Source organism: Cygnus atratus, chromosome 5 (assembly GCF_013377495.2).
Source record: "Cygnus atratus isolate AKBS03 ecotype Queensland, Australia chromosome 5, CAtr_DNAZoo_HiC_assembly, whole genome shotgun sequence".
Lineage (NCBI taxonomy): Eukaryota > Metazoa > Chordata > Aves > Anseriformes > Anatidae > Cygnus > Cygnus atratus.
The window spans coordinates 42,144,739-42,286,767 of record NC_066366.1 but is presented as its reverse complement, the minus strand read 5'-3'; the positions used below and the strand labels follow the sequence as shown (position 1 = coordinate 42,286,767).

Sequence of the window (142,029 nt, the reverse complement as noted above, 5' to 3'; positions counted from 1 at the left end):
TTCTTTGAAATTAAATGTGCATTTTAAAAACCCATTTCATATGACAAGAAAGGTCCAGAACTGGACTGAGAGGTAGGCAGGTACTAGAAGATCTCAGTGCTTGGCTGTAGAGAGGATGTGGCATTGAACAGCCATCTAGCATGGAATGACACAGGAATAGTAGTGGGGTGGGTGGACCAAGACTGAATACGGTCCCTGGGAGGGGAGCACTGGTGCTTGAGTGGAAAATGCTTCCATAAGGTCATGATTGAGAGATAAAACATCTTTAGAGTTTATGGCTTTGGCTTTTGGTTTATGGCTTAGGTTTTTGTACATCCTAAATTTTTCTCAGGCACAGTTGGATGATTTTTCTTAATTCCCCAAACAACTGTTTCACCCTGGACTTTGACTCCCATCAGAACTGTTGTTTTATTTACAGTAAGGGTAGGTCACCTCTCCCTCCAGCAGGACCAATATTTCTTACTCTCCAGCTCCTTTCTTGCATCTCCTTCTCCAGTTCAGGAACTTGCTAAGCTCTTCAGTGCATGAGCTAATGTCAGTATTAGTGCAGTAACACTTCCACGGCTTTCCATGTCAGGCATGGGATTTGAATCATCCAGTTTGACTTGGGGAGAAAGCATATTCACAGAAGGGGAACTAGAATAGGCTACGCAGGATGCAGAAAAGATGACTGGTGTATGAGGAAAGAAAGGGCCAAGCCCATCAAGAAAACAAAACATTTCAAAGCTTGAGGTTTCTGGCAGAGGAGATTTCTTCATTGTTCTTAATTCTTCTTTGGAATAACAAGGTCAGGAGTTGCTAGAAAAATGGGCACATATCCAACAGTGGGGAAATGCACAGGCATGCTGAACATGACCAGCAAGGTTGCCAGAGGAGGCTCTTCTCTTTGGGCTGGCCTGATTTTGCCCTCACTAATTCAAGGGACCTCAGCCATTTTACTGTGCTGTAGAAGCTGGGTAGGTGGCTGGAATTCACTCTGCAGAGCAGCAAATTCTATTGATATAATAATTGGCTTTGTATTAACAGCAAGGCTGCTCTATTCTTCATTTCCTTCAGGGGTCCCAAACAAATGGCATAAAATCCTGGGAGATTGTTCCTTTTCAATTTATTATTTTTTCCCAGTTCTTCCTACTGCAAATCTTGCTCTTTCCAAGCTTCACCCTTATCTTCTGAAAAGAATAATTCCAAGTTGGATCTCTGCTCATAATTCTCGGTGCCAAAGAAATAGTGCTGCCTTCTTGCAGTGTAATTGTCTTCCCTAATCTCCCTCTCATAATGCAAATCTTCTCATAATTCAAAGAGCCACGAATTTTCTGGAAAACTTTCTGTTTCCAGTAGATCTAAAAACCACCTTAATTCCTTCAAGCCTTATTTCCAAATGAAAAAAGGCTTAAGTGATCGAGCTGTCTGTGACTGTCAATCTGTCTATAGTTTTTCACTCATTCCCAACAATAATTTTTGAATCTGTTATCCCAAATGGATTTGCTGAAAGAGATTCAGAAATCTTAAATGTGCTAGGACCCAAGAAGTTCCCTGGACAGAGAAGAAGACTTTTCAGTGTGTGCATTTGGTTAACATTTCCAACCTCACCCCTTGCTAGACAGACAAAAAGCAGTCCTTTAAAAGGGGTGCATGAATGTCCTAACAGTGGGAAAAACCCTGATTGGAGTTCATGCACGTTTACATGCAGCACAGTAAATTCAGCACATGGCAGAAATCAGTAGGAAGGTGAGATTTGTTCACCCTACTGCTCACAATGCTATATTTAAGGAGTTCATTAGATAATTTCAGAGTTACACAGCTGTGCTCAGTTCTACCTGGTGTATTAATTTGTGTGTTCCTTTCTATTACCCTCTTCCAGGCTGGTTTTGTATTTTCTATTGCATTTTTTCACAGGACATATGTTTATAGGTTTATACCTGGCTCCAAAGGCTTTTTCTTCTGAATACTCACGTTTGTCCCATTTTGCTGATGCTTTTGAGTGTAGGCTGTCTTTAGCAAGGCAATACATGTTGCTTAAGTTTCTGTGTCCCTGGCAAAGAGGTGAGAGGGAGCTGGCAAAAGCAAAACCAGGCATGACCAACCCACCCCATCCCGTTCATGATTCTACCCTGGCCATAAATCTTTTCATCACTGCCAAGTTGTGGGTTACAACAAAAGCAGGAGGGCAGCTGCATTGAGCAGGATGATAACTTATTGATCCTGCTCCTCACAAAGACTGACGGAGGTGATTTGGCATCCCTCCCTTCACCAGTTACAGCTTTTGTCCTGGTGACCTCCTCCTGTGAAGATGAGGTAAGCCCCGGGAAGGGATTTTTGTTCTCATCTGAGGGATGGCAAAGTTCTCTGGGGATCCTGAACCTGAGGCAGTATTGTGAAGCATATTTGTTGCTGTGGCCCTCATCTTCTGGACTTTTCTCTCCTTTCTATGTTAGGGCCCCAGTGCCATCACCTTGCTCTGCAGTGCCCCCACAGTAACCTTGGGTAACTACTAAGGCAGTGTGGGAAGAAGCCCATGATCATCTAGAGCTCTCTAATCCACATCCTGTTACAGTTCTTCTGCACTGGCATCCAACGCTGACTTGGCCCTGCCTTTTGAGCTCAATGTGCTGTGGAGCATCTGAAGTTCTTAGCTAACCAGAGAGAAAAAACTCCCCTTTGTCCCATGCCCTCTTCTGCAGGAACCCAGGAAAGACAAATTGGTCCGTTGACTCAGAGCAAAAGTAACCTGGTAGCTGTGTGCTTCTCTGGAAAGCAACTACACTGCCCTGTGCCCACATCTTGTTATGTGCTGGCATCATTGCTCTGACAGCATGAAGGATGTTTGGTTTTGTTCCTAACGCTGTTATCATTTATCATCCTATTGTAAAGCCAGAACCCACTGCTCACCCTCCCTCTGTCTGTCCCAGGTTTTCTGCTCCCCCCCGATTCCTGTCCTGGTAGGGAAGCAGCTTGTATTGTAGAAACAAACTGTCTTTACACTGAGTACTAGAAAAGAAAAAAAGCATCCTTCCTGCTCCCTGAAGAGACTGCTGTGACTGATGATGATGGTTTGACTGGTTTTTAGCCCTCGGGCCTTGGAGAAGCAACTTCAGTTATGGACTGGCAAGCTGATAGTAAGCTTATTTGATAGTTGATCATCTCATAGAGATGGTAGCTGGTCCTGCATATGGAGAACTCCTATGCAGGTGATGCCTTTGGAAGATCTTAAGCTTTTTAATGCTAGAGATGGAGAGAGGGATGCAGTGTGCAAACTCCCTGCTCTTCAGACAGTGTAAGTCCCTCAAAACTGCCCGGGCTGTAGCGTGCCTGGATAATGTGCCAGAGCTGTGGAATATGTAGGGCTAGAAAACGACTGAAAGAGTATCATGTCTTATTCAGTCTTGTATCCAGGCCACCAAATGATACACAAGCAGCCCTCCAAGTGCAGATCAGTGGCCCAGCAGTTTCTGTGGGCAAGTTGAAGTAACTCAGAGGTAAACAGAAGTATCTGTTGGGACTTGGAGATGATGAGGCGAGGAACGGAGAAAGCACTCACCTTGTCTGCTCTGGCAATGATTTCAGGTAACAGCAACCTGAAGCTGACAAAAATGTAGATTGGAGCTGGAGGTATGTGCCATACTGCTGCCATTTGTGGTGTAACCATGAACTGTGCCAAAAGAATTTTTCTCCTGCCTCACTCTTGATTGAGTAGTAGTGATGCATCTCATCTCTAGAAGCCTAGAAACATTGCACTGTGTTTCCAGAAATATTGTGTACACCCTGTATGGTATTCCTCAGCCTGCCTTGGAGAGCCAGGCTGCAATGATAAGACTGCGTGCAGAAGGACCAGCTTTGCTCTTGCTATGCTCAGAAGGGTTTTGATAGGTATTGGACTTCGGGTAGAAGCTTATTTGGTATGAAATCTTCCAGTAAGCAGAATGATCTCACTCCATGGGCAGGCCTTATCCTATGCATCTGTTGGAGCTGTCAGCATTAGATTCTTATTATCCTTATTTATAGAGCAATATAAGTGCTCTGAGCACTTCACAGATACATAAAAGAGAAGATTTCCATTCTCCAAGGAGCTGACAGTAACTCAGATGTACAGGAATCATGGGACAATAAGTCAAATTCTGAGGAGGTGTCCTGGATTCAGCTAGGATAGAGTTAATTTTCCTCCTGGTAGCTGGTATGGTGCTGTATTTTGGATTTAGGATAATAATGCTGATAACGCACTGATGGTTTAGTTGTTGCAGAGCAGTGCTAACACAGAGCCAAGGACTTTCCAGCTTCTCACTGGTACTGCCCTGCCAGTGGGGAGGCTGGGGGTGCACCAGGAGCTGGGAGGGGACAGAACCATCACAGCTGTTCCAAACTGGCTGCAGGGTTTTTCCATATCATATGGCATCATGCTGAGCAATTATATGGGGAAACTGGCCAGGGTGGGGGGAACCGCTGCTCAGGGATGGGATGGGCATCGTTCAGTGAATGGTGAGCAATTGCATTGGGCATCACTTGCTTTGTAAGTTTTTATTATTATTATTATTATTATTATTAATAATAATAATCTTCCGTTTCTGTCCTGGTAAACTGTCTTTATCTCAACCCATGAGTTTTTACCTTTTTCCCCCCCCCCAATTCCCTCCCCCACCCCACTGGGAGCACCATATGGCTGTGTGGTGCTTAGCTGCCTGCTGGCTTAAACCATAACAGGAGGGCAGACGTGGTGGAAGAGGAGCTCAGGGCAGAAGTCTTTGCAACAAGAGGCTATGACAAGAGGGAAACCCTATTAGCAGCAAGTGTGGGTGTTGGGGCAAAGGTGCCAGTGAGGGAATCTAAGAGAAGGGGGCGAGGTAGAAGGCTTAAGAGTTGACTGGGAAGAGAGTGGTTTCAGTGGATGGCTGAAAAGGAGCCTAACTAACAGTGCTCCATTCTTTTTCTGCTCCCAGCACTGAGAACACTGAGAACATTTGCACCCTCCCTACTCTTCTCCTACTTCCCTGGCTGCTGAGGAAGGGAGGGAATGATGCTAATGACTATCATTAACAATACTTAGAGTACATCTGCCAGCAAGTGCCAGGGGCTGCATTTGCCAGAGAAGTTTGCTTGTAGTTGTAACTCCTCGCTCAGGTCGGGGCCTTGCTTTAAGTGCTCAGAGAGACCACCAGCTCCTGCAACCAGTCCCGTGCAGTCACAGGCAGCCCAGCGCTGGGTCTCATGCTGTCACCGTGCTGGGCACTGCCTATGGGCATCGCAGGGTTGCTAGCATCAGCCTCGCAGAGCTGGCACAGGAGTGGTTTTTCCTTGATGACTGCCAGGGCCTATGTGTCTCCCTTCTCCTTCAAGTAAATCCTTGCAGTGTTTCTCTGTAAAACTCTATTTTCCCTAGTTAAGTTAGTTCTAAGCTTAATAGCAGCATAGTTGCTTTACTTACCTATGTTTGTGGACCCACGTGCCTCTGTGAAGGGAGCTACAGACTGCAAGCCAGCAGGGTCTCCTGTCCATGTCAGGGTACGTCATCCGTGCTGACCTCCCTCCACAAGCCTGCTGGTGATTGTGGAAGAGGGCTGGAAGGTGTTGCTGCCTTTTTTTTTTTTTTTTTGTCTGCAGTAATGGACAATGATTTCAAAAAATAAAGATGCCATTGTCCTCCCCCCTCGGCTCCGCCCCCCCCCCCCCCCCCCCACTTTGTGCCCTGGTCAGACTAAGCACTCCTGCTGCCTTTTATTAATCTTTTCCCGGGACAGTGCTATCAGCAGCCCATCAGCGTTCGACATGCCCTCAGTCACTAGCGCTAACTCGATTAGGGCAGTGAGGAGTGACTTACAGGGGAAGCTCTTCTCCACAGGCAGTATTTGCATACAGTGATTGATGCTGATATGTCCTCTAAACACATCCACATTTTGCATTTTAAACAAAGCAATTGCTGTAGAACTGTTCCCTGTCACTCAGCGGGATTCCCAGTGTACCTTCCCTTTCTTAAAATGGCCTCTCTCTTTCCCCAAGAGGACTCTCAGGTGGGATGAAGAGAAGGTCGCTGACTCCACCTTATGCTTAGACGGGAGGAAAGAAAAGCCTGCTGTTTGTCCTGGCTTGCAAAGTTGCTTGTCGACAGCTCTGTGCTGAGTGGGCAGTGTCACACAGTCAATGGGCTTTCCACCAAGAAGGTCAAGTTTGAATGGGGCAGGTAATCTGAAGACCTCCCGTGTTTACTTCAAAAACTCTTTCCTGGTCAGATTTTAGGCTCAAGGTGGACTCTCCCAATACTGACCGTCCCCTTTCTGTCCTGGGAATACATGAGCTGGCTGGCACCCATGCAGTGTCGCACATATGTATATGTATGTATGCATAAATGCACCTTCCTTGAACAATTGTCAAAAGAAGCAGATGTCATGCATTCTTCCAGTTTCTGCTGGGGATTTTATCAGTAGGGCCTATTCAAATGAAGTCTGATCTGGCTCATGTCCTGAGCCATGTCTTCTGCAGAGGAGAATGTGCAGGGAGAAATTGGGTAAGTGTAACTTCTGTTGAAGGAAAGGCAAAAGAAACAAAATGATAATGCTGGTATTTACCAAGGGAATTCAGCCTGCTTTGCAAAGAAGACAAAGAGAAGCTTTTTCTTTTTCTTTTCTTATATCCTAAGTGTTTCCTTCCTTTCAAAGAAAAATTAAATTTGCCCAGAAAGCAACGCACTTTGAACAGCAGCAACAACTTAGCTGTAATGTAGGCTGTTAAGTTCCGTGGAGCTGGCGCTCAGTCCTCCCATTTGCATGCGGAGTGCAGGGGGTCACACAGGAGGAAAGATAATAAAATTTACATAGCACTGTATGGAGGTCCCAGAAAGAGCATCTCCTAGAGGCTCCCAGTGCTCTTTGCTTTCCGGGTGCTTGTGGTTTGCTGCACTGTTAGGGCCTAGGACTTTCAACGAAACTCAGAGGCCTGTTGGTGCAGTGCTCCAGTGGGACCTAAAAAAAGCTTTGCTTAGACATGGTGGGAAATGCCTCTTTTCACCCATGCTGTCATTGCATCCTCATCTTCTGCTTATCTCAGAGGACTTGGAGTGTGCTGCTGATTGCCCATTTTGAGTCTGAAAAACTCATGGTTTTACAAAGCTAGGCACTTCGTTCTTGGGCTCACACTGCCTGGCTCTATAGACACGAGAGCTCTTCGGAGAAGGTGGCCCTTTCATCTCCTGCCACACCATATTAATTTTGCAAATGTGACAAGCTCAGCTTCGCAAAAATACCATATTGCCCGTGTCTTGTTCTATTTAATATTGTATTCAAATGGTCCAAGTGCTCAGCGGTGTGGGCTGGGGGGAATGGCTCTGCAGGTTTCTCTGTCACTTGAGTGGCAGCTGGCTTCCAGAGGTAATTATAGCTATTCGGTGCCATGGTGCACCAGGCCTCTTGGGGATTAGTGGGGCGTCAGGTGCATGACGTCTCAGAGGGAAGCACACAGATGCTTCCCAGGCCCTGACGGCCATAAGCTTTATGAATCGTTATATCCACTTGGACTTGGGACTAAAGTGAAAAAGAAGCACTGCAATGACCTTGCAAAGGGTGTTTTAATTTTTCAGAAGGCCAAAAAGGGAAATTTAGACCTAAGGAGTTTAATTTAAAGTGAATTGTATTGCCATCATGTGGATGCATGGAAGGTAATGTCACCTCAGAAAAATTTTGGAGCTCTGGTTTCTAAGTTAGAAAAGAAAACAAAGTCTTTATACTTATGAAAATTGTTAAGTTAGAATGTTAACAAAATCTGTAGAGGAATTATAATAACAATTTAACTACGGTAGTATCCAAGTAAACACTGAAGTGAGTTTAATGAGAGTGATACAGGTAATTGATATGAATTATAGTCTAATGTGTTCATTAATGTCACTACTTAGTGACATTAGGTGCTTACAGAATTAGGTGCTAGAAACTTTAAGTACTTAGAAAATTAATATGCAAACTAGATAAAGTAGTATGGCATCAGCATGGCTCTTTCGTGTCTTCTTTGGGGTGGTGTTTCCAGGCACTGGACTGCATGAAGAGGTATTAGGTAAAAATCCTGTCTGCTCTACTTGAGCAATAAAAAACTGTTAAAACTGGTAACTTGTTAAGTTTCTGCTCAAGTAAAGTGATTTCCTGGAGTTATCACAGTACCAGAAACAAACCTGCCAAAGTAACGTGTTAATTAGGCTCTGTGTGATCTTTAATCTAAAAGTCAGTAATCACTAGGCCAGAATGGGTAGATTTGCAAATACTCATGGTAAACAGAATGAAACTGTAATAGCATCTGTCTGTGCACCTTCAGGGCATATCAGCTGCAGGCTGAGTGCCTCTGCACCTCCATGCCTCCAGCATAGGTTAGTGCAGGATGCAATCCTCAGCTTTAGGCCTTCCTGTTTGAGAGCCCTCTGCCACCAGCCGCTGATGCTTACCCTCAGGTAGGAAGCTAGATGCATTCCCTGGCTGCCATGTAAGGATCCTGTGCTGGTTCCTGTCTTCTGCCTCAAGGTCGCCTGCTCTTCCTTCCTTGAGTGGAGCTTGCTCTGTGAGGGGCTGATGCTGGATTACCAGGACATCAGGCATGATTTCTGCTACTCCCTCTTTGTTGTAGTACCCACAATGGAAATACAGTTATTACATGAATAAATACAAATATTTTGCTTATGCACTTTTTCCCAGGACAGCAGTAGGTGGAATGTGGGAGGATGAAAAGCAGTTTTCTGTAGGATATAGCCATGCACACAAAAAGTAATGAGGAATGATGTAGGCAGAAGACTGCAGGAGAATCAAGGGAACTTTTAAGGTACGAGGGGGCAGTGGAAAAGAGGGCAAGGACACTGGAGCAAAACGAAATGAATTCTTTGTGCCAGTCCTTTCCTGTGATTCTAATTTTACTTGATAATTCAACCAATTTACCTGATTCAAAGTTAAGCTCAGTGGTCTATGACTTCCCAGATCACCCCACATGCCTTTTTTAGAACAACTTACTGCTTTTGCTACCCTTCATTACTCCAGTAGAACAGCTGATTTTAATGAGAGAAGTCATGTTTTCAGCAGCTCAGCCACTTCCATCCCAGACCCCTACAGATCTGGATGTACATGGTACACTGTGCAGGCGATTTGTTATTCTTTAGCAGTTTGTTCCAGCATCTGCTCTCCTGACACCTCAGTCTCAGTAGGTGTCTCATCTTCATTACTTGGAAAGGGTAATTTTGGGAGAGATGGCTCTCCAGCAGGTCTCTCTCTCGTGGAGACTCATATAGAGAATCACTATCTTTTGATGTCTGGATAAGCATTTGCCTTTAAGGCCTGCTTCTCCAAGAGAGACTTTCTTATGTGATGCAGCAACAGGTAATAGCCGTCCCTTCTCTATAAAGAAAAGTACCAGGAGCACATGAACATGGGACCAGGAAGAATGCTATGGCTCACGTGTACGTGGATCAGGCTGCATTTCAAAGGTAGCTGTAGTTTTGTTGCTCTGCTTCCTGATGGGCAGCTCTCCCAGAATATCCTTACTCCAAGTCTAATGCCCCTTGCTACCTCTGTTTTGGATTATTTACTGCTAGCTATCAAAACACAGATTTTGGGCAATGGGTTGAATTCTGTTTCTCAGTCAAAGAGGTGATAATTCCTATAGAACAGAACTTGCAGTGAAGATATTGGGAAACCTCTTGCTGATGGGGAAAATATCTTTCAGCTTTTCTGTTGGCTTTGAAGAGTGCTGGGCTTTGCCTGCCTTGTTCAGATGGACTTTCCTCATCCTGTTCTATATTACTGACCCATCTGGAAGTACGGAATATGCAGTAAAAGCATGTAACAGCTGCTTGTCACCCTTCCTGTATGTGGGAGTCTGATTAAGTCCATTGATGCTGAAGCTCTGAATTGACATATTCTCCCTTTTGCTATGCATTTTTCTTCCCTTTCTTTTCTTGTATTGGCTTGCAAACCATGAGAAATCGTCCAAAATTCATTCTAGGAACGGAAGGAACAGAGCAGTCACATTGAGGACTAGGTGAGGAACAAGGTGAAATTAGTGTTTTCCATTGTTAATGAGTGCTTCTCTCCTTTGTGGCCAGGAGGTCGTAGTGTATTTGTGTATTGCACTGTTACTGATACAAGGCTTGGTGGTGAAGGTAAGGCAAAAATCTTCATGTCCATGTTACTGTTTCCTACCAGCCAGATGAATAGGAAACAAGCAGTGAAGCTAGCTGTGCCAAGTAGTTAAGTAGCAAACTGTGTCAAGTTTTCTTTGCTCTGTCCTGTTTCTCTCACTCTTTTCTCCTTGGAAGCTCAAAATACACGTGAGCACAAAAGCAGGAGCCTTCCTAGGATGACCTCATGAGAGGCCATCCAGCAGAAATAAGCAGATACCTATGGCGTAGACTGGCAGAGAAATAATATTATGCCTAGGTCTGCCCCCTCTCATTAAGAAGTGATGTCTGGGGACTGAAAAGGGAGGGGAGTAACAGAAGAGAGTTGAATTTTTTAACCTGCTTAGCTGCAGTAAATGTGAAGCAAAGGGGTTTTGAACCCTCAGTCAAGTCTAAAGCACTGAGATACAGGGACACTGCTGAATGTTCTTTCTGTGTTATCATTATATCATACTTTTCCTCTCCCTTTTGTTTCAAAGGTATGACGTTCCCAACTTGCTGCGTAGCAATGACTGGATGGGTGCTCATGAAGGAGATGTCTCATTTCTCATTTGTGGCTGGGAAGTCACCAGGACACGTTCCTGAAGGACATGTAGCCAGCTCTGCTCACCTGGTGTGGCACTGTCCCAGCCCAGGTTAGCCCCTCTCTCTTGGCATATCGTAGCTGGATTGCAGCTACTCATAGACATAGCCCAGACAGTTTCTGTTGCGGTTTGTGGTGTCTGAGTCTTTTCATTTTTGAAAAGAGTAGTGTATATCTGCCAGGTGAATGATTCATGCTGTGGGAGAGTGCAGAGCCAGACTCACTGAAAAGAACATTTGAGGGATGACCTCTGTGAGCATAAAAGCAACCAGCGAAGTATGGAGCCTTGTACCAAGGAGGTGACAGCATTTGTACTTAGTATGGTATTTCACCGACAGCTTGTGGTGCTTTATTTTTTCCTTCTGTTTGGATAAATAACACACATGGCAGTCAGGTAGTTATAGGTATCCTACTGCTATCTGTGTGAGAATGTCTGGAGAATTGACAGGACAAATTTAGCAGCGTGCTCTAGAACACACAGCAAACTCCAGAATGCATCATTCATACTGATTACATGTCCTCGTATTTTTAGAAGTCCCAAGCATCACTTATCTGAGGTTTCAGCCACTTTTCAGGATATATTTATTTGTAAGCAACATGGCTTGGGGAAGAAGAGCAGAGCAAGGGGCTTGCTTTGTGTGCACTGAGCAGCCACGGAACAGAAAGGACACCCCTGCCCGAAGAGCTGGCAGTAGGCATTGGGTGGAATTGGAAGAAAAGCTTGCTGGGCTAGCATGGCAGTTCTGATACCTGCAGTATCTGTTACAGACCTGCAGAAAGGGGGCCCACATTTGCTTTTCTATTAATTATATTTTCCATTAGTTTTTGATAGTTACAATAATCACCTTATAATTTTTGTAAACTCAAAACATTTTAATTGCCTCTCCAGGCAGGCATGAGGTTTTGCTTATCCCTTTCCCATCTACAGCTGACAAAGTACATGGGACACAAGGTAGTCCAGGAGCTTTCCTTTTGTTTAGAAAAGGCAGAATGGTCTCTTGATTGAAAAAAGTGGAGAAACACAGCTGTGGAGCGTATGTCCTGGCTTTGTCCTCTCCTTTTGGCTGCTTGTTTCTCTCATGATTCTATTCCTAGACACACTTAGAAGGTGTTTATGATTTATTTATAAAATGTTTTTATTTGCTGTGGTCACTAAATGTGATCATGGTGGTGTTGCTATAATTGCTGTAACTCAAGTCAGGTTAATAATTATTTTGCCAAATGAACACAGCATCACAGGAATGCCACTATTCTAGTTAAGCACTGGCAACATCACATGCTGCTACGTGCTACCCTGCTGCACGGCCTTGCTGGCTTCTGCAGGTAGGTTCTCTTGAATTGCAGGTTCTCTTGAATTGCACCATGGAGCATGAGGTGAGCATGGTATTTCACTGACAAGGCAGATGCTACATAGTTTTTGTTATTAACTAGACCTGCCATGGAAGCTGCCATGGTCTAGTCTGACTGAGGACTGTGGACTTCATTCCTATCCACTTTGGTTGCTTTGTATTCCTTGCAGGGCTGGAATGTCAGCACACCTCAGGAGAGCCTCAGCAATGGGGAACAATAAACACTGTTAACTGGGGTGACCCTCCTTCCAAGTGGAAGCTATCCAGAACAGTGAACAAGGATGTCCCAAGAGGGGTTTGGAGCAGCTCAGTGTGGTCAGCTGGCACAGGAGACTGCATATTCACCGATGGTCTTCCCACCCACACGGGCAGTGTGTCAGAAACAGGACAGGAGGCAAGAGGCAGGAGAAAGAGAGGCTATCACAGCAGTGAAGAAACCAAAACACAGTGCTGATCATGAGAAATCATAAAGTTGTGATGGAAAGAAGAGATGCACAGAAGCTGCAGTAGCAATTTAGTTTTTTCTGCAGCTCAGAAAAGCTAGAAATGCTCAAGGCAGTGGCAGAGCTGAGGCTAGCACCCAGAAAAGATAATGCCTATGCTAATACAGTTCCCATAAGCATCACTCCCTTAGGACGCTGTTGAATTTTTATGGTTTGATAAAAAAAAGCAGTGGGGGAAATAAGTGATTACCCCGGACTTGGTTACAGGGGTTCATTAGATAGAATAATAGCCGATGAAATTGTATTTCTTAAGATTGACCCAAAGGATCGTTGATTTGTAGTAGCATTAACCACTGGCAAAAAAAATATAAACAAGAGTTTGGTTAATGTGTTTGAGTTTAATAATATAAATGGTAATGGAAAATTACTTGCACAATTGACTGCTTTCAGTGTTGCAATAGAAAAGAATTTACAATGCTGGAAATGTAATTATTGAAGGTGATTATAATTTTGGCTTCAGTTAGATCATTTTCCTTCCAAATACAACACTCTTCACTCCAATGAGATTATTCATAACTTATGTATTGCACTTGACTTAATTGGCATATGGTGTAAATTAAGCCCTCTCAAAAACATGATTTATGTGTTTTGTTCTAACTGATCTATTAAAGGCAGCTTGTTTTGTGTTGATTCTTGCCAATTTAGGCAAAGTGATTTCAGTTTGCTCTGTCATGGCTTCTCCTTATCTGATCACTGTCCTGACTCTTATTATTCAACAATTGCAGTTAAGTTGGAGACGTGTGATAAAGCTGATTGAAAATGTAATGCCAGTTTCTTGAAATCAGAGAACAAAATGCATAGTAATTTCATTCATCAGAATAATGCACTTTTTATAGCGTGGTCAATGTGCTCATTTTAAGCATTTGGAAAAGCAGTAGATTGGTATTTATGATTTTAAAAAGCTGGGATTTCTAAACAGAAAACAAATTTTAAAGTGCAATAGGAAGGAATATATTACCAAAAATCTCTTATCTAATACATCAAGGAATGCATTAAAGATCTTCTGCTTTTAAAACACATCTCTGCTATAACAAAAGGATTAGATCAGATAAAGGCCAAGGAGTCTTTTTAGTTCCCGTATTTTCAGATGGAAAAAAAATGGAGGAAAAAAACCTCTGTTGGGGGAAAAGGCCTCACCCATCTAAAGGCAGAAGGATTCTGATCTGTTAATGTTATTATTGTTAGAAAAATATGGTTTAAATAGGTTAATTTTTTTAAAGCTATTTTGAAGGTAAATGCAAACTTCAGTAGTGCTGTGAATGAAAGCATAACCAAGAGATACAGTGAGTGAATGTTTGCATGTAGACAGATACAGGAAGAGTGACCTGAACCTATCTGTGTGCCAGATAGGGACTAGGGTTTTGTCTTTAAAGCATCTAGCTCAAGTGGTGCAAGGCAGCCATTTGCCTTTCTTACGATCACATTTTCCTAATTTAATTGGTGCAGTGTGTACCCAGTGAAGGGGGTAAGGATGGCAGCTGCACTTCATCCATACAAAGAAAAGACTAAGGGTGAAATTGAGAGAGACATAGAAGAGTGTGAACGTTAGGGAAAAGTGAGCACGGGACACTGTTCTTTGTGTCTTCTAATACAGGCTGTAACGGCATGAAATAAGACTAGCTGATGGCATGTTCAGAACAGGCAAGCAGCTACTTCTTTGAATAGTGAGCTAAGGAACTCATTGCTGCTGAGGAGGCTGAACACTTGTATTGGTTGAAAAAGTGACTGGACAAATTCACGTAAGAAAAATCATCAGGGGTTATTAAACGCAGAGACTTTAGCTTCAGAAGTCTTCGATCCTTAAATGTCTGGGAGACTTGCTTTTATACCTCCTTGCCCTTTTTTTTTTAACATTCTCTGGTCATCTGCTGCTGGCCACTTTTGGAGTGAGGGAACTGGCCTAAATGTGCCTGTGGTCTGAACCAGTACAGCTGTTTCTGCATGTGCTGCCCAGCGATGGTTGCACAACGCTTTCAGCAACATTAGCATGTGACTGGTTAGATTTAAGAAGGGCTCAGTGAAGCACTGAAGTCTGTAGCAGTCTGTGATGAGTCAGTGGTAGCTGTTGTCTTTCTCAGTTTTTCCTACTAATGATGCTTTGAGTCTTTGGCCAGTTCTGGTCTTTCCTGTGACTTCACTCCTGCTTACCATTATTTGGATGCTGCTATTCCCAGGGCTGATGACATTTCTAGCCTTACCCAAGCCCCAAGGAAGGAAGCACACAAACACCATAACCATGCTGGTCCTCTCAAAGCTGATTAGTGCTTATAGAAAGAGACTTTCTGGCTGCAGTTCTTTTGGATTGTGGCTGTTGCTTTTGGCTGGCTGGCAGCGGTGTTAGAGTCAGGACTGCTGTGTTTTGCTGAACCATCCTTGGGCTTCCTAAACCCCATGCTCATTAGTCACTTCTCATCCTCTGTCTTTTCCAGCCACCCCTAGCACACTGCTAGGTTAGTCCTCCTGTTCTCCAGGCACAGGTGCTCAGGTTTTTCCATGGTGTCATTTCAAATAGGTTGCAGTGGGAGAGACTGACGTTGTAAAGAAATGGGCACAAAGCACAAACTCTCCAGCTTTCTGTTACTGGAAAGTTGAATGCTGAAATTTTCTATACATTATCTGATGTTTGCTTTCATTCTGTGCGTAATACCTTAGCCTGAAAAATGCTGTTGGTTTTCCTTTTATTTTGGGTGCAGGTAGTCACAAGCAACTACCTCAATCATGTTTTAACATTTGGAGCTAAAGAACATATCTCAGCAGTTAAACGTGCCTCTAACTTGATTTGAGTTTAAAGAACTCAGTGTAAAGAAACCTCCTCCCCAGCTACTCACAAAAAAAACAAACAAACAAAAACCAACACCCTACTATTTCCTATGAAGCTCTTCTGTACGATGAAATTTCAGGTTGTCCAGATTGTCCTCCGCTTTTCTCCCACTCCCAAAGTACTATAAGCTTTTTATTTTTTTTATTTCCAGAGTGATTGAATAATAGTAAGGAAAGCCTAGAAGAACCTGATTGTTGCCAAAGCAGAACGGTGCCCAGGAAATGTAAGGAAGGCAGTTGCTACTTTAGAAGTATGAGAATGAGCAAAGTTTAGATCCCTCAGAGAGTTTGAAGTGGGACGCTGATCTCTATAGTCCTCTAACTACCCTTACCGATCCCTTGAGTCCAGCAGCTCCAGGTGCCACATCAACTTTTCAGAACCCCCAAACTACTGCTTTTCTCAATACCATAGATCAACGATTCCTAGGCTGTATTTAACCCAAAGTAAAGTCAGGATTAAACTTCTCCTACCGTGGTGGCTAAAATCCAAACTTGCTATGAGCTGTTACAACAGTCAGAGAAGGGAGAGGGCTCTAGATGCAGGTGGACTACAAGGGCGAGCGTGACTATGCACATGCAGACTTCCTAAGGGACTGTGTTTGTTCAGACTGAGCCCACCACAGTCAGAGCAGTATGACTGGGAGGCTGGAGGCATCTCTTTTAAGTGCAGAAAAATCTTGTCATTCTTCACCTCCCTCCCCAGCTCTGTGCTCATCTTTTTTTTTTCAATTGTGCCCATTTCTATCCCATGGCCTTTCCTACCAGCCACCACTTCTTCAGCCACCTCCTCCTCTTCCTCTTCTTCCTCCTCCTGAGGGCAGGCTAAATGGCTTCTTGGTTGCCTGTTTTAGAGGAATCATCCCAGTGAGTACCACTGCCTGTTTAAACTGTTTCAAAAAGGGCTTTGGCAGCATTGACTGAGGTGTATGTAGACGGCAGTGCTTACACAGGGTGTGGTGCTGCTGTCTGTGCTACAGACTCAGATGTAGAATAAAAACCTGGGGTCCTTATTTCTCATGTCTCTGCCCCAGTTGCCACAGCACGTTTCCTTCTGCTTTCTCAAGCAGACATGAGCTTACCCTCCTGTAGCACCTCACCACAAGATCAATGCAAATGCCATGACTTCAGCACTTGTACCCACTTTATAAGCACTGGACAGCTGCTGCAGTGCTTGCAACACTCTTGATGTCACCGTTGGGCTTAAGCCAATGGTCTATTTTATGATTAGAGATTTTGTTTTTCACTGGAACAACTTCAAGGCTTTTTCGTCACTAGCTCATGTTTATTCCTTGCACCAGTGAAGTGCAGAAGGTGGGGAAAAATGGGTGAGTGGAAGAGACAGAGTGGTTCGTGTCAGGTCCTGACAGCAGCGCCTGTCAAACCCGCCCTCAGCAACACTAATCTTACAAAAACTCAGAAGCTTGCTGAGAATTTTTTTTCTGGATATGGGAAAACACCAAAATGAGGGCTTCTAAGTGAGAGGCTTGGACTTGTCTTCCCTTCCACAGCACGCATTGATCAGGCCTTCCCCCACCCTGGCCCCTTCAGAGGGCCTATGTGCATCCCGAGGGGCAAAACGGAGCATATCCTAAACACAATAAACATTACTCTGTCTGGGTTAGTTTTTACATTTCTGTGTTTTATTTCTTGTTTTGTTTGAAATGACCTGTACCACAAGAATACAATTTATTTCACAGGTTTTTCTTTTTTTTTTTCTTTTTTTTTTTTTTAGGAGCAGATAATAGTTAAGTAGATACTGTTTATTTCACTGACTGTCTATAACTCCCTGCATCATTCTCACAGCCTCTGTCTCCCCAGCTTCCCCATATAAGCCAGCCACAAGAACAAGAGTGGCCTTTGGCCATATGATTGATTATAGCTTGTGGATACAACGTGGAAGCACTTTTTCTCAGCTCCAGTCGGTAACAAAAGCTCAACAAGTTACATTTTAGGGTCTTTCTCAGTGATTTTCCCCTCTAAGAGCTGCTTACATGTTTCTGGTGCATCATATTTTATTTTATACATTTGTTAATTGTTTTAAAAAAAAAGATGACAGCTTACAAAGAGAAAAATAATGCCCCCTTAGCGTGAACAATACTGCAAGGTTCTGATTGTTGCAGGGGAGTTTCTTGTAGCTTCACAGTTTTGCTGCGAGGTGTAATGCCCAAGTTTCCCCAGAAACCTCATTCTGTGTGGTATTTTACCCTTTCTTTTAATTGATCCCCGTGAGACTCATTTTGCATTACAGGCCAGAGACCCCTGTTCCCAGAGAAGAATGTGCCCAAAAGAGAAGAGCTGGTCACTTGGGAAGAACTGCCTTTTGCAGTGGCTGACAGGTAGGTGGTTTCTGTTATCCACGCATGCAAATCAGGGGCTCGAGCTGTTTTTACCATCATAGTAGCTGTATGTTGGCTTCATGCTTATTCATCGTCACTGATACACTTACCTCTTTCTTTTCTTTAAGTCACAGAGACCATTTGTGTCCCAAGGCCCAAACTCTGTCATCTTTTGCCCCATGTAGAAGGACAGCTGTATGGAGCTGACTGTGACTCCCATATTACAAATGAATGGTATAAAAAGCACTGACCAGAGCCCATTTCCTGGTTCATGGCTCAAGTTCCACATCTCCAGACCTTTTTTGTAAGAGGCTATGAGCATTCAAAGAACTAAGCAGTTGCTGAAGCCTCATTTCCTATTTCAAACTGCACTGAGAGAACTACACTAAGGTGTCACCCCCCACTGCAGGCCCAGCTCACTGTGTAGCTGGACATGCCCCTCAGTTGTGGCAGCGTGCTAGTACTAATGATGCACAGACCAGAATACCTGGGAAGGGAAGAGGCGCATGGGATTCCTGCACTTGTCTGAAGGGTCCAAGAGACCTGACCTGCTTCCCAATTAAAGATGGTAGAAGACTTTTAAGGGTTAAATTTAGACACGTGTTTCTATCCCAGTTCCTGGGGAAGAGTTTGCATTCCTGGTGTAAAGAGATTAATAAATGTTAATTACTGCCTGGTTCAGGTCCCATCCTATTTCAGAAGCAAACATTTCCGAGCCTATTACCTTCAAGCAATGGGGGATAACCAGATGGGCTCCAAGGTTATGCAGCTGCAATGGAGAAAGAAGGTCCTGGAAGAAAAATGCATTTGGTATCTTTGTATTGTTCTGCCAACACAGGAGCTGCCTCTATACCATAGCTCTACTCTAAATACCCAGCAGTCACTGTGGGCTAGAAACTGACTCAACAGCTCTCCTTCATAGTCTTGTTTTGTAGGTTGTTCTCCCTTCTGTTCTGGAAAGCAGGCCCAAGTCCAAATTCAATAAAGCTGGAAGAGCCTTTCACAGCATCACAGAATGGTTGAGGTCATCTGTTCCAAGCTCCCACTCGAGCAGGGTGACTTAGAGCAGATTGCTCAGGACCGTTTATTAAATGACCTTTCCAGCCAGGATCCCGCAGAACAGGGCTTGCTTCTTAAGATCTTTTCAGCCCACTTTGGGACAGCTACTTTTGCACAGCTGTGAAGCAAGTTCAAACACAATGTGCTGTGGCTGGCCTGAGTGGGACTCAGCAAGGAAGCAACAGTGGTCAAGTGAGTCCAACTTAGAGGCGATCATGCAGCCCAGCAAATTTGTGTGTTCGTGCCACAGCCAGAAAGAGTTGCCAGGTTGCAACACATGGCAAGCTGGCTCTAGTGATGGCTTGCATTTCAGTTTGGTCCCTCTCAGTCACAGATGGGTACAGGGATCGTCAGCGCAACCAGAAGCTATAATTTTCTCCCCAGCTGCCTCTGGGAGGGAGATGAGGAAGGGAAGCACGAGTATCTGTTTAAAGCACAAGGCCACTGTGTAGTTGCTGCTGCTGTGAGCATGGAAAGAGTCCCAACTCCCATGTGCTTTCTGCCCCTTAGGTCTCTGTTGGTTTACTAACGTGCCTGAAGCAAGACTGAATTCCTTTATTGAGTACAAAATGGGTGAGAGCAGCTATGACTGTACAGTGTATGGAGAGCTCAGAGGAGATGGAACTGAACTAACTCACGTACCAGGAGTGGGCTGGCTACACGAGCTGAGAGCTCAGTATCAGCATCCTCAGTCTCTGAGCTAGCCTGACCTTCACACTGCAGCACCGAGAGCCTGCACAGTGACATGTTCTGCTCCAGTAGAAAACAAGCACCCATGTCTCCCTGATCACACGCCTTGACCATTTGGAAGGGTTCCTGCTGGGGACCACACCACCTGGGCTATCCAGGAAGGGACAGAAGCTTGAGGGGAACAGAGGCAGTAGAGGTCGTGGTGTCTCAAATGCAGATCAGAGGCTTTTGCTCGCCTCTACCGCTATGCCACTGACCACAAAACAGACAATACATTCAGGTTTCATCAGCACAGGCTGGCTCAGATCTAAATGACCAAGAAAATAACATCTCAGAGAACGCAAACAAGCTGCTTTTGTCAGTCACCCAAATGCCCCTCTGGCTACTGGGAATGCAGCAGTTGTGGCTTAGACAGCAGATCTAAACCAAAGCTTGGATGCAGCAGGAACCTTGTTAACGAGAGGAGTAAATGAACATTCCCCCACTTCTCCCACCATCTCGAGGTCAGGTATACAGCATTTTCCATCAGCAAGAGAACCTCTTAACAAGTCCAGGGACAATCTATGCTAGCTAGCTCTTCTGCTGCTGTTGAGGATAATGGGATGAGGCAGGGGAAGACAGTAATTGGGATATTGGATTTGGGGGTTCCACGCCACCCTCTAAGTTTACTTCCCTAGGCTGCCACAAAAAAAAAAAAGCAAAAAAAAAAAAAAAGCAATCTCTTGGGCTCAGGAGCTGCCTCCACGAAAAAGCGGTTCCTTTGATTCCTACCTAGCATTTGGCAATAAGCCTTAGTCTCTGTGGAGGCAAAGATCTATCACTTTAATGAAGTCTAGGAAAGCCCTGGTTTGGGGTGTATTTATACTTGGGCGCTAACCATGCAGACAAAGCCTTGTGTTCTTTGCCACAAGGAACGAGTGGGGAATGGCACTCAGCTGAGCTGAAGAGGCAGGTTTGATACACTACAGGGTGAAAAGTGTGGAAGAATTGTAGTTAGCACCACATAGGAGAGGATGCAGAGATTATCAAGTCAACCCAGCACAAAAGCTTACATCAGGCTCTTTTTTTTCTTGCCATCTGGGAAAGGAGACTTGCATTCTCTCAGGGACGTACATCCTGCCTCTTCAGGGTCCTGTGGGGATTGTGCATGGGAGGGACTAGCCAGGCGTAATGACACACTGTACAAGGTCGCAGAATATCTTACACAGTTAGGAGCATCTTTCCCGGTAAGAAGTGGGGCCTGTATGTACAAGTGTTAGCTGTCGCTAGAGGAGCCCGGGAGGCAGCCATTGCGATCAGGAGAGGTCCAGTAGCGCTCCTCTCCAAAGGAGCACCTGCCCTACGGTTAGAACCAGAGAGGTGGCAAAATGAAGGACCCTGGCTGCTTCCCCTTCTATCTGACCCCTCGCAACACCAGCAGATAAAGTTTATATCGACTCTATTCTTCCTCTCTTCCTGCTTTAGTCCCCAGTCCCCCTCCAGCACTGGCGGAGGGAGCTGGGGAGCAGGCGGCCTGGACAGTGCTAAGAGCATCACCGCTCAGAGGGGCTGAGCCCCAACGACCGCCTCAACAAGTGCAAGAGCATATTCTGGTATTTCCCACAGAGAAAACAAACGAAAAAAAGAGAAACAGGTGACTGATTAAAAGAGTTTCCCCCCTCCTGTACACAAGATTCTGCAGTCACGCCGACAGATAGACATTAAATAATTCTTCCATAATAAATGATTGGAGATAAAAGCCGGCGGTGGCTGCTGCTGCTGTTTGGATTGCTCCATTGTCTGCATCTTTGTTTCTAGTTTGTTCCCCGGCCACTGTCGGCTGGCGCTGGGGCTGTCAGACCTTTGCCTCTAGCATTTCTAGGAAGAGTTTATGCATGGGAACCTTGCCCTGCAGTTTGATGCTGTAGAAGTGCTGCACAGCTTTGGCGGCCGTCTGCCGCAGGAGGGGCAAGGTCAGGAGCAGCTTGCCTGCTCGCCGGGGCTCCTCATTCCGCTGACTCAGCTCGTAGTCCTGCAGGGCTTCGTGGAGAAGGTCCTGGAGTTTCTGCACTGCATCCATGTCCTCTATGTGCATGGAGTCTGGGGGGAGGGAGAAGAGAAAGCAAACAGCAAAATCAGACACGAGGAGGGAAATGCTTTACCGTCCTTAAGCTTAAGATGCTTCCTTTATTTTATTGCTTTTCTGGTTTTGTTTTGTTTTGTAAATGAAAAATAAAACATCTTACTGGGGAAAAAATACCTTGCTGGCAGGTGCTGCTGCTCCGAAATTTGGCATGAGCCCCAAGAGCTGGCCCTAGCAGTGCAGGAACAGTGAGGTTGTTGCTGGGGTTGGTGACACATTGTGCCCTGTGTGCCCGCCTCGCTGGTACCCCAAGTCTGTGTGGGGGTCAGCCTGGGGCCTTTGCGACTCGCACTTTCACTTGCCCTCCATGCTCCTGCCGGGGAGAGTCACCCTGCAAGGGGCAGCATCTGCTGTGCTGCCACTTGGGAGCAATCTCATTAAGAATAATTAACACTGCTATAGTGCTTCATCTGTCTAAACTGCCTAATTGCCGTGCAGCTGCTCAGGGTGTCAGCAAGACAGAAAAGCCCCAGTAGGTCACAACCAGTGTGCACAGGGGTGTTGCTGGCCCCACCTTTGTGCATATGCCCCTGTTTTCAGAGACTGCCAGCAGCTGCTCGGAGAGCTTCCTGTTTCAGTCCGTCACAGAAACCCGTGTGTCCTGCAAGGCCCCTTCCCTCAGGCTGCCAGTTAGGTTTCTACAAGCTGCTGGAGGGGCTTGCAGAGCATGCAAGGCTAGCACGGCTCCCTGGTGTCTCTCTGAGGCAAAGGTAGCTCGTAGTGACCCCGTCCCTGTCCAGGGTCGAGCTGAGGTACGCGAGGTGAACACAGGCAAACACAGGCTGCAAAACTCGTGTGTAAATCCTGATGACAGAGGGAAGCACCACCAAGCGGAGAGGTTATTCTGGAGAAGCTACCCAAAGACAGCATCGCTGAAGGCTTTTCTCCCTTTCATCTCGCTGATACTTGCTTCTTCCTTACAACTCCAACAAGAGCTGGAGACACCGTTGCCTCATCTTCATTGTTCAGAGACTTTTAATCAATATTGAAGCTATTGATAAAGATTGCTGCCACAGGGCAACGAATCCAGGAGCAGCAGCAAAGGGATGCTAGAATAAGCACGCGTGCACACAGAACTGCACCCGTCTGCCCCTCTAGCTGGGCTTTGTAGTGTAACAGAGGGCTGGCTCAGCCCACACACATCCAACACAAACGTGAGGGCTTGGGTTCCTGAGTCTGACAGCAGTGAAGAGGAGGAAATTTGGCTGAAATGCCCAAATCTCTCTAGAAATATATGTCATCTCCGTGGAGAGCTCAACACAAATTAGAGACTGTGAACTTCATAAAATACATGTACAGTTATACTTATTTATGGTGCATGATTTATAAAGTATTGCAACAATTGAGAAAATATTCTGTCTAGCAAGAAAGCTGTTTAAGAAGCTGTTTAGAAGGACTGCACTAATTAGAGGATATTAAAGGGTTGTACTTCCAAGAAGCCTACTGAGGAAAAATCATTATTGCTACATTTGCTGTTTGTATCGAAGAGACCAGGCAACAAAGGCCAGAAAAGGGCTGGCAGGTCTTCACAGTGACCTGAGCTAGCCGCAGAGGTTAATTTGGAGGAGTAGAGAGGGAGAAGCATGTTGCCAAATCAGTCTGTCAACTTCCCCCAGATAGGCAGCACCTCTGGAGAACTCCAGTGCACAATCAGGGGAAGCAAGTGTGCTTCCTTCCAGATGGCAGAGGTGATTTATGAGATAGAAGCATCAAGAGCTGGAATTTGGAGAGAAACATGCTCCAGCCTTCTTATTTAATGTTTTTCTGGCCAGGGGCACATGGGGGAAAAGTAATCATATCCCATCAGAGCTCACAGATCCCAGTGGGTGCTAGAGGTACCAAGCAGTAAGCCATGCTTCAGCTCAAGGTGGGTGCTTTGCTTTTGAGTACTGATGCTGCTGTGCATTAGACAATGCTTAAGTTGTGCTCTCATGCCACCTAACCTCTGTACAGTGAGACCTAATAGCCCTAAAAAGCTAGGCATATAGATGGAGAGAAATTGGGGAAATAAAGATCACGGCCTGCCTTTCCTCTCTTTCCTGAAAGAAGCTCAAAATTGGCAGCTGACTGCAAAAAACGAAATAACATTGCAGGATTAATTTCCTTGCAATCCATCAATGAGCTGGTGTCAATGGCATTGATAAACTGTTAATTACAAAATCAATAGCTATGAATTTTTACAGCTGCCAGAGCACTGAGGTGCTCTGGAGGCTGCCTGGCCATGTCCCTGAGGGTCAGCAGGCCTAGACATGAGGCTATACGGCAGGAGTCCTTCCCTCTAGCACTGCTGGTATATAGGGCAGGTGTGAGCCTGGACAAGGCCCACTGCCTCCTCACCTAACTCTTTTCTTGCAGCTTCTGGCAGGAGGAGCGAGAACCTAACAGGACCCATTAATGTAGAATTTGCTACACATCCCCTTGCTAGATCCATACCTTGTTCACTCCATCTCAGCATTAAATGTACTGGCGAATAAAAAAAAAAAAAAAGAAAAAAAAAGAGGTAGGGGAGCCAGGGGATAATGTTTTTTCCCCCTGGCCATTCTAGGTTGTCCTTAACTGAACATGTGCTGTATGCTAACCTGGAGGGCTCTTCGAGGTTGATCAATTTGTATTCTTGAGGCAAGAGGACCTAGAAATGCTTAAGATGAGGCTGCTGTCTCTGAAGGGTAACAGGGTAAGTCTATAGCACGCTTACTGTGTCAAAAAATGGATGATGATCACATTGTTGAAACTTGCTTGCTGCTCTGGGCATTAAGAATTCATTTCTCAGCTCTCTGAAATGCACTTAGTAAAGACAGACTTTGCTTTGATTCTCTCACCCACCAGGTGAGCCCTTGTGGCATTTCACTGAGGATTCAGAGATCAGCCACAGCTCTGGCAGGGCGGCTCCTTCAAAGCAATGCCTGCCCTACTGTCAGTTTCTCCTCTAGCGAGGAGTGAGTGAGTTGCCCCTTCTGGTTCCATTTGCTTTAATTACTAGAAACAAAGGGTCAACGTACACAGAGCTGCGTGGAAGAGAGGAAAGTCCCTAGAAGCTGGATTACATGAGCAATTACACCCAGCAGGGATAGGGGAAATTCAGGAATTTACCTATATGGAAGGCAAGCAGCAGAAGGCAGGTCTAGGCAGCACAAGTGCTAATCTAAGCATTCAGCTTTAAACCCTGCCTCTGACCCAGGGGAGTTATGGACTAGCCCAGAGGTAGTCTGCATTGTTAATGGTTTAGGAGTCAGCTGTTTGCATGCAAGCACATACATGCAGACTCTGCAAGTTTATTCCATGTCAAAAATACACTAAGAATAATCACATATTAAAAGAATGCAAGGTTGAATGTGAAGGTGATATTATAAAAATACAGCTTGCGCTATCTAGCTTCCTTGTGTGTGTGCTGAAAGGCTCTAGCTGCATGAAAAACAAGATCTCATGTTTTACTTTCAGTAGCAATAACAAAGCAGGATTGTTGTGGCTTATGCTCCTACAGAACTGCACTTCTAGCTGCACTAGAACAAACCGGTGAAGTCAGAGTGGCTCTTCCATCCAGCTGAGGACATGCTGTGGCCTGTGCCTCCTGACCCTTACCTTGGTTTCTTTACTTCATGGAGCTGGAAGCAGAACCCAGAAGCAGTTGATAAGTGTTGTTTGTTTGCTCTGTCATTGCTCAGTGTTCCCCCACTCCTGATACAGACTGTCCCATAAGTCTTACACTGGGCTTAGTCCTGACAGCAAAGTGAGCAACACCAGCAGGGAGTGCTTCTGTTGCACGATGAAGGGCTTGATGGCATCAAAGCTGGGGTCCTACAACAGCTCTGCTCATAGCATGGGCCAGGTAAGCGTCCCAGTATGGCTCTTCTGTCACCCTGTCACTGCACTGAGGAGCCCTTCTCCTTGTTCAATCCTGTGACCTTCCTGGTAGACAGGAGGCAGGTTTTTTTAACAAGAGTTGATTACATAGCCAAAAGCCACCATCCCACGATAGAGAGAGACCAGCCTTGGCCATCTGCCCATCCTGCTTCAGTGGCAAAGTGAAGGCAGCAATTAGAGGTAAAAAAAAAAAAAGCAATATATGAGAAATTGAAAAAGGGAACCAGATAGCAATTTATATGAATCAGAAGTTATGAAGTGTAGAAAATCGATAAGGGAAGTGAAGGACATTGGAAGAAAATCCAGGGCTGAAAGGGCTAAGGACTCTTCGATAAAGAAGAGTTTTATAAATATTTAAGAAATAGAAGAAAAACAACCATTTGTAGGGGTGCTCTTTTCTGCTGGAGATGATTAAACTATTAACAGAATGAGGAGACAGAAGTCCTCAGTGAGTATTTCTGTCCTGCGTTTAGAAAAAATACGTGTTATGTACCTGTCTTACATGAAGATCATGGAATCATAGAATAATGATGATGAAGACTCCTTAGTCTGTTGTTTATGCAAGAAGATATTAGACATCTGTTAGGTACAAACTTCACAGAGATCAGCAGACCTTGGTAACTGGGCTTTAAGAGTTCTAAAAGTGCTGGTGAAGGCTCATCTAGGGCAGATTACTGATTAACAAAGTCTTGGTATTTTTGAGAAATTCAAAATGGCTGGAGAAGTTCTAATGATGCATATACTTTCCTGGGTCCTGTTCGATAATTGCCGTGATAGCCTGGTGTGAACCAGAGCAAAATAAAAGAAAAAGAAATGTGATGTTCAATTAAGACTTAAAAGATAGTATTACAACTACTGCCTGTCAACAGAATACTTTGGAATAAAGGTCTTGTCAAACAAACCTGATTTCATTCTCTGATGAGATTACAAGTTTGGTTGATAAAGTTAACTGCATAGATATAATAGACTTAGGCTTTTATAAGGCACTTGGCTTAGCACCACAGGACATTCTCATTAAAAAATTAGCACTGTGCAATATCAATAAAGCACACTTTCAATTGATTAGTGAACTGGCTACATGACAGATTTCAAAGTAGCTATCAGTGGTGAATCATCCCTGAAGGAGGAGTTTTCTAGTGGAAATCCACAGGGATCAGTAAAAAACAGATGCTACCCAACATTTTTATCAATGATCTGTAAGTGATTTCTTTCTTTCTTTTTTTTTTTTCTTTTGAATTGCTCTTGCTAAGATGTGTGGAAGACGAAGAGGAACAGAAGGCTGTAAAATAGCCAGGATAGGGCAGTCTCACAGAGTGTTCCAGACCACTTCCTTACACTTGAAGTAACACATCTATAGGCAAGGAATGCAACTATGGGACAGGAACTGTATCACATCAAGCTGTCAGGTCTAAAGGACCTGGGATCACAGGAGGCAGCTCAGAAAAGATCAGTATCCGGAGGCTGAACTCAGGCAAAATCACATTAGGAATATGGTACCTTTTTTTTTTTTTTTTTTTTTTTTTTTTAAAATGAGAGAACAATTTATTTCTAGAGTCAGCTATCATGAAAGATGTGCATTTCCCCACTTATCTTTCTGGAAGATGGCTTTAGTTGAGCACAGATACTGGACTCAGTGCTGACCTGCAAGGGTGAATTCTGTTGCGAGTTCGGCAAGATGAGCTGTGAGACAGTGAGACTCCAGGGATGTAGAGGGAGCCCTCGTCACACGGTAGCTTCAGCCAGTTTCCCTTTGGAAGGGACTCCTGAGCAAGTATGTGTCTGGCTGTTGTGCAACAGCAGCACAGCACGCAGCACCTCTTGTGTCTCGCACAGGCTTCCAGCCTGCTGGCCCGAGGGCTGCGACCTTCCCCACGCTGACATGGAGACACTGGGCTGAGGGCCCTGGCCTTTCTCATCCTTTTCCCAAGAAGAAACAGAACAGTCACAGCAGGCTTCTGCCAGCACATCTTATTCTTTGTCATCCAGATGGAAGGGACCGGAGGGGCAGGATTCAGTGTTTGTTGTCACTGAACATTTCCAGGACCAGACCAGGCAGTTCCAACCCAACACTTTTTTTTTTTTGTGTGGGATTTAAAACTGGGACCAGGGTTTCCCTGTTTGTTGTAACTGACCAGCACTATTGAGCTGAATGCATGCTTGGCCCGAATCCCCTTATCTGAGCTCACGGCACACAGCCTTTCTTTTAGTGCCAGAAGCCAGCAGCCAGCCCAACCCCGGCTGGTCCCATTCCCTAATACAGGGCCAGATTGCAGCTGGGGCTGTAGTGGCAGCAAACCTTACTTTTCCCTCCTTTCCAGCTTGGAGCCTCCACCTCTCTCCTCTCTTGTCTGTGGACAGAGGAACTTTGGGGATGCTGTATGACACGGGCAGAGCACGGTCTCAGGCAGTGGGCCCTAGATTACTCCCAGGCCAGATAACTGCATGGGCTTTGACTCCCCGATTGTGAGGCTGCCTGGGCCAGGGCTGTACCTGAATTGGCGAGGGCCAGAGCTTTGAGCGTGACAAACTCCTCCTTTTCCACCTTGAGCTTCTTGTAGCGGCGCACCAGTTGTAGGATGGCCAGGTAGAGCTCCAGTAGCCCCGTCAGACGAGAGTGTTCTTCATCCATGATGTAGTCCTCAGCATAGACAAGCTTGTCCTCGTATGGCAGGGAGCGGTACACAATGCCCAGGATGAGGATTTCCATCCAGGCGCTCTGCAGGAGGCTCATCTGGTCCCCAAGGGAGAGATTGGAGAACCCTGATAGGGCAAAAAACAGCCGGGGTCAAAGGGATGTACAGCAAAGCCTCTAGGAGCCTGGGCTCCTTAATTTCCTTGGGATTCATCCCAAGCACTCTCCCCCACTGGCCTGCCACTTTAAGAAAAAAAAAAATAAAAAGCTTACTGAAGCAACCTCTGTCTCTCTGGCAATCAGCACATGCAGAATATGGCAACCCAAGGCTAATGATAACCTCTTTTTAGTGATTTCTTCTTCTTCTATTACAGCAGCTGTTTTGTACCACATCTTCCTGCTCACTGTCCCTCTGTAGTTTTGTACTGCAGCCTATTTAGTCTCCCCAGCTGAACCAAAGAGCAGAGCAGAGCTCCACAGAGCAGAAAAGAGGGCTTCTGATGGGATAGGAGGACATGACAAAGCCCTGAATTTCAAGCATAGCATAATTTCATTTCAGCCAACATGAGGAAAAGGTCCCACCACAACAGAGCACTGAAGAGTCAAAAGCTGAATATATCTGTGAACAGAAGCCTCTTCCACTTGTCACCACTCCCTGAGCTCCATCAGCTTTCTGCCCCTCACAGCCAACAATCCTACGCAGTATAAAAAGACCTTTGTGGTGCTATTCAAGTACCTAAAGCACTGCCAGAAACTGTAGCAACAGAACAAGCAGCCAGCAGTGAAGCAAGGCAGCCTCCCCAGATACAGAAAGAGCAATCACAGTCTGGACATGGACAGTGACAGGCCCAGAGCCCTGTTGGCAGTGCTGAGAAAGAGGAGAAGCTGGAACAGAGAAGTCCTGTCTGTCCCAAGGGGAAAGGGATAACAAAAAAAGTGCACAGGAAGGAAAGCCATATCCGTTCTGTCCTCTGTACCAGGCATGTGAGAAGGCCAGATCATGAAAGATCCTAGGAGGCAGGGCAGGCACTGTACGACAGCCATCACAAACAGAGATGCGTTGGTCCCCTCTAGGCAGCTCCTGTCCACCGCTGACAGGCAGGAGCTGTGCTTTTTGGCAGCTCCTTGTGTCTAAAGGTTCCCAGGGCTGTGGGAGAATGGGACACCCCGGCTGGGAGGGCTGTGCTCCACTCGCCTCCCCTGCCAGCTTTAACCCCAATGCTTATTAAACCTCGGGGCTCACTCTCCTCGAGAGGCCTGGGAGCTCATTAGCTACTGTCCCCAGGAGCCTCCCCACCCCGCTCACTGTGTGCTAGGCCCAGCGGGACGCGTCTGTCCCACAGCCCTCCCTGCTCACAGCCCTTGGCCCCATGTTGGGGCCTAGGTAGCCAGCCACCATGATGATCATTTGATTTCTCTTGTTATCAAGTTGGCAATTAACAAAAGAGCTGATGATTGCTATATTGACTGACTGTGGGTTCTCTTTTTCTATCTGCACTATCTCAGCCAGGGAAGGGAAGGCAGAAGGGTGGGTTAGTGGTATTTATTTATCACTGCGCCATGTTTTGTGTTTGTGTTGCCAGGGGAAGCAAAGGGTGATAATGGCCTGGCAGCCCTTGGACATCCAATTTCCCTTATCAGGCCACTGAATAGAAAAGAGGCCCCAGGCCACATTAATTAACAGATACCAATCAGCTGTCACGTGTTGTGTGTGCAAGGTCTGAGGGGAGCAGTGGGTGGGAGGGAAGAATCAATAAACCACTGGGGAGGAGAGCCAGAGGGAACAGCTAAAGAGGAGTCCAGGCTACTGGGGAGAAGAGCTGCAAATCCAGCTCCATGGCTATGAGACTGATCCCTGTGCAGCACAGCCCGTGCTCCACGTAGCCCTGCAACTGGTGAGGCTGTGAGTGCTGCAGCGGTGCCGACCTCCTCCCTCACCTCAGCCTTCTGCCCCTTGCCTCCTGCAGGCAGTGCTGTGTTATTTTTTCCTGCTCCTGAATGCAGCCCTCCTGACCGAATCCAAGAGCAGGCTGACACAGCTCTCAGGCTTGGGATCCTGTATCCTCACGTCTCCTTGCTGCGCAGGGAGCTGATGGAATCAGCCCTGACACAGGGGAGGCTGTGCTGTGCACGGGCACTGTCACAGTCTGGCACCTGGAATCTCTACCCTGCAGACAGCCGAAAGCAGTCCTTCGGGCACCTATCTCCTAGTGCTGACCATGGAGAACAGCCCAGCATTGAGGCTGCTGCCTTAAGTCCAGTTTCTGGGTCAGTCACATGGCCTTTCTGCACCATCATTACCCATCTGGGTTACAAAGGGGGTTATGCCATCGCCTCAGTGCAGCCTGTCAAAAAAACTTGCAAAAGATTGAGAAACAGTGAGGTAGTGCAGGGAGAGGATCCAGGACAGACATGACTCACGCATTTCTGCTAGAGAATAAAGTGGAAAAATTTTACTTAACCCAAGCAGTAGCCTGTACATCCAGCATCTCTGTGAATCGTTCTTTCCCAGAGGCAGCTATGGCAGACAGGGAATTGCACAGCAGAGACCATGCTTTACCTGTGCCAAGGAGGACAGAAGAGCCAGCTGCAATTGCCCTGCCCACCTGGCAAAGCCCCCTGCCAGAAGCACTCTCAGGTGGCCAGCAACTCCAGCTTTGGCAGGTGGGTGCGAGGGAGCAAGTGCTGCAGTGACAGTCCTGGATTTGAAACGCGTGGCAGAATTGGGACCCTCTTCTTCCAATGTTTTCACAAGTAGAATGCAAGTGCTGGAGGACTGTGCTGTACCATATTGCACTCTGCACAGACAGGGGAAGATCAGATAGATAACATGGGGTCTCCCACAATATAAAACTTGGGATCTGGAATGATAAATGCTAATTTCACCTGGCCAAAATCACAGGCTTGCTATCATAGGTTTGTCACACTGGAGAACCAACCTCCAGCTGTGAAATTCAAGTGCCTTACCATCTAATAGCTCTCAGGAATTGCTAACAATCTAATTCTTTTGCATTCCTGAGCTGTTTGATGGCATAGCATCCAGAATTTGCCCTTAATAATCTGTTTCTTGCTTTTTATTCTTGCTGCAGGTCTTATCCTGAAAGGTGCTGAATACTCCACAGGCATCAGGAGGAGCCCAAGAAAGTATTTCAGGACCACATAGCCTCCGTCTCCCGCACAGAGCTGCATGAATGTTTCCCTCCTTCTCAGGTGCAGGTTGAGCAAAGCTGCTTTATTTGCAGCAGCTGATGTGACTTTTTTTTTTTTTTTTGCATTTTTTTCAGTGGTTTGGCAATGGGAGCTCCCAGAATTTAAAAAAAAAAAAAGTCACATAATTTGTGGCAAGTGGAGTTCATAATCTGTTAATTTATTATCATTTCTGTCATCCTGGAGGGCCATTAGCAGAGGTAATAAAGGGAGATGTAATTATAGGATCTGAGGCCACTCCAGACGCAGCTGCTGTCACTCCACTTGCCATATTTCATTCCGTGCTAGTACTACCATCTTCCTAGTGAGAACAGCACAACAGCTACCCTGGGAGAGCCTTCGTCGTCACCCCTCGAGAGGAGTCTTGTCTCCCTGCATCAAGGCATGCAGAGAAGGTAGATGCTGTTCAAAGACAATTAGCACAGGGAGAGGGGGAGTAGTGGGGAGGGAGCCTCCTACAGAAGGGCACAACTCCGTACTGGCTAAGTGTGGCTTTTGAGCTAATAGCTTATAAGGGTATTGACCTCATACCACTTGCTGAACACCATTAAATCATGCTTTCTTGTTATCATAGGAGAGTGATTTAAGCTTCACTGATTTTATTTGCAAACACTTGAGGCAGAAGTTTGTGCCAACATCTTGGATCCTGAAGGGTTGGCATGACTTTAACATCACACAGTTCTTTACTAATTCCAGTGTGAGCACAAGGCAGGGATATATGATTTTTGTTCCTTTCTCAGTGCTCTCTGTGTCCAACACACAGGAAGCAGTGTCTGTTTTTTCTCAAAGTCTTTGAAAGGCAGAAATACAGGGCATGCATAATCTGGACACCTCGCAGCCTCCTGGCCCTGCCCTGCTCTGCCCCCTTGCTGCCTAACTCAGTAAATTTCATACTTGTTTCAGAACTACAGGGTACTTTGTTCCATTTTTATGAACTGTCTTTTGTTATGTTTGATTCTTGGTACTGCTCCCCTGTGTAACAGTCCCTTAGCTCTCTCCTGTATACACAGTTCTGTTATGATACTGCTGCTGGTCTGAGCTGTGCCAGGCTGTTGGCTGTTATCATGTTGCAGGGGCTTTGATAGGAAAGGAAAATACAGAGAGAAAACTGAGATGATGGCAGGTGTGTCCTGCCTTTCAGAAAGGAGAAGAGAAGTCCTTTTCAAAGTGCAGGAGTCCTCACTACTATACTCCTATTCTGGGATAATCATCATGGCAAACTCTATAGGAGCTTGGAACTGAACATCCCACAGCTACAAGCACGGGAGCTACAGCAAGACACCCTGTGCAAACAGAAATGGCCAAGGTTAGAGGAACAGACAGCAGCACCTTACTGGACGGCCATAGCGGATAACTGAACTGCATTAAAACCACTCCTGTTAACACCCCAAGTACTGGGTTAGTGGAGCAATCTGGGCTGAGTTCCCTAATCACCGCTGTAACCCCACTTATGATGACTCAGCCCCAGATGGATTCCAGCACTAGCGATGGGTGTAATCCCTGCAGATCTCATGTAAGAAGGGCACCACTGATATTAACCTCTACTCAGAAACACTGTCTTCAGAAAGTTTCTTCAGACTTTATAGTCCTGCTATGGATTTATTCCATATAGCCCAGAATACCACTAACCTTTTAGTCACAGGAGAAACACTGAGATAGAAGGAGCAGCCATTGAAGAGAAAAAGAGGGGTGACAAAGAGAAGCAGAATACATAGGAGAACTGAACTGTCTGCTCACTCATGCTAGGATGTCTCACCAACAAGAGCTTAAAGCCAAGAAGCAAAGTCTGAATCTATGTCCCCAGAACCTCCTTGAGGGTCATGTCTGCTCCTTGTGCCTGGGCCCAGCCTATCTGCAGGTGTGAGACGCTGGTGCTATGTCACTCAATTGCACAGGCACACTCAATTGGATACAGACAGTGAGCCTTCAGAGGCCAGTCACATTGCCAATAAGTTGTCCTCATTATTTTTCAGCACAGAAGCCTAGAGATTCATTGACAATAGTGAGTATGTCCTCCATCCCAATGGGACTTGTTCTGTGATGAATCCAGTAAGAAGAAAGCTTTCCTGAGTCTGGGGGCAAGAATGCCCACTACAGACAGGGTGGGTACCTGCCTTGTCCTTAGCATTGAAGTCTGATCACTATCTTAACATTTATTCATCTATAGGCACAATGCACCTAGCCCATATTAATGCAGTTCAAAACCTCTACAGTCCACCGTCCCAAGGGCTGTTCCCCGAGTGCTTTCTCTGTGCCACTCAATACCAGGTATCACCAAGAACTTTACAATAGCCTCTCAAAGCCTACTGCATAATCCCAGGGCACACACACATACAATCATCAGGTTATGCACCTGCACCAGGGGCTATATTGGAGTTTGTTTCCCATGAAAGCCCACCACAAGCAGTTTTCTGTGACAGTAATTTCCATCCATCACTGTATGTAAAAATCCTACTTGCAGACAAACTGATAAGCACAGTGATAAATAATAGCTCCCTTTGCTGTTCATGCTTAGGCCTTGTAATTTCCCCTGTTTACCTGGGATGTGCTTTGCCCAGCCAATGATCACCACCAGTTCCCTGTCTGCCAGGTCACAGAGGGTTGTCAGGGCTTTGATGTCACTCTCCGGCATGGTTGGATCAGGCATGGCATAAATCTTCTCTGGCTCTGCCACCAGCAAGTGGGAGACGATCTTAGTCACTGCACATTTCAAAGGAGAAGTTGTTGTTGTATCTCTCATGACATAAGGTGTCAAAACAGCCCTTTCTAGAAGGGCCTTCCTGGAAGAACATGGCTATACAGGCTGCAGGACCTTGAAATGGCTTTGGTCACAACAAGAGGACACTACGCTGCAGCTCTATAGGCTGTAGTGATCTGCCTATGTCAAACCAGCTCTGTATAGGGCTGACAAAAGCAGCAAGCTACTGTAAGGCTGTCAGCCACTGTCTCAGGTAGGTCCAAAAAGGGTGGGAGGAGGCACAAATTACAAAAAGTAACGGTAGGACTTGGAAAAACTTAGAGAATTGTTGGAGAATTATTGGTGATTGGAAGAGAGAAAGCACAGGACCAGTTTTGCCAATGCCAGAAAAGTACAGAAAAAACACTACATGAATTTTATAATCTCCTAGAGAAGTTCAGGGATTTAAGCCTAGGTACAACATGTATAGCACCTGGGTTACACCTTAGATGTATCTCATCTGCCTATGCACTATGATCATAAGAAAAAATACCAAGTTCTGGTGACCACTATGGGAACCAGAAGTGACAACTGCTCCATTGTACGTTTTGGGAGACCAATGAAAAGGAATGTAGCGGCTGCCAGAGGACCACAATTCAAGACCAATACATACGTGGCTTTTTAGCTGGAGGAGGGATCTGTAAGCTCAGGTAAGTGCTACTCTCAGAATCCAGTCTCCTCTTGTACTTCTGGCGGCCTCCTCGGACTCGATCCAGACGAACACCTGCAGATAAAACACAATAAATTCTCATCATTCCTTATTGCCACAGGAAATCTTGACATTCAGATGTAAAAATCTCCTAAGATGTTCCCCACAGTCCAGGGACTGCCTCTCTTCCAAACACTTGAGATCTTAGCTGAACCCAGATATCCCAATAATACCACATAAACTGCCTCCAGCTCTAACAATACTGCTGTAAGCTTTACTTTTATTCAAAACATTAAGGATGACAAAAATTAACCCATTTGAACTCTTGAATCACCATCAATCAAATGGGCAAATGAAAAGCCTCAGAACTCAATGCCCTCTAGATGATCTTGCTTTTAAAAGAAAGACTTTAAATGTCAATCAAACCTGCCGTTATAAAAATAAGCTTTTAGATTGTTCTTAAAAATGAGAAGTTAAATGTTCTGTGACCTCTCACTATTTATATTTGAAAAAAGTGATCTATAGCAAATAGATTATGAACTATGAATTCAACAAAAATGTTTCAGGTTTGATCAAGTAAGGAATTGTAATAAAAGTGGAACCCAAATAAATAGAAACAACCTCTACTATAATAAAGCAATGATAAAACTGAAGCAGGGAGACACTGAAGAATTTGTTAGAGTTCTTTCAAAATCCAGTGAATCACACTGAAAACAGCTCTCAGTCTGTCCTCATACAAAAAAAAAAAAAACACAATAGCAGCATCAATAACCAATTGAACAGGAACAGCAGTTGAATTGCTGTTATCTTGTACTGTATCAGGACAAGATACAATATTAAAAAACAAATAGTGAAAAAAGCCATAGACATTTGTCCAATTGTCAGTTATTTCTGGCCAGCCATATTGCCTCTGGTAATCAGCTCCTGTGAAACTGGGGTAACTGAGTCTTGCTGGGAGAAACAGCCATTGCCAAAAAAATCTTTCAAGGTAGAAGTAGGTGCAAACAAATAGAATACATTTTTGAATCTACATTATACAAGTACTTCCTCAGAAACACTCATGAGTTTATCTAGTCTGATCACAGGAACCAATTATGAGATACACTTACTAATCACACTGAGCCATTAATATTTTGCAATCAATTTACTGCATAAACACAAACAACTAAAAGCAAACACTCCAAATTGGTTTTGAAACGATGCTTTTTGAACAACTTGTACCTCTGAAAAACCTGCAGCTGGCTGACAAATATTTGACCCTAGAAAGAGACACATCTGTCATTTATGCGGTGTGTCTTGAGCCAATGCCACATTTACTTTCTATATCATGGAAAAGAGGAAGCTTGTACTGTGTTGTGCTCACACCGGCCCACTGGCACCACACGAAACCATTACTTGCCTAACACCTAAATCCTGACACTTTGCAACTGGAGCACCCAAAGCAGCTCGATGGACAAACAGCACCAACATCAGCAAGAACAACCAGTGCCAACCACGCCAACAGTGCCATTACAGCGTGCCAGCAGGAATCCCTGCAGAGCAGGTCTGGAGCTCTCCAGAGCAAAAGAACTGCTGCTCTGGGAGGATGGAAGACATTATGTGGACAGAAAGATACGAAGCAGAATAGGAGAATTCAGATCAAACCTTTCCTTCCCCTGCCAGTTTTCTGTTTCTGACACTGTATGGAGAATTCACTGATGTCCATAAGCATAAGTACCACCTTTCCTCCTTTACACAGCAGTTTTTCCGCAAATGTTGCCTACTGCTTCTTTTATCGCCATTCTCTGCAGCAAGTAGCCTGTGGGCAAAATTTCTTCTTGGGAGCCCTAGTATGTTCCAAGAGAGTGATTTCAGGCAGCCAGGGAATCCCAAACCTGAGATCATCTAGGGAGATCCCCGAGGAACAGCACTAGTAGAGTCCTGGGTGAAGCAGGATATTTACACTTCTGCCCGTGATTTCTTTCCCACTATAATCATTCCCTGGTTTCATAAGAAAGGAGACCTCTATGCCACGCTGGGCTGAATGAGTGACACCTACCTATAGTCAGGAAGGAAGGAGAAACACAAATTTCAGGAAATGCCAGAAAATTGAGTACCCAGGTGTGAAAATTTTAAGGATCAGGAATAAAACTGTTCAAAGGTTATGGAGGAATGCAGAAAAGGTTGCAGGATCCTGAATCACAGCTTCCCAGGACCCTCATAGAAGAAGAGTCACTGGAAGGTCCTTTCCCTCATGCCAGTGGGCAGGATGTCACTGGAATGGGGAGACATCATTTTCAGCCCAGGAGAAACCAGCACACAGCTCTCCAGGACGCTTTTGCTGTGCCGTCTGATAAGCAGCGCAGAGGGTGGGGTGAAAATGGGGGAAAGAGCTTTCTTTTCCTTCTCCCAAGGAGAAATGTGCCATCTCCAGTGCTTGGCAGAGGGACGGCTGCACAGGTTGCAGCAGTATTAGGGACCCTCAATCAGATTATAAGGACACAAAGGACTTAAGTGCATTAAAAAAGATAAGAGAGACGCAGGGAGATTTACCCTCCATCCCTCCTTCCCTCGCTGAGCAGATAGAGGTCTGTTTGCCCAAGGACTTCAGCTTGTTAATTTTGAACAAGGCTTTGTCCTCCTCTTGTTCCCCATCCTGTGCGACACTCCTTGAGGCAAACATTTTCAATCAGCATTTGCTGAGCCACTACTCTACCCTGTCATCATCAGCTCCAGCCGCAGAGCCGGTGAACGGGCTGACCCCTACATAGCACATCCCAGCACCCGCTGCTGAGTGCAACAGCAACTAAAAGCATTTCAACCCGAGTCCCTGACTGTGACAGTCCAGAGGTGAGCAGCAAGGCCAAAGCCTTTCCCTAGAGATCTGACACTCTACTGGGTCATATTCAGATGGCAGGAAAGGGCATAGCCAAAAAGCAGGATCTGATACTGAGCTGTGGTATTCAGGTGGCTTGTTAACGCCTGCTGCTCTATGATTTGCTCAGCGGTTGATTTTAGACGGGGAGGGCTGGTTACAATGCAACTCCGAAAGGGGACACACTAAAGGACATTAAAAGGTAGTGGGGAGGCACAGCGGGTAGCTCAGAGAAGCAGTGTGAAGGGAAGCACCGAGTGGAGAAGAAACGGAGTGGGAGGTAAACTGAGATATGAATGAAAGTGAGAGGGGGAGAAGGGAGATGAGAGGCAGGGCTGGAGCAAGGCTGAGCAGTACATACACTGTAATCCCAAGTGCAGATTTCACACTAAACATGCAGCCACCTGCACTTCAACTGGAAGGTTCAGCCACTTATGAGATGCAGTCGGTCCATACTGAAGACTAAGAAAGGGTTTCATGCCACAGCCTGACAAGACAACAGCAAGAGAAAGCAGTTTCCCTACAGCTCCTGTACAAACCCATTTCTCACATGGATCACAGCTGTCCAGCTCCCAGGAGAGAAGACACTCATCCCACAAAACTCACCATGACAGGTGCTGCTGGACCGCCCTTTTTGACACCGTCAGTGAGGAGGGGGCAGCTAGAGCAGTGGAGACAGGGGCGCTCACATGCACAACGTGAGGTGATACAGCATAGGACAAGGTCTGGGAAGTACCACCCCATGCTAACCTAACTTTCTGGCAGCTGCTTCTTCAGAAATGAAGGCTTACCTTACCCCCTTACCTTTGGGGGGAACAGCCCTGCCACCCCATGTGAGCGAGGTGTGGAGCTGGCCCGTGTCCGCCACAGGGATCAGGTCCCAGCTCACCGGTGGCACGCTCACAGCTCCCCAGCCTGCCTGAGCCCACCGGGACCTAGCAGGGAGAAGGGCAAACCCAGGGCTGGTGCAGGACTTCTCAGCTCAGCGTCCTGCCTGGGGGAGGGCTGTCAGTTTTCGAAGTGTCCTGTGGGTGCCACTCGTGTTCCAAGCACTCGTGCGGAGAGGTCTGTGCCAGCACCGAGCCTCCGCAGTGGGAGAGCTGATCTGCTGATCTGTTCGAGCTCCCTTCATTTCTCTGACATGCCCCTCAGAGAGATGTCTGCCCGGCAACTTTGGGATCAGATGTCCCCTTGCTGACTTGATAACATCAGGCTTTGGTTTTTTTTTCTTAATGGAAGTAAAATAATTCCAGCTTTTTTTAAAAGCTGGAGCTAGGCCCAGTCTGTTGGAAGTAAAAATAGCCGAGTATGCAGAGGCAACAGCACAGAGAGTCAGGTTTAGTTTCTCTTTTATTTTCTGGGGACTAAAAATAATCTTAAAAGCTCTGTGAAGCTAAGCTCTGGCCATTGGGAAATGCAGTCTAGGCCCAATATCAGCTGTCGTGTCAAATTACTAGCCTCACCTCACTTTCCATCGAGTCCTATCACATGCCCATGAATTGATAGGAACAGAAAGATCCATCTTGCCAAAAGAGCTAACAGAGGAGCCAAGCTACAGGGTTTTTGCACAGTACGATGTGCGTCTAGACCGAGAAGGACACAACTGAAGGGAACACAGGACAAGCATTGGCCAGGGAGCAATGTCCCTGGGACTGCTTTTGCCCAGCTTCCCTGTTACACCAGCCAGATCCTGTGCCCACTGCCCACCTATACCTTGAGTTGCAGTTTCTGCATCAATGCATCAACCAGCCTGGTTGCTCTCCTGGGGTCTGGGCTGGGGTGGTGCTCTGCAGGTAACAGAGACACCTCTGAGACACCATGGATTGGCACTGTCCAAGGAAGCTGGAAGGCATAGACTAAGACCAGAGAGGAAAGGAAAGGAGAAGTATTGTGACCAAGGTGTTCCCTCTCCCCTGTTGCTCTGAACATCAGGAGAGACAAAAGGATGTGGCAATGGGAGGAGTGAGCCAAGAGGAGACCTATCAAAGAAACAGAGCAACTATGACCATAACAGTTAGGCTTGCTAAGACAGGGAAAGAAACAGACAATGGGGAAAAGCAGGACTGTCTAAGGAGAAGATGGAGAAGCTGTAACCTATGCTCTCTTTTGTTACTCTGAGGTTCCAGAATGGGAAGGGGAGAAGTCTTTTACATACCATTAGGCTCTTGAGCTGCTGCAAAAGGATGCCAGCCCCTGGAAAATCTCCTGGTAGATGACTGGTGCAATTCCCCAGCTCATCTGTAATCTAGGAAAGTGACTTGAGGGTCATAGGTCAGCATGGCCAGAAAAACCCTGTGATTAGCATGGTGCATGTCAACAAGCCTGGGAGTGACACTTGCAGCAGGAGGGTGGGGAACTAGCCTGGGGAGAGGGGCTGTGGCATCGGAAAATCCATCTCCTGAGTTATAAGAGCCTACGGAGAGATTGGATCAGGTCAAGCAGGATGTTGCAGACTGCTCTCCCTTTGATATTTTCAGGGATGTACTAGTTATGTAGAAAAGCTCCTTTCCTGCCCATCTGGCTAAACAGTCCCTGGACTCGGAGGGACAGGTTATCCCTGTAATATCTGATGATATACCTGGTTCCAGAGGCTGTCCCGTGCCTTGGAGCAGTGACACAAGGTGTCCTTGCCCCTCACACACATGCGAGCTGCACGTCCCAGGTGGTTGGTTCTGGTGTAACCCGCACAACTTGTGAACTAACCCTTCTCCTCCTCCACTGTCTCTGCAACACTAGCCATTGTTGTCCCTAAAACGTACAGCTTCCTTCCCATGCTGCCACCCCTCACCTCACCCGAATCACACTGAAAAACCAGGAATTAAGAAGGGCTTCAAGGGCAGATGGGAATAAAGAATACCTTAGTACCTTGTTCAGCTCTCTGTAGTAAATCCCACAACCATACTCTCACCTTGTGTTCAGGGTCCATGCAAATGTCCTTTGATGGTTTCCCCTCCTAGCCCTCTAACCAGTCTGAGGCAGGACAGCAGCTCTATTGCCCACAACAGCAACACCCCCACAGCAGCAGGCTGAGGGGCACTGTGTGAAAGAAGAAGACACAGGCAAGCACCTGCCAGGAAAAGACCATGGATGACTTTCACAAAAGGACCTAAAAGATGGCAAAGCTCCAGCCCCACTCACTCTCCAAGAGACAGTGCTCAGAACTAAATCCCCTAAGGGGTGTTTTATGCCGGGAGGAACCTACAAGCCCTGGGTGTGATTTAACTCACTTTACTTTAGACATTGACAATTTTCTTCTGTGCATTTGGGCTCCTTTGACAAGCAACAGAGAGAAGCAGGCACATCCACATTCGCCTCACCCTCCAGACACCCACCTGAGGAGGAGTGATGACAGACACTTCTCTCCAGCGACTATCAGGGGAACCTCAGAAATGCCCTGCAGGGTCAAACCAATGCTTTCCCTAGCCCAGTTTCTTATTTTAGTCTATTTAGGTAGAGAATGCAAGCCTTTTGGAACCGGTAAGGGAGCATCAGCGTGGGCTAAGAACCAAATTTTTAGATTTGTGATGCAGTGGAGAAGTCCCCACCAGTGCGGGGAGAGATGCCAACTTGTGACAGAGGTCTGCAGAGGTGACAGAGATCCTCAGGCCCACCAACACAGTGTGCTGCCACTTTGGCCAGGCCTCACAGCACAGCTCTGCTTGGGCCTTGCAGCCGTAAATGCTCTCCTGAAGTCCTCACCTCAGCAGTGATTTTTCCGATACTCAGAACTAGCATCCAGCTAATATTTAATTCTTAAAATAGAACAGCTTTGCTGGGCAATTCTGAGTAAATACCCCACCTCGCCCAGGATATGCTGCAGCCCAAGGGCTAGTGCAGTCTTCTCAGGTGGATGAGAAAAGGGGATTGAGAATCTCAGCAGAGCTGAGTCACTGGTGAATGTAGGTCACCAGTGAAAATGGTCACACACATGCCTCAGGTTACTGTAGAGCAGTAGGACATACATCCAGTCCCAACCCACTCCTGGTCACCTCACAGGATCTCACCTACTGCACTGTTAGAACAGCCTACAAGTTTGTAGCATGATGGTTGGCATCTAAACATCCTTAAATGGTTGTGGTTTTATCAGCTTCCTCTTTTCTGTACATGTTATAAAGAGCACCAAGCATAATTTCTGGTGATGGAGTACACAGTGTTTATCATATACCTGTGTAGAGGTGATGCCTCTCTGAATCTGCACTGATGTACATCAAGAGTCTGAACTGCATGTTTGATAGAACAGAGATTTACTTAGGTATGGCAAGAACATAGGGACTCATCTAGGCAGATCAATGGTTCAAAAGGAATGGGGGAAACCAAACTAGACAGACTGATAATCCAATGGATGTGGCAGAAGGTGTGGAGAGATTCCACAATGCACCCGTGCCGTGATCAGTAAAGAGACACCAAGTGCCATCATCCCCACATACACTTTGTGACAGCCCATCCACTGGAAGCCTCTTTGGAGATTTACCACTGCCCTGCCAAAGTCATCACATGCTCTGCGTCACACCACCACCAAGCCCAATTCCAGACGCATCACAAATGCTCAACTCATGCCTTGGAAAATAGCTGGGTGTGGAAGATATAGACATCAGGATGCCACTCACTGCACCTGGAGATCCTGTTTCAAAGAATGGGGAGGTTGCCTGTCTGTTTTTAAACACAGGGGCATTTTAGATAAAGAAAAATCATTTTTCATTCTCTTTTTTTTTTTTTTTTCTCATTTGGATGCCTCCAATAGTGATATTTCTGGCACCGGCTGGAGGCAGAATACTCTATAAATACAAAGCCATTAAATCCCATGCAGCAGCAACCTGATCAGGGCTGCCTTTTAATTTCCTGACATGAGCTGGCCACTAACCCAATTACCCAGAGTCCCCGGAGGAGCCCTCATCCTTCCCAGGAAGCACAAAGCAAGAACCCGAGCATATTGCAGGGACGTCAGCTGAGCTTTCACTGAAATCAAATATCTTTTCGAGAACACATGGTTTGGAAGCAGCGATGGGGGCAGGAGGGAGAGGTTGCTGGAAACACTTTGCTCCATTGAGATATTCTGACACTTAAAAACTGAAATGAAACACCCTCCATTTAGTTATGTCGCTAAAAAGGAGCTCCACTGTTGTTTCAGTTACTTCAATTTTAGTGAGCAATGAAGGCAAAGTTACTGAGATTGCCAGTGATAGGAATCCCTTGTCTAGATACTAAATGACTGCACCCAATTTATACAATCACAGAGCCAGGCCAGCCCAGAGGTGATGGATTTGTTTCCTTGGGAAGCATTTGTGACATCAGCCACTGGTTGCAGCTCGTAAGGGAAACTGCAGAGTTAGGACTATTTCTTAGGGAAGTTCCCACGGCTACAGGCTTTCCTAATCAGCCAGGGTCTTTGAAGTAGGAATAGGGATTCAAGAGACAGCCGCATCTGAAATCTGTTGATTTCATGTTCCATCATCTATACATTGAAGTGGGAACCACCTCCAACATTCAGAGATGCAGAGACTTGAGCAGCACAAGGGTTATCAGGCTGTTGTAAGTTTCTTACCTGTTCCACAGAACAGGGAACAAGATAGCTGCAGAAACAATATATGTGGGAATCCATTGAAGAAAATATTCTGCAGGGCTTGCACAAACTGTAAAGAACCGCATGCCCAGACAACGGTTGGTATGCTCATGAACTTCTCCAGTTGTTACCCTCCTAAAAGCTGCCCAGAAGCCTTCCAGATGTTGGGCTACAATGGCACCCTGATGTTTTGTTATGGCTAGTATTGCCTTTCCTCTGTTTGCCTATCCGTCATTTCTGTCCAAGGAGGAGCTCTGTATCGAGGGGCCTTGACATCCCATTGAACCTCACCAGTTATATCCCACCTCTCTTCTCATGTCCCCAGAACACTTCTCACTCCAGAACTAACAAAAAAGGAAGGATTAACATCACTGTCCTCATCGTGTCCTTGCCTGGGCCATGGTTCTGCAAGGTGACACACAGGACTGCAACTTCAGAGAGGCAGCAGAGGTGTGGAAGGCAAGGCTGGGAGGTCATGTTTAACCAGCCAATGTCCAAAATCAAATGTCTGAGCCCACTTAAAAAAGCCATGTGTCATCTGAAATTACATCCACCTCTTGAAGACAAGCAAATTGCTGTAGAACAGAAAGGCCATGGGTAGCTAGAGCGTGAATGGCAAGGGTATATTCTCCCCATACCTGACAAGGTATATTGAGATTTTAAGAGAGATCTGCCAAACCACTGAAATTTCTCTATCCATCATCTTAGAGAGCCAGAGAGACCTAGACCTGCACTGTAGAGTCCAGTGCTGAAGAACTACACTTAGGCCATTGTGGGCATGAGACAGTGCTGGGAGCAAAGACAGGGATGCCCATCTCTGAGAAATGCCTCTCCTCTGCAAGACGCAGAGACACTTTCCCTCATGGGCCATCCCCACTGCCTACGAGTCCTTGTAGATAACATCATCTCCATGTGGGGACAGCAGTAACACAGGTTGCTTAGGTCTTCCTGATTTCTGCGGAACAGGAGACCATGCACTCCGGTTGGACAAAGCTGTGGGGATGCCTCAGTTCCCTCTGCCTGCAGGGTGGCACTTCAGAGAGGCCAAGAGCAGCAGAGCGCAGGTTTTCTAGGGACAGCACCTCTCCACAGGGGCACTGCAACTGGAGTCTGCAGGAATCTCAGCCTCCAACTTCAACACGCTCCAGATGAAAGGGGAAAGCGAGAGACAGGCAGCCAGATGGGCCAACACCTCGGGCATCTGAGCCAGTTGGGCTCTGCGGGCAGAGCTTTCTGCCTGCTTTCCCCCAGCGAGTCTCGCCTGCCCTGCAGCGTCATGCCTGGAGAACCTGAGACAGCAGCACAGCTCTGGTGTCCGTGCAGCTCCCTCGTTGCGATGCATTGATCAGAGATCTCTTAAAGAAAGTGGCCTGGATATCTGAGACACCTATTGATTGCTCCATCGGCTCTCTTCCTGCCCTGATCCTCATTCACTTGGCACTGCCTGAACAACCTGCACCTCTGTGGTAGGGGCAGTCTGCCCAGTCCTTGCAGGGCCACGGCCAGCCTTCCACCTCTCTGCAGCCCATGTGCAAGGAGAGAACATGCCTAATGACCCTCACGTGCATTCCCCAGGGAAGGGCCTAAGTCTGCTCCCACTGAACCCAGCTGAGCATTTCAGGAGTAAGGGAGAGCCTTGAAATCATCACTGCATGGTTTTTGACACGTTTGAATACTGGTGCCTCCCTTCCTGAATACTGGTGCCCCCCTTCCTAAAAACAGGCTTACAGCGCATGCCCAATAAGCAGAATGTGGTACATGCATCATGTACAAGGACAATCACCAGAAAAATCTTACGTCTCTTACCAAGAAGAAATCATGAAGCCCTGAACTAGGTACTGATGGAATATCGTACTCTTCTTCCTCAGAGGAAGGACAGTTTCGTTCCCCAGAAACATTACCAATATGTTACCAGCCCAATGACAAGGACCTCAAGGAGAAACGTGGCAAGAGAGGAATCAGTTTCTAGACTTCTCATTTAACCACAAGACCATTTTTCCCAAAACTCCTGGCAATCAAGCAGGAGAAAGCTTGACAGCCTTCTGCCATGGATGAACCCAAGGAAGAAGAGAGGTAAATCAAGGGTAAGGAGAAATAGGAAGGGGAACTACTGAAAGGAAAAAAATATCTCATAGCTTGTGCATCAAGACACATCTTATCCTAACGAGTGCAGGGTAGGCTCTCTGGGAAAGCCAAGACATCAGGGATTTTTTAAAATGGTCAAACTACTAGAAACATACAGCAGGGAACACTGTTGCCCTGGCAAATAAAGGGGTAGATGAACTAACAGAATGACAGATCAGAGATGGAAAAAACCAATGAACCTTTTCTAATCCAAAATCCCTTGTCAACTCTGCATTTTTGAGCAAGTCAAACAATTATGGATTTGTTCTTTCCAGAAACTCCTGGCTCTGTGGAGACCAAAGACTGTGAAACCATTTTTCTTCCTTTTTGGATTTTGCTTTTAAAGACGTGTATTGATTCAATTCTGTATACTAATACTTTGTGCTTCCACCAGGCTTCACTTAAAGTTAACTAATCGGTCTTCACAATCATTTTGCAAAGCAGTATGACCCTTATTTCTCAGCTGGGGAAACTGAGCAAAAGAAAAAGAGAAAAAGAAGCATGTCCTACATCACTTGACCACTCAGTGTTAGGACACAAGACTCCTGTTCACAGATTGCTATTGTAGACTCTTCTGCTTCCCTTGATATTGTCACATGTTCTTGCATCCCACTGCTATCAATAAATCTTTATACTGTATATTCCACAACTCTAAATATTACGGGCAGGATCACAGATACACTAACATCAATAGCAAACCACCCTTCCCTAGTGGCTTTAATGACGCTCAATCAATCCAGATATGAATAACTAAAGACACTTCAGCACAAAAGCAGCCTCAAGAGTCAAATTTCAGTTTTCTGTGGGTAGTATCCCCCAGGGTTCAGGAGTTCAGGCACAGCATGGTGTCAATGAACCTGCATTGCTTTCCAGCCTACCTCTGGTCTGCAAGGAGTTAACAGTTTTCATACAACTTAGAGGCTAAGCCACTGTTCAGATCCTGCTCTGGACTGCGTTGCACTCGTACAATTGGGAGCAGAGGTTGCCCTGGCTGCAGTCAGACAGGCCAGAATGTGCTCCTGCAGCTCTGCTCCCTCGGCTGCCACCTCTGAGATGCTCAACTGCGTGAACGCTGGGCAGCACAGACACAGGCAGCCAGCACGCCTGGACCCTTGCTGCTGCTCTGCAGGGTGACTGGAGCCACACCATACTTTTAGGGTTGTTTTATGGGATTCATATGAGCAGGCTTTCTCATTACCAATCTGCGCTCCCACTAAAGCCAGTGTCACTAGCATGGATTGGTGTGTGGGTGAGGGGATACAACACAGCCCCAAAGCTACCACATGCAGAGAAGCTGGTTTTCAGTTGTCCCTCTCTTAACTCCAAAAGCAGGTGCCTCCCTCCTCTGTCTATCACCTCTACACCCCCGTGAGGGAGGGCCAGACTACAGAAGTCTGCATCTCCTCCCCTTGATACCTGCTGTGCTCCAGCAGGAAGTTATTTAACCACAGAAACTATACATCCATCAAAGCACGGGACAGGGTTTAACATCTAATCTACATTCTTAACAACAGTGGCTGCCATCAACTTGCCTCTCAAGAAATGAGAGAGCGCCAGTGTGAAGCAGAACACGCTCAAGTGACATCGTGCAATTCATCACCAGCTGCTAAAATGGTACGACCTGGAAGCACGCTGCGTGCTGGCATCTTGGCTCCAGCACGCTGGACTTGCGCAGACCACAGCCAGCTGCTGTTCCTTGTCGCTAAACTGAGGGAACCGTGCTCTGCCAGGTACAGCAATGCAGAGGGTTACACGCAACTCTTCTCCTTCCTCCCCCCTCCTCCTCTCGCTGCGTCTCTCTGAGGGACCCAAAGGAAACAAAGCTTTAAAGTCAATCCATAAGAATGTGTTTAATTGCCACTGAATTCCCTGTGGTTCACCTTGAATGGACAAGGATTGGGGAGGCAAGGGGGGAAGGGAGGAAAAGCAGCACAAGAAAGAAGCTGAACACTGCTCAGAGAATGCTGAACAGATCAATAGGCTTAGCACAACGCAGGTTGAGCATGCAGGGCAGATGAGCCACAGCTCCCAGACAAACCTGTGCTCACCACCTTCTTCAGAAAGTCTCTTGAGTGGGAATATGGGCAGACCTTTGCAGCACGCTGTGCCATAGCTCTGCATTAACTCCATCCTTCCCTTCCAAAACCCAGCCAACTCATGATCAAGCAAGAACCTCTGTTTCCCAACACTGCAAAATGACCTGGAGGGCAAGGAGAGCAACACCCTCCAGCATGGGGTTCCTTCAGGAAATGAAATAGTCTGGCACAGCCAATACCTAGTTATCTGTCAAATTTGCTCTGATGCTGGAAGTAATATCCTAGCACAAGGGTGCTGACTAGAACCACTCTCCTCTCTGGACTGCCCTCTCGGTCACTGCTGATCCTGACTCTTTTAAAAGTCTTGTAAAGAGATACCCTAGAAAAGTCAGAAAGGGCAAGTGTGTAGTTATTCTACGAGATCCTGCAAGGCCTGGATCCAGTTGCTGCCAGGACAGACAGCGATTCTGAATCTGACTCTGTCTTACCTTCTTTCAGCATCCCCACTTTGAGGCATTTCATGAAGCGACAGGCCTGACAGGACTTGCGCCTCCGTTTCGTGATCTCACATTCATTGGTGGCCGGGCAGCTGTATTCAATATTCCCTGCAATCAAACACAGAGATGGTCACCCATGTTCTCCTCACTGATCCAGGGACAGGCTGTAGTGCCCAAATATTCCCAACACCATCGGTCTGTAAGTTTGCTCACTCATTTGTACATGCACACACACACACACTGAGACCACAGCTGGCTTGTGATGGCTCTTTGAGAGCCCACCACTACTTGTGAAAACACATTTCAGAAAATGAAACAAAACAAAACAATATTGCTGTAAGTATTGGGAGAAACCTGTCCATCCAAGGGGCTGACTCAGTGCTGGGCTTTCAGGCACACAGTGTCCTCCCAGCACATCATCACTCCTTGTGCTGCGTTAGTTATAACGTGCCTTGTTCCCTGGAGCCCAGGGCTGGGAGGGGGAGCAATCCAGACACTAGCAACATTCCCCTTGCTGCCCGTCTTGTTCAACATCTGTGGGATGGATGTAATCTGTTTTCTTGCCTTGCTCGGGGGACCAGGGAGCTCAGAAGTAGCATTTCCTCCTTTGCTTCCTCCTGCCACATGACACCCCACAGGTAGCAGGGAAGCAGTGATTGAGAAAGATAGATAAGATGTCTTGTAAAATGAGCGCGAGCTATCTATGCACATCTTTTTGATTTTACTTTATGAATCCTTGCGCACCTGGCTTCTCATCCCTTTGCAGAGAAAAATCAGCATTTCTTTCCTCATTCCCTTTCATTTACGATCACTTCACAACACTGCCTCCAAGACAAAACAGGAAAAGAAGCATCCAGAATTTAGTTTTGGTCACATCATATTTTATCATAAACCAAGTATATAACCAGAACATGGATGCAGGGGTCTGATCTGAGGACGTAATTGGAAGTACACTGAATCATGTGTAGTCCAATGATTATTTAGTCCTAGAAGACAACAAACAGAAACAGCTGTCCCTATCCTCCATTCACTTTGAAGACGATGTTTCCAAAGATGGTTATTCAGTGTTTGCTGTGGAGCAGGATTGGAAACTTAAGCTTGACAATGATGCATTGACTACGACAATGTATTTAAGGCAGTCTGGCTGCTAGGTAAAACAAGCAGCTCCAAAAAGGCTTTCTAAACTCTACAATCAGTTCAGCAGAATGGTTGTTTTGGTGGTTCAGATACAGGAAATTGAGATTCAAGAGTTCAGTCAGAGCTGTAGGAGGGAGCATAGGTAAGAGCAGAGCGAACACAGTTTGGACTTCGTATACCATCAGATTAGAAGGGAAGCTCAGAGTTTAGCACCAGGACAGGATACTTGATTTTTGTTCCTACTTCAGCAGTGGATTTCTATGCTCTTGTGCAAGACTCTCCCTTCCTCTGCATAAAGACCAATGTGTAATACGTACCACTCTGGGGGTGGTGATTAGTGTCTGGGGCTAAGTAATTAGAAAGCCCACTGAGCATCTGAATTAAAAGGGCACGGATTCAAAAGTAAGAAAGCACCATTTGATTTAGCTCACTATGCTCGACCCCTCCTGGGTGAAACCCCAGGAGAACGCAACTCTCAAAGCATAAACGTGGTCTGCCTGGTAGTTACAAACCTTGTACCCCCTTTTTTCTCCCGCCTTGTCAAAAGACCTGCAACTTGACCCTCAGCTCCAGACCAGCCATCCCATTTCTCACCATTGCTCCTCTGCACCCAAAACACAGCTTGTCTGCAGGAACAGGGAATGCTGCACAAGTTGCTTCCATTCAGACTAAATTTTGTCATTGTGCAGCACTTGAATTTCAATAGCCAGCAATGTATCAAGGTTCTCAGCTGGAAATTGAGATTCAGGCCTGATCTCAAGGCAATAAACAAATTCCTGCTCTAGACACAGAGCTCCAGCACCTTACAGACTCATGAGTACACAGGCCCTGACCTCATGATCTGATACTTGCTGTGCCCCACACAGGAAGGAAGAGAGCAGGAACGAACCTGATAAACCGGGATAAAACTTGATCACAGGCTCACTTTGGAAGGTCTTTCCTAAGTTTCAGTGCCCACTTTGTGCACCAAAGCCAGCACCAGAGTTCTGGAGAGCTATAAGATTTCATGTTTGGTGGTCCCAAGGTAAAAAATTTGCCCCCTAACACAGACACTACACCAAAGACACTAAGCCCTCACAGCATCCGGAGGCAATGACAGCCCTCTCCAGCAGTTCAAGGTCACTCTACTGAGTCAGCAGATCCTCCAACATCCTCATGCCTCTCCTTGACAAAGCACTGGGAATGGTCTACGAAGCCTACATCACAACTAAACTGCGATGCTGTCAGAGTAGTTACGGGGTACCATACACACACTTGAGTATGCTGCTCACAAAGCCACTTCTGTGCTGGGATCACACCTGTTAAAGCAGCAGAGCCAGATGACGGTGGGCACTGGGCAGGCTCCCCTTTCCAGATGGCAATGCAGTGGCCACCGCGTAGCACAACATCCATGGGGATTGCTGGTACACAAAGGTGAAAAAACAGACCTAACACTGGTGGGACATCCCTTTGGGCACATCATACTGCCTTTGCATCCAGCACAGGCTTGTGTACCCCTTCCACACACACTGTGCCCAGTCCCAAGGAAGACAGCACCAGCAACTGTGTCTTACAGCCCTCTTTACAAGGGTACATACTAGAGGCCCCAGTGTGCCTCTTCGCACAAGACAAAGCTGCCAAAGCAAACAGACTTTATACCAGCCCCCAAAGGTGCCTTGCACTGCGTGGATGGAAAGCTACAGCTGGGGGCAATACCTCCCATTTTTGCAGGAAGTAGGGACATCACCAGGGAAGGCACAATCAGCATTACCCAAGCAGAGCTCATCCAAGAAAACTATCGTCTCCAAAACTTTAACAAAGTTCTCTGACTTTTTTCCTTTTTTTTTTTTTTTTTTTTTTCTTCTGGTCTCTCAATTTCTTTTATGGTTCCTGGGGCCGGCTGCCAGCACAGCGAGCTGCTCACAGCTCCCTGTAATTTCTGTAAGTGCCCTGTGATAAAGCGATGAGATTAACTCATCGAAATTCCAGCAGCCTCCCAGCGGCTGGCGGTCACACCACCTGCCCGGCTGCCGGCACTGGGGGCTCAGAGAGAGCTCCCCCTTTGCTGCAGCAGCTCAGGGTGCTGCCAGGCCCTGCAGACGGATCTCCATGCACAAGGCTCATGCAGACAAGTCTGTACACAAGTATAAATGTGCGGCAAGCCTGTGTGTCAGAGTTGTAGATTATGTGACCCAGAAGGAAAGGGCAGAAAATGGGATAATCTAGTAGACATGGCCTTGCTTTGAACTGTCATTTATTAGAAGAGTGTTCCTTGATTTAGGCAATATTTACATTTGGTCTGAAAAACCTGCCAGGACCTCCCTGATGCCACTGCACAAGATTTACCTAAAAAATGGCTTCAGAAAAAAAACACAAGTGGCTGGTGACAAGATCAGAGTCTGGAGTTGTTCTAGCCTTCATAGTAGCCTTGGAGGGCAAATCACTTGCTCTCTGTGTCTTAGGCTTCCCATCTACAAAATGAAATGAGCACCAAACCTACCTTCTGGGGGGATCGTGAGTCTTGATTCATTAAGGTCTAACTGCACTTTAAAGCCTTTAGATGAGAGATGCTAAGGAACAGCCAAGGACTATTAAAGTGATAGATCATGTTTTTTATGCTGGAGAACTGCAAAATTACCCTATTTTCTGTAAAATGGGGACCTTTGACTGTTAAACACTTTGGAACATAATTTCCAGTGTACATATAATAGGAGCACCTGAAAACTGCACTCCAGAGCTTGGTTATCCAAGAGACCCCGTGGTCACCGTAGCTCTCCGGAAGGGGCAGGTCTGGAAGAGGAGAACTGGGGAATGTGGTAACATCCCCCACAGCTCCTGCTTAGGTTATGGACAGGGCTCCTCAGGGGAGATGAGCTCAAAATTAGTATAGCACTGAAAGCACAAGCTGCTCCCCAATTACTCGCTGATCCTGCCTTTCTATAAAGCCTTCTCCGTCTTATACAAGGGAACTCAGGAGAGATCAAACAGAAGTAACCATGAAAGTCTTTAGAGTTACAACCTTTTCAACCTCTGCTTTCTGAAACAAACAAACAAGCAACCAACCAATTCTTCCGCCCGGTTCTTCTCTTTCTGGTTCATTCCCTTTCACCATTCTTTCCCTCTCCTCTCTCTTCCTTCCATCCTCCGTCCTGCTCTGAAATGCTGCACACGGACCGCTCCCTTCCTCTGTTTTGCTGGGCCACATCACTGCAGCTTTTCTTGAATTTCAGGGAAAAGACCAAATTTGGAGATAACTGCTGCTAAGTGCCAAGTTCTATTCACTCAAGACAAAAAGTCACACTTTTCACCCCAGTGACTTGATGCAGCACACTGCAGTTGTGACCAGCAGCGTGGTGCCACTCTCCTTTGGCACCCTAGGGCCAGAGGGTTGAGAGCTGGAATTCCCACGGAAATCCATCTCATAGCCTTCTCAGCTCATGCATTTCTTTCCTTTTATCCTTTTTTTTTTTTTTTTTCCCCAAGAACTGCTTGCAAAATACCCTAGGTTTAGGGAAGTCCCATCAAGCAGTCAGTATAGTGCCTCCATGTTAGAGCTACACATGACAGTCTGCAGGAGAAAGTATGGGACCTTTCAACAAGCCATTACCTCCTTTTATTTCAGTACCCACAAACTTTTCAAACTTTTGTCCGAATCCTTTTTATTTCCACTTCCAAAGGCAAGTTTGTCACTTAGGTGTCCCAGTGAAAAGGAACCTGAAAACTGTAAAATGGCCCACGGCAAGTGCAGAGCCAGCCCAGCAGCGCCTTGGCACCCAGCAGGCACCAGTCCAATATCCTCTGCACCGGGACAGGGGAACACTGATAATATGCATGCAGTGGATTCTCTATTACCTTCTGCTTAAATTAGCTGAGACGTCATACTCTGAGTCCTGATGTTAGGACAGGTGTGTTGTGAAAATCAGAGGAAAATCTCTCCGACGGTCTGAGTGAGGTGAGAGGGGTTCTTTTTTAGGCCACAGTTTTCAAGGAAAGAGATTCTAATATTGGACCTGTAAGTCTCTATTTAGGCACCTTGACAATAGGCTTGATTTTCAGCAGGTATATCCTGTGCTTCCAGGAACATGCTCCTGACCTAGGTGCCTGAGTATATGCATGCATCAGTGGATGCTCCCATTTTTGAGGGGAAAAAAAAAAAAAGCCTATTATCTGTGTATATCACTTATAGAAAAAATGGGACTTCGGAAAAGCAGGTGAGATAAGCCTGGGCTGGTGCTTAGATTAACCAAAATTTTACTTCATATAATTAAAACTGAAATAACAGGGCCAAGGCTCTTGACACTGTGAGAACAAATGGGGCTAGCTACAGGTCTAACACCAGCACTGTTTGCCTTCTCAGGGTGGCACACCTGGCTTCTGCTCTGTGTGAAAGGACTTGGACATTTTGCACAGCCTGACTCAAGTCATCCCTCCTGTCTGCAAGTGGGTGCAGGAGATGTGCCCCAGGGCTCTCTGCTGGCAGCACACATCTTTCTCTAAGCCTGATGTGCTTTTGCACAGACACTGGGGTTTCTGACACAGAAATCGTTATTTACTGAAGGTTCAGAGAACAGATCCTTCTCTACAGAGCAATCTCTGCAGATGCACTGAGGCTAAGATTAAACAAAACTAACAGAGCTGAGTTGGACTGGAGATAGTTTTCTGACTCCAAGTGCTAGGGCTGTGATAATAAACAGCACTCAGGCACCAGATCCTAGATATACCGTGCTTCTTCTGGTTATGCTGCGAAAGTTTTTGGAAAGCTTAGAACACCTCCTGTGTTTCAACTGTGAACTCCCATCTGAGAAGCAGCAGGCACATTTCTGAGAAGGACAGAGGGGCAGGACAGGGCCTGACTGCCATGGCCTCTACTGCAGGGATGCAAACCTTCCTCCTGCATCTCACAGGCCCTTTTCTGCTCCTGTGGACAGGAGTACACTTCCGCTCAGGAAGATGTGCAAACTCTCTCAGCTGCTCCCACCTTCCCAGCATCCACGCTGACCACTATACCAACAACCAGGAGGCCCTAGAAGACTATGGATTTTGTTACAAATCCCCACAAATCTTCTGAGCTGCATTATCCACATTTTAAGCCCCTTATTGGTGTAAGGGCATCTCAGCACAGCAGCTGTGGAGCTACACTGCAAGAAGCTTGCAAGACTCAAGCAGGGAATCCACAGATGCAGACACTTTACCTGATATGCAACCTGCCCGCTCAGAAAATGATGGTACATGTCTCTTCTCTCTGACTCTCCAAAAACCAGTTCTCCCCAGTATAAATGCCTGCAAGTTCTGCTGTATCACCGTATGGGTATGAGTTCCAAGCACGCAATGAGCTGATTCACAAAGGTCAGAGAGGGAAATCTCAATTCAGATTTATTTTCCTGAATTTTAAGATTTTATTTTATATTAATGGGTCATTTTAGAAAAAGCCTTAATTTTTTGCTATTTAAAAATGAAAAATAGATAAAGGGTAGTCATGAATATGTTGAATAATAAAGGGCTCATATGGTTACATAGCACCGCTATTAGTTTAATATTCAGAAAAGGCAACTACTCACCAGTTATAACGACCGATGAACAAAAGATAATGACAATATATTTGATTTATATATTATGTTCTGTCTACTGAACAAACTACTTCAAGAATGAATATACTTAGATTAAAAATATGTATCCTGTAAGAAATTCAGCTTTTGCACTTGTCCTGAATTTGGATGAAAGGATTAGTTAGGATTTCCATGGAATAGAAATTTAAAAAGTTTTAATCGAGAAACATCCAAAACACATTATCTTTCCTGTAACAGACCTTTTCCATTTCATTTGTCTAATATGAAATTCTTGGTTTCAAATCAGACCTACCTTAAGCACCAAGAGCAGCACACTTCAAGGTGCCTGAAACTCAGGTTCTCTCCTATCTTGGCTGGACTGCACCATCCACCATGCTCACAGTGGCCACAGTGTTTACAAAGGATACCTGCCATCAAGGAGGTAAATGCAGACTGCCCCCTAGAATCTAATGGGGACCCAAAGCACAGCTCCCACAAAGCAATACACTGATAGAGAAATAGGTTTAAAATTTTGTTGGACAGCCTAGTTGACTGAAAATGCTTCAAGTCAATTTAAAATTTCTGACTCTTCCCCAAAGCACAGTAAGTTCACCCTGGGGACAAACTGACAAGTTCAGAGAGAAGGGCCTGCAGCCCAGTGGTGTGTGCTATCATCTGGTCTCAGGTTTTTGCCTTTTTATCTCAAGCACTGCCAGTGCTGCAAATTGGAGATGACACAGGTTTCCAGGCCTTGATCCTTGCCTTGGGTCACGTCACACAGCAGGAGAGATGTCACAGGCGTGACCCCTCAACCTGTGGGGCAGATTAGGATGTGGTGTGCGATCCTGGCTTAGTTTGGCAAAACCAACTGCTCCAGTTCAGCTTGGAGTGAATCAATGGTTTAGATGTTCCTGACTTCTTTTTTTCGCCTATCATCAACATTTTCCTGCGAGAATTCTGTCTTGGTAAAAATTCTGCTCTTTGGAGGAATCTTACTTATGGAAAACTCTAACATAGCTGTAGTACTGACCTCAGAGATAACCAGCCATGTACCTGCTGGTTTTCAGCCTATCTCCTTCCCATCACTTGATAAGCAGTAGATCTCACTGTGTCCAGGACAGCCTGGCCTCACCTGGCTAAGGGAAAGTGAGTGACAGAGCTGCCAGGCTCTGCCATACTTTAACTCAAAAGAGGTCTGCAGCTTGGGTGTCTGTTCTTCTCACTGCTGTGGCAGAGAGACTGCTGCAAGATCCTCCTGTCTCAGGACATGTAGGTTTTACACGTGTTAATGCAGCTAAAAAAAAACACAATACATACCATGTCATTCGAAAGGGGGTGGGGGAGAACGGAGCTGTTGTTTAGAGGGGAACTTAACCTGAAATTCTGCCTCACAATCAGGGATATCTAAGATAAGGCTGTGATAGTCTAATCATCCAGGAACCATTTTATAGCAGCTATTGCTAAATAAAGGTACCAAACAGAGCCAACAGATTAAGTACTCTTGTAATAGTAATTGGTTTTCCAGATCTCAATACCCAAGCACAGGGAAGTGGAGTGGCTGGTCCAAGATCACAAGAGCTGGATGACAAATTTAGCTACTACATCCCCAAAGCACCTGGAGCTCCCTCCCTGTGCTCAAATCTTTCAGTCAATACCATTCCCAAATACCAGAACCACAAGAAGACATGAAGATATGATCAGGGAACGCAGCTGTATAACTTGCACATCTTCAAGCACCACATAGACATTGGGCAGCCTGGATGAAGATTTTCCCATTTCTTCAGCTAGACAGTTAACACATCTACTGAATGTAATACAGTTGACAAATGAATACCTTTTGGAAATGCTTTTGCCTCATTGTCTCTTGTACATGATGCTTAACCCTTTTGCCTGCATGCCCAGGGCTGTGCTTGGATACATCATGCACTGCAGCACCGCCCTGGCAACATTTCCTTGACTCAGCCAAACTGTGCAGCTCTATTTCCTACGCAATTTCCTCCCTACTTTTGTCCTACGCTATTTCCTCCCAGGCTCAGCCTTCAGCTCCATAACTGGAATTGCTCCTCCTCAGCACAGCACCCCGGGCTCTCCCACTCCTGGGAACTGAAGCATTTTGATGTCTCTGTTGCTAGCCCAAGCTGATGACAGGGTGAGAGAACTCTCCACTCGCTCCTTCCCCTGTCTGTTACACGTTAACAGACAATCAATTAGGGAACCACAGGGAGAATAGGGCTGTGCTGGGACGAGGGGGTTGGAGGGGAGCAGCCTCCCTTCCTAGATGAAGTCAGCTGACGTATTACCAAGGCTGATACAGGCTCTAGTTACTGTTGCTCTGCATCATTTTATTTTGAATTCTTTTGAGAACTCTTCAAAACTTCCTAGTTTTTTTTTTTTTCTTTTTTTTTTTTCTCCTCTCTCTCCAGGTTAAGCCTATCTTCTGCTCTGCCACAGAGATGCTCCTGTATCACTCCTATGAGGGGTTCGTTTTTTGGTATTTTCCTGTATAATAAGTCCCTAGAGCTTTGCTTTCAGAGTACTACCCTGTCCCTCCTTTAGTACCTGAATGTGCCAAAGAGAAACACTGAAAGTGGGTTCAAGTGCCGGAGAAGGGACAGAGTCTGTGATAACAGCCAGAAGTACAAGTTCAATCACAGGAGATTCAACAATGAGAAATCACAGAAACTCTGCGAGAGTAGATGCCAATGCCCTAGGGATGAACATGCCTTCCACTTGGCATAATGAAAGAGGAAAACTCAGTGGAGCACTACAGAGTGATTATTTCTACAGCTGGATAGCGGTAAAGAAACACATCTGGAACCTAAGAAATTAAGCTAGAAATAGTTGATTCTGTAGAGATCTGGGCTGAACTGCACCCTGTATTGCTCTGTCCATTCCCGAGCTGAACACCCCCAGTGACGGAATGTAGTCAGGCATGACTGGCCCAGTCAATGAACAAAACTAAACTGAATGCTCCCCCCACACGTGCATTTCTTTCATTTTGCAGGAGTCAAGGGAGTGCTGGTGTGGTGGGTTGAACCCGGCCAAGTACTCACACAGCTGCTCATCCACTGGATGCCTATCTCTAGTCAACCCACCACAGCTGGGTAAACCCAATACACTTCTGTGAATTATTCTGTCCTTACTTTTTTTTTTCTTTTTTTTTTTTTTCTTTCCCCCCCAGTTAGAGAGCATAGGAAACATAGGGAGTATTTGTGTGTTTAGGCACATAGGCTCCCACACAGCCTGCTTGTGTAAGTACACCCAAGCATCCCTGGATATTGGAGCTTGCCTGGATGCACTCCTACTTTTGGCTACACTGTTGTACCTGTACCTGTGCACATCTTCAGCAAGCCTTTAGCAGTCAGGACACAGACATACACCTCATACGTGAATTGTACAAGGAGGTCAATGCACTGCAATTTGTCTACACACACATGCACTGAGGTTTTCAAAGTCACCTAAGGAATTTCTGATCCTTGGTAAGACTAACAAAAATTGGTACACCGTACCTTGAATAGTCCTCTTGAAGAAGGCTTTGCACGCCTCACAGGAAGCCACGCCGTAGTGGTACCCTGAAGCAATGTCCCCGCACACCAGGCACAGCCGCTTGGGGATCGCATTAAGCATGTATTCGCACTTGGTGGGCGAATCCTCCATGATGGCACTGGCGCAGTCATCGTAACGCTTACGGCAGGACCCACCGCCAATCCCTGTGCCATTGAACATGGGCGGTGAGTCCAGGCCATTGGGGTGGCCACCCATCGCAATGCCGTAGCCACCGCTAGCATCAGAGGAGCCGCTCGGGCTGTGGTGGCTGATGGCGTCGATGCCAGAGGATGGGCTGGAGGGCTCGGTCTTGATGAAGGACCCGCAGCTGGAGGAGAGGTGCCGCTCCTCCGTGGCCATTCTGCCAAGCAGCCTGCAGAGAGAGAGCAAAGGCACTCAGTGGCCTCCTGGCTAAACGCAGCTCCTGGGTGGTCAAAAGAGAGCCCTCCCTTTCCCACCTCAGTCCAACTCCAGTTGGCTCAGGCAGTTCAGCCCCACACAGGTGCTTCTCAGGGATATGATCACAACTCACTATGAAACACCTGCCTGCTTTCCACCAACTCACACCAGGAGAAAGTCAAGGCTATTCACATAGATCACAACTTCAGGCTCTCCACAGTTTACACTGCTGGGAAGGGGTATCAGTGCTGATGAGGCGCAATCCACCAACTCCAGGTATCCCCACAACAACAGAAAGAAATGAGCCTCTCTGTAGCAGGCCAAATGAAAAAGATGCTTGGTTAGTTCAGGATGCCCCACCCTGGCTCCAAGCAAAGAGTTCACGAGCACACCCTGCAAGAAGGATGTGCTCAGCTTGGATTTTTATTTGTAATACAGAAGACTTTGGGTTATTTTCATGTTGAATTCACTCCTTCCCTTCATTAACATCACTACAAGGGGAGATCAGAAACAGAAGGAAAATCATCTGATCAAAAGCTTCCTCCGGCTTAATCTTAATCTTTCTTCTACCTACTAGTATAAGTCTTTTACATGGAGAAGCTTCTCTTAAACTTTCACTTCTTAGAGTCTTATGCTCCAAAGTGAATGGAAGAACAGCATCTTTACCAAATTTGCAAGCTCTTCTTCTTTTTTACTGTAGTCATAGATAATCTTATTGCTCATACAAACATTCAGTCTTTTTTTAGAACTCTGCTAATTTTGATGGTATCTTATGGCAATGAGTTCCAGGGATTACTTGTGCAGTCTATGAACAAAGGAAAAAACCCACTTCTATTGTGCATGCTGTATTTGCAGCCTTTCAGGTTCCCTTAACACCTCCTGATTCTCCTTCTCAGGAAATGTACTTTTGCTATGCTCTCCTCATTCAGCTCTTCATTATCTATGTATCTGTTTGTCACGCAGAAGATTTTGCAGACCTCTTATCAGCTTCATCATCCATCTCTGAACTTCCTCTAATCTGGCTATTTCTGTTTGGTCCCAAAGAGTTCAATGAGGCAACTCTTCAGCAGCATGAAACTGGCACCACTCCATCACTCCTCCAGCTGAAGGTCTGGACAGTAGTCAAGACAAAGGCACGCCATCAATTACCTAGTGACGTTACCATATTTTCAATGTTATTTTCAGCCCATCTCTTATATAACTCCTTATATTGTTTGCTTTTTTTTTCCTCTTCAAATTAAAACCTAAATTGTTTCCATCTCTTCCACAGACTGTATCAGCAAGTTACTTACTAAGGTCCTCAGATCTTTTCCTGAGTTGCTACAGTTAATTTCAAATCCATTAAGATCTATGAAAAATCAAATTAATGCCTTCTGAAATGCAACCCTCTGCAGTGGTTGACAATGCACTTCATCTACCACTGTGTTGTCCATGTACCCAGCTTTATTACAATCCTCTGGAGTTCTTCAAGTCTTTCTTGAAAATTTAATGTCATCTGCAGAGTCTCATTGTTCGCCCACTTCCAAGTGGAAGTGCATCATTAATGCATGGATCAAACACCACAACACAGATCTTTGTGGGTCATTCATGTTAACCTTTATCACGCTGAAAATTGACTTCCCTTTCTTTTCTGGGAAGGGCATGCCTACTCTTCTGTCTCAGATGCTTATAAATAGATAATAGTATTAACCTGAGAGGTTAAATTTTCCCCCCAGCAAGACAATTTGTCAACAGCTTTTAAGAAAACTTAAATACGTGCAAGCAAGTGATTTTCCTGATGACATGTCCAAAGAATTCTGACTGGCTGGGGATGCTTGACTTTTCTTCTTGGAAGCTCTGCTAGTTTAAAGTTACCATACCATGGTCATGTGGGTAATTTCTATTTCTATTTCAGTTTCAGCCTATTTACCTGGTACTTGTGGCAACTCCTCCTGCCAAGAGGTCAGACCCATCAGGGGATAGGACAAAGCATTCAGTGATACAGCAAGGCTGGGGTGCACATGTTATACACATCATTTCTGTGTGTCTGTGGATATGAATGTACATGCTTGATATGCAGCAGCTTCACAGTCCTGCATCCTTATGATCTCATTTGACCCAAGTATCTCTTAATTTTCCCTTCTCTGTTTCATCCTCAATGTTTGACCTCATCTCCCATCTCTGGGATCGATCAACCAAGTCTGTTATTTAGCAGGACTGTTGACCTTGAGAGTATGGGCAGGCATCTCACGTTCCTGAGCTGCTTTGCCTGGTGTTACTTGAGAGGAATCCAGAGTTTGGTCCCACTCAGAGACGGTGTGATGAGTTGATGAATGCCCATGCCTTGCCCAGAGGGTCACACTGGACTAGAGGCCATGGAGCAGTTACAGGAATAATTGCTGCAGGTGCATTCATCGTCAATCCTGCAGGGCAGCTAGACAGAGTGCAGATCTGCTGGTGTAGCGCCAGCTGACCGTGTGAAGGAAGATGAAGCTTTGCTGGATGAGACCAGTTCTTAGTATCTCATAGCAAAGCTGAAAGCTGCTGTGCTGACCAAATTCTGGAACCTTTCCCTACCTGAGGGGTGCATATGTAGTAAAAACCTGAAGATCGTCGGCTACAGAAACCTGAGGTTAGGGTTAAAGCAGAAGGCGAAACCACCATAAAACACTCTACTGCACTGAGGAACTCCACGGTAAAAGAAGTTGAAGTTGCAATGATAAGGACAGAGAGAGGACAACACTGTGAAAAAGGCATTACAAGGAAGTGAATTACACTGTCAGACTCGGTCAGGGAAGTTCATATCCCTGCTTCTGTCTCTTAAAACACCCAGAATTCACTGACTGGGAAGAAATGAAGAGGCAACAAACAAAATTCTGAGCTATATTACACAAGATACTGAAAACTGGGAGCAGAAGGACTTCAGAGAGTTAAGGTTAAGCAGAGGTGACAGAAGTCCTCTGTGTCCATGCTTTTATCTACTCCAACTAGGGAATAACATTTCGTGTTCCTCATGTTAGTCATAAATGAACCACCTTCACCCTGGTACACTTCCTAGTCTTAGTGGTACCCTTTACAAGTACAAAGTCAAACCTGTTTAAGGAAAACAAAGCTACTACTGCTATGTCTGGTTATGGGAGCATGAAGCAGGGTGAATTCTCCCATTGTTGTACGGTACAATATATCCAGTCAACTACTCACTGTCCAAGATTCACAAGTATTTTTGAAGTCCTGCCTACCATACTCCTAAGTGTAATCACCATTTGTAAGACAAGATCCCACAGCAGAGTTTACCTAGGAGCACTGTTCCCTCAGCCCATCATAAACCAGGGAACTATTAAGAAGTTGTTTGCAACCAGTTCCCAGTACCATTGTCATAGGTCCAGGCTTCAACATTTAAAAATAAATAAATAAAAAACCTTGGTTCTGGACTGATAGACCTGAAGACAAGCACTGTTTTGTCACCAGCAAGTTATGGGAGGCTGGGATTGCCTCAGACAGACTCAGTGGGGTGTCTCCCTCCACTGGAGAAAACAAACAAACAAACAAACAAACAAACAAGACTAGTCTCCTAGGACCATTTCACTCCTCAACTCACAACCTCAGTTATGGAGGCTGGTGGTTACAGTGACTGTCTGGTGGTCAGACAAGGAGAGCAACATCCCCTGCATCCTTACAGCTGAGGACACCCCTGTTTCTCTCCAGGAGACGGTAATATATAGCAAGTTCTGGATAGGTTTGAACAAATGCTTTAGAGACAATAGCCCTTAGCACTAAGACAGACGAAAGACCATAGCTAAGGTGTCTCCGCCACTCTAGAAGTTGTTTTTCTTTTCTGGCCTCTGGTACAGCTTGCGTAGTTGGCTACAGCTGGGCAGCACACACCAAATCAAACCTCACCAGCTCTAACTTTTCTACAAGTCTCACAGAGATCCTGTGGTGATTTTTAAACAGACTCAGCGTGTACCCTGGCAAGGAAATACGACATCTTGAACTTCAAGAGCAGCTAAACGTTTTTTGCAAAGAGTTCGAAGTGATGAACAGCCATTTTGCTCAGCTCTAGTTACCTTAATAGGAATGTAAAAGGAGAGAGACTTGATCCAACTCTCCTCCGTGCTGGCACAGAAAACTCCGTTACTATTTCTGTGCCCATGTAACAGGCTTAGAGGGTCTAAATGTTTCGTTCTTTTCACCTTTCCTCATCATAGGTCATTCCTTCTAATCCCTTTAGCACCTTTGTGGCCCTTCTCTGGCCTTGTTCCAACCAGCCCGGGTCTCTCTTGCAGCAAGGTGCCCTGAATCGCACACTGCAGCAATGCCACAGCGCTACGGGGAGAGACGCTCTGGAAAGCACACAGCCAGGCAGACTTACCGACCAAGCAGCAGCTTGGCCAGCCATCAGGCTCCCCACCAGCTCACATCACCTGATGCCCACTGTCTCACCGGGACCTCTCTGAACATAAGCTGCTTTTGCCACCTTGCTCTGCACAAGATGAAATTTGCATTCTCCTTGTTCCAAAGTAGACCCATACAGTAGTACCACCTTTAAACCACACACTGCTAACTGACACTTGTTTTACTAAGGCCTTTTAATAATACTTGTTGGTTTTTTTCAGCCTAGAACTTTTTTCTACTCCGATTTGTTTCTAATATTTTCAGGTGTGTCAACTGTAAATTCAAGAACCACATCTTTTACTTTTTCCTCCAGGCCACAAATGACTATTTAAAACTGAAACACTGCCCTTTTGGATACCACCTTTGCAGAAGGATAAAGAATGTCTCTAACCCTTCTGTTTACGCTCTGTCAGCTAATCCATGATTCATTTCACAGGATTTGTATCAAAACCAATTTGATCTAATTTCCCTAATAAGATCTTGAACAGCTTTGTGTCAAAAGCCCATGCATGGTCCAGAGGCAGTCTATCCACTGCTTTCATTTTGCCCACTAATTATCTAATTGTATCAAGAAAGGTTATTGTCTGCCCTACTCCTGTTTCATAAACCCACTGCTGTTTATCATTCACAACATTGTTAGCCTTTGTGTGCCTGTAACTGCCCTCGGACAAGCATGCTCTGATCTCTATGATCCTGGATGTAGGTATGCATATTTAGACCAAATCAAGATTGTGCTTTAGGCATTCACAGTGTTTATCCTTCAGCGTTATCTCCTTTGGGCAGTGATGTTGAGTTAATGTTACAAGTTTCTCCAATTCTTCTCTAGCCTTTCACCTTTTGCTACTCCTCTACAACAGCTGGAGTGCTTTCAAGTTCAATGCTCTCTTGAGAACAATAGCAGTAATGAGAGAGAAAGACTCTAGATGGACAGGACCAGAAAAGGAGAAAGATTAGTGTTATAAATCCAGGGAGTAAATATTACCTCCTCTTTTTTTTCCTTTTAAACCTGAAGGATTACAAGTTTCAGATCCATGCAGATAAGGCTATTTTATTAACCTCTTTGGAGGTTATTTTTTTCCAGAAATAGTCATTTGTAACTATGTTCACCTCATTACCCCAGTTCTAGATAAGAAAATGACAGGAATTTAGTATTATCTATGTACAAGTCTTCACCCAACTCAAGAGAAGAAAAGACACACCTCTCACACCTGCTTAGCAAGACAAATAAAACAATACCCAGCTCTGTAATAGATGGTAACTTTCCCCCACCAAAAGGATTCTCTATCAACTAAGATATCCAGAATTCAGTAACTTAATTCCATCTCAGGAGCTCTCAGTGCTGATGCAAAACCAAGTATCTGACCCTGCACCTTCTCCAAGCAGCACTCCATATTCTGATCTGGAGCTAGGAAAGTTTAGAGGCATTGCTTCTGATGTTCTCTAATGGTTGATCCTCATTACATGACCTTCAATAAGAAACTCAAGGTTATCTCGGTGCTATGCTCCGGTTACCTGGCGGGAGGTAGGAACGGGCATCAGAAGTTCTGCCATAGAGGCCAGTCCCTCCACCACTATATTCTAAGAAAATCACACACCCATCAACTCAACATGCTAGATATTTCCAACATTAAGACTGAAATTGTCATTAGAATGAATGCTGAAGTATATCTGTAGGACTAGGATGAACTCAGGGAAGGAGTGAGCAAGGGAACACTCTCTCAGACCCTCCTCAGGCAAAACCTTATTTTTTCTGGGTACAAGGAACAATGCAAAAGGTCAGAAATGGTCTTTTTTGGTGGTTCTCACAGCTGGACCTGGATTCCTGACAGAATTAAATCTTGAACTTTTAAAGTCCTAAGATATACCATAAAACTGAAAATCCCTGCAGGCAACATGCCTGTACAGGTTGTAACTTCCAGGTGCCCTATGGCTGTGCTTGTGGAACTGTGCTTTAGTCCTGAAGGTCACAACTGGGGAGTCCTCACAGGGGATTCAAGCTTGTCTTCCTTTTTTATTTTTTCAAACTGAGAAGACTGCCAGTCTAAATCTGCTTACTTCAGGTCCCAGCTTGTGACAGAACCACACTTTGGACTGCACAGACATTTTTAGACCAACCACTAAAGACCAAAGACTTTAATCAGCAGAAACACCAATGGTTAAACAGAGATAAAAAAAATACCACCTCTTCTTGGTTACAGGCCTATTTTTACTATCAGTATTTGTTAGCCCAGATGACAAACTTACACTGCATGTGTAAATGAGATGTGCATATCATGCCATGGTGCCATTTGGACAACACAGACTTTGTGTCCTCTGCAGGCCATATGAGAAAGCTTCGCAACTCACAGCTGGGTGACAAGCGATAGATCAGCTTCTCAAACACTCGCCGCAGCTCCAGGAACAAGCCAAATTTTGTCAGGTGTTTGTTTTTAGATACAGGAGACAGAAATAAATAACGTTTTTCCAAGTGGCAGGCTAGACATGACAGCTGCAATAACAGCCTGTGTAATTTTGGGTCACGTACGCAAAGAGTCCATGTCACTGAGCCGAGAGGCTCGCACCCACTGGGCCCCCGGCCTGCACCATGGACAGCTCACACACGGCTCCCTGCTTTTGCACACCCGCCGTGGCGCTGGGGAGGAAAGGCTCAGCACGCTCACCCGTTCTGCTCGTCCACTAGATATAGACTTCAAATGAGATACACCTCCTCAACCCTACTGACAGGTCCTCTCCACACAACAGGCCAAGAATAATGGGATCTGCTGATGTGCCACTTCTGCACTGAGGGTAACTCAGCCGTACCCACCACAGTCCAGGCAGCTGTCTGGGGCATATGCTATCACACAGGAACATATCCTGTTCCCAGGGCAAACTCCAGTTCTCTCTGGGGCTAGGCAAGAGCTTGGGTACTGCACGGGTGATGGGCTTAGTTAAAATGTTGGACACCAGATCATAAACATAAATTGCCAAGTTACCAGTGCCTAGGCTTTAGAGGTTTTTATTCAAGCAACAGCATTTTGCTTTGCTGTAACGGACAAGAAAGTTGGAACCTCAAACCAACCTAAATATTTTTCTCCAGAGTGCAAATAAGATTTCTAAGGGGTTTGTCGTGCTTGCTAGCAGCAGCTTCCTTTGGCTTACATGGGCTACGCTGCTGTTCTGTAGAACATGGCAAGACCCAGACAGACTGTTTGCAAGACATTTGTCCCTAATATGCCCACACAAATACCACATACTTGTCTTTGGAACAAACACAAACCACAGCTTAGCAAAATGCTGATGAGTTTGCTCTCTAATTTGGGTGGAAAGCACAGTGTGACTTCTATTCCACAGCATGAACACCAGCCTGGACTGTCAAGTTGTACCAAGGTCCAACTGCCAGCCTTTTGTTATAAACGAGTGACACCATCCTAATTCCATTTGCAACCTTTTTGTCACATCTGGCTTTGCTGGGCATCTGGACCTGGCTTACTTTGTAAAAACGCATCACACTTGGCCTGCCTTTTACCCCTGCTCTGGAGACAGATACGGATTTTTTTTTAATTTGCTTTATAATTTTAGGAGGTCAAGAGAAGAACTTTGAGTCAGGAGGCTGAAGATGCTAAAATGCAAATAGGTAAGGAAGCCAACAAGTCCCACAGCTCCCTAGCTGCAAGAGCCTATCTAGAGATCCGTCTCCAGTGCTCAGCCCTGAGGAGAAGTGCATAGTATGAGATCTACCAAAGTGGGTCATGGTATGACACCAGTTCTGCCATGTAGACTGGAAGAACAGATTCCTTGCAGAGGAATGGGCAAAGGAGGCCCAAGCTGGTCTCTTCTGCAAGATAAGGAGATGTGGGACAAGTGCTCATACTCTGGCTCTTACACAAATAGTATTTGCTTGTCTAATGCCCAGGAGACATTTTATCCCTTTGACCTGTTGCATAACCAGAGCCCAGTTACGTATCGGTAGATCTGCTCTAGCCCAAGTTAGCTCACACTGATGAAAGCTGCTGCAGCGAACTGTCTGGAGGCTGCTTAATAAATAAAAAGCCTTCTCGTGGGCAGAAGACATTATAGATTTCCTGCTAGCCTTCATCCTTCTCCTCCTTCTTGTAATTTCTCTTCACCCTTAGGACAACACTCTTGTTAGTAAACGGCAAGAAGTATTACACAGATGAAGTGACAATTAATCTGGAGGTGTGACATATATTATCAGTTCATTCTCTTATTAACACATTGCCTTTTGAAAGTACCTCGCCCTCTGGTGTACTAATGGCACTCCCTCCAGAGTGAATTGCTTTAGCACTTGAGCTATTGTTTCTGGCTTATACTTACTGTTGATACCACAGCAAAACAAGGACCAGGATTCACTTACCATTCACTGTTTATCCAAATACTACCATCACCCTTTTTTCCCCCCATGCTGTCATTCTACATTTCATATTTCCAGGCTGTCTATACTTTCTTCCCCCAATATTTCTGCATTTGGAAGATTGATCACACCAGCTCAAAAATTTTGCTTGCTATGGCAAAGCTGGAACTCAATCCCTGTTGAAATGCTCAGCTAGACCTTCATTTCTTCTTGAATGTCTTTCTTTATACTGCGCCTGTCTAGGGCACTTCTAATCTATATCTCTCTTAGTAGTACCTTCAGTGTCCTTCAGACACTTGTGAATGAGACTCATACAACAACATATTCAGTAGAGCACACTTCAAACACTTATACGTCAGAATTTTGCTTTCACCTTTTTGGCTAGGCAAGGAAATTAAAACTTCCATCACAGTCATTCATGTCACATTCATTTTTGCATCCCAGCCTGATGCTTCGTCTCATCTCACATAGACCTTTTCTTTCAGTCACTACCCTCCTAGCATTTCTGACAGAAAACTGCCACCAGTGCAAATTCCTCAGCCTGCCCTTCCTTGCATTTCAAGATATCCACTGAAGGCACCCTTCCCTTCAGCCTTACCTACAATTCATGATGAACAACAGCAGAACAAAAAGGAAGGCAAAGAACTATTGCTTAATTATAGTGAGAGAGGGAGGAAGGACCTAGGATCAGAGATACCCACTTATCAAGAACATCATCCTAGAAACAAATGTAAAAAAAGACTAAAGAATCAATATTTTTTCTGAATACTAGTTTACTGAAAGGGTACTGTAAGTTTATTCAGAGAAAATCTGAACTTATGTGTTCTCCAGCCTGGAGGCATTTAGGAATTCTCTGAGTTTGAGCAGTTGTTAATTTTTTTGGAGGGTTTCTATTTCTTACACCTCGGAACTTATAGCTGTGGCAAGACTCTGCCTTTTTCTCCCATCCCTGCTAAGACAATCCAGTCAGGATAGATAAGCTTTACCTAGATTCCACCTGTAGCTCCTGGAGAAATCTATAATTAAGTGGCTCATCATGAGAAACATTACTCAAAACCAGATAGATCCTGAAAAAAAAAAAACTGAATGAAATTAATTCCACACAAATTACAGCATGCAAAATAACAATGAGCAATTAGTGCTTTTCAATTGGATTTTTTTTTAAATCCCCAACTCGCGTGGAACCATTTCTAAGATGCTACAGAACTAAACCAAGATAACAGTGTGAGAGCAATCACTGGATCTGGCAGGAAGTTCTCCCAAAACCATTGGAAAAATGTGGAAGTGAGAGTGAGTGGGGTCATGAGTGAGGAGGGAGGCACAAGAGGAGAACTGCATGGGGGTCAAGGACAGAGAAGAGGCTCATGCTACAAACTAAGAGCAAGGTGCAGTACTTGAACAAGCAAAGAAAGTGAGTACGTGAAAGAACTGTAGCTAACAAACACCACAGGGTTGAGAAGACTAGATGTTGGAAACACCCAGTTTCCTTCTGCACACCTCAGACTACTGTAACAGAGAGGATTATCTTTAGCTACCTATTTAAGATATCCCCAAGGTTCAATTTTGCTGAGTCTTTAAAACCCCACCTTTGGTAGGTATTTAGCAGATTTTCTACAACAGGCTGTATATAGTAAGTAGCCAGTTGTAGCTGACCCAAATTCCAGCCTTGAACCCTAATGACTTGTTCTAAATCCATTTCATTCATCCATCTTCCAGACTGTCCCCATTTCCTTTGACTGACAAAGTACCTGCCAGTCCACTTGAGCCCAACCCTACCTCAGGCTCCATGGTGTCCTGCTTTCTTACTTGCCTGAACCAAGAGATGAGAAGGAGACCATGGGCAACAAAACAGTCTTTAGACAGAAAATTGTGTAACAGAACAAGCACATACTTCATTTTCCCCATCGCTCTGGCTTATCTTGCATGTTCTTTTCTCTAGAAACCAACAAGAACTCCCATCCAAAAGGAATTCTAAAGCCAAATGTCCTTAAATTCCTTACACTTTCCTTCCAAACTGACATCACTGAAAATTTAACTGAATGTACTTTAAAATAAATAAATAAATGCGTTCCTTCCTATCATGATGAACAGATCTTCTCATCCCAGGGAGTTTTCCCTTTACCCTGTTACTATTTTCGAACATGAAAGAAAAGAAACCAAGCCTGCACGATCAACCCATTTCACTTCTTTTTCCCTGTATTTAGCGTCCCTACTAATGGGCAAACAGAAGGCAAGACAGACACAGCAACACAGGCAAGGCAGTCGGGCACCTACAAAGATTTACAGCTGCTTCTACACTTTCACACAGCACCTCTCTGAGCCAGGCTTAAATGCTACATAGGACAAAGGCTACCTTCAGCAGGGTATCTGCGTATACCGGGTATGCATATATATATGCACACAACCCCATTCCTCACCCTCACACATCTCTCATTTCCTCATTATGTCGATGCACCTAAATACCATTCCAGTAGTTCACTACAGAAGCCAAACTATGACTTCATATTTCCAGACCATCACAGGGAGTGCTCAGACCTTTACAGGAAACTTAATGCACTAAAGCAAAAGATAAAAACAAAACAAAAACATGAAAAGAAACACCCCTTCCGCTCCCAAACCAACAAAAACCCCACTGCTTAACTGGGCTACATCATCTGCAGTCTGCACCCCGATCATGGCCCTGTGTCTACCAGAGCATGAGAGGGAGAAGACGGCACATGATTTTACAGATGTCTGCACTCTGTTATGTTTAGTGTTTAAAAACCCTTTGCTTTCTATCCAGAGAGGGTCTGGAACCCTTTGCAGATGCTACGAGGAGGGGGGCTACCCTTTTCACAGAAGGGACCCAAAAAGAAGCAACCCCCGGCCCGGTGTGACCCAGCCCACCCTGCCCGCGTGTCCTCCCCACTGTGCTTGTTCCGTTTGCCCTTGGAATGCTATCACTTATTATCACGCTGACTTCTCCAGATGGGGCATTTTGGCTATTGATCTGATAAATAAACAGCCTGCTCGCTCGATCAAAATGTTATTTTGCATTTCAATTACTGTTCACTAATGCAACCTTCATCCCGCCAAGAGCGCTGCTGGCAATGACACTCGACCTGGCACAGGCGTTTGCAAGCAAATTCGGCAGCGCCTGCTCCAAGCACCTAACGGGATTACCAACCTCCATTAGATGCATAGATGGAGAGGGAGATGGACAGACAGGACTGGGCTGAAGGGGAATAGACGTGTGCGGAACAGAAGGTGTGAGCAACCTGGACAAGGGACAGGGATAGGCAGAAGCACAAATCCATTTACAACACAGCTTTGCCAAATATTTTGACGGTGGGAGGTCTCAGAAGATAAAGACATCCCCTCCAACCCCCTCCCCTGACAGCTCATAGCAGACAGAATGAGCTCACTGTGTGTGAACCATGCAAGAGTTCAGAGCAATGGGAAATGGAAATCAATGGCTGGTGATGAGCCAGCAGTGAGCACTGCAAACCCATCGGGGCAAACAGGGTCATTCCTAAAGCAGATTCTGCAGCCTAGGACTACGGGGGTTCAGTTGGCCCCAGAGCTGGATGTGGGCTGCAGTGTGTAAACCTCCAGGGAGGAAACCCTCTTAGTCCTTGACAGTTCCTCCAGTAGAGAAGGAAATGTGACTGCCTCTGGAGAGCATGGTGGTGGAACAGTGAGAAAGGGTTATCCAGATGTGTTGGTAAGAGTTGGATCTTTGGCAGGTGTTGGTCTCTATTGATTCAGCACTCTGTTTACATAAGGGAACACTTTGCCAAATCCCGAAATCGGTTTCACTCAAACCCCACCTACAATGGGAAAGAGCACAAATAGCAAGTCAGTGAGTAGCCACCAGCAGAGTGAGGTCAGGCATGACTGGTTATGAGACAGATTCTAGCCCCAAACTCTTCTGTTCATGTGATGTGCTCCATCAGATAGTCTTGCTTTCTCTGTCTCTGCCCCAGAATCCTCCTGCATGAGGCAGAATGCACCTTGGGCCCCCTTCTTTTTTCCTAACTCAATTTCTAAATGCAACTTTACATGCATCAAAAACTGACTCGGCCATTCAGCAGTGCATGTAAATGCTACTAAGTCCTTTCACCACCCCCTGCATAGCATGTCTCTGGGGGGGTGTTGGACTTAGCTCCCAGGTGACAAGGTAATACAAATAATCAAGAAAATACATTTCTCTTAATTTCCAGAAATCCTTTGACAAAAATCTCCCACCAGACCTGGACTCTCTTCCATCTCATTACCAGACAAAATCCAGACTGAAACTGCCAGTCATCCATGAATTAAAAATAAACAAACCCATATAACACCCTGACATTATATAAACAAAATGCTAAGTATAACACAATGAACAAGATCAATGTGATGCATAAAGACAGGATCTATAACTCCACACACACACACTTCATCTGCTTTGTGTGGCCAGCTCCCAGTTCACTCTGCCCTTGGCAAACTGAGCCTGTGTCCCACACCCACCTCTCTCTGGCCAGGTCTGTGCTGCAGACCTTGCTCTCCCAGATAGGTCTCTTTTTGCCCATCCTTTCTCAGAGCCCAATCTATTGGAAGCAGAGTCTCTGATACGTTCTACACCTAGAACACATCTTTCCCCAGCCACAAACACAGCCCAAGGACCCATATATATGTTATGGCTCCTAGTCGCTGGTTTTGTACTTATGACACGGGGCAGCGAAGTATAATGTAGTAAGCCCTTACAATGCAGCCAGAAAGTCTCATAGTCTAATTCCAACCTCAACACTAATCTTGTAGACTTCAGCAAGTCGCTGCAGCACTCCAAGACACCGCTTCACCAACTGAAAGGCACAGATATGGTCCTGAATGACCTCTCAGGAGAATTTTGACGGTTAATCAGCAGCTATGCTTAAAAGAATGGAGTGTGCAGATGGGTGTGCTAACCAGAAGATGGACAGATAAAGCCCCTGTGCTCACATGATGGCTTCCACTCCAGATTATCAGCAGAATTTGAACATCTTTCGTCAGCACTGCAGCCCAGAGCTTAGCCTATGTAAGTAGTGTGAGTAGTTAGCATTTTCCTGCATGCAAGCTAGCCAGAGAGGAATAAAACATTGGTTTAACAAATGTGTCAGTGTTATACAGACCAGTCCTGACCTCCTCCCAAATCTGACTCCACTTTAAACCCAATCCCCTGTGACCCAATCTACACAATAACCTTCTCTCTAACACCACCTAATCCTATCTCCAGCTCCCTGGGTGCTGCTTCACACACCAACTGCCTCCTGATCACACCACCATACAACCCATTTTTCTATTCTGCTTCACAGTTAGACTTCACTAGAAGTTCTTCATCAAGAACTTATTTTCTTAAAAAATGCTTTTCCATTTCATTACTAAACTAATTCAAATTTGGAAATGTTTTGTACTGTAAGATTTCCGAAACAAGACTAAACAAAACGGGATGTTCAATTTTGCTTTGTTCCTAGTGCTTTGTTTAGCCTGTCATGTGCTGTCTCATGTGTTGTTTGACTGACCAAGTGTGCATTGTTTCAAGAACATAATGAAACAAAATATTGGAAGTTTCCTCAAAACAAACTTTAACAGAATTTCCACTCTGCTTAAAATTTCAGGTTGCAGCCAGATTTGGGATGAAACAACATTTGCACTCCTTACATCTTCCAGACAGCCCTCTGCTTGCACTTCACTCAGCAGGTCTCTTTTCTCTATTTATATTTACTCAGAAACATGCATGTTCTAATGTATATAGAAATGTTTTGATACATTTGTTACCTTATCCTCTTTAGCCAGACAGCTTGAGGAGAGAGATCCTGGCAAATAAATCCGATCTAAATCATCTGAAGAGTTGGAACTCTACAGAAAAGTTCTGGAATTCAAGAGTATCATGGAAGCTGTGCCATCAACTCATGTGAAGTGGACATCCTGTATTCATCATCACTTTTGCATAGTAGGGATTAGCCATGCGTCAAGGAGCATCATGAAGATAAAAACTTAACCCCTCTATTTTGAAAGCTGTGTGCTGCTGGAGAAATCCAGCTCTGCTCTTCCATCTGCCGTTTAAGCTTTTCCCCTTTCCTTCTGTATCACAATGAAATCACTGCTGGCATGTGATCAGAAGCTCAGAAACCCTGGCTCCCTATCAACTTACAAAAATTGACCTGGACTTTTTATCCACTTTGATGAGAGCTTGAATGAAACTTCTTCCTCATTCACTCATGAGAAGGAGTGCTGCTGAGTGCTTCATTTTACAACGTACTGAGGAAAATCGTTAGAAATTAGTATAAATATTCTATCTGCTACCTGAACCCTACCCAGCATTTTGTAGCTACAGTCAAAATAAATCAGAAGTAGTTGGGACAGGATCCTATCTCTTCATTTAAGTCTTGATCCAACTGCTACTGAAATTAAATAGGGATTTCTATTGATCTGAAGAGGGATTGGACTTCAGGATCTGAAGAGTCATGTGAATGTTGAACACTGCAGCTACTCCATGCCCTTCACTGGACTTCTGGAGACTTGTCTCCTAATGTTAAATCACCTTCTCCAAATACACTTGTATTTCAGATGTCCCTGGGTAAGGAAAGCAAGATGAACAGATCCTTCCCAGTAGAGGGCTTTCTCAGAAATCCCCACTCAGGTTAATAGACACTCTTCTCCCACCAGTCCCTCTGCACAGATTGATGTCCCTACCCAACCCCTGCAAATCATGGGGCACAGTGAATCCCTTCACACATCTCAGTCACCAGGTGCCATCCTCAGCAGGTGACTGGCCAGAGCATCCTCTGGAAACCACACTGCAGTCACCTGTGCCAGTCACCCTATGCAATTCAGTCCAGAGAGGAAATTTAGCAACTACAGATTCCCTAAAAAGGTCTAATAATGATCCAATTATTTCCTTTGACTCATGATAAGCAAATAAATAGTACAAGCTCTAGGTGCATCTGACAATTACCCTGCTTGCAAAGAAGAGGTCCCTGTTCAAGCAATTTTCTTACTTCCCACCTTCCCACACTACAAATAGCATTATTCTCAAAACCGGATGAATTTAAGGAATCCAAGCTGCAAATCAAAATGGCTACAAGTAGAAAAGACATTCCCCATGCTGTACTGATGAACTCCCCAGAGAGAATTCCAGTCCACTGGGTTGACAGCAGCTACTTAGGAAAATCACTGCTCATCCCACATATGCCTGAACCACCTATTCTGCCCTACTGATGTACTGGCTGCAGTGCTACTCACCACTTGGCATCCACAGCAAATCTGGTACAGAATAGGGATCAGCAAGGGAGCCACTGAGCCCGGACTGCAGGGCTGGGAGAGGTTGTTCCTGACTGTGCACAAAGGCAGTGCAAACATGAACATCAGTGTTCGCTTTCCTATTTTTTGTGCGTAATTTAGCTGAGGTTTTTAAGTTCCTGACAAATCTGCAAACGCTTTAAAGTTCCTCTGTCCCTGCAGAACTGCTGGATAGAGTTTTAGACCACGAGTTGTTGACAGAGATCTTTTTGATATGCTCCTTCCAAAAATTAAAAGGGAAACCATTAAATTTGGTACAGCTAAAACCTCATCGACTACAACATGAGATCCCTCCCTACAACATGAGTCACCTCCAAGGTGACTCATGGCCTGAAACCCTGCTGGAGAGATACACAACCAGCCGGACATAGGGCAAGGTTGTAAATTTGAAGCATGCTTCCTGCAAACCTATACTCATTAGTCAGTTTGGAACACTAAAACACAGAATGAAGTTGTTTTGTCCAGCTTCAGCCCTGAACAGTGCAAAACGGATCTGTTTCACAAAAGCACTGGCTTGCAAACCAGAGACATCATTCAAGCCTTTTGGACTTCCACCAATCCAGATCAATTAATTTTGGTAAAAGCTAGTTAAAAAATAACATCTTGCTGTCTAGCAAGAAGGCATATTTTAAAAAGACGCTCTGCATTACAACCCCCCACTTCACATTGCACCTGGAGAAGTCAGGGCTGGAGCAGCAGTAGAGAGAGAAGGGAGGTTATGGATTCTGGTGTATCCCGTCAGAGCACTGTTTATTCTAATCAATCAACTGAAAAAATAGCAGCTGAAAGTAATTATTAATAATCAAGTAAAATTGGATTATTTCTCTGCACTGCAGTGTTGTCTGGATTGAGAAGCTGGTGTAGAAATAAAGTTCATGAGAGCAAGCTACTGAAATAAAATTGCTGACCTTAGCAGTTCATCAGAGAAGGTGCAAAAAGGAACCTCAATGGAGCACATGGGGATACTATCTGCACTGCAGGAAGGCTAACAAAAATATTATTGGAAGGCAGCTGAGCCTAGACATTTGAATCATCATATAGCCAGCCGTAAATTCAAATGACAGTAGTAAGACCTACTGCCAAAGCTTTCCAATTCTGAGGTATCTGTTTTTGTGATTTCTCACTCCTGAAAGCAGTCAGGTCCCCCTTCCAAATGCACTGCTTGAAAGGAAGGGGCTCAGATCTTCTCTGAATATGTTATGACCTCTATGCAGCTGTGGTCTTGGTTGATTTTGTACTCAAGTAATAGAATGGAAACATAGCATCATATTGTATACGTGCAACATGATCTAATACACATCAAAAGGAACACTGTACCAAATATTTTGCAATATGCTCAAGTCAGGATAGTTGATGTTCGTCTAAAACAACCATAACATGGCATTGCACAGAGAGAGTCATATTCTCAAACACAAATACTGAATTGCAACTACAAAACACGCACTTTTACTGCAAAAACAATGGCTCAGTGAACCTCATTCACAAACTCAGAGATGGAACTACATTAGTCATTTGTGTCCACGTCCATGCAATTACACACATATCTTGTAAGTACTTTGCATACTTGAAAATTTATCTCAGATATGGTATTAATGGCCAGACTGGGTATGAACCAGAGTGAAGCTCCCTTGCAGTAGATGGAATTGTACCACTTTACAAAATCTAGGCAGCAAGCCATAGAGTTCTACGCTTCTATCAAGGAGACATACTACCCAGCTGCAAGGGGAATACACTGCTGCTACTGAAGGAGGCAGAACTTGGAGTTTTCTGACATCTGTATGTGCAAGACCTCAGCCATAAAACAGAATTACCACAGCAAACATTTTGTGTTTAACAGCTTGCTAATTACATTTTCAAATTAAATATTTACTCCTATCTTCTACAGCACCCAACAGAGTCTGAGTTACTCCCTCATTAAATTTAACAATTTCTTAAATTAAAAAAATCCTTTATTTAGAGGGGGCTGGGCAGAATCTGGAGAGTTTCTCTTTCCTTGTAACTGTTGGATGATGCAGAATGCTACACAATCCCCAACACGTTATCTTACAGAACGAGGGATCTGAGGAGTGAAGGGTAGCCGACAGTGGATATATGCATCTACTCTGCTAAGTCTAATGATCCCCAGGGCAGGCTTTTCCTCATCACTTGCAGCAATACGCTGCTTTCACTGTCCCACTGCAAGCACCGCTGCACCGGTGTATTTATTTCTAACACTTTATTGTTTCAGGAAGCGAGGAGGAAAGAAGGGGAGATGTGATTTAATGTTCTTCTTTGAGTTGGATCAGTCTGGAAAAGTTCAGAGAGTGTGGATCACCTACCAGAGCAAAAGCATACCATTACTTCTGCATCATTAGTGTCTGCTTTAGGCACCAGCCCACAGAGCAGCACATAGGAATGGGAAGAGGATAAAAAACAGCGATGAACAGCACCTTGGGTTCTTACTATTGGTGTGAGAAGAAAGGGTTAAACCTGCGTTGAGGTTCACATCATTCTCCATGCTTTGTGCAAGGCCAGCAATCAATCAATCTTACTCTCTCCTTTTCTTCCTGGGAACCACTGCAGGAATATCATGCCCAGGATCTTGTTTAAATCCACGACTCCTCTCTGTCAAGTCAATTCTTCCTATCCTCCCTCAGGCCCCCCCACCCCCAAGACACCTCCCTCCCCCTCTCCCCGAAAAGGGGCCTTCTGAGCTCGTTTTGCTAATGTATTCTCAAACCAAATTAGGGGCCCTGACTCTCGGTGAAGTTCGTGAGTTAGTTGCCGCGATACACTGAATTAAAGATACCATCTCGGACTCAAATCAGATTAGAGCCCACACACACACATGCAAAAGCCCACTTTCTAATCAATTTTATAAAGGGCCTTCAGCAGAGATACACTAATGGTATTGAGCTAAGATCTTTAAACTAAGTCTGCAAGAAGTCTGCAGAGATAAAATGCACACTGTATTAAAGAGAAAGCTCTTCACTGAACCCAGAGCACATTGGAAAAGCACCTCAAAACACGAAACAGCTCTCCTGAGCCTGAGATGTTTCCTCCCATCCTACCCTCGTCTTCCTCCTTCAAACCTTTAAGTCCGTTCTTTCACTCACTTTCTGTCAAGCTGCAGCAGAAAGTCCCTGCACAGAGGGCAGAGGAGACGGGGGAGCTACAGAGCCCTGGCACGTACTAGCAATTAGACATAATGAAAACGTGTGGCTCCTTTCGGGCCTGTTCCATGAACCTACAAGAAGAGGGCAAGGTGGGTGATCAGCTGCCCAGGTTTTATGGGGAGCTCCTACTCCAACAAAGTTGCTCTGCTGTCATGTGCAAGATGCTAGGCACGGCTGCGCTGCTTGGAGCATATAACTGGGATGCCACGGCAGCCACAACCCGGCAGAGATGTGACTCAGTGCATGGCAAAGGGATCCCTTTAGAGCAGGAGCTGTGCACACCCAGCATCCTAACATCCTTCTGTTTTCATGTCTCTCTGTTTGGTGGTGGAAGGTCTTGTCTGTGGCAGCACGTTTCACCCTCTGAAGCCAACACTAGCTTCAAATGTGGAGCCCAGAAAAGGAAGAGCAACAAGACATGAGAAAAAAAAAATTAGGTAAAAATTGCCCACAGTGACTTTGAATGGGAGGCAGAAGAGATAGTTTATTAAAGAAGCTAAAATTGGTGATTTAATAGCCCAGTTGTTGCTCAATCACTAACAGCCAGAAAAAAAAGCAAACTGAAGACTCTGGTTTTGCAAAGTTTTGTGTGTCAGATTAGGAAGCAATCTTCTGCTCTGTTTTAATATTTTCAGTAAAAACACCTCAAAACATTTCACACATCACAAAGCCAAATCTCAGAACCCAACATCAGTCTTTACAGCTGTTCACTTTCTAAGATGCTGCTTCTAAGAAAAGGATGAGAGGACGTGCTAAGGTAACAGAAAATCTGTCTTAACAACAATCCCTTAAAGACAGAAATTCCTCTTTACCCATGAGAAAGTATACGTCTTAGATCCTCAAAAATTCTCATATGCTCAAAATTTTCTTCATTTCTGAAACTCTAGTCAGCAAATTGAACTGTGACATTCTGCATACACAGTAAAGATCCCCCGCAAAATTTTGACAAAAATAAGTCAAACACAAAATACCGTTCTCTGACCAGTGACTAGCTAACACACACACACTGGTCTAACAACACACTGGAATTGATCACCTGAACTTTCAAAGGGCCAACCTTGAGAAAAGCAAGCCTTCCCCATGGTTTTTGGACAGGTGACAGTTTCTAGAGTTTAGAAGAACACCTGTGGCCTCCTGCAGCAGAGAAAACCCCAGCTATACTTTTTAAGGGGCTGAGGCAGCAATCTTCCAAGAGCTTGAGCTCTGCACACTGTTAGCACAGAAGAGAGAAGATTTTAAGTGCCTTCTCAGCTCAAAGCTGTAGCACACAGAGACCACAATTCCCAGGCTGTTATGCGCTCCTTCTTTACCTGTTGGGCTCTGAGGAAAAGCTGTGGTTTGTATGTGCTGCTCCTCCATATTAACTGCTCGTGTGCGTGCAGGATGAAATCCAAAGGCTGTGCATAACTAGAAAGTGCCTTTTTGACCACCATCCCCTCATCAGCCTCCTCTTGGCTGAGAAACGTGCCCCCTACCAGCACAGCTGAAAAAGGAAAAGCAAAGTCAGGGACCTCAGCAGGAGGGCTGTGGCAGACACAAGGTCTGCGAGACCTACACAGAAGCCTTGCCCAGCAAAGCTTCTCAGAGCTCAGATGGGCTCCGCTTTCCCTGAGACAGCTTCAGGCCTCACACCACTCTGGAGTTTTACAATGGTCATGTGCTGAGGATGATGCCAGTTTTCAATGCAATTAACCTTTACAGCCTAATGAAATGGCTCTGTTGGATGCCGTGGCAGCAAGGAGCCCCTTGGCTCTGGCAGGCTCCTGAGGATGGGTTATCGAGGTTGCGGAGCATCACTGCTCCACTTCTATTTGCAGGCTGCTGCTAATCAATGCCAGACCTGAAAGGAGTAGGCAATGCCAGCCCCAGCACTGTACTCCGACATCATATTGATCCCTGGGAGGAGAGGGGACTTGGGTGTGCGCCCATTGATCTGCTGTGTCACAGGCAGAGTTCTTCCAGGAACGCACCCAGGCAGCAGCAGCACGCACCTGGGAGAAAGGAGAAAATTCCTCAGATGGGAAAACATAAAGGTTACCTCGCAGATGATACCAAGGCAGCGAACTGCCCTGTGGGTTAGGAAGAAGCAGATCTGAGATAGATCTTAAGGCTTTTGTGCTTGATGTTTTATGCTCCTTAGCTGGAGTACGACAGGCACATCAGTACTCCCAGGGGTGGCTGACAACTGCTGCACCCCAAGGGCTGACACTTGGAGTCCCTTGCCTCCTCCCTAGCTACTGAGCTTTGGGAAGCCGTAGTGGTGGGGAGGGAGGGTTGCAAGTCTGATATTACGTGAGGAGGTGACAGATAACCTTCGTCTCCCACGCCAAGCCATCCTGCTAATAAAACCCACAGAGTACAAACCTGACCCATATTTGCATAAGACTTTAACCATCTCTTTTGAGATTTGCCCTGCAGTGCTCAGTAGATCCCACTGCTTTAGTTCCAAACATGCCACAGATGTGCCATCAAATTCAAGCACTCTAAATTCTAGAACTTGAAAAATTCTAAGAATGCTTTTAAAATCAGTAAATTCATGTACTAAAATATATTGGTGTCTGTCTTGGTTGTCTAGGTGGCTTCATCCTCTCACGCCATGATATCAAATTTTCTTCTGTATTGCTGAAGGCAAGAAATTTGCTTTAAAAAAAAACAAACCATAGCCTCCACATCACTTCAAAAAAATAGGCCTCTCATCAAGTACTGCAACACTAAAAGCTTCCTCCTTCCTCCATTTTTGTTGCTTTTCTGCTTTCAATAAAGCTTGCTTTTGCTTGCACTGTTTATGGGATCATTATTTTCACACCCCTTCCTCCCTTTTTTATAAACTTACATTTTTCAAATACCGTGTGCATCTTCCAAACACAGTCCTGGCTCAAGCTTCAAGAAACCACACAACCCCAGAAGCATCTGCACTGCTCCAGTGTAAGAAAAATGCCTCCAGGACACACCCAGGACTTAGCTCCATGCCCTGTCACAACGAAGGTAGGTGCTGCTGGTGGTGGCAGTTTCCAGACAGGTGAAGATACAACGCTACTGTTGAAACCACAGTCATTCAGTGGTGAAGGAGGAAACAAGGAAGTCAAATTACAGTTGCAGCAACTGAGCTTTGCTTGGATCTCAACAGAGCCATGCGGTTACAGAGTACGTTAGACAAATAGATGGTGAACACAAACTATTTGACTACTCCAAGGACAGAGAGTTCCAACATCATCCATCCACAGGCCTTCTTCTCTGGCAGTGGTGCTAAGGAAAGTTTCCATATGAGAACCTTCCTCTTACACAGTCTTTGGCGACTCGGTTCCCACATCTGAACACCAAAGGATGATAATGCAGAACTGCCCAGGAGATTAACCTGAATCACAGTTTTGCCCTACTTACTGACCTGGGAAGTAACTAGCTCACCATATTGCCCTTCTTCAAGTTACAAGGCTCCCAAGAATAGCAGAGGCACATAGCATTCACATCGGTAGAATTCAAAAGCTACAGCTCAGCCAATCTGAGGCAAAGCAACCCTGCAGATCAGGGGGAGGCCAAGCTGAGTCGAGTGGAGAAATGAACCTTCAAGCAGCTAAAAAAGGCACGCGATGCAGTCCTGGGAAGCCCTGGATTTCACTAAAGAGACAGAGCCAACCCAGAAAGATAGGAACAATGGGAGATGGGGTGAGAAGAAAATAACTCTCTGAAGACTCCGAAAGGCAGCAGAAAAGAAAAACAGAAAATAGGTTCTGGTAACTGTAAATCAAAGACAATCCAGATCAGCCTGCAGCGGATCTGCCTTAAAAGGAGACAGTCAACAGGTAAGCAGGAGAAGCAAGAAGAACACTTTGTCCTTTACGTCTTTGGCACAGAGTACGAACAGAGGCAGGGCACAGACAGTATGATATAGATGCTGCCAGGGCAAAAAGGGCTCTGAAATTAGTGCTTACACACGCAGTGCAATACACTGAGAGCTGCTCTCAAAGGAAGATATTTTCCAGAACTACAAAATGTGCTTATCTCCATATCTGAGGGTGAAAATCAGGACTGCCACGTGCAGCATATGTTTACATATACAAATACAGGAACCTGCTTGGAAAAGAAGCAAAGACTTCCTTGCCATTCAGCCCCAAATGAACAGGGACACTCTCGTCTTTCTGTGACCTGTATCAAGGTAGAACAGATGCATTTGCACTGCACATAAGCTTTCATCTTGACTGTAGAAATTCAAGCTGAAGGACTTAGGACACGTGGCACCCATCTTCAGGAACTCCTCTCCACTAAAGCAAAAACGAAGAACAATCTAATTTGTGTGATTGTGACTGGGACATGGCAGGCTTTATTATTAAATGCATTCTTCTCATTGCAAAAGCATTTCACCCAAAGTGTTAGGCGGTGTACTGCGTATTAAAGCATTTGCCCATAAGAATTTGGATTTCAGAGGCAGACTAAAAGAAAGGAGATGCTTCGATCCACAATTTACAGACAGGGGAGAGAATCAGAGACTTGAAGTCTTTGCTCAGATCACCTAGGGAGGTTATAGAAGAGCTGGGAACTGGGCTTTGATCCTGATCCCAGCTTTAGACCACTCGGCCTCTTTAAGAACAGAAATTAGGAGAATGACAGACTCAGAGGAGTTATTTTGCATGCTTCCAAGAGCAAGGGATATATTTAATTTATCAGTAGGGACAGAATACCACAGAAAATTCAATTGCTTTTTAACAAAACCCAGCAACAATAACAGCCCTTCACATCTTCATAATCTTTATAGATTTGCTCCAAAACTCATGCTACATCTCAACATTTCCGGATATTTCTTCCTTTATACGTTTGCTTAGATTTTGTTTCATGTATTTTAAGAAGAAGATCATTTTCACTCAGAAATGACAACTATGCGAGGACAACCGTTATGTTTAAGCACAGCTACAAAAAGTCAATTTCCTCAAGTTAAAATTCCACCAGTTCCTTGAGAAAAAAATAAAATGTCCCAGAGATAATCCCCCCTCACTGGTAACACAAACCAGATAGCAAAACGTAGCCCTGGACAGCAGAAACATCCACATGAGTGTCTGCAGAAGGAAGGAAACAGGGAAAAGATCCCTCTTGTCAGGTCAGAAAGCATCAACTCTGCTCTCTGTGAGCACCGCAGCTAGGTTTGGGGAGTCTGTGCTGCCATCTTCAGGGATGCTCTCTTCTTTCTGTGACCCAAAATCGCAAATGAAGGAAAACAAGAATTTCAACAAAAAGAAAAAAAAAAAAAAGGAGATACCAGCTCTACTCTTTTCCCTCCAAAATTGCTGGTTGCCTTGTCTTGACAAGCTCACAGAGAATCATGGAAATTAAAACTGTGAGAGCCTAGTCCATATACATCCCCAGGCTGCAGTAAAACTAACTAATCATTGGTGCTTAGCTCTGTCTGATTTCTCTCTCTTCTAATCCAGAATGGGATCGGGTGATTATTCAATGTGCCTCGATGGCAGATGCTCAGTCGATGCTAACTAACCATCTTCTTTACAAAGCAATTTCAAAGAGACAGAGTGAGAGACCCTGACCCCTTCCCACAGGGCTGAATTAAAATGAAACAGTTAATTGTGTGCCCACAGGGTTCTAAAAGCCCTGTTTTGCAAGAACAAATCACAGGTATTCCTAAAACTCATGTATGTGTTATTCTTCCTCAGACTAAACAGCTAGATTGGAGACGCTGTGGGGATACATGCTGCATAACAGCAAAGGTAAATTGAAGAGGACAAACCAGAATCTCCTTGTTTCTGACCTAGCAGACGTGTACGTATCTCAAATCATTCCAAAGTGCCTTTTGATGTGTGCAACTCCCCCTCCTCCTCTTTTTTTTTTTTTTAAAGGACGACCCATCCTATATTGCTGTGAATTCTTTGTCTCTTCTCTGAGTTCTTACCTTGTTACATGTACCTTACATTTTTCAAATTGCTTTACAGGCGCCTGGCCACAGGGCCCTCATGGATCAAATATTGCACAACAAAATACAACCCATTAATACTGTGTTTTCAGGTTGAAAATCATGTGCTTGCTCCCCAGCTGCTATGCTGAGACAGGACTTTCTTTGCTGGTCGTAACGCTGACTGAATGGGAACCGTATTCTTCAGATCTCTATTGCCCTCTGGCCTCACTATCCCCATGCCCTCGGTAAACATAACTGCTCCATCTTCTCAATTCATCTACATGACAGAAAAAGAAATAATGTTTTTATTCAAATTAAGCACCAACTATTTGCTCCTACATAGGTCAGGATAATCGCTGAAGGTTACAGATATAAAACAGTGCTATCATTTTTTATTAATATTAACAACCCATCTTTGTTTAAAGCTTTTGGCTTTGTATTTTATTTCACCTACGATACAGTTATTACCTCACAAAATGGAAGAGTTCCTTTTTTATCCACTCAGGTCACTGTAAAAAATATATTAAAAAATGATGATTTACAGTGAATAAGAAGCAATACGTAGCACCTTTCAACCACAAGGACTTCAAACTGCTACTCAAAATCGTATGCGCATTAAGGGATTGTTTCGCTCATCTGTCTCTGATGCCTAACGCTGCAGGTCTTCTGCAGCACACAGGCCAAGTTCAAGAATTGGAAAAAGAATTGCCTGTCCTATTGAAACTATAACAGAAAATAAGGAACTAATGTAAATTTCTGAGCTGAAATTTTATCAGAATATTAGTATCCACCAAACAAGCAGTACCGCAATGCCACGATGGGTGCCAGGCTGAGGTGCTGGCTCTTGGAGCAACGAACTTTCATTAGCAACACCAGCTTTAGCCCTGCCCTCCACGTTTACTCGCTTACCTTCTGCTCAACTTTGCTAACCTGCAATAACAATCAGGACCGCAGTTTAGCATATGCACAAATAAAAGAGGAAGAAGAAAGCAAATGGTTTACTCCTAACTGAAGAGACTCCTACTAAAAAGGCTGACTGAACAAAGAAGAAAGCTGTCGCTTTGCTGATGGATTATTTTAAAGCCATTCCACAAAATTTAATAGACAGTCTTTTCTCATGTAGTCCTGGCCCTTTCCGTGATCCATCACGTACCCTCAGCTTGGTCCATCTGTTTTGTGTGTCTCTCAAACACGCACCTGCCTTCCTCCACGCCATCCCTCACTTCAGCCAACCGACTGGTTGACATCACGTCGCGGCCAGTGCCTGCGACACGGCAGAAAGCAACTCACTAACGATGGGGGAGACGTGCAATGAAGGACTCGTGCCGCCTTTTCAAAACCTTCACAAAATGTAAATGCGCTCACAGCCTATTAAATTGGGTGGATTGTTTTTCTTTTCCCCAGTCCCAGCCTGGTGCGGATCTGGTGGAAAGAACAAAACTAACAAAATCTTTGTTTTCTTGGCTTTCCCATCGCTGCCTTGGTGCCCTCTCTGCTGCTCCCTTGCCTTTCCCTGTTCACACCAGGCACTCCAGGGCAGTGCAGCATCTCCACACCTCTAGCAGCAGACAGCAAACCGCGACCCTGTCCTAGGAAGAGGCATTCCCCGTATCATCCTCAAGGGAACCTGCAAAGCTGCTGGTCTGCATCTCCGAGCCTCCAACATTGCTCTTGAAAGAAGACGTAGAGGTGCTGGGTGGTACATGGCTTGTGGATGGTGCTACAGAGGAGGGGATGGAGGGACGGATCCGGAGGTAGCAGCAGCGGCTACCGCTGGCCACCGCGGAGGAGTCTGAGCAGAGCCGGTTGGAGGCAGCTTAGCCGTACTGTGCTTTGGTCTGTGCAGTAATATCAGCCTCTCACTTTCATGAGTGCTAAATTCACACAAAAATGTTTTTTTTAAAACCCACCATAGGCGATTAAGCTGTGATCTAGATTAATTAGCTGCCATATTTCATTTTTAAAATCAGAACTGGCCTGTGCTGACACTGAGGAAACTTATAATATTTTTACTCGTACCTAACTGCCTCTGATTTTTCACGCCGCCTGGAACTGAACGGCTGCTCTGGGCCTCGCTTACCCATGCCAGGCTGCTGCCTGCACCCACTGCTGAAAGCAATGCGGCTGCACCCCTGGGGACGGTGCTGGGCTGAGGGTGGGGGACCAGGGATCTCCTAATGAAAGTGCTGACCCCGCCATAACCCATGCGCCCCAAGTAGCATTGCTTCAGTGCTGAAAACAAAAGATTGATGAATTGTATAATGTACTTTTACTGCTGTTAATTTTTCTGAGTGCTGCTGGTTGGTGTCTCCTGGAGGCTAACAGGCCCCTTTGGCCACAGAACGATATTTACTCCAGCCCAGCAGCTGGGCTGCTGGAGGCAAAATCCGTGTCCTTGCCCTTCCCAGTGATAAGCAAGCGTCAGAACACGCATCAGGGAAAGGACATGTCTGACAGACGTACAGCATTACTGCGTGGAAACATGACTCACCTTCTGCCTCCTATTTCCTGTGAAGATCTTTCACTTTGCACCTTTAAATCCCTAAATAAAGAGGGGATAAGCTACAACCTTGCCTAGGCAACACCACAGATTAGCCTTTCCAAAACTATTTTCCCAGATGCTAAACTCTTTTACCTAGCCCTATTTTGCTTCCTGTCCATTAACTCTTCAGAGCAAATGATGTTCAACTCACCTCCACAAAGCACCTTTCAGTCTTGATGACACTTGAAATAAATGTTGGCTCCGTAACCCCAATCCTAAATCTACATCTCCCAGAGTCAGGAATTCTCTCAGGGACTAAATATGTTCTTCCAGTGCCTGCCATCAGTTAACACTACTGTCAGGCTGTTTCAAATACTACATTTACCTCAGGAGTCCTAACAGCACCCTTCTCAGGCCAAGGAGATGCTCCAAGTCTCAGTTCAGCAGGAAGCACCTCCTGAAAACCAAGCTGGAGCTGTGCAGGAGGTAACCGTGCTTGCTTTAGTACAGACAGACATACACAAGAGGTGTGCACAAGATGCACATACAAGCGTAAGTCATATAGGTGCAGAGGCAAATCCATTTAGACCAAGTAGCAGCAGGTAGGCACCATGTAACTCTCCGTATGTTCAGAGGCATATAAAGTATTTATATGAAATATCAATGCACAGTACTCCACAAAAACAGGCAAAACACAGAACCTGCTTTTTCTTCCCCACACCTGCTAGAGCAAGCACTGCACGAACGTAAGGAGAATGGGAACTACTGAGCAATGCCCTAGGCCCATGAACTTTTCAAGCAGAAGAGGTGCTGCCATGTGCTGTTCTCTGCTCCCTCCTTCCCACTCAGCAGAAAGGACTTCAGATAAAAATAAAAGTTAGGAGAAAAGTGAAACCATCTCCCGCACCACGCTGCCAAGAGCCAACAAGCAGCACGCGGTAATTCTGCAACGCAGCACTGAGACTTGAAACCAGCAACAGTTTATAGAATGGGCCAGAAAAGTCTTTAAAAATTGGTTGTAGTCCCCAGTTCCCCCCTTTTCCAGCACACTGAACGTGATCTTTTTCTGCTGGGGTTATTCCATAGTATTTCTATTGCAACAAAAGAGGCAGCTGAGCCTTTCCTTCTTCCATGCTACACCAGGGTTGCTCTAATTCACCCCAACTGCTGCACAGGACTCCAGCCCCATCCCACCCCACAATGATGCACTGCTCCTGTCTTCCCCGCTCCCTTGGAGCAGAAGTGCAGCACAGGCCTCCTACCAGCAGCTGACGTGCATCTTCCTTCTCTAGTTGCAGGGATGCTAAACACACTGTAATAAATCTCCTCATCCCATGGGAGCTGTTCACTTTCCTCAGGCCCCACGACATTACACACAGCAGCTCTTTCCAATGTCAAAAGCTCCATTTCAAAGCTCCTTTGCCCTCTGAAAGAGGCTGCTGCCCTAATGCCTTATCTCCCCCCACTGCAATTTGCTCCCTGCACCACCCAACTCTCAGATTCCCCACCATGGGTGCAGGAGGCAGACTCCATTCAGCCAGTGACAGAGGGCTGTCAGGAGGAAGGGACCCGCGTGCTTGCGTGGGCAGGTTTTACGTACATGTTTCTTCCTCACCTCACAAGGACACCACCAACACTTTCTCCTTGTGGCAGAGAGACAGATAAAATGAGTCTGCAAATTAGAAGGAAAGCCCGTTGCCAGTCAAGTGGCCACACAGTGCATGTTAAATTAAAAAATCCAGGAGAGAAACAATTTCTCACACAGAGAAATTTTTAGGCAAATCTTCATTCAATTTTAGCAGTTGAAACCTATAAATGTGCTACCAAAATCTTCCTTCCTCCTCCTGTGATCTCTCCTTCCCTTAAAGCTGTTGTACTCAAATTCCAACTTTTTTCAGGAAGAAATGGTCACGCACTATCAGTGTGTGTTCAGTGATTTATATGAGAAAAGTGGTGGGAAATAGATTTTTCCTACTATGCTGCAGATAGAAACCTTAGACAAGGCAAGACGCAGCCACAGCGACTGGACTGCTGCTCTGGGCTTTTCAGTCACCGTTGCTCCCTCACAATGTGATCTCAAGCTCCATCACCCAGGTTCTGCCCTTGTTCACCTTTCCTCCTGCTCACCATCTCCAGTCAAACAAAGCTCTAACACTGTCCAGTGGAAGAATCCTGTATATACTCCAAAATGCTCAAGATCATTCTGCAACATCAACTCTCCTTCGGATCTCCTGTCTAGAGCAGTGGAACATAGCCTGGGATTGCTTTTCACATTTCCTAGCAGCATCAAGCTTCACAACACTACAGAATCAGATGGCATTTAACTTAGATTTCCTACCCACAGGGGAATATCAGTAATGTTTTGCTTAAGGCATGGTTTGTTACATTTGCCTTGTTTTTTTTCTTGATCCTATCTATTATTCTAAAGATGTAATTGCTGTTCAGTTTGATGGCATTTATATATATACCTTAAAAGAAACTTGAAAACAAGAATCAGGTCTCTTATCCCCAGCTGACATGTTCCAGTCTTTCTCCTTCACACAGGCCTTCTTCTTCCACAGGTTTCATCTTCATGAATGTGGCAAAGGACATTCCCATCTGGAGCTCTCCGGAATCCCCCACATGTTGGAATGCTTCCTTGGAGTCCTGCTTTACTCTCCTCTGCTGTGTTTTTAGCCCAGTAATATTCTTTGCAACTTCAGCGAGTTCACGCTTCACCTCCTCTCACACCTCATTTGGCATTTTGTCCTCTGTGCATTTTAGCCATGCATCAAACTGCTCCCCAATTATCACTATAGAGCCTTCCCCAACATACTCCAAATTATTCCCAAAGGGCTGAAAGAATCATTTCATGCACTAGAAGCACGAAACCTGAACTCTGAACGAAGCAGCTGGTGATCTGAGGCACCAGCAACACCTGGCAGTTTTAGACAAGGAAAATAACTAGTTCCTGGCCTTCCATTCAAAACTTTAGTCTTTTTTCCCCCCCTTCAATATCATCTCTTATAGCAGTTCAAGGGATATCTTCCTCTACTGTGATGTTGAGCTGAATGGCCTAATATTAATCTTGTGCCAGCTTTACATTAGTGTATGCCATCTGATTTTGACAGTTACTTGTCATTTATACAAGTATAAATGACAGCCGATTCAGATCCAAAGCACCTTAAAAGACAATTTTAAAAAGCAAGTTCCCAAACACACTCAAAGTTTGTAGATGGTTTCTTCATCTTGTGGCTTCTGCTTGTCTAGATTCCCATATAAATTCTTAACACAAGCCTCTTCCTTCAACAACACTGACAGCATTTCATGGTTGTTAGTTGCTTTCAGAAGATGAAGTAACCTGATATAAATTACCTATTGCTGCGAGTGAAACAGAACCTGTTAACACAGTAGTTGCTCCTAGAAGGCAGCAAGTACTGACTACATTATTACCGGCAGAAGGTTTTCTGTCAAGGTAGAAGTCATTTTAATATGGCTTCCTCCTCAAAGATTTTTCTCTATGGCTATTAAAGGTTTTTTTCCGTGGTTCAGTAGTCCGTATCATGAAAAGTGGCAAATCTTAACTCGCACTCTGGTGAGAGTATCAAAGCTACAGTGAGACCAGTCAGGTGTCATTCTCCCAGAAGAAACTAGAGACACTGAGGACTTGGGACAGGGGTCAAAATAATGTCAATCCCAAACTGAATGGATTGTTCCCTGTTAAAATCTGTATTTATTTGCTGCTTACAGCTATTCATTCACCCTGTGAAGAAAAGAATCCCAATAAAGCAGCTACTGGTAAAGGAAAAGATAAAGAGAGTATTTAAAACAAGTATGCCTACATGTTCATCATATTGTGATGCAGACAAGACTAGATGAGAAATTAGCTACATAAATTCCTGCATCTCCTGGCGAGACACAATTGATTCTCTTGATGAACTGGTTATGAATTTCAAGCCAATATACTCGTGATTCTTAACTCAGGCTGCAAGAGCACCGTGATTCAGATCCCAACGACCCAGTTATTCTCCCAGCTGCCACTCACCTACACAAGGTACATAAAGATACACAGTCAGGGAACCAGGTAGGAGATACTTCATCTTCATGTATGTTTAACCTAGGTGTACCTAAAATTCTAGTTGTCACTTTATTAGGGAAAGAGTGACAAACTAGATATTTTAAGACACCAGAAAACGGTTGCGTCAACTCAAGAACGAGGAAAAGCAAGAGACTGCTTCATTTAGGAAACAGTGTGCAAACACACCAAAGATGCACTCAGAAAGATGGTAATGTATTTCTGAAAGACCACAAGGAACTAAGATGGGAAGCACTAAGGTTTCTCTCCTAATCAAGCTTCTTTACCAAGAGATCTCCACAGCCAGTGAAATCGCTCCTCTGCGGATGTGGTGACAGCTTCCAAATCCGTACCAGCAAAATGAGGAAGGGAGTTTGCAGGGTAGAACTGGTCAGGAATGACAGAGAGTGTCCTTGGAGGCTCCACAAGGTCCATGAACATGGAAACCCTCTCTTAATGCAGCAGTGAGAGCACTGCCAACGTGCCCAGGAGAAACCCGCATACACTTTTTAGAGGGCAAAATAATTTGAACATTTCCAGAGAGCCAGCCTGTGAAAAGAAAGGCGTGATGGTGGGTCCCCAGGCAGCCCCTTCCTCAGGAGTGAGGTGCCTGGCGCGCTGTCAGCAGAGCCCTGCAGATGGCTGCAGAGCTCCTCCAGCTCCTACCTGCGCTGGAGCAATGGGCAGGGGGGGGCAAAGCCTCCGGTCTGTCCCCCACCAAGGGAAGCAAAACTACTGTCCTTCCAAATGAAGGACATTTCCAGCTACGCTGCCTTTATTCCTACCCAAATCTAACAGCCAGTCACCTGCAGGCTGAGTATCAGTGTCTAACCTCCCAAGAATCCTGCACGCCATGTCTTCCCACCTTCTTCTCCCCCTCTCACGTGTTACGTGACGTATCTCTGCAGGGACAGGGTCAGGTTTTGCATCACAAAATTTGGGGAGCACATCCTTCCTCTACCTCATGATGATAATGATTTTTTCTTTTCTGTACCTACCTTCTGCCAGTTACATTCTCTGAGAGGAGTGCAACCTGATGTCTGCACCAGCCCAGCATCACCCTGTGGTCAGCTACCCAGCACGGGCAAGCTGATGCTCAGCGCAGTTTGGTGCCTTCCTTGAAAATGCCAGCCAAGGCAAGGAATCATGAAACATTCCTTTACGGTATTTACCTGGTCCCTTTTCAATGTGCACACTTCTGAATCAAATAAATTATCTCCTAAGAGGGAGTCCAGAACTTATAATAGACCCAGCCTCTTTTAATCCATGCGATATTAGACTCGTTAGTCATCAGGATAACAATCCTATTTGCAAATCAACTACCTTTATCAGATAACCAACGGGACCTAGTACAATATCTATTAGTCCAACAACATCGGCACCAAGATATATAACTGCTTCTGTACAAAACCCGTTCTTCTAATCCTTCTTAAACTCAACAAGACTGATTGGTTTTTATTATTCATGAATTAATTTTTAACTCTTGGTCCAACAGGGGAATTGAATCTATAACATTTTGCAGAGACTGAGGCAAAGAAACGGTATTGTGAAAAAGCAGACAATCCAAAAGCAGGTATTTTTTAGTTCTTTCAACCAACAATGGGGGGGGAAGCTGCATCTGTTTTTCCCTGCACACCTGGGGTGAAAATTCTGAGGAAAATGAGCGCATTAAAGCAAGTATAAATACCACATCACTGCACTGCAAGAGCTTTTTTGTTTGTTTGTTTCATAAATATGTTATTAAAAATGGCAGTAGAATTAAGTTTTTTAGTACTTTTAAAAACAAGTCCATGTTAGAACACAAAAGTGGGGAGATTTCTACAGTTACAGTCTGTATTATCAGTGATACTGTGATCATGGCCACAGCTAGGGCTTATAGTTCCCTCTGCAATGACAGTCGCCTAAGTGTAATTGCTAGAAGAAAAGCACCTGCTCTGCTTTTAAAGTAAAGAAAAACAACAAACCACATCTAAAAGAATAAAAAGAGAACGATCAGAAACACTGTAGGTATTGAAAAACACAAAGCACATTCCATCTTCAAATAACTTTCTGGGCAAGGGATTCCATAAGGAAAGCAAACTACATTCTGTGCCTTCCAAAAACAAGAAGGCATTGAAAAGAAAAAAAAAAGAAGGAAAAAAGAAAAGAGAATAAAAAAGAAGTTTCCAAAATAACCAGAATAGCAAAAAAATAAACTAAATAAAATTTTAAAAATCAACAAACAAACAAAAATCCAAACTGATGATTTTTTTGGTTACGGCACAAGAGCCCAGCTTTATCTGGAGAACGTTATAGCGGGATCTGTGTCTTGCACATTGTTTTTCAGATTCCCCTGTGGCATTTTATTTCTAAAAAATATTTGCTTATCTTTAAAAACCACAGATTCTAATACGCATTGATTTGTAAACAGAACAGCTATTTGCAGTTGTTTAGTAACACCTAACCCTATATACCTACTAACTATTTTACCTACTAAGTCCTAACAAAAACACCAAATATTTTTTAAGCACAAATGTTATGTATGGCATATTTGGATGCCATTCTACTTTTATTGAACACCTTCCATGCAAGGCTATCTCAAGATTTACAAACTTTAATTAAGAAAGACTCGGCACAACCGTGTGATGAAGACAGACTTACCTGTTCTTAATTTTTATGCATTTATACATGCATACTCACACGGAAATACACAACCACATGCAGAAAGACTTGCGTATGGGTATGTACAGATAACTGTTCAAGTGAAATAATACACATAACGCAGCATAGAATGAACATGTCATTATATATAAAATGATCAATTTTATATATGTATTTTCTGTTAACTTATAGTATGTGCACATGCCTTTAAAAATAAGTATGCACACACATATCCTGCTGTACATACATTCATACACTTACAGATCTCTATGGAAGAAAACTGTTTCTGTCACACTTTGACTCATTCTAGTCCTTTACAGCATGCTAGGTGCCACTACACAACTTGCATCAATTATTCTGAGGGAGACGCATCTGGCATCATCTATGTAAAGTAATACATACAGACACGTCAATGCACTTAACCATCATTTTCAGAAGGTCACATTCGCTACCATCTATTACAGCAAAAAGAACCCACATGAAGCAAAGTTAGCATCCTTCACGAAGCCCAAGCACTGAAACGCAAGTCCCCGGGTCGGGATTTCTATGGCTTTGAAAGCGAGGCTAGATTGTACCTGTGGCACCCTCCCTGCCCCTGCCCCTGGGCAGGCCGCATTGCGGGCTGAACCGAACCGCTTGGAAGTCACTGCTTAATGCAGTTAGGTGGAGGGACAGCTCTGATCCATCCAGATACCTCTGCACTACAGATGAATCTGATAACAAAAAACGTCTACTAAAGCACGTCAGACAATAGGTAGCAGGGCTTTCAGTTTCACAAGAGAATGGCCTCAGCATCTCCCTGTACCATTACTCCCCTAGACTCCAAAAACGACCCAAAAAACTCGATCAGCAGAAACACAAAAACTACAAACTGAATCAAACTCAGAGGTAAAATGTAGAAGCAACATCCTTTAAGTCTGAAAAAAGGCTGAAGAACTGAATTTGTGTGTTTCAGAGAATTAAATACCTCTTATTCCTCTACAGCACTTTCCGAACTGTTTAAAACTAGATGGCATTTGCATGCCATACATAGTTCTGAAACAAAGAAAAATAAAAACGCTGCAACTCCTTAAAATTTCTGTATAAATTGAAGATTGCTTTAAAAAATAAAAAGCAAAGTATAAAGGAAATGTATACATTAAAAAGTACATATGCTAATTCTGCTTCTGTGCACCAGAATGAATTCTGAATCAAGTCCCTGAAATCAGTAACACCCTATATTCTCCCTTGCAATATTACCAAATCTGTGAAAATCTCATCTAGATGGTATAATTCCTTAAATCAGGAAATAAATAATATGGCCAAGAATGAGAAAGTTGTCAGATTGACCGAATAAAAACAAAAACTACACAGAAGACTACAGAAAAATAAAAATCACTAAACAATAATTCTGTAGCGTCCTTTAAATTAATATACAAAATGGTGTAAATTTCAGTGAGAAACCTGGTTTGTGATTGTTCACGTCAGCACCTTTTTAAAAAGGTACCAGCGGCAACTGATAGAAAATTGTATTTCTGTCTTATTTTCACCCAAGTGTTTGCACATTCTAAAAATGACCACCTCCATATGCAAAATCATAACAGGAGAATTGAACATTTTTTAAAGCTGTTCTTTTGACCTTTCTCTTGAGTAAAAGGACAGCGAGACAATACACTCACCAGCATTGTTCACGGTGACGGCTCCATCACCGGAGATTGAGGGCCATTATTACTAAAGGGAACTTTAAAGTGCCAGGAGAAAAAGGGGAAAAATTAGAAAATAACACTTCTTAATATGCCATATGTACCAGCAGCCTTTCAGAAGAGTAGACACAGAGCAACAAGACATCTTCATGTAAAAACAGCTGCAGTAAAATAGACAATCAATGCAAAACAAAAGGTGCTATGATAAGAAACTGTCTCCTGTTACGCAAGATACTCTAAACTGGAGGTCCCAGACACACTCCCATCTCCTACATTATAAGCTTTCCTAATTTAAGAAAAATATAGGACCCTTAAAATACATTTTGAGGATTGGAAAAGGAAAATCTGAACTGAAGGTAAGGGGTTCTCAGTGTCTCTCACCCTACCAAGAACAAACTAGAACAGGCTTCCTCTTCCTTGCCAGCTTTCAACAGGATGCAATATTTGTGAGATGTCCTTACAGCCATGACAAAAATTGTATGAAAACAGCTACCCATCTCTATGGTTATTATATTTCCTCAAACATACACAAAAATGCAGGAATAAATAAAAACCCTTTCCAAAACAAGAACAGTACTACCACTGCCATTTTATTATGACTTCAGTCTTATCTTGAAAATGAAAAATAAAAAAAACCGAGTTGATATTTGCATGAAAAAGCAAAAGAGTCCTCTTTTCTTTATATACACACAAGTTTGTGACTTTATGAATGGATTCTGTGCTATTCACTAAATCCTTATGGGGCAGGAATATTTTTTTGTAGGACACCAAAGTCAGCCTAAGTGTAACTATACGGAGATTTGCTGGGATCCCACAAAATGAACAGGATTTTTTATCCATATTTTCCTCCCCCATTCAGAAAGGGAGTGCAAGAAAATTCCAGCTCAGCAGGGACACAGAGCCATCGCAGGTTGTGTGATAACAGCTTGCCACCTGCTTTTCGCAAGTTGTCTCTGCGAAGTGCAAGGGGCACTGAATAGTAACGTTGCCTGTGGTGATAGGAATGCACTGAACAGCTCAGTATGCAAAAGCACTTACTGGTACACAGTGCTCTTCACAAAGGGCATTGCAGAATGCTTTCCAGACTGTGTCAGAAATGCTAGGAGAGAAAGTATTAGCGCGTGTGTTGCGGGAGGAACATAAGCGCTTGCCATCACAATAAAAGAAGGTATTAGCAAATACAGGTATAAAGCTGCTCATAGCAGGAAAAAAAAAGAAAAAAAAAAGGAAAAAAGACACCTACCAAACGGCAAACTTAGCAGCAGTCAGACCAAAAGGAGCATTTCTTTGCAAGAGCAGCAAGGGTTAACAGTGGCATACAAGCTCCCGTCCGGTCAAGATGGGGTCAAATGATGTGCAGTGAAAGTTTCAAGTCTTCAATCCCCCAGAGCTTGTTTGCTAATTACATTTGCAATTACAAACATGACAAATATATTAATATACAGTGCGTTCCACCTTGAGCAGGCATGTTTCTCCTCGCAGACAGTCACTGCCAGCAGCCACACTCGCAAGCCCTGGAAGAAGCAAAGTGCACTGTGCTCCAGAGGCAAGGATCATTTCGTGGGCATCTATCTTGCTCTGAAGAGTCAGGGCAAAGCCTGAGAGAGAGGCAGCATAGAAAGGATGGACAAAGACTCAGAGTAAGTTACTACAATTTAATTCCTAACAAGTAAAACTCACCAGCTGAAGAACTATTAGTAATAAATAAAACTAAACTATGTTCCGTTCCCGATGGCAGGCACCAAGCACTTTGCACATGTAAGCCATGCAGAGACAACTACATTCCCAACTCAAAAGCAGCCGATACTCGGAAGACTGAAAGAAATCAAGATTTTCCTATTTTCAACAAGGTCACCATGAATGAGTAGTGCTAATACCTTCTTTGTTAAGTCCCTTCGCTACACAAACAACCATCTAATTCACAGTTTTCTGTAGAAGCTCTGATCTTGCTTTTTTTTCCCCCAGTTTCTATAGCAGCATTACCTAGGAACCTCACTGCTGGGTACTGGACAGATGCTAAATTTACTTCCTCAGAGTGCACAAACTAAAAATTCTGTTGTGTTCTGGCTGTAAAGTTAACATCAGTAGATCTGTGGAATAAAAAATAGGTCTTACTGGGAAGAATTTCCCAGTTTCCACAAGCTGCGATGGAGCTACTGGCTTGTAACACCGGCGGCTGCTACAACCCCCGACTCCTAAACTGAGCAGCAGGAATTAGAAGAAGCTGGGGAAAGGATTTTGGCTTTTAGGTCCAAGGCTTGTCACCATCTTTTTCTGCTTTTCCACTCTGAAGCAATTCTACCACCCTCCCCACAGAAATTGTGAAGTTCATCTGGTCTCGGCTTTAAGCCTTTTACCTTCTCCCTTCTTCCACGCCCTAAGAGCGCTTGCGTCCTTTGAGCCCTGGCAAAAATGACACGGAGACCCGCTGATACAACGCACAACAGAACTTCTTATTGAACTAAAATCATTTGAAAAACACAGGGTATTTCAGATGACGTGAAATTCTGAGCAGTAGAAACGGAGCTGAAACAGGGCTGGGGAATAACAGCAAAAAGGGCACTGAGGATAGAGCAACGTTCTCTGGGAGAGGAAGAAAACGGGATGTGAAATCTCTGTCACAGCAACTTTCTCTGATGCAATCTCTCCAAAGTCTTTCCCCTCTCAGGCTAAATGCAATATTTATTGATTACTTCAAATCAATGCAATGAAAAAAATCCTATTTTTTAAAATATATTGATCTTTCCATATTTCTCAATAATTGATAATGATTAGACCATCTTTACTTTTACAAACGGAATTGGAAGAAGAGGGAAAAGTTGATACAAATACTGTAAAGATACCAATTTCCTCATCAGCCTTGTGCTCAATACGCTCAGTGTACCAAGACCCCATTCTGTGATTGGAACCTAGTCAGGAACCCCGCAACTAGGCCATTTCCCTTACAGAGGTTTTTCAATTCAGTCTGTCAATAAAACACACAGCTCCCTCCCCATTCTCCCCAATTAACAACTCCTCCCTATCCCAGATTTTCAGAGATAGTCAGAGCAGACCATTGCATTCAGCTTCTCTGACTCAGATTTCCTCCCATTCACAGAATATGGACATTTCCAGTAACCTCTCAAATTAAGTCACATTTCCTCAGTCAGTGCATTAGAGTCAGTGACAACAACTTCGTCAATTCTCTTCTGCAGGGTCCGGAATTCAGTCTTTCACTGACTTAAAATTCCAGTGTTATACCTTTCCGTCTCTCTATCAAATATATCAGATATCCCTTTCAACTTTTTCCTTCTGCTCATAAAATCATTTTCATTTTTATCAGATCAGTGACTCATGTGTCTTTCTTGTACATCAGAGGAAACCGTGTAAGAGACATAGCATCTGGCAGGATGCCCTTATTTGCCAATGATTTTTATTTTCCCTTCATTATGGTTACTTGGTCAGTTTCTGTCTGTCATGTAGAATATTAATTAGAAACAGAGATGGCAGTTTTGTAGTCCTATCAGGATTTCTAGTAGCAAATCTAGCGAGGCAGAAAAAAATCTCTGGGACATGGAAGTTAAGCTAAAAAAGTAAAACTGCCCTATTTCACTCTCCTTTGAAACAGCCTCAGCTTTGCATATGAGATACACATAACACTGATATTCAGCATGACCATATGTATGTGCATATAGCTACACATAGACATTTCTATATGCACACATGCGTTTGTGTGAATATAATCCCATCTTCGATATGTCCGGGTGCATATTCCTGGTGCCTGCATGCGCGTTCCCTTCCCGCCGTACTGCAGACAGACGTTGTCAGCGCAGTGTAACTAATGTATTCTCGCCATATGCCTCACCTGAGAGACAAACCACAGGTACAAATCGTTGCCTTTGTTAGTTTGCCAATTCAAACTCATACAAAAGGTTCTCCCTTGGAGCTGCAGCACCTACCCCAGGAATAATTTGCCCAAGGGTCAGTACCAAAAGGTACACAGTAGTCGCTTAAGCGTGGATTCCTGTACAAGAAACCAAACACATAGCTGCCGTAGGACACATGCACAGAGGGTCAGAATTAGGCATAAGCATTTTCCTACTCTCACTGCAAGATCCTGCACTGAGGGAAACCACACAACCCGCTGACCAGAACTTCCTTAGGTTCCTGGTGTAATCATTCAGCTCAACACACACAGGCAGAGGAAAGGGAACTTTCACTGCTTCAGGAAGACAAATCCAAAACCTAAAGAGCACGATCAGGGACAGTGAATTCCTTTGCTCAGATACTTCTTGTTCAGTTGCGGGTCTGTTACAAATATTAAGTGCTTAAAGTCCAAGGTGAAGGGAGGCACTTCTTCTCTCCTTTGCCTCATTCATGCTCTCTCTTCTCTCTCTCTCTCAATAATTGCAAGGTGAAATACAGTTTCCAGGTAACTGTATGGATCACGTATTGAGTGACCACATCCACTTCTCTTCTCCCCGTTATTTCCTATAGCCTAACAGGCAACTAAACAAGAAGAGGCAGTTTGCAGTATTTTTAAATTCACTCTTAATTTAAGGTTTAATTTGGCTAAAAAAGCTGCGCACGTAATTAAAAGCAATTTTTTTAAAAATGAGGAAAATAACTATGAAAGTCTTTTTAGTGGCTAAAAAGCCCAGCAGTCAGAACAATGAGTAGATCAGTTCCATCAGGATAATATGCTCACACAACTAGGTAGCAATCCAGACACAACTACAATCCCTGTATTTACATGATATGTTGACAATATAATTGTCTTACAGTGGGAGGAAGAAATGGCTAAAGAGGTATATATTGGACCAACCTCTACCCTCAGCTATAAGAATGCAATCCGAAATCTAACCTCAACAAAACCAAAATGTAAATCAAAGCAGCACCTGACACACTGCACACACACCTTTAATTATACTCTGTTTTTAAGGCTTCTCATACCTTTTCCTTCTCTCAATAACTTTTTCCAGACTTAGCCATATTTCCCTGCATCATCGTTGTACTCATCTAATTAAAAAAAAAAAAAAAAGAGATCAAGATATTTAAATTCATATTTCTTGGTCTCCCTTCCCCAGCCTCAGCAATGTTAAAAAAAGGTTAGCTGGCACACAGAACCAAGCCAAGCACTTCTCTAAACTGACAGCACTCTGACACTTTCTCTTCTCAAAAATCAGCCCTCCATGCCTACTGTAAAGCTGTAGGGGCTCGGTGGCACTTCCCCCAGGGCCACCTTCATCTGTCTGCTCTGCAGCCAAAGAGTTGTGAATATGGGCAAGGCGCCCTTGACATTACTGGGAGCTGCCTGAGAGCCCGTGGCGAAGTAGAAGGGGTGAACAGCAATCCCACAAGCAGATTCTTTCTTACTGTTTTCACGTTGTTTGAGTTCCTTTTCTCAATTCCCAAAGTAGAACAAATACAAGGAAAAAGTTAACAGACAACACAGTAAGTGATAATGATCTAGCTTTTGATTGTGGTATTTTGTTTAGTTGTTTTTTGTTGTTTTGTAATAAAGGTAAATGCACTTACTATTTTTGACTAAATATTAAAAGACTCCCAGCAGCATACAGAATACATTTCCCTTCAGAAACTGTTTGTTTATTTTTAATTCAAAATGGAGCAGCCACAAGTGAAGCACCAGTGGGGAAAGGAAAATCACATGGGTTAGATCATTAATTTGTATTAACAATACTAAGTCTCATTTTAATGAAACTGCTGGAAGCAGGGGGATTAAAAGATGGAGAAATGTGTGTAAGGACGGATGGAATATGGGCAAACGAGACTAGAAGACAGGTAAACGACAGCTGTAATGAGAGAAGAGGGGTAAGTATCATTGTGGGGATTTTAAGTGTTTAAATTTTACTAAATACAAGGTGTTCTGCTGAAAACAAAAGCAATGAAACAGACAAAATTGCTTCACTCCCACCTCTGATGACACCACAGAACCTGTGTAGGTGACACCCGGATTATTAACATGCAAACACACAAAAGGGGACTCAGCTCAGGCTGAGATTTATCAGAGAGGAGAAACGCGTGGGGAAATGAATCGTTCCAGCGAGCTGGATGCAAACGCTGAAAAGGTTTTGCCTTGTTTCCTAACTTCCCCGAAAGGATCGAGCCAAACTTAGCACGTTAAAGCGGTTTTGAACGCGGCATCGGCAGGCACAGCCCAGTTCGGAATACAAAGAGCAGTAGCAGGTGCTCAGGTATGTGCCAGCGGTCCCAGCTCGGGATGCCTGCTCGCCAGCCCTCCAGCTCGCTCCACTCTTTCCCAGGGCAGGCTACCCGAATAGAAAGCCGTGGGAAAGTACATTTCCAGGGGGGATTTCAGGTGAAAATCGGGCTTTTTCGGTTAAAAAAATAAAAAAAAAAAAAAAGGAAAGAAAGAAAAAAAGAAAGCGCATCCACTTTCTGCAATTTCCTACGCACGTCTCCTTACAGACTCCTGGCAGTAACTCATCTAATAAAAAAACCCCGGCACCGACGGAAAGTCAAACTGCGCCGGCAGGACCGCGGCGCTGAGCGTTGGCAGCCGGCTCCCAGCTGAGGCACCGCGGCCCCAAGTTGCAAGGACAGGAGGCAGGAGCCCAACGGAGGCAGGAGCACAACGGAGGCAGGAGCCCAACGCGGCCACCCCCGGGCGCTCCCCCCGGCGGCGGCCAGCCCGGGGGGTCGCTGCCCTGCCCCGTCCCGTCCCGTCCCGTCCCGTCGCGCCGGCAGCGGGGCGCAGCGCCGGCCCCTGCCCTCCCCCGGCACGGCTCGGCACAGCACGGCAAGGCACGGCACGGCTCGGCACACTCACTGGTTGTGGTAGCCGAGCGGGTCGGAGATGCACAGCTCGGAAATGTCCATCAGTCCCGTTTGAGCATTCCCGGTCGGAGGAGAAAATTTAAAAAAATAAATAAATAAAAAATAAAAAATAAGATAAGGGGAGAGAAAAGAAAGAAAGAAAGAAAGAAAAAAAAAAAAACAACAACAACAAGCAGGCAGGCAGGAGACGGCGCGGGGGAAGGAGCGAAGTGGCCGAGCCCGGCGGAGCGGGCGGCAGCTCCCTGCCGGGCGGCCACGGAGCGGCGGCGGGAGGCGGGCGGCGGGCGGCGCGCAGGACCCGGCCACGGGGGATTTGGCCGGCCCGAGCCCCGCTGTAGCTTTAACGCCGGGAGCCGGCAGGAGCCGGCAGGGCGGCCATTGGCTCCCGAGCGGGGGCCGGGCTTGCGGGGCGGCTGGGGGAGGCACGGCCCGGGGGGGGGGCCGGGGGGGCGACGGCAGCGGGCCCGCAGGCGCCGCGCTCCCCGGGGCAGGGCCGGCGTGAGCGCCCCGGGGGCGGCGGCAGCCCGGCAGCCCGCAGCCCTGTCCGCGCGTGGCACGGCCCCACGCGTGTGCCCGCTCGGCCCCCGGGAGCGGCGCTGGGGTGGCAGCGTGCGGCCCCGGGCACACGCGTGTGCCGTGGGAGCAGCCCCACACGCGCGGCCGCGGCACACGCAGCTCTCCACACGGAAGGCACTTCGGAAGCTCTGCCTGTACGTACGGGCTGCCTTCGGTCGGGGGCTGTCACAATTCCCATGCGTGTTTTCACACCTGTACGATTTCACTGCACGTACCACGGTGATGCCACAACGCAGGAATCTAGGTGGAGAGTCCCTTCACATAAGCACACAAACCTCCCCGACGCAGGCACTGACAGCCCAGCTCACGCAGAGGTGTCCTACAGGGGCTACCTGGCCACTGCTGCCGACCTTTCGCCTTCCCACCTGCACTCATGCAAACCTCGCTTGTCCCTCTTCCACACTTCCCCTTCACATTTAGAAATCAGACAGTCAAATATATTGAAATTACCTTCACTGATAAACTAGAGGCCTTTTTAAATGGGAAATATAAACACCTGGATTAAGACTTCACTCTCCTGCGTCAGGCAAACAAAAAGAAAAAAGTTGGAGCTAAAAGGTTATTCCTTAATACAAGACGCAGGACCTAAGTTGCGGTGAATGTAACACACCCAGAGAAGCGATGAGCTCCCAGAGCTCATCAGATGAGGGGGCCTGTACAGCAATGCAGAAAAGGCACTGTGGTTCAGCTGTGAGCACGGCAGCAAGCACTAAATTGTACGAAAAGTTTTAGTCTAATCAGTATTTGAAGAAACTTGAAGCAGATCGTATTCCAAAAAGAGGAATGGTCAAAGTCACAGCCATTGTAAACCATCTCCTCCACTGCAGTCAGTGCAACTTCCACACTACACCCTCTACCAGGGATCTCAGCCACTATAGAAAATGCAGCAAAAACACCCTACAAAGCAATGGTATGCCCTGGTGTGTCCCCCAGCTGTGGGGGACAAGCTGGGTGACCCTGATCAACTTCCCTTAAGATAAGGCAGCCTAAGGATATCACACAAATGAGAAATCTGTTATGGTGGCAGGCTTCTGCAAGGAAGTTACGGAAAGCAGATGCTTAGTTTAGAAAATGGGAGACAGAGCAAGGACCCGTCCACAGTTTTATAAGTACAGCAGAGTGTTTCAGGTGACGCAAAATTCAGACCACACATCTTTCCAGAAAGCAGGATTAAAGCAAATGGAAATGTACACACATATATCTTCGCACACCCAAGTGACACATCAGCACCGTGGAAACTCTAAGATGCTTTAAATGTTAATGAGGCAGAAGACAAGGGCTTGGGGGCAGCACGAGTAGGGCCCAAGACTGTCAGGAAGGAGTCTCACCATCCATGCTGGGGAACTCCTGACTCAAAGAGAGGCAAGGAGGAGGAAACCAGCACCAGGGTGGTCCCGATGCGCAGCAGCAAGGGAGGCCGGTGGTGGCACGAAGGGCCAGGACTGGGGTAGGCTACAGCCCAAGAGCAACCAGGATGCTTGCAGGGAGCTGGTTTAGACTGAAAGCGATTTTCTCCGGAAAGATGCTCACTGGCTGCATCCCAGCTGTGCAGGGATTGGGGTGGGCTCTGGGGGAATGGGAGACCGGGGGGGAATGGCCCGGCAGGCAGGTTCTGCTCGCCCAGCAGCTGGTGTTTTAATTTGGCTCTTTAACTTTTATCCAGGCCGAGGTGAGGCAAGCAGGGGCCCATGTGATCGCCTGGCACAAGGTCCATGGGGCCGAATTAACTGATACCGGCAGCACAATGGTGGGTTTGTGCTCTGGAAATGGGCTGCTGCTGACAGAGAACTCCCCGGGTAAGGTGGGTATTTACAGAGTGGTACAGAAATGTAACTTTAATCTCTTCTGACCCAGTGCAAACGAACAAATGGCGCTTCCCCCACCTTCAGAGGAGCTGTGCAAAGGCCTGGCTCTTCCTTTCTCAGAAGGCTGGAAAGGAATTATCTCTGCCGGCCGTGCCTGAAACTGTGAGCTTGAATTCCTTATAGAAGGGGACAAGAGTCCTGCAGGCTGGCTTTGGAACTTCAGGAGGCTTCAGCTTCCTTTGCAACCCCCGTGCTTGCTTGCGCTCTTCTCACAGCTTTCACCAAATTCTCTTCCCCCCCAGGAATAAAGAAGGAAACATTGATCCCGACACGGCCTTCCTTCCAACGCATGTTGTGAAAAAAGTGCCAGAACAAGGACTCAGGCTGCCAGATCTGGAAGCCAAAAGCCTCAGCTTGGGTAAACACAAGGCAGAACGGCGCACACAACAGCAAAGCGAGCTGCCCCTGCGAGCACAGCCTTCATTTGCTGGCCTAAGTCCTGCCCTGGTAAGCGCAACCTGGTGGGATAACAATCATAAGGCAGCCTCTGGATTTTGAGGCCCCCAGTTCTTCTCTCACTGACCCCAATGTGCAGCAAGGACTTTCCATCAGTGCTAGCCTAGGTCAGAGCCCAGCCCGAGTGCAGATGGAACCACAGCAGTACCAAGTCTTTGAGACACACAAACTCCCCCCTCCCAGGATAGAAAGCAAGAATTGCAAAGACATCTTTTGTACTTTTGCCATCTCTTCCAAGAGATGACAGATTAAAAATTTCTTTAGAACTTTTCCCCCCAGCTTTTAATGACTACGCTGTTTTTGATGGATTAGCTTTTTTACTTTTTTTTTTTTTTTTCCATTTTTATCATGGAAATAACGATCAACTTTCCAGCAAGCTGACTGACTGACTGACAGAAATTTCATTTGGACTAATATAGGAGCAACTTGCAAATCATGCCAAACAAACCTGATTTCACTTGTTGATAAGGTTATTTTTTGTGAATAAGGAAAATACAGCAGAAGGAGATATCCAGTTACTTTCAAGGGTTTGGGATTACTTTTTTTTCCTTTTATGAAGGCCATACTATTGTATTCTCACAAGGAAGTCAATGAGGAGGTACACAGGGCAAAAACCATACAGAATTAGGAGAGCTAAGCTGAGCACACAGACTTGTGTACACACACTCTTGTCTTGTCTGGTGGGGAAAGAGGAGCTCAATAAGAAGCCTTTCCCAGCCTCCAATTCATTTAAGGAAACAATAGTTACACACAGACCATTGGGATGAATTTAGAAGACAACCCTTTTACACTTCAGAGGCCAATGGTACTGCGTGGACTTCACAGAAGTCACCGCATTGCATGCCCTGATCCCTCTGCTTTGCAAGGAGGTTAGTAACTGTGCAGAGAAACTTAAGCCCTGTGAGCACAAGTCCCAGCTCACTGGTGGGCATTCACCACTCCCATGTATATCCCCTTGCTCCACCTACCTCAGATACAGACTCGATCCACGTGGACAAAACAACCTTCTCTGTTTTGGGGCTCAGTTCTACTTTCCCTTACTATGCCTAAACAAAACAGTACCCTGTCCCCAACAAAAGCAATTTGTTGTTCTCTACCAAACTCCATACTGATTTTTGTTTCCTCCAAAACTCTCAATAAGCCTCCTGAACACAATGTACTCCATCTAGAAGGCATCACCACCATCACTGCTAAGCTCAACATCTATTTAAGCAGGAAATAGTTTTCACATTGTTATTTTTAACTAACTGCCCATCTGAACATCCTAAGACATGCTTCAAGCATTACCTAGTCTTGGAAACAATTCTCAACCTATAGATGTCAAATCATATCATAAAGAGGTTAAGTGACTTGCCCAAGATCAATCTGAGCAAATCTGCAGCACAGCTTGGCTCTGAATATGTATCTTAACCCTTACTGTCCTGCTTTGACTCTGAATTCTCTATCCCCAAAATGCGACCTTTCATTAGGTTCTGACTTTTTCCTGTTCCATGTTCAGATACAGCAATGTTAGGAGCCTCAAGAGAAGACAAACATAATCCCTCCATTATCAATGAAAAGTTAAAACTTTCTTTTAGTAACCCCTACTTTTGGAGGGCCAGTGCTGTTTTTTGTCTTTCCATACCTGCTTTTGTCTTTGCAGTGTTCATAGCAGGACAAGCTCTGTTTCCAGAGCAGAACATGGTCCTGTTGGCATCCTAGATGAAAGTGCCCAGATACACACACAAAGATAAGCTAGGAGAAGCCATATTAACTTTTATAGAATTCAAAATAGGGCACCAGAGTAAAAGGCAGGCACTGAGTGTTTTACCAAATGGGAAGAGATACCATTTTCTAGATTTTCAAAGACCTCGTAGTAAGAAACATACTTTCTTTTGTATGAGGGAGGCAAGAGAATAAGTTTTATAGCTGGGATTATGCCTTCATCTCTCTCTTGCATCGTCAGTTTGCTGGGGCATTTGATATGGACTTCTATCCCCCTTACTCAGAAATAGTACAATCTATCTGCTTTCATGTTTTGTCAATCTACTCTGTCGGCCAGACTTTGCCCAGCTCTTGTTTAACTAAGCAGTCAGCAATCTTCCTCAAAAAAGGTAGGTAATTACTGAAGTAGACTGATCTTGTGGACTTAGAAGATCTCAAAGGAGGGCTGTGTTCCAGCTCCAAACTTTGACCTGTTGCTGATCTGTTTCCTGTGATGTATTACAGTAAACCTCAGCTGGGCCACTTTGGTTGAGCAGAACATAAGCAAGACATTGACTGGAAAGTGATTTTATCCAAACTGACAGCTACACATCATCTACTAGCACACTCACCGCTATTTCCCAGACTCGCTCCAAATTGCAGCAAAGCAGAAATGAACCTTTCCCCAGCCATAATCCCAGGTCTCCGCAGAGCAGCGCCTGGGCTATTTGCTTAGCTACCAAGAGTAGGGAGGCAACACAGGGAATCAAGGAGTCTTAAAATTACTTCTATTTAGCCACCACAGATCCTTCAGCAGAGACATGACAGCCATGGCTTTCCCAGTATGGGGGTTCATCCTGGGAGATGGGACAAAGTTAAACACCTTCACTTTCTTTCCTACCTGAGTACACCAGCTTCAAGTCTTGTATTTGAAAAGGCCAAGGTGGGAGGTCAGGAGAACAGGGGATGCTTATTCATTCCTCTAAGGTGGGGAGATGATTTGCTGCTTCTCTTTGCATCCCCATGCACTCTAACTAACCACGTGAGGATGCCAGTATTCACTGTACCAGCTTAACCACTGAGCTGCTCAAAAGAAATATGTTTTGTCAAAAAGAATAACAGTTACTTATTGTAATGCTGCAAGGAAAGCATTAAAACATCCTTTGGCATGTGCACTGATCATGCTGAGTGCCTCAGCCCGGAAAAATAGAGGAACTTAAGGAACCAAAACGTTAAACCTGTTAGCAAGCATATCCAACACGGGCTAAGCAGTGAAGATGGAGTATAATTTTTCCAAGTCTGTGATTGAAATGCACCTAAACACATGCAAGATAACTTTTTCTCAGTAACAGCAATAAGGCAGCTGCAGTGGACCATGCTTTCCAGTTTGAATTCTACGATGTGACAAAAAACAGTGGGTATGTGTGCAATTTCCTCTTTAGCTGGGTTCTCTGAGTAGGTAACAGACCTTTTGGAAAGTGACATAGGACATTATAAAGAAGCAAACCAGTGAAAGGTTTCCATCCAGGGTATATGGCATGAAGAAAGCAAGGATTAAAGGCCTTCTTTTCCCTGCAGGAACCTCCATCTGGCCTCATCTGGGCACACTCTACATAAGATTACTGATTTCACATGGTCGGCCAGACCAAATACAGAAGAGCTCACTGACAGTGGATCTGTGCATAAGTGTTTAACAGTGAGACAAAACTGCAGATTCCAAGTGACCTTAGGAAAACTGATGCGTGACAGTCTGGAAAAAAAACAGAGATCATCACACGATCAGGACTGCCCTTCTGGTCACCTCCAGCCCCAGAATATTCCAGTTTCTAACAGTAAGGGGTTACAGGGTTTGACTGAAGCCAGACATGACAGAGGCCAGCTTTCTTCTGACAAGTGTATCAGCAACACAAAAGCTGCAAGCCCCCTCTGCTCTGGATCCTCCAAGCAGCTCAGTTAAATACACCTACACGCTGAAGATATTTGTTCTGTACTAACTTTTATGTTTGAACAACAACACAGATTTGCTCACAACTCCCTCTTGAGTATATTTATTATTTGTACAACATTTATTTCACTTTCTGGACAAGAACAAATTGGAAATAACAGCTGAGGTTGTGAAATTATTTTATTAGATAGCTTTTATAGGGTTATAACAAACCCTATCCCAAACTTAACATACTTTTAACTTCTGAGTCCCATCAACTGCACCTCATTCAGATACCTGCAATCAAGTGCATATTAGGAAATCAAGTCATTAATATTCACACACTATGCCTACATGAATGATCAGGGTTTCATGGTGCTTTTTCAAAAAAATAAATTGAAAAAGAACAAGAAATCCAATCCTGACCTATACCACATGCCTAAACACTATTTAGGGGTGGCAGGGCAACTCAGGACCATATAAACTTGTCTTCTTTAGCTATACAATATATGCACATACAGGATCGGAAGGGTAGCTAGTCAAAAGGAAATACATGCTGATTACCAGAAAGCTTTTCTATGCAAAGGAAAGGAGAAGCTTCGCTGATCAGCCCTACTTCTGCTAAGCAGGCCTGTGTACTCCAAAAGATAGCACTCTCTATCATGTGTGAAAATACAGGTCCCTAGATGTCTCTGTAACAGTCCTATTGACTTCCAAATCTTTAAGTTTCTCAGAGATCCAGGCACAGAAGAAGTCGTGGGTAGCAATAATGCCATCTCCTGATGGACCCGAATATGTGTCGCTGGATTTCAGCAAATATGCTTTCATCCTTCCTGTGTTGCCAGCTTCGCCATTCTTGTGGCAGCATTAGAGAAAATTACTTTTCAGTATCATTGTTAAGGCAAACTCAAACCTCAGTCCCATGTGGTCTGAGGGTGACTTTGGTGCTGCAGCCTCCTAGCAACAGGTCCCCCACTGTGCTCACAAAGGAAAATGTAGTTTTGGTCTTTCACTCATCTCTTGAGCACCTTTATTGTAGTGATGATCAAGGACTACCAACATCCACCTCTTTGCTCCTCTGTTAGATATACCAAGCTTCCATTAAATATTTACAGTCAGATGAAATCAGCAGCACTCATCTTTTAGACCTTGCTTAACAACATTTGGCAATACTTCATAACTCGTGGTAAGCAACACAGTAAAGGGTGGGCTGTATGCCAAGACATATGTATGTATGCTCCATAGGTTGTTGTTACCAGGTTCCTCCTGGGAACCACACAGCCTGGGGTCAGAACTCCCCTTTGCCGCTTCTTCAGAGTACCAAGAGGCCAAACAGAAACAAGGCAGAATGAGGACAGTAGGAGAGGACTGTCAAAAGTAGAGGTCCGTAAACCAGCCAACAATGTGGCACGTGGGAGGGCCTTGCCTTGCTTCCTAGGGAGAAGGTACCAGGTGAGTGTACCTGGAGAAACCACGTTGTTTCCGGGGGCTCATTGCAGGAGAAGAGCCATTAAACTGATTGGTCAAGCAGGGTGGTTAAAGCAAAGACAAAAATGTAGGTCGTCAGCCTTGATTAGCCAGGAATCATCTGAGTTGAATCCACAACTCATTTGTGATTATAACCATACTCATGACAAGCTGCATTTCACCCAGCCGGACTGTTGCCTCTTCCAAAGGCACCATGAGGAAGCACCACTGGCCTGCAACACAACTCCAGGCTGTGCTAGTACCCGTCATGGGTAACTGCCCAGCAATGTAATGACGTTCAGAACATGCCTTGCACATCCTACTGCCCAGCACGTGTGTTCTGCCTGCAGAGGCATTACTACTACTTCCAGAAATACAAAATACTTCTCCGAAGACACACCAAGATAACAGCCATCAGATGAGCAATAAATGTCTGCAGGGGTTGCACAGGGCTACATACCAAGCACCTTTAGATTCAGTACTTGCTACATAGGACCACTTCTTTTAATTAATTATTTTATCTTTTAATCTACTACAGTTTATATATACAAAGTTCAAGAATACTGATGTAAGCCCTAAATATTTGGCCAACTCTCAAACACCCATTGATGAGATGCTATAGGTCAGCTGAGCAGGCAACTGAGAGCCTGCATTCTGAATTTAAGTTCCCAAACTTTTTCCTACTCACTGTGGGACAATGAATAAACACTCAGATGCCTCAGTAGAATAGAATAGATCTTTGAAGGTTTCTTCCATCTGAGCATCTAGTCCAACTGCCTGACCACTTCAGGACTTACCAAAAGTTAGATCGTATTATTAAGGGCATTCTCCAAATGCCTTTTGAACACTGACAGGCATGGGGCATCAAACACCTCCCTAGGAAGCCTGTTCCAGTGTTTGACTACCCTCATGGTTAAGAAAATTTTCCTAGTATCCCGTTTGAACCTCCCCTGGCACAGCTTTGTGCCATTCCCATGTATCCTATCGTTGGTTACCAAGGAGAAGAGACCAGCACCTCCCTTTCCACTCCTCTTCCTCTGGAAGTTGTAGAGAGCAATGAAGTCACCTCTGAGCCTTCTTTTCTCCAGACTTCACAGCCCAAGTCTTCTTATCCTTACCTCTTAGGACATGCTTTCCAGCCCTTTCACCAGCTTTGTTGCCCTCCTCTGGATGCTTTCAAGTATCTTAACATCTTTTTTATAGTGTCAAGCCCAGAACTGCACACAATACTTCTGTGCAGCGATCAGCTCTCCCAACAGTAAAATATATCCAAAAATACAGCATGCTTTCTTAGAGGGCTGCTAGAGTTAAACATTTGTGAGGTGTCCACGTGTGCCCAGTGCTCTCAAGCAAGGGTCAATGCTAGCTGCAATACCTGGGGAGGTGCCCCGCAGAGGTTTGTCAGAATAAGCCATGGGGAAGCACACTGGAGCCAGTATACTATAGGTGCACCTGCAGTGCTACCATTTCACCTCACCCCAAACTCCTGACACAACCTAAATACCCCCCAAAACCCTCTCCCTAAAAGAAATTGTTCCTTCAAAAATAGGAGGAGAAGCTGGGTCATCAGGTGAGGGTGAAATTGGTTTAAAAGCCATTAAGAAGAAAGCAACCCAGGCGTTCAGGAGCAATCACAGCTGCTTGGGCTGATCAGGAGAGACAGAGGGGATTATTTATTTATGGAGTTCCTGCTCTCCCTGGGCAGGCATATCCACTGGGGAAGCTTTAAGAGAAGTGGGGAGCAGGAGGCTGCTCGGAATCCTCCCGAGGTTTTCCGCACCTGGGTCTCAGGAGAGTTAAACACAATTCATGCCCAGAGCGTCCACGAAACATCAACTGTCTCTCAGAGCAGGAAAGGCCAGAAAGAGCATCACGCAGTTCTCTGCTGGGACAGAGCCCCAGGCACCCAGGGTGCCATGCAAGCTCTGCAGAGCTTTCAGGAAGATCCCTTCAGAGCAATAGAGCTTGAGTGCATAGCTGCTTCTGTTTCTCTTTTCTCGTGGTTCAGCTGCTTCCTTTAAACACAGATCAAGTGTCTCAAGGGACTCGGGAAGCGTTTAACAGACCTGCCTGATGGAAGGACCTCCAATGAGAAAACCAAGACCTGAAAATCCCAATAGACAACCTCAATTCAATCCACAGCTGATAGAGCAACCCTGAAGTTACATGCAACCAGATCCTGACTGCACAGAAAGCACATCCTTCTGGTCTGTATCCACAGCTCATCCAAACGTCCTAAACATAGGGGGTGGAAGGGACTAGCAGATTAAACAAAAGGAAATAACTGAATTGAGAAACAGCATGGAGAAAGAGATCAAGAATTCTTTTTCAAGGTACAGTACACTTTCCTGATAAAGTTCCTTATTGTTCCCCCAAACTGGGAGGTGAAGAGGACTTATTCCCTAAAACCATCAAGTTTCCTTCAGTATTCAGAGCTGACATTTCACGACTAACTAAAAAAAGAGCTGTAGAGACAGACACGCACAGACCAGCCCAGACACATCTGGTAACCATCCTTCTCTCCTGACTTTGGTCAGAGAGGCACAAAGGGGAACCAGGGCTTGGAAACTATCAAATATGACCTGAATTTCTTGTTGGAAAATGCTGCAGAAGAAAAACGTTTCAAAAGGGTCACTGATGGGGGCTGAACAGATTATATGAGTGGTACAGCCTGTGCTCTGTCAATTCATGTCTCCCTGCAATTCATTACTGATGAGATGCCAGAGATTGAGATGAAAAGGGCAGGAGCAAACAGTGAACTACTGCTTTAGACACATTTTACTCAACATTCCCAGTTTCTTCCTGCTCCCCCTGCCCAATATCCCTTGCATTGCTCCCCAGTGATGCTATTCCCCCCCACTTCCTGCCTCAAATCAGGATATTGTTGCGTGCTGCTCAAGCTCCTGCAAAGCCAGTTGTGGCAGCAAAATAACTCATGAATACATAAACCAGTTTGGGAAACCTTTGAAAACGTAATAACTGAAGGACAACAGGGTATCATCTTCATCAAGATCGTTGATCCAAGGTAGTGTCAACATCAGATAAGCACAGACTCTAAAAGCGAGAGAGCTTCAGCAAGTCCTAACTCACAGACTGTCTTCTTCCCAGTCTGCTTCTCACCATACAAAACAATGTGCTTTCCGCTAAATACAGGAAATACACACAAACGCAACAAAATAGCTTTGTTCTTCCAGTCTATGTTCCTCCAAACAAAAGGCAATGTTAAAAGGATCCATCTGCAATGAAACAGGTCTTATTAGGCCTTTCAAAGACACCCTCCTTTGTCGCCTGTTCAGAAACAGGTTGCATTTTCAGTTTCTATGACCTTTCTTTCCCACTCTGGGAAGAACATCACTAAGCACTGATAGTTAGTTAATCCTGATGGGAGACTGCTCCAGAGAGCGGTCTCCCCAGGGAGCTGGAACACAGAAGATCCAGGACTCCCTGGGGAGCTCTCCTGCCTTGACCTGAGTAGTGGCTTAAAAATCTTTACAAGGCCACACCAAATACACTGCTAGTTCACAAGTGCCAGGTTTATTATTTTACGTACTTTAATGCACGCTGTTTGGGAATTCCAATTCATCCCTTATTTTGCTAAATACAGCTTTAGGTTCTCAAATCCTCCAGAGCCTGCATTGTCATTTGCCCCTTCATGCTCGTTTGCCTTTTTTATTTCCTTTCCAACTTGCCAAAAGAAAAAAAATGTCCATTTTGACTCTGTTCCTGGCCAGTCAACCTTGCTTTCAGAGTCTTGCACACCAACTTCCCCTGCCGCAACTGTCAGGTTACAAAAACAAAAGGAGAACATTTGCTTCCTTGTGAAACACTTCTCATTGAGATCTTCCAGTCACAGTAATTTCTGTAGCATGCTCTGTGCTTTCACAGAGTCTCAATTTTGCAGAAATACAAGGCTTAATCTGAACTCATTGACGTGCCTTTGACAGCCAGGAGGAGGCCTCTCCTTCCTGCTAAGGTACACTCAGGCCTCTGCATGGGTGACATTACCTCTGTACTGCTGGGCACAGGATTCCCCCAGTGGCATTGGTATTAGAGACGTCCAATGTTCGCCTCCTCTCTTCACAGGCTTTCTTTGCATGATGTGACTGCAGTATAATTCAAGGTACAATTTAAAATAGACTATCTTAAGCTCTAAAGGTGCAAAAGGCACTCATTACTACTGAAACTAAACCTGTTTAGGCATCTAATGAGCCAAAATGAAGTATCCTCAAACTGGCAGGAGAGCATCCGTGGTTTGGATTTTCACTAGTTTAAATGGATTGTTTCAAAATCGATACAAGTTTAAGTGTACAGCTTCCTTGTGTAGAACAGATCTTCTCTGGACTGAGAAAGTGGCATCGCTTACAAAATAAATGACTGCCTGTGCAAGGGTACAACACCTATTAACGAATACCACAAAGCAGCACCAAGAAGAAGGGGCAGAGGAGATAGCTGAATGCAGCTTATTAGGAAATACTGCACCAAGAAGGGGTATACAGAAGTGACAGCCAACCAACAAAAGTTTCAGGGATATCCCAGTATTTTCAAGATCCTCCCATCGTTGGGAAAGATAAGGAAAAAAACACGTGGGTGTATCTCCAGAGACACGATGTTTTCAGACATTTGTACAGCGCCTGTGTTACACAGGGGCTCAGGGCTCTCTGTCAGCAGAGGATGCAAATTGGTTAAAGTGAACAGTGCACAGAGCAAGGCTGCGTATCTCGCAGCACTCTAGCCCTACATCCCTACCTCCGAGGGCAGCTCACAGAGACTTGCTGTCAAAAAACCCTCTCAGAAGCAGCAACAGCCTTTGTGGGAGGCTGGGGCCAGAATCCGCTCCTGTCAAACAGCTCTCCAGACCCTGATGTGACTGCGGCTGGTGAAACATGTTAGCTAATGAAGATTGAGTCAGGCAGGCAGAGACGATCCCCTCAGCCTGTTAATCCACTTAGGGTAGGAGAAGGGAAACCTGAGCTGAATTCCTGTGCTCCCTGCAATGGACTGTACTCTGCTTCAGCACCTATGCAGAGCAAAAACAGCCAGAGCTGGACTGGGGAGAGCTCTGGACGCAAGACGAGTGATTTGGGGAGGCACGATCGAGAGGACAGGCTCAGGGAACAGCACTCCCTGTGCTGGCTTTGGTGCTTACTGGGTCTAATAAACCAACCTGTGCTTTACCTGCCCCCTGACCAAGAGGAAGCAGGATGAGGTTGGATATGAGCTTCTGCCTGACAGCAGGGCAGGGAGAACAGAGACACCTTGAGCTGTTTTCACAGAGCAAAAAGGCTTCCCAAGGGGTCAGCTCGGATTCCTGGGTCAGAAAGTCGGAGAGAGCATTTGTGCCCCACACATCCATCCCAGCAGTGACAGAAAGCCAGCCCAAGCCTCCTGTCCAGTTTAACTCCTGCAATTTACAAGGATGATGGGTGCCAATCCCAGGAAATGTCAGATTATCCTTAACCACCAGAGGGTGCTCCCCATCTCAAAGACAGAGTCAATGTCAGATTCACGGAGACAGTTAGAGGAGCCTTTACTTCCAGCAAACGGGGAATCTGAGCAAGGGAAAAATTAGAAGATTAATAATAAATAATTATGAATGAATCTGATCCCGTGTCTCTCCTCTCTTTCCCCATCCCTCCTGTCTGGGCAAGGTAAGGCCCTTTGTCCTATTTGTCCTCTGTGTCCTGCTCAGTCAGGTGATTTTCTCACACTGGAGGTTAAATCACTTTTATTCTTTTCTCCTAGATCATGGATCCAGAGCGGCAAATAAACATTTTCCGCTTGGCAGGTCTGTAAAGAATGAGAGTCCAGCTTGCCTGCCTCTGAGCATGGTAAGGATCGCACCCTCTGGGCGCGCACAGTTTTTTACAGTGTCAAGGCCTCACCTTACCCCTGCACAGCCGCAGCAGGGTGGGAGGCTTGTTTTCAGGCTCGTCTTCCCTGCTCTGTCCTAAGCCGTTTTTCCAGAGGGCAGGTGCTTGCTGTGCAGAGATGCCTCAAGATGATGCTTTCAGAGCAGATGTGCCCAAGTTTTTGTGCACTAGCACTGCCAATAATACAACTGTAGGGAAAGACAGTTCACTTTGGGAACGCAGGGACCCCACAGCCTCTCTTCCTCCTCTCACTGGCAAGGAGCAGAGGCTTGTGACTGAGGCGACACACTCAGGTGCCATGCACCTGGCAACGTGCTGCTTTGTGCATCGTCTTCCCTTTTGCATAGGTTAGAAGTAATACCCCAGAGTTACATCATATGGGGAGAACACAGCATTTAGGATTAAATCATAAGGGTCATATTGCACCCTGGCATTCAGAAAAAAAGAGCTTAAAGCATGCCAAGTAAGATCAGGCACCTATGCAAAACAGGCCAGCTCTGCTGACATGTCTGGCATAACATCCGTTTGTCTCAGCCCCAGCTTACTTTGATAGTCCAGGTCTGTACGTCCCACGGGGAAACCAGTTCTCGTTGATGGCTCCCACCCAGCACACATGCTGCATTTTGCTGTCTGACCACCACAAGAACAGATTGTTGGATTCTTCCTTTAATTGCTCTTTCCTCTCTCCTTTGCCCACTAGTGCCAGGTCCTGCCTGCAGGGATTTTTGTCAGAGTTCCTGCTCTTGGGTACCCTGGCATCACTTTTTGTTCTGTCCTCTTTAAACCAATAATACATTTTTTTCTGATAGAAGAGTGAAAATCAAGCAGTTAAACCCCTGCATAAGGAACTCTCATTCAGTCTCTTACACAAACCAAAGCATGTTTGATAGGATTGGCTTGCTTAATGTCCAGAATGAACTATTATCTGCAGTACATGTGGGAACTAGTGCTTTCCAAGTCATCAACTGGTCAACAGTGACACTAGCCATAGCTGAGAGAGGCATCACATTCTGCAGCCCAAATAGGCTAATGAATCCTCCTCTGGTGTTTGAAGTTGTGAGAAAGGAAAGAGATGAAAATATAAAAGATTTTATGGTCAGTTCTCAGACACTTGCAATAGACAATTCTATTTGCTACAAACAAAACATCAGGGCTATGTGTCGCAGCTACCCTTCTTGCACTATTCATACCATTTCCCATGGAAATATAGCAAATATCAGACATGGCACAGAAAGGTTAACCAGTGTTAGGTTTGGACACTGCCCATCCTAGCATTATTAACATTCAAATTCTCAACTCAATAGATTTTAACGCTACGCCATTACCATTCCGGTCATCATAAACGTGTTCCTAAACATGTACATAATCAGTCATCAGAAATGAGGTTATCGAAAATTAGGTATTTTGAGCATTAAATTTCTGTGTACTTTCACTAGGAGCTCAAGTTTTGTCATTCTTCCTCCTCCCGCTACAGCAACAACTTTTCAAGTCATTCCATAGCCCTAGTGACATTCTCCTTTCTTGCACATTGCTGCATGGGAAAATTATGTGGGTTTTTATTCTTTTAATTACTGTTAGTGAGTTTTAAGATCTCAGATTATCTCTGATTCCTTTACTCTTCAGAACAGCAGTATTTGGGTGTCATTTTTGCTCACGAAGCCAAATTACAGTCAGATCTGTCTTCCACATGAAGTTGCACCTCAGTGGATATTACAACTTGGGGGTTACATACTATTTAAGATGAACAGGTTTTGACTAGCTGCAATTAGCTGATCTGCAACATAAATTTGATCAGCACATAAATTTGTGAAGTACAACAGGAACAGCGAAACAAAAACGAAACTCCTGTGCATTAAATAGGGTAGACTACAAACGCAGTTAAGAATTAGAAAATGACACAATTGTGTTTACTACAAGTGAGAAACACTTTTAGCTCTTGGGTACATGCATAGTATTTTACAGACATTAATTACACGATCATATTTTTCCCCACAGGATCTCACCTCAGTCTGCACTCAGAAAAGATTGTGTCCATGCAAAGAGCAGCTATTTGAAATACTGTTTTCTGCTCAGAGTGGCTGGTGTGGCCCCAGGCCTTATTTACCACGCATTATTCAAACATGGCTCTGGAGATTTACTCATTTCCTCATGTGTTTTTCTTTGGCCTTATCATTACACTGTCCAACGGCTTCACCATCCCGAGATCATTTATTTCGCACACCCCTGTGAAAGGAGGGGGTATTTTTATTCCCATTTTATGGGTGAATAATTGAGGACCACTGTGAAAGGTGTTTTCTAATTCTGGGTGCCAAGTCTGAGATGCACACAGCCTGAGTGATCTGTGTTTGTATAGCACTGTGTTAGTGGATTCCCATTCACTTCATCTGCAGCTGTAAGCACTCAGTGCTTCTGTAAAGTAGGTCCTTTAGGATCAAAAAAGGTTCACTATAAAACAGGGAACGCACAATTAAACAGCCACTGGCACAACAGCTGCTTAAAAAACTTAAAGGCTATCATACAGAAATGGTCAGAGAGAAAGTCAACTGCCAGGTCAGAATTTCTCTGCCTCAGCCATAAAAGCTTCTCTTTCTCTCCTGCCATCCCTTGTCTCACTCACTACACACCTGACAAATGAGGCAGGGGTCCTACAGATGGTCTCTTTCACTGTGCAACTCTGATTTATCTCAGAGTAGGTCCATCACATGCAGTGAATGAGGCAGGGGTCCTGTGGAAGAAATAGCATAGAGTTATGTTGCTAAAACCTGAGTTGTGTAAGACGCACAGTCAGGCTGACAGAAATGTACAGAGTATAACTGGCCTTTCCTCACCTTCCAGTTCTTGCGTTAGCACCCTTCAGAGTGCCCTTTTCAGTTTGCTGTGTCTTTTACAGAAAAATAATAATAATCCCTCATGAAGCATCACAATGACATTTCTGTGGGTTATCAGAAAAGACAGACCCATCATGCTATTTCCAAGGTAATGGAGCAAACGGGCTGCAGGAGTGGGTCATTCTCCTCTGTGAAGAGTAACATGAGCAGCATGAAACACCAGGTGAATTTCAGACACTGATGACTACCAAGGAATAATGAGTCAGAGGCCCTGCTGACCATTCAGCCCAAGTTGTGCCTCTTTTTCTCCAATCCAGACCATCCCAGCCCACTCTCTTAATTGTCTTTGCATCCTCACCCCAACCCTTTCCTTTGCTCTCATCTCACCTCCCCAAACACCATTCCCCAACAATCTGCAGTCCCAGCTTCCTTGTTCAACATCTGTCTGTTCACTCCTCCTCCTCACCTTTTTGCCCATCTCCCTTGCCCCGTCTTCCCATTACTTTGGTGGCCCCACTTACTGATATCCCATCACCTGACACAGACCTGTCTGTCCACCCAGCGTGGCTTCAAAATGTAATTTTAGAGCTTTATGAAATCTTCTTATTTTTACACAGAAGAAAGGCAAAATCCAAAAACACAGCATAACCCCTACTTTTTGTCTTTAAAACACATGCTATTTTTGACAAAAGTTTTCCCTAAACAAATCTGTCAGAGGTATAGAAAATGTGTAAAGCAATGATTAAAGCTAGGCAGCGGTATGAACAGCTGAATTGAAATTTTACAGGGAGTACTAGTAGAAAAAGGCAGTGCTAGTAATCTCTGCTGTACATTTGAAGATAAAAACTAAGGAATTTGCTTAAGCAAGGAAGACTGCTGCTGCCATCGTGTTTTAAAACTTACCATGGTTGGTCATATTAGCATTTGGATGGCAGGCCTCTGAAGGTTAGCAGAGTGCTGGTACTCCTTCATACACTATCCTGGTAGCTTACAGATGCTAACACTTATTTGACACACACACCTGCATCCATCTCAGGCTTGCATCAGCTGGTCACAAGATCATACACATCTTAGAGTCACAGGAAATAAGGCAAGGACCATGTCAGCTGGTTGGTGTGTCCCTCTGTCCCAACAGAGGACCAGCCATAGCAGCATTATGTTGACAGATATTTTTTCAGCCTGCTCTGAAAAACTTCCAACCCTTCCCAGTCTGTGTGTTCTAATGCTTCAGCATTGTTGCTAACACAAACTTTGTAACTCCGAACTGAAATCTCCCACATTGCACTCAAAGCCCATTTACTTCCAGCTCTAAGAACAATAGATATAGCAAACAGCTTTATTGCTTCCGCCTGGACAGAGCCTCTTACAATTTAAAGAGGCATTCACCAGACCTTGTCTAATATCTAGATTTCAATGAAAAAAAATATAAACCTGCCTAAACAAAAACAAATTAGCACCTCAGTCCCTCTGATTTCATCTCTCCAGGCTTATCACTTGGAAGGCCACAGGTTTTGCAGCTAGCAAGCTGGCTTGTGGCAGACAAGCCAAATTTCCCTTCTCTTCTAGGGGACTCTAGCTGACTCGGTAGCCATGTCTCACTGCAGTTCCAAAAAAAAAAAAAAAAAGTTAGCCCTTCACTGAGATAAATCTCCCAGTTGGACTCAATTTCTCACATGCTTTCAAAATCTTGAGCTGAAATTTGGGGAAACTTGAGAAAATATCTTTTGTTAAATCACAGAGTATCCTGAGTTGGAAGGGACCCACAAGGATCATTGAGTCCAACTCCTGGCTCCCCACGGAACCACCCAAAAATCAAACCATGTGTCTGAGAGCTTTGTCCAACTGCTTCTTGAACTCCGTCAGACTCGGTGCCATGGCCACTACCCTGGGGACCTGTCCCAACCATGCTCTCAGTGAAGAACCTTTTCCTAACACGCATCCTGACCCTCCCCTGTAGCAGCTCCATGCCATTCCCTTGGGTATCAAAGCTATCATTTGTTACATTCACTACACTACTAGGTAGAGCAGCAAAATTTCTTAGCATACGTCCTCGATGGAACTGAGAGCCGTGCCCACAGTCCTGCCTTCCAGTGCTGTGCCCTGAGCACAAACCAATCTCTTCTTGCTGACAAGCTGTGACAACATGACAGATTTCATCTGAACCAGCTCCCAGGACACTGCAAGTCCACCTCCTTGGCACGTGCAGGAGAATGACTGGAGTTGCAAAGGAGCAATGCCATCACGTTATATCTTTTGGAACTTCATATCATTGGGATAGCAAAGGTTCACCTCCAGTGTTACAAACTGCGAGCTCCCATGCAGGCCAGGAGCCATTCTGCACAGATAGGAAGCAGGGGGCCCTCCTCTTCCATAAAGCCTTGCTGAAGCGTTGTGATGGGGGAAGGAGAACTGACAGCTCGAAGGCACATGCAACTGCTCTGCGCTGTGTTTGCACAACTGCGTGAGAGCATATCCCTTGGTGATGTTATTCACAGGCCTTGGCCGACAGTAAATAAGACAGTGGAGCTTGATTCATGAGGGATGACAGGAAATCTATAACATGTGGGCTCTATAATCTGCTCGCTACTGCGTAGCAAAATGAAAGAACAACAGTCCAATTACTGAGTCCTTGCTGATCCCAAGCACATCCTCCAGATCTTGTTCTGCTCAGAGCACGGGGAGTCTGTGGGCACCGAGGGAAAGCCAGCTCTGGCTCAGGCCCAGTTTTCCATGCTGGGCAGTGAAGCAACATTTTGGAAGCATCAGACTACCTTCCAGCGGATACAAACACCACCTAGATTGCAGCGTGAACTTCAGAGGAAAGTTCTGGAGAGCTGCAGGCAGCTGAGCTCAGATTGCCAGCTCAGGATATCGGTCACTGCACTCCATTGTGGGCCTCCCAGGGCCCACAGGGCTGGCGGAGCCAGGGAGCACAGATCCACCACAGCAGCCAGGCCCAGCCACTCGGCTCAGTGGGGACTCCGTTCCCATGAGATAACATCATTCCCAGGGATAACACAAATCAGTGACGAGCAACTGCAGTTAAGAACAGGGGTATGATCCAGCAGGGCACAGCTGGAGAAATGGTGTCAAAACACACCTCGTGGGGAAAGAGACTCCTCACGGGGGAAGATGTGAGTTCTGGGGCCAGGCAGAAGAGAAGATTTCACATCAAGTGGAGAGCTGGCCCATGAAAGAGCAAGGAAGAAGTCTGTGAGAGCAGCAGCCACAGAGAAGACTGCTCTCATGCCACCAGTGCCGAGGACACATGGAAAGACAGAAGGTTTCTTTTGGACAAAACAGCAATGGCACGGGGGCTGCTAAACCCAAACAGAAGGAGGAGGAAATGATTTTGCTTCCTACTGTGCGGTGTCAGGAAACCCACAGGACTGCCCAAGGCTGGGAAGGCACAGGACAGCTCAGCTGAGGACCCCGGCAGTGTGGAGGAGACAGTTCTCTCATTTTTCTCTAACCAAACTTACACTTTTCATTCCTTACATCTCTGGCCCTTACCGCTTCACACCTTTCAGATCTACCTCCTGCCTCCTAGGAAAGGGGCAAAGGGAACTTTTCTCACTTTGGCAACAGGTAAACAGCATTGCAGGATGGGGAGGGGGAACAATTTCCACTTGATCCTTAGTAAAGGCTTTCTCCTTGGCTGAGTGCACACTCTGGGGACTGCCGTCCTTTCCCTGCTTCCCCCTACAACCATCTCTGCCACCACCCCCTTTCCCCCCCCTTGTTATCTGTCAGTAAACAGTAATTAAAGATGTGGCCTGCTTGATAAAGCTCCCGCCCGCCCTCACACGGTGCTGCCCTCTTGGACGTGTCTAATTAAAATCCTGATGAGAAGATGAAGAAATCCCAGCAGCTGGGAATCTGCTGACTCTCCCTGCGCTCGGCCTCTTTATTACTGACGACGAGGCAGAGAGATATAAAGGACCCCGGGAAACGCTCGGGCAGACCAATCGATACAGCCTTTTGTGGGACGTGACGGACTGCTCCGGCCTGCCTTTTGAACTGTGTGGATAATGAGGATGCTGGAGCATGGCTCACTGCACGGGGCTGCTGGGGCAAGACTTCCCCACTCATCCTGCTGCGGTGCTGCTCCTGGGAACGGCACCCAGAGCCCCTGCAGCTTGGCAGCCCCTCACACCACGCAGAACTAACACAGCTATAGCAGCTGGGGGATTTACGTGTCCCCCAGCAACCCAAGCTCCAGAAATCATTGCTTGGAGTACCAGAACACTGCCAAAGCTCTACCCACACCATCACTTCTGCGCAAAGACAGTGTGCACGTGTGTACGTACGCTGCAAAACGCTAAAAACCAGCACAGACCTACCCTGAATGAAGCCAGCACCAAGTGCACACCATTATGTCCACACAGACACTCATGGGAACAGCACGTTTTCACTCCACTGCCAGGATTTTGTGCTAAGGTGAAGTTCCTGGTATGCACAAAATAAAACAGCAAAGGTTTACATGAAGTGCACAGCAATATCATCATCGTGAATCACCGTAACCCTATTTAGACAAACTTCACTTCATGTAAATACACCAGCTAAATGGTTTTATTCTTGTGTTTTTTTCTAATATGAGACTAGTTTTACATGGAAATAGGCACATTTTCACTGGCACACTCATGTTTATCCAAAATACAAGCAATGAATTTGCTTAGTTTCAAAATGAAAGAAATAGTAAAGGAATGGAAGTAGACTTACATTTTCTAAAGTTTAGAAGTGTATTTCAGGCACCTGCTTCCGCATCCCTTTTGAGCATGCCCACAGCAGGTATACTCATCCTGGGGACTAGGATCATGTGCAAGAACGGGGTGTGCATATGGTTGCAAATACAAGTGCATTGTGCACATAGGAAAAGCATGTTCCACATGTGGAATCAATAAAAAAAAAAGGTGAGCTTTTGAGTTCACACCTCCTGCTCCACAAACTACTACTGCTCATGCGATCAGTATCAGTCCAGCAACAGCTGGTGCTCTCAGGGTCCCAGCTAGGTCCTTGGAACCTATCCCCCCCTAAAAAGAAACCAAAAAAAAAAAAACAACCAAAAAACTCCAAAACAAAACAAAAAACCTCAGTTGTTTTCTTTCCCAGCCCCTCAAATTTCATTACCTTTCTAAACCACATGGATTAAAAAAAATACAAAAAAGTTGAAAAATAAATTTCCTTAAAAACTCAGAAAGTAAGTAATGCCATGTTTATTATTTTCCAAATTGCCACGATCCTGCCCCACTGTTGTCAGTAAGCCCCCAGGTCTAAAGAGAAACCATATAAATAATTCCTGGACTGGCTTAATACTGAGTTAAACTTGTGCAAAAAAAATAAATAAATCCCAAAGCATTTCAAAACAAAACAAATAGTCCATCGCACAACGTTATCCATAACAGCAAGAAGAGGTCAACCAAATGCAGAAGCAACTTAACCAAAGGTAAAAGCTCAGGAGTGCTACTAAGAAGGAACTTTGGAGATTGCTCTGGAAAAGATGAGTAAAGAAAGGCAGCAGAGGGGAATCCTGGTGGGAATGGTGGCAGCAGCATTGTTGCAGGGAAGCTCACAGCCTCTCCTGGCCCTGCAGCCTCCCTTGGCATGAGATGGTGTTGTGCAGAACAAGACAGAGACTGAGTGCACAGAGCTCTCCGTGCAATCCCCGCCTGTCCCAGTACCTGTACTTGATGGAATGACACATTGCTGCAGCAGCTAATAAATAGAAGTAATTTGATTAGCTTTCCCTAACTAGCGATAAGATCCTGACAAACCCTTTTTAATGCGTTTCTGGAGCAGGATGAAATTGTTTCATTTGGCGAGCAGGGCCCCACGGGAGTTGCCTCCAAGCTCCTTTAGTGAGAGGTAAAAATATGCCAATCATTAATGAGGGGAGAATTACGGAGACTTTAATGCAATCAGAAAAGAGGAGCCCTGAGGCAGCTGGGGAATAAAACCTGCCCTTAAATCAGAGGCAGGCAGCTGGAGCATGGAAATAAAGGCATACACAAGCATGTACATGCACACACACATACCTACCGCACACAGAGATCGTGTACAGCTGCTGAAAATACACTGGGAGATTTGCCTGGGCAACAAATACCCATCTCAGCAAATGGTATCCATCTTCACCAAAAATAATTGTAAAAAAAAATCACAACAAGCTACATCCACCTGTCACACACACACACGCAGTGCAGGAGGGTGCCGCTGTTCGTGCAATCCCCACGCTCTCACACACACAGAACTGCAGTTTTCAACGTTTCAAACCAAAGCCTTTTGTGGAGGAGGCATGTTGGCTGCTTGGGCATCAAGCAGCAGCAGCGAGGCAGCTTTGCCAAGTGGAAAGGTGCCTCTCTCAGGGCCAGACTTGCTACATGCACACAACATGTCCAAACCCCTTGATCTGTCCTCCAACCAGGGCACTTATGCCAGAGGCAGCATCTACTGTGGATGTTGAAAGGCAGCTCCTCCCATCCTCTCCCCACTCCCTCCTCACCCACTTCAGTGAATTCCCTTCCTCAGGTGAAACAGCTCTTACATGAATCCTATAACTTTTATTCTGAAGCAAACCAGAAGTCTTCAAGCTGCTGGCATTTCCCCTGGCACTGCGGCAGGCAGGAGCTGGGGCAGACACGAGTGGCCTGGCTGGCTCTGATTTTGCAGGTGTCTATGTTCTTTCAGAAATTCCTTTTCTGACAGACAGCATCCCATCCTTCTGCAGCAATGCTCTAACTCCACCCAACAGAATACAAATGGCTGTGTCAGCACAGACCATCCCAGAGAACACTAGCTCCCAGTTTAATGGGGAAAAAAAAAGCCAGGATGGCTTTTTCTATTCTCTCTTCCAGATCCTCCACCTTGTTTACTTGAAAATGACGAGCAAGAGCACTGGGATATCAAACACCAACCACCTTTCCTCTCCCAGATACACAAAACATGATGCCACAAGGTCCAAACATGCAGTACTTTTTCCCTAGTTTGAGTTAACACTAAAAAATAGGGGAGCAACTGAATGGTTGGTGAGAACAACAGGAAAGTCAATACTTAATTCTGGCCTTAAAACACACACAAGGAGCTGCAAGACAAGTATTTCTTCCTCGCAAAACCCCTGTATTATAGTGAGAGTACCTGTAGCACCCCTGCCCTCTGCTAGATGGAATGACTGTCCTGCCTAACGTGCACTGTAAGGCTTGTATTGAGAAAGCTAAGCTGATTCTTCTGACAGAGACGTTATCAGACACCTCTGCCACAAAAAGGCTGTGCTTCTATACCATATTCTCACATACACCAGATAACTGTGGGACGAGAATGCTGGTGTGACTATTAGCTGTTTAATCCTACGGACAAAGGAATTACAGTCACCAAGACAGAGTAAAAGATGAAGGAAAAGTAAAGGGGTAAACGGGAGCCTGTCCTGAGACACAGAGCTTGAAGCTCAGCATGTAAGCTAAGGTATGCAGCTGGCAAATATGTATCAAGGACAGAGCTGCACGTCCCACTGCTAAATGAGCACAGAATACCCAGTCGTAGGTGAGGGGGCTTCATGTCCCTCAAAAACAGCTCCTGACTGCTTGAACCATGCAATGATGGGCACCTAGAGCAGTACAGAAGAGCTCTCTGTGGCTGAAAGTTCAGAATGAAAAACATCTCAGAAGGTCAGAAAACCTCAAAGGTTCTCCCAAATTCTCTCACGCTCCTTCCCAAGACTGAAAGGATCAAAGCTGCTGTTGGGCACATCACTCAGCCAGACTGCATTCCCCTGAAAGACAGAGAAATCACCTCCTAGAAACAGAAACAAGTGAGATGACCCTTGCACAGAAACCATCAAGACTGTAAAAACTGGCTAACAGGGAATTCAGCACTGTGTTAGCACAAGGCTTTCTAACATTTAGAAATCATATTGCTGCCCTTTTGGGATTGGGGCCAGTTTTGATCTGAAGCTCCAATTGAATTCAGTGATTTCTTCTGGTCAAGAGGTTTAGGCCATTCAAGATAATAACTAGGCTCCCTCCATGGATGCATTCCTAAGCGATCCAGGTTTTACTACAATCACAGTCCAGCCCAGACCAGCCTACAGCAGAGCAGCTGTACGCAACAGCCTCCTCCGAGCAGCAGGCAGAGGTCTGAGATAGTGTCACACAGTGTGGCTCCACATACAGGACTGCCTCACTGCAAACAACTTCTCATCCTGGTTTGTTATGATTAAAAATGCACGTCACCCAGCAAGGCCTTGGAGTGGAACTCAGCTGGAAATTGGATCATTAATATTCCTTCTCATGCCCATTGTCACGAATTTCTTACCTCCCCAGAAGCAATTGCTAATGATGCAACAATTTAGGGTCTTGGACTAAAAGTGAAGTCAAGGCTAAACTGCCCATCGTTACTCCAGTTCATCCATCTTTGCCCATATCCTGACATCCCATCAATCTTATGCCAGCGTGCTGCATGTCAGATGTCTTTCAGCCCTTTCACGTGCCTGTTCCAAATTTATTTACCAAAAGGTCTTTAGCTTCCTAAAGCATCAGGAAGGGGATTCCAGATGATCCTCATTCCTGAGCAGCTGCAAACACAAGGAAAGAAAATGATTTGTTCAAAAGTCTCTTCCACTGTGTGTCTGGCTCTAACCCTTGGCCAGCACACTTTCCACACCATTAAGGTGTTGTTCAGGGGCTGGAACAAAAAATGCAAAGCAAGTGTAGGACATACCACAGAACTGAGAATCCCACAGATGTACAAATGGGGATATACCATTTTTAGCAGACAGGGTTATGTATATGAGTTCACCTCAACCCCATGTGCTGTTACTGCTGTAACTCACTAACTGTACCTCTCACAGCTTGTCCAACTCCCTCATCACTGCTACAACAACCCTTAGACAGAAGGGATCCAGAAGCAGGACACAGAACAAGTGATTGAAATCCCCTGATAGCCATTGTGCTCACTCACAGGCCCATCTGAACCTTTCCCTGTATAGTGTTTACATTGGACAGCAAGAAGCACAACACAACCAAGACTACACCACTGATCATGAAAATAACAATAATGATATCAAGACATTTTCTCCTGGGACTCTAGCATCACCACTGTGGACTGCTCACGCACATTGGTGCAGGGCAGAGGACGTTTATTCTTGCTTGTTAGCTGAGCTGACGTTCATTTGGCTGCAGGCAGCGCAGCCTCGAAGAGGATGAATGCCTGGCTGAGAGGTGGAGAAGCCCGTCAGACAGCAACTAGCACAAGGGAGCTGGGAAAACAGCACTGGTCACAGGAATCAGGTCACAGGAATTAACTATAAGTTCTGCTGCAAACATCTATTAAGCCTCCAGTGTCTCAGACAACTACCCCAGAAGCATCTGTCTCCCTGTAAGCATTTTGCATCTTAGGTGGCTAAAAACTCTTTGGGAAATTTTCGAAATTTGCATCATGCTGAGGACTTGCTTCACGTGCCTCTCCATAACACCACTGCACCACAAATAGCTCCAGAACGGGGTGTTTACTAATACAGTGCTGTAGTTTAGTGGGAAACTGCTCTTGCCACATTCGGATTTGTACGTTTGACACCTGCACTTTGATGTCACTGGTTCTTTTGTTTTACTTCATGTCAGAAATAATAATTTTCAGTGAAAAAAAATTTGGCAGTAAAATGCATAGGTATGTTACCAGCCATCTCACTGCAGGAACGTGAATGGTGACAGTATCAGAGTGACAAGCTCAGTGAACGTACACAGCAGTAACAGCTCTAAGTGATCTGGAAAAGGAGCTGTCCTATCAGTCCAATTAGTGTAGCCAACACCAATACGAGATGAGGACAAAGAAAGAAAAAAAGAACAACCAGTGGGTCCAGAAATATATGACTTGTCTTACCTACTTCAAACACATACCTATTTCAAAAAAAAGAACCAACCTAAACAGCTTACTGGGCCACACCGCGGACATTTCCATATTACTTTCAAGTAATAAGTAATCACCACCTCTGCCTATTCCCTTTAGCAGCTCCTAGCAGCTGCTTGCATCTCAGCCTAGTGGTCTGTTCACAAGGGCAGAGCCTTGGTTGCTACTGGAAGCCAGCAGCGCCCCAGTGAAGTCAAAGCTACAGCCCACACGAAGGTGGGTAAGTGATTAAAGGTATTTTAAGGAGACAATAGATAGGAAGAAAGCTCTGCCGCAGATGTGTCAGCTCCTGTTTGTGTGGAATAAACACAGCACAGCAGACTCCACACAAGGACTGGTGACTTCTCGTGCATCACTGAATGCCACAGACTGCTGGGTGTGGGCAGCTGAGTCATTCAACCTTATCTCAAGGCTGCAGCCTCAACTCTTCCTACTCAGACTGAAAGACAACCCCTGGGTCCTCCTCACCCACCAAGCCTCAGCCTCCCTGACATTCCTGGGACCACATTATGTGCTACGTGCCTTTGCAGGATGCCCCCTCTGTGAACACAAGGGCAGAGCAGAAGGGTGCACTCAGTAGTCCTGCTGAGGGAGCACTGTCTGCCATGCCACAGATTAACATCCTCCTCAAATTATTTAGGGGGGACAGAGGGGAAAAAAAAATCTCAAATAGTTTCTCCTTTCCTGCCAATTGTCCCCATCTTCTACCTCAATCCTGGCTGGATTCCCCCTTCCCCCTGTCCTCAGCTAGCACCGCCAGGCTCAGTCCTCCTCACCCTAGCCCCCCCTCCCCAAGGACAAGCAAAGTTATTACAATAATGAATTAGCCAGGCTGCTTACTGCTGCCAGTGGCGAAGGCAATTATCCCACTCCACGTCCCCAGCCACCGCTCAGCTCCCTCATAAAGAGAGGCTTTTGGGGCCGCTTTGTGCTTTGATTGGAAATGAAGAGATTGCTAATTAGGGAACCCCTGCTGGGATCGGGCTGGCAGGAACAATGGTGAAACGGACGGAGCACACGTCCATTTAGAGAGGGGTGGGGGAGAAGAGAGAAATGTGAGCTCCTCTGTAATGTAGTGTATCCTCTGCTCATGCCATAAACAACAGGGCAGACAATTTTATAGAGCTTTTCACCTTTTAAAGCATGCTAATTTGTTTATAGGGAGCGATAATTTGGTGTGTGTTTGCATAGGTCAATGCCTGTAGTTTCTGTGTACAGTATGGATTGATGCATGCATACATACACACAGTCATTTCCAGAGAGGCATTTCCTTAAAGAGTGTGTCTACACAGCTGACTGTGTATTTCTTGTCATTTGCTGAGCAGCACGCATCAATCCTGCATTAACAGGGAAAGATGCGTAGACAAGTCTATTGACGAGTATTAACACAAAATTTAATGCCTGAATTCACAAATCACCAAAGTTGAAAATGACTTACCAAATTAGTCAGTTCACCTGAGGCTTGCCCAGCACCTGCTTCCATTGCTTTGCCCAAGTGCTTTAAATGACAAATAGACCTCCAGAAGGAGAAAATTTCACCATTAATACAACATTTTCTTAAAACTCCTCTCAATTCAATTGCACTAACTATCCATGGGGGTCACAGAAGCTAAATTCACCTTTCTAAGTTAATGAATTGCCCACAAACAAGTTACAGAAAGCCTCCTTTGCAGCGTACAAGCACATCTGCACGGCTTCGTAACACTGCACCAACAGCCCTCCAGCCCTCATATATGTAACACGCTCATGTTTTGTGCTCTAGTCACTTTTAAACACTGTCAAACAAACAAAAAAAAATCTCCCCCAACAGATCAACATGCAAATCATACCACTTATAAAATACAGCCTGTCAACAAGAGCAAATGCCTCACCTTTTGTGCAAAGCTGATAGAAGGCAGCTGGAACCTATCCTGCATTGCTCAGTTAACTAAGTAAATCCATCAGGGAAGGACACAAGTACCATGTAAAACTGGAAGTATAGTTTTCATCCCACATATTTGCCTTGCCATACAGGAAATTTGCATCGTGTTGATTAGCATTAGGTGACTTATGCAAGGTAAAGCAAATTTCACATTTTAAGCTTGAACTTACATTTCAGAACTCCCTTGTAGATACTGAAGCATTTGAACTATTCAAGTGTGCTTTTCCCTGAAAACATCCTCAGTAAAGCACAAGTCTTAACGGAAAGTGAGCACTAAAGGGTGGAAACATGGTTAAACTGAAAATGACTTTCAAATTCATAGACTATTTCTCCCTGCTGTTTGCTCACCTCTAGTGTTTATATCCTTCAAACAGTTGTAGCTAGTTTTCATGTTCCCTTCTTAGTCATCACTTAGCCAAGCTCCACATATTTAGTTCTTTTGATCTTCCCTCATAAAAACAATCCCTCCAGCTCTGTCATCATTTTTGTTGTTCTTCTCTTACTACCTTCCAAGTTTTCTCTGCATTTTTTTTTGCTTCTAGTGCCCAGAGCTGAAAGTCTCACCAGAGCGGTACAAAGCAGGAACACTACATCATTGCTTCATGATGTCCTGCCTCCATACAATACTGTCAAGTCTCATGGAAAGGCCAACATTTGCAACCTGCCCACTTTTTTTTGCCTTGGTCTGAGGTGCTGTAATGTCAGCTCAGACTGGACTTGCTAGTCACCACCATTCCCCCTCACTCTTTCACTCAGTTCTCCACTGTGTTCTACTTACCTGAGGAGTATTTCCCTTCAAGTAGGCACAGCCTGAAAGGAAAATCCTGTGTCAGAACCATGCTTAGGGTTGCATTAGTTTGCTGACAACCCTGTATTTACCCACAGCACGTACAAAACCTGACCACTTAAAAGCAAAGAAATATCCACCTAAGGACATCAAGGGCCAAGTTGTAATGTGGTATACACTAGCAGAGCTTGTTAGGTTTCACCACAGCTGTGCTGGTTTACACCAGCTGAGAAGCTATTTCCATAAGTCTTAGACTGGCCATATCACAAACAATCACATTATTCAGAGAAAGTACAAAGAAAAGCATATTTCACCCCAGCAGCTGCAATTCTGATGCACGAAGCCCCATTACCTTGATTTCATAATCCAAATATTTTCTTTTTAGGGATATGGCTATAGTGAGTGTATTAACAATTCAACATATCTACCAGCTGGTACCAGAATTCTTTGTTGAAGCATTTAAAATTGCTCTCTTGACAGCAAGACTCTAATTTGGAAAAAAGAGATTCATTCACAGGGTCTGATTTTGACTAGCCTAATATCCTAGTGAAGGTGGATGAAAGGAGGTGGCCTTCTTATCGCATTATAGTAGGCAGATCGGGGTAGTCAATGGAAGAAATAATCAAATATTGTAAAATCCTGCAAGACAGAAGGAAACCCATTCCCTCACGCACCTAACAATGGGCTACTAGTTCTGATCTTATATGAACTCATTCTCTTTCAGAGCACAACTTGCTTGAAATAATTCAGTCCTTAACAACCGTTCCTGTGCAAAAGGAGCAAGTATGAACATAGCAGTACCCAACCCAGGATTTCTTCCCCATATTCTTCCTGGAGCAACACAACTACATTCTGCCACATGCAGTATGGGCAAAGGCCAAAGTCTCTTAGGGCATACTGAGTTTCTTTCTCTGGGAGATTTTAATATAACATTTTCATTTGAAAATTACCAAGCAAAGAACCACATCTCTTCCCCCCCCACCCCGCAGAAGTGTAGATATCCCGTTAATTTCATAAAGATAACACCTGTTACATTCAAAGAGCATAAAACTTTGTTGTCCTTGCCTGTTTTTCTCCTTTAGGAGTTTGGCTCTTACAAATCAGATTGTAGGAAAAAAAAAAGTCCCTCTACATAGGCTGCATCTATGCTTTAATCCACATCTGGTGCCGAAAGAGGAGATCCCACCATCCTTCCCACCCCACTTATTGATTCCCACATTTGTCCTGCGTCCCTTAAAATCATGGAATATCCTGAGTTAGAAGGGACACACGAGAAACATGGAGTCCAATGCCTGACTCCACACGGGGCAACCTAAGAGTTAAATCATATATCTAAAAATGTTGTCCAAACACACTTTTTGAACACCGACAGGCGTGGGGCTGTGACGACTTCCATAGGAAGCTTGTTCCAGTGCCTGCCACCCTCTCAGTGAAGAATTTTTTCCTAATATCCAATCTGAGCTTCCCTGTATGCAGTATTGCATTAAAAGAAGTAGTGCCAGCAGGTCAAGGTAGGTGATCCTTCCCCTCTCCACAGCACTGGTAAGGCCACATCTGGAGTGCTGCATCCAGTTCTGGACCACCCAGTACATGAAAGACACGGATGTACTGGAGATAGTCCGATGCAGGACTGCCAGGATGCTGAAGGGACTGGAGCACTTCTGCTGTGAGGAGGGGCCGAGAGAGTTAGGACTCCTGGAGAACGGGAGGCTCAGGGGGATCCCATCAATGTATATAAATAGCTGAAGGGAGGGTGCACAGAGAACAGAGTCAGGATCTTTCTAATGGCACCCAGTGCCAGGACAAGAAGCAATGGGCACAGACTGGAACACAGGAAGCTCCCTCTCAACATCAGGAAGCACTTCTGTGCTGTGCAGGTGATGGAGCACTGGCACAGGTTGCCCAGGTAAGCTGTGGAGTCTCCCCTTTGTGGAGATCTTCAAAAGCCACCTGGACATGGTCCTAGGAAAGCTGCTCTGGGTGTCCTGGCTTGAGGAGGGGATTGGACCAGATGACCTCCAGAGGTTCCTGCCAACCCTAACTTTTCTGTGGTGCTCTGATCTTATCATTGGTCACCCGAGAGAAGAATCGGCTTCAGATCCCCCTTGTGAGGAGGTTGTACACAGCAATGAGGTCACCCCTTAGTCTCCTCCAAGCTGAAGAAACTCTCCTCATAAGTCAGACCCTCTAGCCCTTTCACCATCTTCATTGACCCTCCTTCAGGCACATTCTAATATTTTTTTATGTCCTTATATTATGGAACCCCAAACTACACCACAGGACTCAAGGTGAGCCTACACCAATGCCATGTACAGTAGGACAATAATTTGTTTCCACCAGTTGACACACATGAATGTACAGCTCAGACTGAGGAGATGATCTGAGTTAAAAATGCGAAAAGGGTAGTTTAATTCAAACTGACCACAAGACAGATTACTATAAGCCCAGGTGTACATGACATATGGTCTCCAAGTTGCTAATATATTTTCACAGCTGCTGTAATGTCAGAGACTTTACTTATGTTTGGGGTATTTTTCTTTTAAAATTTCCATTTTTGTGCAGGTAAATGATGACGTGGTTGAGACAGAAGGAGACTGAAAGACATAATTACTGAATTGAAAAGCATGATGCTGTCAGCCCAGTACTTGCTGGAAACAAAGACTATCCAGTGAGAGATCTAAGAAGCATAATAAATTTAATTCCAAGAATAGTCTAAGGAGTGACCTGATCTAATTGTAAGTGGGGGGAAAATTTAATAGTAGAGTTCTTTAATCTAGCTTTAAAAGGATGTAAGACAAGACTATTCCTAGTATCCAGAACTAGACAAATTCCACTTTTCAATAAAGAGCATGTTTTCATTTTTAAATGGCAGGAACTGGCCACTGGGACAACATGCCATGAGGCATTCTGGATAATCTATCACAATGTCTTTAAATCAAGGCTGTGTGTCTCTCTAGAAGATGTTGATGTTGAGAAGGTAACAGATCACTACAGGAGTTACAGCACCAAAGCAGTGTGTGTCTACCTTAAACTCTGTTTAGATTTCTTTTGATTCTTTAAGAGTTGTAGAAAGCAAGACAAATGTATACAAATACAGCACCTGCTTTGTTCTGTTGAAACCGTTCACTAAGAAGCGTTTGTGTGTACTATCCAGAACTTTTTGGTTCCCTAGAAGCTTCAACAAAGAAGAACCACAAATGGTTTTTATAAAGCAATTTCTTATACATTATAATAAACAAGTGGCCATTTAAATCTGTTCATGTCTTGATTTTTATTTTATTTAAGACCCGCTTTATTTTAAAATTTTATTCAAGCTTCATAGAGTAAGCTGCCTATAGGAAAAATACATTTTATAAATCTACCACATCAGGGTTACAAAATGAGGGAAGAGAGCTGCCCATCAAACAGCCAACACCACTGCTACTCTGCCCAGGTTTGCCTTTACTGCTACAATATGCATTTTTAATATGGGGGCATTGGAAGCCTGAAGTCAAGCTATGGACTCTGCTGTGACACATGCTCATAAACAGGAGAGGAAAACTTTGCGCTTTGAACTTCGTATACTCTGGCTAACCAGCCACCGATCTAGTTTTAACAGATAAAACAAATCTATCCTTTAATTTCAAGTGACTATAGCCATGTTCCATTAGAAGAGACTGTCATAGTATTGAGATAATATTTCTCTATTTTTCTCTATTAAGTTGCAATGTACTATTTTACTGCCTATTAAAGGCCTCTTAAACCCACACACTGTTGATCTCCAACTAGCCCTCTGGTTTGTCATACCAGGCTGTTCTCAAAAACTGCTCACCTCTCCTTTCTGCAACATCTCTCAAACCTCAGCTTTTAAAACAATGCTAGCAAGACTCGCTTTCCTACTACAACTTACTGCCCCTTGGCTCTTAGTAAAATTTATAGTGCCTTTTCTCCAAATGGATCACAACCACCTTTACAGATTGTACTCTTCTATAATGGTTACCAAGGACTAATTACGTTCACCCCATCACTCACCTGGAAAGAGAGGAAGTTAAAAAAGAAAAACACTGAATCCCCTGAATATTTTTCTAGAGCTTTCTTACTCTGAAATTAGATTCTTAAATATGCTAAATATTCTAGCTGAATACAGTGAGGTGTCTTTTTTTTTTTTTAATCACTTGCAGAAACAACTGATGGTAGGGGAAGAAATCCTTCATGACATGGTTAATTTTTTTTTTTTTTTAGGAACCCCCAGTCATACTTACTCATTTGAAAAACTACACTAGCATAGCCTGGGGGAAGAGGAGACAGCAGCTGTAGGGGTAATAGGTGTTCTCAGTTTCAAGTACCTGAATGAAGAAACAGTCCCTGAATCTTGGAAGATGCAGACCTCCATTGTAGAGCTTTATTGATGCACCCACCATGGCTGCAGAGAGGCTGGCCCGGACCGCAGGTGTAGGACTTACCACATGGCAGCCTCTGGAAAAAGGCCTTCTCCAAGCTCGAGAGAGAATGTCCTCCTCCCCATAAAGAACCGCTACCTGCAGCCTTGCACCCTGGCTTAGAAGACAGGTTTAAGACATAGAAGGGAATCACGGAACTCAAAGAGCAAAACCTTCTCAAGAGAAATATAACAAAAGTTACAGAGCAGCGCAAGAGACTGATGCAAAGTGCTATTGGGGGCAAAAAAAAAAAACAGTTTTGTTGAGGAAAGGAGTATTTAGAGATAGGATTCAAGTCCAAGGAATATTGAAGAGTGGAAACAGCGAGGAAGGAAACAAGAGGAAACTAGAGAGAAAAAAAAAAGAAAGAGAAGAAATTAAGACAGAATTTAAACCAAGCAACCAGTAAACATTCTGTGGTAGCAGAAGGACTCAAGCTGTAGAACTGTCACCCCAGCATGGCATGGAAGAAAGTTGTGCAAGCAAAGCAAATCAGACAGAATAAAAAGGACTGAAAGCTAAGAAGCTTTTTCCACCTCTAACTGCTGTGATTCTACATCCCTGAACAGCTGGGAAGCTTAGAAGAGGTAGAGCTACTGTCACAAAATATCTGTAGAAAATAGAGGACCAACACTTCCCCCAAATCAGTAGCACGTTACTGACAGAAACAGCTTTCCATACTCAGAAAAAATTACAGGCTTCTCCTTTAAGGGACATTTAAGCAGGGAGTATTTTTTCTTCCCTAATGATAGGAGAAGGAAGTGAAGGAGGTCAGAGTTCTGCAGACCTCTTTGCACTCCCTGTGGTCTAGTTAAGGAGACTTAAAAAGATTCAGATTAACTGGGGTGGCTTTGTCGATTACACACAGAGAAGAAAATGACCCCGTGTGGTAAGTGTTTCCAGGACAGCTGCTCCGTTGGTGAAACACTGCTGCATTCCAGAAATAAACTCCTACAGTCAAATTAGCAGCTCGAGCCCTCTCTCTGAAGAAACGTGCCTTTACCAAAGTTGCAGCAGTTCCCAGATGAATGGGAAACCAGCAGCATAAATTCCTGCTTGGCTCAACTTTTAAATAGTAAATGGTGCAAACATATTTTTGTACAATATCAGTCTATAGTCACATAATTGCCCCACATTATTGATGGGCTCAAAAAAAAAAAAAAAAAAAAGGAAAATTGGGAATATTTCTGGCTGGGTTGGAGAGCTACAGCTAGCATGGTTCCCCACCAGTCCAGGCCTGTCATGAGTTTTTCAGGTCTCAGCAGTTATCAGGACTTCAGCGTAAGAGATCTGGGTTTTGACTCCAATGTGGATCAGTACCTACCAATGCAAAGTATAGTAGAAACATGTAAAAGAAAACAATCAACATTTGAACCAAGACAGGAGGCACTGTTGCCCCTTGCCTGGCCTTCTCTTGCTCCCCAGAAAGTAATGCAGAGCTGCCCTCTCACTACAGAGGTAACTTCTGGGCTGTGAAAGAGAAATTTCCTCAGAAGCCCCAAGGCACTCACTCAAGTTTTACTGAAGACATACATTAAGCAGCAAAACTACAACATGACACAGCTTCCAAGTTTACACAGGTTTACAGATGGCTACATTAGAGAAGGCCCATGCAATCCTTGAGGGGGGAAGGAAAGAGCCAAAACACCAAACTACAATTTTCAACAGATAACAGGGCACTTTTTCAGTGCTCTGGGCTCACAAGGTAGGCGTTGGACAAGCAGCAGGTTGCTCCATGTAACCACTGAGTGCACAAAAGTTTGCGATCCTTTCCCTTTTTCACACGGGACCCTCAATTTATAAGCAAAATATCTTGTGTTTGTCTGAATGCCTCCTCTGTCAGGTAACCAAGAGCTTTGGGAACATGTGGGAAGATGTTCCTAGATATTCCACTGCATAAGGAAAGGCCCACCACACCCCCCCACTCACAGATAGGAAAGATGAAGCTGGAAGCATTGCTGTAGTTGCATAGAACAAGCATCAGAATGCAAATAAACTGCTGGGTGTTATAGTATAGTTCCCATTTAACTCAACAAATCTTCTCCAGCAGGTGATACAGCAATGCAATGCTCTTCTGACTCAACACACCACCAAACCAAAGCCCATTAGGTGACTAAACCTTCTGCAGCCCTATGCAGTGCGGAGCAGAGGATGTTACACTTCGAAACAAGCTCACAGCTTCTGCATAGTCTGGTGTTACACATCCTCTAATCCATTTCCTCTTTTCCTTTGGGCCTTTCTCTGCCCTGCAAATTCCACTGCAAAAGGCACCCAGCCTGGGGGAAGGCACACAGTACTGGTCAGAAAGGGTAAAGTCAGGAAGCGTGGTTTGTACTGAGCCTCGCCTCGCTCCCTGACTGCATTCTTGTCTTCACTGCTACTTTCATGGCGGTTTATCTACCCCAGGAACTTCCACAGCTTTGGGAACGTGGCCTGTAACTGTAGAAAACCATTCGAGTGTAAACAAAATATAAATGCAGTATGTTTGTAATGTGGTATCAACATAAATAATTCAGCTACCTGCACTGAGTGACAACACCAGTTCTACTCACAACAGAAGCCATGAGGACAGCCACGCCAGGTGAAGTTAAGAAGTTAGCTAGCTCCATCTTTCATCTCTGATAACAGCCACTAGCATGTGCTTAGGGAAACACTAACAAAGGAGAATGTTGTCCCTGCTCTTTACCTTACTGTGCTTTTATGGCTTAGACCGTTCCCTTTAGACCACAATTTGTATTTTCCACTGATAAGACCACATATTCCATTAATTCCTTGATATCTTCTGGAGTTCACCCATAACTTTGCTACTGAACGATGCCAAGGCCAACAAATCCAACAGTTTAATTTTGTATTATATGAAAAAATACTTCCTTTGGTTTCTTTGAAGTCTGCTTCCTAAGAAGTATTTTTCATTAAAAAAATGACTACATTGTTAGAATAAAAAGAGGAAAACACACAGACGTGTACAAAGATACTGTGAATATGTAGCAGAGGTCTCTTCTAGCTAAGGAAGTGGAGGTGCTAATTTTGCAAAGCAAAGAATTAGTCAGGTTTTACACAGAGACATAAAGGGGCATACTTTTTTCTTTCTTTTCTGTATCTTTTAGTTAAGTGCACAGTAAGTAAAGCCACCTGCATTCAAAACAAACCACACTCGCAGCAATGCATTACCACAAATTCCTGTCTCAGTTATCCTCAGCTTTCTTATTGCCACAGACTTCACGACTGCCTCTGCTCCTGGTAGTCTCTTGTCTTGAATCAGATTGTAGGGTCTCTAGGACAGAAGTGGCCTCGTAAATAAATGCAGCAGCCCCAAGAGTGGGGATTGTGTCATGATATAAACAACAAGGGCAAAATGGAAGCAACAGTCAAAGCTGCCAGCACAACTTGTAGCCATGGACTGAGAGCTAGTTAAACAAAAGTGGAACAGTCACAGCATGAGGTTTATTAAGTAATAGATAATAATTTTACATTACATAATACACAATGTTGCATACTATATTAAACCCAGTACAGTAAGCCTCAAATGTTCAACTACTGATCAAGTCCCAAAATAAACATAATTATATTATCTTATCCCCCCAACCAACCAAAAGAAAAAAAAAGTAGCTGGCTTTATGCTTTCTAGTTGCTCCCTGAAACCTTGCAGTCTAGACACTTCTTTCTTTTAAAAGAAAGCTGCAATTTTTCTCATCATTTCCTTTCACATGGTGGAGATGTAAAGTAAAACATCAAGCACAGCAGCAAAGTTGTTGGCAACATCAAAGAAGATGAACTATAGAAATGATATATAGGGTAATTAAATGGCTCTAAGTTATTTGCGTATCTCTATATATAAGCTGGCCTGACTTAATAAAGAAACGTTTCACAATAGCTTTTCTGGCCCTCCTGGCTTTCTGCAAGATGCTGTAATCCACTCCAAATGGGCCCAACCTTCCACGGCCTTCTGACCTGGCTTTGGGAAGCTGCAGAGACCTGTCCGAGTAACACAACAACACATCCAGAAATGGAAAGGGTACAAAGCACATGAGTACAAAGCAGGGAGAAAAGGAGATATGGAGCACGATGAACAAGCTGCCCTTTTATTTCTGCAAGTGAGAGTCCAAATTTGTAGTCATCAGCAATGGTCTAGCTAAGGCTGTGAGCCAAGCCCAATTCGCAAGCTGACTGTAACTGGTGCCTGAGAGGAAACAGTGTGAGAGCTTCCCCAGCCCACTGTGCTGCAAGGAGGGTCCCACAGCCCAGAAACAGGCAGGAAAGCGTGTGCCCCCCCCATGGTCACAGAAGCACCCAACAGACCCTTAGGGCTGCCGCTCCACATGCTGTGCCGTTTGGACATCTGATTCATGCACCTACAGGCATGGGCACAGCTGAGCAGACAGAAAGCTTTGCTCCTGCAGCAGCTCCTGTAGCAAGTCGGTGTTTCTCCGTCTACCGCCCTGGGGCCAGAAAGAAATGCCTGACTTCTCAGGGTAGGTTTGAAGCTTCAGTGCAAAGCCCGTGGGATGTTTCATCACCCCACCACCACCAGCCCATGCACGTGGCTAGAACCACGTTAGCCACTATAAGGCAGTAGCACTTGCTGAGCTGCCTCCCTGCACATGCACATCTCCCTGGGAGCAGACAGACGAGTGGTAAACTTGACACATGTCTAGCACGGGTTTTTTCTGGGATGGGTTAGCAACAGAACAGCTCTGCCTTTGCACTATTCTAGGTAAACAGAGGATGTTGCTGGTACAAAGTGCCTGAAAGTGGCAGGAACAGCATTATCACTTCAGTGCTGTTTCCCGAAGGATCAATAAGCCAAGACAATCAATTCTTCTGGCTAGTCCTTATTTCCCAGGAGAAGCCCCGGCTCTCAGCCCCCATCGTTTAACCCTTCACAAACACACCAGCAGCACCAGTAATTGTGTCCTCCTTAAACACACACTACACGAGCCCACGTGCCACAGAAGAGACCACAGAGCTGGAAGTAACGTAGCCAGGTGAGCAGGGGGTTGCAGAGAGGAATGGCCCATTACCTCGGCTAAGCAATAACATCTCTATATATTGCCCTTCGAGCACGCGTCCTTGCATCCAATTTCTTTGTATGGGATAGATTGTCCCAAAGAAACCATAGCTTCAGCTCGCTATCCCCCACTACTTGTCTGTGCAGGGAGTATAGGGCGCTCCCAGGGCACCAGCTGGCACTCACCGAAGGGGGCTGCATAGGCAGTAGATGGCACAGACAGTTATTGCAGCCCCAGGGCTAGAGCCTGCTACACACAAAACTGAAGTTTAATCCTATATAGCAGAAAAAGAGCAAGAGTGATGGGGAGAAAGCTCAGGATGAACGGAAAAAAGTGATTATTTGCACTGTGAAAAAGGGAATAAGGGCTACAGGAAGCAAAACACTGGGCCGTACTAGGAGTCCGCAGTAACACAAAGCATTTTGCTGTGATCATGCAACTCTCCATAGGCCACGGAGAGTGGGCAAGCAGGAACCCCATTTAAGATGGGCAAAACAAATCATCACATCAGTGAAGGGACTCACCTTAGGCTGAACAGAGAGTCTGTGTCAGAGCTAAAATTAAAAAACAACAGTGAAACAAATTGCTTGGTATAAAGATTGGCCATGAATACATTGAAGCTGTTCACAGAGTTTTCCACCTAAAAAGCAGTAGGGCGTGGGATAGGTTCCTAGAAGGACTCCTGGGGGAAGCATTAGAGAGGATCCTGATGCAAGGAACCTTTTCCTAGCTTTTGTTTCACTCACAAAATCCTTGCAGACTTCCCCCACCCAAAGAAAGCATTAGCCAATGGTTTTAACTTGAGAGCAGCCCTACTGTTAGGGCTACAGATTACAGGTCCAAGAAGCATGACTGAGAAAATCATATTCACAGGAGCTCTCCAGCAATCTACATGAGTTCACGTCACCACCAAAGAAAGGTTGAAACACCCTATCCTAGGCCATGGGGACTCAATGCAACAGGGAAGAACTTCCTACCTACAGGGAGGCAGCAGAAAGAGCTGCCAATGATAGCAGCTGAGAATTTAAATAACTCAGGAGTCCTAGGGGAAAGAGAAAGGCCTGAGGATGGAGAGTAAAGCAAATAAAAAGAAAGCTGTCTGACAGGCCTGGTGGCAGGCATACTCTCTCTTCTCACCCAGAAAGTCACGCTCCAGGTCCTGTGAGCTTCAGAGGGATGTCGCTGACATGCCTGTGTTTTGGTATGTGGCTCCTGGTCATTTGCTCAGGCCTAGTACAAAGAGGTGATCACGGGAGGCTGGGGAAACGAGAACTTCTGGAGTGCATTTCCTGCTGATCTGGTGAACACAGTTATGAAGAGAGAGAGAATCCATTCTGAGAGCAGCGTGAAACTCTTGTGAGCAGGATCATTCGCGTCTCACATGGTAGAGGGAAAGGAAAGGGCAGCGGCTCCTTAATGAATAAAAATAGCCACGTATGCTTCCCTCTCATACACGTGAGGTTCAGGCTTTGTAGCTTGGCGTATGCGTTCCAGTATTCAAATAAGATTTAGTTATGAGTTTTATCCCATTAGAAAGGGTAATTTCCCCTAAAGACACAGCCTTTTTTTTTCCCTAGAGACTTCCAAGCATCCCAAGACTTTTAAAATATCATTACTTTCAAGTCATTGTGGCAAGTAAAATGTGTTCTAAGAGTTTAAACAGTAAAAATGTTTGCTTCCCTGAAATTCCTACACCATTATACAACCATCTTTTAAATAACTGTGGCATGCATGGACAACAACAAAAATAGTGTGTTATGTAGCTCGTGGAAGAGCTGAAAATCAGTTTTCAGTTCCCCAGTTCTTCATAATCTGTATGTATGCCAGGCAAAGCTGCACTGAAACGTAACTACCTTCAGAGTAAACAACAGCAGGCCATTCATAGGATTCAGGACAGCACTGGAAAGGACAAAAAGAGGAGAAGGAAGAGTAATTTGCCTAAAAGTTAATCAGAGGAAATCCAAGTATAAACTACTAGGCCATGGCTACACTAGAACAGAGCAGGAGAAGAAAAGGTTCAGTCAAACAGAAGAGAAACTGGGATGGGAAGAAGGGGAAGGTTGGAAGAAAATGTTATACAGTGTCCAGCTCAGCCACAGAAAGCTCATGTCTCAAAGTGATCTGCTGTGGGTGCCAGTTATTAGAGGGAAAGAACACAGTTATTATGTATTTCAAATGCATTTAATAAAGTACACTCTAGCTGATGGTGCTCTCCTCAGCAGGTCCAGGCACAGAGCACAAA

General features: G+C 45.0%; 1 protein-coding gene across 2 annotated transcripts; it reads right to left on the bottom strand.

The window, feature by feature from the left end:
- Positions 1-20,573: 20,573 nt before the first annotated feature.
- Positions 20,574-101,165, bottom strand: ESRRB (estrogen related receptor beta). 2 transcript variants are annotated; one of them, XM_035540112.2, is made up of 7 exons: positions 101,082-101,165; positions 57,920-58,329; positions 47,740-47,856; positions 34,642-34,752; positions 33,830-33,991; positions 27,943-28,212; positions 20,574-21,548 (listed from the first exon to the last, which is right to left on the bottom strand). In XM_035540112.2, exons 1-7 carry the CDS (start codon positions 101,129-101,131, stop codon positions 21,304-21,306), a joined length of 1,365 nt encoding a protein of 454 aa, XP_035396005.1. In that variant the 5' UTR covers positions 101,132-101,165; the 3' UTR covers positions 20,574-21,303. The 2 variants fall into 2 exon arrangements, with proteins under 2 accessions (XP_035396005.1, XP_050567308.1); XM_050711351.1 differs by lacking the exon at positions 47,740-47,856.
- Positions 101,166-142,029: the final 40,864 nt, after the last annotated feature.

Coding starts and splice junctions, on each gene's coding strand:
- ESRRB (XM_035540112.2), bottom strand. CDS start 101,131: ATGGACATTTCCGAGCTGTGCATCTCCGACCCGCTCGGCTACCACAAC. Junction 33,992..34,641: donor TCCTCCAGCTAAAAAGCCAC/GTATGTATTGGT, acceptor TGAAATGTGCAG/TGACTAAGATCGTCTCCCAC. Junction 28,213..33,829: donor CTGGGCAAAGCACATCCCAG/GTAAACAGGGGA, acceptor TTGCCCTATCAG/GGTTCTCCAATCTCTCCCTT.